This window comes from Gorilla gorilla, chromosome 4 (assembly GCF_029281585.2).
Source record: "Gorilla gorilla gorilla isolate KB3781 chromosome 4, NHGRI_mGorGor1-v2.1_pri, whole genome shotgun sequence".
NCBI lineage: Eukaryota > Metazoa > Chordata > Mammalia > Primates > Hominidae > Gorilla > Gorilla gorilla.
The window spans coordinates 81476157-81588754 of NC_073228.2; the positions used below are offsets into that span (position 1 = coordinate 81476157).

The 112598-nt window shown below is 47.0% G+C and overlaps 2 protein-coding genes and 1 pseudogene across 7 annotated transcripts; 1 reads left to right on the forward strand and 2 right to left on the reverse strand.

Moving 5' to 3' along the window:
- Window positions 1-1113: 1113 nt before the first annotated feature.
- On the reverse strand, window positions 1114-36991 carry FBXW10 (F-box and WD repeat domain containing 10). 6 transcript variants are annotated; one of them, XM_063706611.1, is made up of 14 exons: window positions 36270-36991; window positions 32908-33072; window positions 31089-31289; window positions 30872-30999; window positions 29959-30081; window positions 24865-24974; window positions 22519-22719; window positions 16130-16251; window positions 14102-14250; window positions 12345-12487; window positions 10935-11093; window positions 8008-8279; window positions 5537-5593; window positions 1114-1988 (listed from the first exon to the last, which is right to left on the reverse strand). In XM_063706611.1, the coding sequence occupies exons 1-14, from the start codon at window positions 36772-36774 to the stop codon at window positions 1165-1167; spliced, it is 3159 nt and encodes a 1052-aa protein (XP_063562681.1). In that variant the 5' UTR covers window positions 36775-36991; the 3' UTR covers window positions 1114-1164. The 6 variants fall into 6 exon arrangements, with proteins under 6 accessions (XP_063562681.1, XP_063562684.1, XP_063562683.1 ...); XM_063706614.1 differs by having other exon boundaries at window positions 1114-1985; window positions 5537-5590; window positions 36270-36962; XM_063706613.1 differs by having other exon boundaries at window positions 5537-5590; window positions 36270-36962.
- A 7558-nt stretch (window positions 36992-44549) lies between these two features.
- Window positions 44550-65977, forward strand: LOC115932652 (sarcoplasmic/endoplasmic reticulum calcium ATPase 3-like). Its single transcript, XM_063705971.1, is given in 17 exon segments — window positions 44550-44606; window positions 44796-44931; window positions 45392-45475; window positions 45571-45656; window positions 48302-48766; window positions 51021-51109; window positions 51332-51437; window positions 52624-52755; window positions 53410-53535; window positions 54487-54547; window positions 54550-54704; window positions 54834-54854; window positions 54856-55170; window positions 58473-58693; window positions 59622-59833; window positions 60820-60896; window positions 65675-65977. Coding segments are annotated over 17 exon segments (2631 nt in total). The 5' UTR covers window positions 44550-44564.
- LOC109026863 (tripartite motif-containing protein 16-like) lies at window positions 65844-99599 on the reverse strand (annotated as a pseudogene).
- Between the last annotated feature and the right edge of the window lie 12999 nt (window positions 99600-112598).

Consider the following 112598-nt stretch of genomic DNA (forward strand, 5'->3'; position numbering starts at 1 on the left):
TCTGGCCGAGTCAGACTGCTGTTGGCATAGTGGTATTTGCACGTTTCCTTAATTGAAGGGATTCTATTAAAATCACAAATTTTACGTGGCTGTTTGCCAGTGCCATTTAAAACCTAATATTCTAATAATGAAAGGGGGAAAACACACACACGCGTTTCTCAAAGGCGAGACATTTCAGCAGCACAATTGCATTCGTGCCCTTGGAGATGAAAAGCTGACAAATTTGGGGCCTGTACGTCCAGCCTGCCCATGGCAGGTTTTCAGTGGTCCACTCAGTGCTGTGGAGTTTTGTGTTGTTTTTCGTAGTTTTTGGTTTTTTAAGGCATTGTGTTTGAATTCATTATCGTCTTTTAATTTTTAATAGCTAATTTTTAAAGCTAATTTTGTATTTTTAGTAGAAAAGAGGTTTCACCACGATGGTCAGGCTGGTATCAAACTCCTGATCTCAGGTGAGCCACCCGCCTCAGTCTCCCAAAGTGCTGGGATTACAGGCGTGAGCCACCGCACCTGGTCAAGGCTTGAACTTTCTAATGGGCCATAGCTCTTGTAGTGGGCTGCACTCTTCTAAATTACCTGGTCCCTGCACCATAGTCCAAAGGTTTAAGCAGAAACCTCAATGCACTTGATGTTACTGGCCCTCTTTGTACAGAGGATAAATATGCTAATTCTCTTCCTTAGGAGTTAGCCCTGAGAAGGAAAAGCTCAATGTTGTCAGACGCAACAGGTCAACCCCACTGAGGGCTTCCCCTTTTAAATTCTTAATGGGTTTCATCAGGCTTCTGTGCAAAAATACCAGAAAACTCCAATGCATTACCCTGATATAATCCCATAACTTCATTTGCCAGAAGAACTAATAGCACTAAATTGGTAGTGATGAATGGTATCTAATTTCCAGTGATCATCTCCCCATCCCCCATCAACGAAACTGGGCTTTCCTAATGCTCACTAAATTGTTTTCAGTGGGACTACAGATGCTAATCTCGCCCAACCTCCTTCTGTTTTCTTATTTTGATGATATCAAATATTTGGCTCAGAGGAAGATAATTGGGAGTTCCCACATTAATTACCAGGAAGAAACAGTCAAAAAAAAAAAAAAAAGGCCAAATAGCAATATCCGCTTGGCTTTCTGTTTATTGTAAAACATTGTAATTTCCTAAGGCTGGTTTAGATAAATACATTTTGTCCAAGTTCAGGGGCCGCTGTTTTCCCTTGCTTCGTGAAATTATCAATAGGCAGGCCTTTGATCTTCCTGATCCATGCAGCTTTGCTGGCTTTTCCTGGATCAACCACTCCAGTGGACTCCCTGGCCTGATATTCCTTCATCTTGGCTTCCTGGTGCTCCTTCTCCTCCTTCACGGTCAACAGCACGAACTCAGTGTTCACTCTAAAAGGATCAAGGGCTGTATAGATGCGAGGCCGTTCTTTCTTAAGAGACAGGGTGGCTGTGCCCACTTGTGGAGCTAGCATGCGGTTTGGTTTAATGACCTGCATACTGGTCAGGGGACCCGTACTGCACACAGCACTTTCAATTGAACTGGTCACTTGGTCTCCACCCTTTAAGCTGCCAGAGAACCTGGAGCGGATAATCATGGGCTGGGGTATGGTGGACTGGACTCTAGGACTGTGCAAAGAGGTCTTCAAGTTGGGCTGCAGTTTCTGGATTTCAAGGGGAATACTGGTTCGTTTCACATCTATAGGAGGATTGCTCAATCTCAACCGATCAACTGCACGTTGGATTGATTTTCCTTTGAAATTCAAGACCTTCCTTGGGTATGAAATTGAAGGTCCCCAGACATCAGTAATTTCTGTTTGGGGCCTACAGGGATAGGCAAATTCCCCGGAATTATGGGCTTGCTGCAGGGCGCTAACAGTCAGGAGGAATTGGTCAGGTGACATAGGGATTTTCCAAGACTTTTTCTTTGGGTGACTGGGCAGTTTTCCAGGAGTTTCCAATTGTCCTTGTTTTTGTGCTTTCTCCACATCATCTGCTTTTTCAAAAAAAAGAAAATTTTAAAAAATCGGCGTTCTATGAAAAATATTAAGTATGGATGCATTAAGTACTTGGGCATTCAAACTTCGAAGCACATTGAGGTCTTTGTTGCCCAACAGGTATGCCATCATACAGGCAGGCACCCTGAGTGGTATTAGAAATGCTGATACTAGAAACAATTTAATAAAACAAATTTTTTCGTTTGTTTGTTTTTGTTTTTGAGACAGAGTCTCGCTCTGTCACCCAGGCTGGAGTGCAGTGGCATGATCTCTGCTCACTGCAAGCTCTGCCTTCCGGGTTCACGCCGTTCTCCTGCCTCAGCCTCCCAAGTAGCTGAGACTACAGGCGTCCGCCACCATGCCCGGCTAACTTTTTGTATTTTTTTTAGTAGAGACAGGGTTTCACCGTGTTAACCAGGATGGTCTCGATCTCCTGACCTCGTGATCCGCCCGCCTCGGCCTCCCCAAGTGCTGGGATTACAGGTGTGAGCCACCGCAGCCGGCCAATAAAACAAGTTTTTAATAAAATGCTAGTATTGAGTAAAGAGTATATTAGCCTCTAAGTAAGCATATTTTGAATGCAACAGATGTGATTTCAATGCTACACATATTTTTGAAAATGTGAAGTTGAGGCCGGGCGCGGTGGCTCACGCCTGTAATCCCCGCACTTTGGGAGACCCAGGCGGGTGGATCACGAGGTCAGGAGATCCAGACCATCCTGGCTAACACGGTGAAACCCCGTCTCTACTAAAAATACAAAAAATTAGCCAGGCATGGCGGTGGGCGCCTGTAGTCCCAGCTACTCAGGAGGCTGAGGCAGGAGAATGGCGTGAACCCAGGAGGCAGAGCTTGCAGTAAGCCAAGATCGCGCCACTGCACTCCAGCCTGGGCGACAGAGCAAGACTCCGTCTCAAAAAAAAAAAAAGAAAATGTGAAGTTGGGAATGACCTTCACATCTCATTTATGATTCACACAAAGCAGATCTTATAAATTTATAGTAGCATAACTGTATTTTTCAACGATAATTATATTGCAAAATTTGATCTTTACCTTATTAATCAAATTTGACTCCAAATAATCTTGAATGTTGCCCAAAATAAAACCTGTCTTCAGGCTGGGTGCGGTGGCTCATGCCTGTAATCCCAGCACTTTGGGAGGCCTAGGTGGGTAGATCACCTGAGGTCGGGAGTTCGAGACCAGCCTGACCAACATGGAGAAACCCCATCTCTACTAAAAATACAAAAAAATTAGCCGGGCGTGGTGGCAGGCACCTGTAATCCTAGCTACTCAGGAGGCTGAGGCAGGAGAATCGCTTGAACTCAGGAGGCAGAGGTTGCGGTGAGCCGAGATCACACCACTGCACTCCAGCCTGGGCAACAGAGTGAGACTCCATCTCAAAAAAAAAAAAAAAAAAACTGAGTGAAATCAAGATGTCAAAATCTTCCCTATTCTCCTTGCAAACTCAAAAAGAGAATTTTTCTCCTTTTATAAAAAAGGAATTGTGATGAGCTCATTGTTTATTAATTTGTCTTTTTTCAAATGATAATGTATTGTGGATCTCTTTCCAAGTTAGTATATACAGATCCTCATCATACAATTTTTAGCTGTATATAATATTCCATACAATAGATTTTTTTATTACTTAGCCATTGCCCATTGATGGACATTTAGTTTGTTAATGGTCAACCTAGAAGAAAATGCGGACCCCATTTTTACTTATACAAGCAAGTACAAAATGCCAGCTAACACCCAGAGTTGGCACAAATGCAGTGGGGTCTCTCATACATTGTGAGTAGGAGTGTAAATTGATACAGTATTTTTCAGGACAACCTTGGCAATATCTTTCTAGTTTTTGAATGCATTTATCCTTTGGCTTAGCAATTTCACTCGTAGGACTTTACCCTTCAGGTATACCTGTACAGGTACACTGACATAGGTATATACAAGGATGCCCATTGTTAGCGCAGCCCTCATAAAATAATTGTTTTCCCGTCAACTTGAAACCAGTCTCTGCACAGAGTTTGTTCCAAAGAAACACTACTATACTAGCCAAAAATATTTGAAAGACATTTTAAATTTTTACCAATGTCCTTAAAAAATAACAAAGGGACATCCCAGTCATGAGTCATGATGTCCAGAAACTTTTTTTTTTTTAAACGGAGTCTTGCTCTGTCACCCATGCTAGAGTTGCAGTGGCACGATCTCAGCTCACTGCAACCCCCACCCCTCTCTGGTTCAAGCAATTCCCCTGCCCCAGCCTCCCAGGTAGCTGGGATTACAGGCACATGCCACCCTGCCCAGCTAATTTTTTTATACTTTTAGTAGAGATGGGGTTTCACCATGTTGGCCAGACTGGTCTCGACCTCCTCACCTCAGGCAATCCGCCCGTCTCCACCTCCTTTTTTTTTTTTTTTTTTTTTTGAGACAGAGTCTCGCTCTGTCGCCCAGGCTGGAGTGCAGTGGCGCGATCTCGGCTCACTGCAAGCTCCGCCTCCCGGGTTCACGCCATTCTCCTGCCTCAGCCTCCCGCGTAGCTGGGACTACAGGCGCCCGCCACCACGCCCGGCTAATTTTTTGTATTTTTTAGTAGAGACGGGGTTTCACTGTGTTAGCCAGGATGGTCTCGATCTCCTGACCTCGTGATCCGCCCGCCTCGGCCTCCCAAAGTGCTGGGATTACAGGCGTGAGCCACCGCGCCCGGCCACTTTTTTTTTTTTTCTTTTCTTTAAGAGGCAAGGTCTCACTGTCACCCAGTGGTGCAATCATAGCTCACTGTAACGTCAAGCTCCTGGACTCAAAGGATCCTCCCGCCTCAGCTTCCTGAGTAGCTAGGAGGTGCGTGCTACCATATCTGGCCAATTTTTTGAATTTTTGGTAGAGACAAGGGTCTTGCTAAGTGGCCCAGGCTGGTCTCAGACTCCTGGCCTTAAGGAATCCTCCCACCTTGGTCTCCCAAAGCACTGGAATTACAGGCATGAGCCACTATGCCCATCCTAGCAACACTTCTTAAAAGGTGCATCCCCATCTCTCTTTCTCCCTTATCTCTTTATCTCACATATATAGCACCTGCCCCAAATCTCTCTTCTTCCTAATGAAGTCTCTTAAAATTCTCTCTGAAACCAGCCTCAACTGCCTCTTCTCTCTTTTATTGTGCCCATTTCTCAGATTGATGACATAACAGTCCAAGAAGTGAGGAAGCTGGCAGGGAACGGAGGCAGGCGGTCAGCCAAAAACTGGAAACGCAAACCTTAGAAAGGTTCTCCCTCTGTGGCCTCAAGTCAGAAAAGGGACAATTAAGGAAAACCAGTCACTCTTGGGAGAAGCCAGGCATTGTATTCATTCCAGTTTCTCAAAGACAAGCAAAGGTAGTGGCCTGCTGGAAAACAATACGAAACTAGAGTGAGAGAAAGAGTTTGGATCTTGCCACTAATTCAGAATTAAGTATGACTGTTTGTCTTATCTCCTGCTGTGGATTTTGCTTCCAAATTCTCCTGCCCACCATCCATGCCACTTGTTCCCTTATGAACAGAATAAACTCTCTTCTTACCATCTCTTCGGGGTGATTTTGACTTTCCTTGACTTTGAAGTTCCTCTATTAACACTGCTAAATTGAGATTGAGGAAGAAGCTGTAGTCATTATATACTTCAATTAGGGCATAAAATAATATAATCAATAATAATGGGGCTGATAATTGGACTGATTTTTATACAAAATATCACTATCTTGTTTTTTATGGGTACATAATTATACATAATTATGGAGTACATGTGATATTTTGATACATGCATAAAATGTGTAATAATCAGATCAAGATAATTAGGATATCCATCATCTTAAACATTTATCATCTCTTTGTGTTGGGAACATTCCAAATCTTCTCCTCTAGCTATTTTGAAATATACAATACATTATTGGTTTTTTGTTTATTTGTTTGTTTGTTTTTGAGATGCAGTTTCGCTCTTGTTGCCCAGACTGGAGTGCAATGGCACGATCTCGGCTCACCGCAACCTCCACCTCCTGGGTTCACGTGATTCTCCTGCCTCAGCCTCCCAAAGTGCTGGAATTACAGGCATGCGCCACCACACCGGCTAATTTTTTTGTATTTTTAGTAGAGACGGGGTTTCTCCATGTTTGTCAGGCTGGTCTCAAACTCCAGACCTCAGGTGATCCACCCGCCTCAGCCTCCCAAAGTGCTGGGATTACAGGCGTGAGTCACTGCGCCCGGCTATACATTATTGTTAATTGTAGTCATCCTACCGTGCAACCAAACGCTGGAACTTATCCCTTACATCTAACTGTATTTTTCTACCAAACACCATATTGTTTATTGTCGTATGAAACCAAGTAGTTACCTGGAGTCTGTGAAAAGTAAAGAGAGTGTAACAACCTTCTAAACTGACATATGTGACAGGGAAAAGTGAAGCCCTGGAAACTGAGTCACATAGCGCAGCTGTTTTCCTGCTCTGGTGCGTGACCATTCCTTCCAGACCTTTGTGCTGAGGTCTTTTCCATTAACCAGACTCTCTATTCTTCATTGAAACCGAGACTAAATGATGTGGAGATAGACACCCTTGTGATTGTCACCTCTTTACAGCAGAATGTTAAGCAACTCCCCTTGTGATTGTCACCTCTTTACAGCAGAATGCTAAGCAGCCATTAGAGTGTAATCAATAGTAGCCGATCTAGTCTTACATCTGTATGTTAGCCTTTGTATGGAAAACTGAATTCTGTTCAGCACCTCTGTTTTTGTCTATTTAAAGGATCTTCACTTTTCCCCACTCCAGGAACACTGGTCACTAGTCTTTGGTGTCCCTGTGTCCCTGGATGCTGCCCTCAAACTTTGCACTCGGGTAAACTCTTTTAGCTAGGTCCTGAATCTTTTGCTTATTTTAGGTTGGCAATTCTAAGGCCTAGATCCCATCCTGATTCCCCCTCCCACCCAATTTTCCTACTGTTAAGCATTAGCTAACACTCTCAGTTCCCTCCTCTCAAGAGATAGCTGACTATTTGTAGTGTGATATGCTTGGGGGTGATTTATCATTGTTCTCTATAGATCTGTGGATCCAATTTCACATGCCAAATATGGGGCTAGTAAAAGGAAGGAGTCTTGCTACTCTAACCCACACATAATGTATTATTTGGATGTCTTATAAATGGCATTGGCCATGCCTGCACCCCCACCTACATACACACACACAAACACACACACACCTGCTTTATACGTAAGATTTTCCACCTACAAACATTATCTCTCAGGTCTAAAAACAATACATTCTGCACAGATCATTTTTCTGCTTATAACAATTTCTGTCTCTGTCTTGAAGAAATAGTTATGTAATATATGTTTTGAATTTGGGGGGTGGGGGTATTGGTTGCTTGCTTTTTGTTTCAGTGGTAAGTATTAAGGCTAGTCTTATCTACTGTGCAAAGATTCTTATAAGTTTGAAAATCTAGCTCTTGCAGGCCGGGCGCGGTGGCCCACGCCTGTAATCCCAGCACTTTGGGAGGCCAAGCCGGGAGGATCACCTGAGGTCGGGAGTTTGAGACCAGCCTGATCAACATGGAGAAAGCCCATCTCTACTAAAAAAAAACACAAAATTAGCCAGTCGTGGTGGTGCATGCCTGTAATCCCAGCTACTCAGGAGGCTGAGGCAGGAGAATCACTTGAACCTGGGAGGCAGAGGTTGCGGTGAGCTGAGATTGTGCCATTGCACTCCAGCCTGGGTAACAAGAGCGAAACTCCATCTCAAAAAAAAAAAAAAAGAAAAGAAAAAAAGAAAGAAAGAAAATCTAGCTTTTGCAAACCAGAATGTTCCCTTTAACTGGCTGATAAATTGTTTGGTGGATCAGAGAGAATGGCTCCTACCTTCCTGGAGGGTTAGGATTTATATCCTCAGGAAACCATTGGCCAAAATATTCCACAAAGGAACCAGTCCTCCCCATCTCCCACCACCCCCACCAAACCCCGACCTGCTCTGTGGATTATCACTGAACTTGCTGGTATTTCAGTTTTTTACCTGAAGAGAACTTGGCCGGCTTCAGGAGTACTCGGGACTTGGGAGGTTTGCCTGGTAGGAGCTCTTGGATCACAGTTTGTTTACTGGATACAGACTCTCTTGGGCTGTGAACCTGAATATTACACTTAGAGAGAATTTCCATGAGACTATTTTCTTCTTTTTCCTCCTCTTTCTCCTTATTCTTCTTTTGTTTTGTTTTTTCCACGGCATACTGCCACTTTATGTGCTCAAACTGGAACATGAGAACATTGCTCTCTGTGTTGACCACCATCCTGGAACCGAAACAACAGGGTTGTCCACAAAAGGAGTGTGGAGGCCACCGAAAGATGCACTGCAGTTACCATCCCACCCGGTCTTTAGACTAAAGGAACAGTGCCCAGGTGATGACCAAACAGACTAGTAGTGTAGGCAGCTGGAGGGTGGAGAGTGGGGAAAGTTACCAGGCCATGCAGCAGCAGTCATTAGCTTTGTCACTCTTTTCTTTAAAAAATAAACATGATCGGCCGGGCGCGGTGGCTCACGCCTGTAATCCCAGCACTTTGGGAGGCCGAGGCGGGCGGATCACAAGGTCAGGAGATCGAGACCATCCTGGCTAACACAGTGAAACCCCGTCTCTACTAAAAAATACAAAAAATTAGCCGGGCGTGGTGGCGGGCGCCTGTAGTCCCACCTACGCGGGAGGCTGAGGCAGGAGAATGGCGTGAACCCGGGAGGCGGAGCTTGCAGTGAGCCGAGATTGCGCCACTGCACTCCAGCCTGGGCGACAGAGCGAGACTCCGTCTCAAAAAAAAAAAAATAATAAAATAAAAAAAATAAACATGATCGGGGCACATATGTTCCGACTGTTTCACTTCTCAAGTCAAAATGCTTTTTTATTTATTTTTATTTTTTTATTTTTTTATTTTGAGAAGGAGTCTCGCTCTGTCACCCAGGCTGGAGTGCAGTGGCATGATCTCAGCTCACTGCAACCTCCGCCTCCTGGGTTCAAGCGATTCTCGTGCCTCAGCCTCCTGAGTAGCTGGGATTACAGGTACGCACCACCACGCCCAGCTCATTTTGTGTTTTTAGTAGCGACAGAGTTTCGCCATGTTGCCCAGGCTGGGCTCAAACTCCAGGACTCAATGATCCACCCACCTCGGCCTCCCAAAGTGCTGGAATTACAAGCACGAGCCACTGCGCCTGGCCTCAAGTTAAAATGCTTTTAAATGAATTTCTGTTCCTGGAGTGAGAGCCACGTACCTAGGGTGCCAAGAAGGTACTCTGCACACAGATGTCTTGAAATTCAGTGTTTTTGTTTGTTTGTTTGTTTTAAGCACAGCTTCCAAACCCAATATTACTATTGCTGCTGGGAATGAGGAAAGCTCTCTAATGGGGAGGCCTCCTCTCCTTCATAGACCCTCTACACAGACACCACACACTCCACGCTGTCACTCCAGGGTCTCTGCACACACTCTAGATGTAGACAGAACATCTATACTTTATAAAGTGAGATGATTTCTAACTTCTCTGATCCCCACTTTAATGCTCCATAGACAAAAGAGCTCCAGAACTTGCCCTCCCTGTCCCCTTCCTGTGCCCCCGCAGCACTGCCTCCCTAACCCACCAGTTTTACAAGCAAGCGGCTTTCCCCTTTCTATGCTCTTCCCTTAACTATAAACAAGAAATGAAAATACTCTGTACAGGTTTCTTTCTGCTTCAAAAGGCTGCAATGTTGAGACCTTAACCAACAGCATAAACTCTCTAGAAAAGTAACTTGTTTTGGCTGGAACTGCTGGAATGGAATGCGGGGTGTCATTCCAATAAGAAATCCCTTTTAGACTTACGTTCACTCAAGCCGAAAGAAAAACACCTTTCTTTGGATGCTGTGAGTAAAAAATGGCCAGAGTTTTTTTTTGTTGTTTTTTTTTTTTAGCAGCATGACTGAAAAGTGTTCATTAATTGAGCCTTATTACCAGGCTGCCCTCTTTAAGATGGTAAATAATACTAATAAAGTTTCACTAAAAGGAAGGCAATATGGTTTAGGGACATTAAGAGATGTTTCAAGTGAGCTTGAAGTAGAATTTACAGGTTAGTTCTATTTGGTTATTTTCATATAATAGCACCCTGAATCTACGCATATATAAAGCACAGTACTGTATACAATGCAGTCAGTCATGGTACTGGTTTTCTAAGCTCACCAGCTCAGCTTTCCCCCACTGTACCCCCTGCTGCTGCCACCCTCCACTCTCCTATATGTCTCTTTGCATTAGAAGTGAGGCATCAAAGATAGCTGACAGAGCTCTCAGGCAGCCAAAGGCATGATCAAAGAGCAAGCAGGGGCTGCACATTGGTAGAACTGTGGTCCTTACAGAAGCGTTATGTTGCACCCACTGCAATTCCCACAAACACCTAGGACGAATTAAGAGTCAAAACAGGCCGGGCGCGGTGGCTCACACCTGTAATCCCAGCGCTTTGGGAGGCCGTGACGGGTGGATCACGAGGTCGGGAGTTCAAGGTGAGCCTGGCCAAGATGGTGAAACCCCGTCTCTACTAAAAATACTAAAAATTAGCCGGGCATACTGGTGGGCGCCTGTAATCCCAGCTACTCGGGAGGCTGAGGCAGAGAATTGCTTGAACCCGGGAGGCGGAGGTTGCAGTGAGCCGAGATCACATCACTGCACTCCAGCCTGTGCGACAGAATGAAACTATGTCTCAAAAAAAAAAAAAAAAAGTCAAAATGAACTGTTGATTGCTTCCTGCTAAGTTTTGTGCAAAGCCCTGTTAGTCCCCACCACAAGACTATTGCTCCACCCAGCCAAAATTGTAGAGAGGCATTGCACACTCTCTCCTCCTGACAGCAAATCCAGGGCTGGTATCCCAGGGGAGGAAAAAAATCAAAAAATCCAACAGAATCACTCACAGTTCTGACCTCCACACCTACCACCCACCTGTTGCCCTGAATAAAGAAGGACAGCACAGGATCGCCTCTGCCATTGGCTTTTATCACCTTCATACAGTTCCCGTTGAGGAAATTGTAAATTCGGATCTTGCCATCTGCACAGGCGCTGATGACCCGGAGGAAGAGAAGGGACACGTCGAGCACCTCCCTGGAAGGGAACAGAGTAGCAGACAGTACCCATCCTCTCATAAAATGCCTGGGTTTGTTTGTAGGTTGGGAGTATTTTGTGTGTGATTGAGCGGCACTGGCCATAACTGGCCTCGAAATGGTGTTTGCTGTCTTTTTTTTTTTTTTTTTGAGATGGAGTTTCACTCTTGTTGCCCAGGCTGGAGTGCAACGGTGCAATCTTGGCTCACTGCAACCTCCACCTACCAGATACAAGCGATTCTCCTGTCTCAGTCTCCCAAGTAGCTGGGATTACAGTGATGCGCCACCACGCCTGGCTAATTTTTTTGTATTTAGTAGAGACGGGGTTTCACCATGTTAGTCAGGCTGGTCATGAAATCCTGACCTCAGGTGATCCACCTACCCTGGCCTCCCAAAGTGCTGGGATTATAGGCGTGCGCCACCATGCCCGGCCTGCTGTCATTTTGTAATTGTGGAAGTAAACCGTGAGCTTCTCTCAAGACATACCTCTTCCCATTCTGCAGCTACTTTCCCTGCAATTAGGTCACAGGGCCACAAGATGACAAAACAAAAAGGCTGATGTCACAATCTTTTTTTAATCTAACATATAGATGATCAGGTTTGTCTCTTGCAATTTGATTCCTAGCGTTTACTTATACAATAGTCATGCTGAGAATTATGTAATGTTTTGATTCTTTCTAAAATAGTATTATTGGCTGGACAAGGTGGCTCACACCTGTAATCCCAGCACTTTAGGAGGCTGAGGCGGGTGGATCATGAGGTCAGGAGATTAAGACCATCCTGGCTAACACCGTGAAACCCCGTCTCTACTAAAAATACAAAAAATTAGCTGGGTGTGGTGGTGGGCGCCTGTAGTCCCAGCTACTTAGAAGGCTGAGACAGGAGAATAGCATGAACCCAGGAGGTAGAGCTTGCAGTGAGCCAAGATTGCGCCACTGCACTCCAGCCTGGCAACAGAGCGAGACTCTGTCTCAAAAAAAAAAAAAAAAAAAATTCAATAACTTCTCAAAACCCCCAGTTTCTATAGTTACTTCACAAGAAAACAAAGGAGAGTGGAAGAGGTTAACAGTCAGACAGAGAAGATGGTGGGGAAAAATGGGTCCCAGGGGGAAGAGGAGAGAAGCAGAGAGGGTGAGGTGCAGAGAACACGATGTCTACAGGGAGCAGAAGGTCTGCCAATGATTGCAGTCTAGGCTATGACGGGGAAGGGAAGGACACCAGGTTCATCGCTCCGGGCTTCACAGGCACCTACTTGGGATGCTTGAAGGCCATGAGGCAGCGCTCGTACTTCCCCACCATGCTCCAGGCCATGACCAGGCCATCAGTGCTTCCTGAGAGGAGATGCCACTGGTCAAAGAACAGGCATTTCACGGCTCCCTCGTGGCCATTGAGAGTCTGCAAGAAAAGATACCACTGTCTTCAACTCAGACTGTGACTCCTCCAAGAACCAAAGCTGAGGCTTCTTCAGATGAATCTCAAAGCCACCCCCCACCAATCTGTGACTGCCATTCACTCGGTAGGTACCTGAGCTAATCCTGCTTTTGCTCTAAGAAGGCCAATGGAGGCCGGGCACGGTGGCTCATGCCTGTAATCCCAGCACTTTGGGAGGCCGAGGCGGGCGGATTACAAGGTCAGGAGATTGAGACCATCCTGGCCAACATGGTGAAACCCTGTCTCTACTAAAAATACAAAAATTAGCTGGGCGTGGTGGCACACACCTGTAATCCCAGCCACTCGGGTGGCTGAGGCAGGAGAATCGCTTGAACCAGGGAGATGGAGGTTGCAGTGAGCCAAGATCTCACCACTGTGCTCCAGCCTGGTGACAGAGCGAGACTCTGTCTCAAAAAATAAATAAAGAAAGAAAGAAAAGAAAAAAGAAAAGAAAAAAAGAAGGCCAATGGAGTCCATTCCACATAGAGCTCTCTCTCGGGTTAAGGAGGAATGGGATCAGGGTGGGGCCTTGCTCCTGGTGGGTCTGTGTTTGGGGCAGACACTACCTTCTTGGAGCACTAGAGAGGGCCAGAAATCACTGTCCTTTGCTGTGAGAAGGACGAAGGTAAGGTGTGCCATCCCAGCTCCTTGCCAGAACCCAGAGTGCACATGGGCCATCCCTGTGCCTGCAACCGCTGGATTGGCCATAGTGACAAGATTGGTGGGGAAATTCCACAGGCCAAGCCAGCCACTTTTCACTGTGATCCTGTGTTCCTGCTGCAAATCATATATCAACACCACCCGCTAAGGCTAGGGGTTCAGATCCAGCAAGAATATGTTTCATGACCGTCCAATCACTTTCAAGACCGTCCGTGTTCTCTCTTCATTAGAGAGCATGGAGAAAAAAAATTCTCTGTTCATCCCCCAGTGTTTTCTTCTTAGGAAAAAATGCTTTGTTCATCCCCTCACCCCATGCCAGAATTTTTTTTTTTTTTTTGAGACGCATGATCTCGGCTCACTGCAATGTCTGCCTCCCTGGTTCAAGCAATTTTCCTGCTTCAGCCTCCCAAGTAGCTGAGGTTACAAGCGCCCACCACCATGCTCGGCTAATTTTTTGTATTTTCTTTTTTTTAGTAGAGACAGGGTTTCACTATGTTGGTCAGGCTGGTCTCGAACTCCTGACCTCATGATCCGCCTGCCTCGGCCTCCCAAAGTGCTGGGATTACAGGTGCGAGCCACTGCGCCTGGCCCTACAGAGTGCAATACTCTGGAGGAGAAAAAGGTACTTCACCTCCACTGCTGTTAGAAGGCCCTGAGCCCATATCTCATGCTGAGTCAGAATGCAGCCTTCCTCTACCAACCCCATGATACCGTGGGTCATGATGTGGGCGGTGGAGCCCCTACCCTCCACGGACTCTGAATGCCTCACTTTGGGGCCTTCCCCTTTAGAGCTTCAGGACTGTCCTTCTTGAAGGACATACTCAGATGCTCTAGGATGACCTGAGGAGCTAGGTAGGGGGAGCCCACCCATCTCCTCCCCAGTGCCCTTTCCGCCAAGGTAGCCCACTGCCCACTTACCTTTACCAACTGGGCCATGGCAACGTGCCACACCTTCACCAGCCCTCGCTCACAGCTGCTCACGATGTAGGTATCATTGATCCTGGTGGCCAAGATAGGGTCTTTGTGTCTAAACGTGTTCAGGCACTTCCCTGTGTCTACATCCCATACTGAACAGGAGGGAGAGAGAGGAAGACATGGGAGTGGGGAAAAAGGGGGAAAAGGAAAGGTTACAGTGGAGTTCTGCTGCCCATCACAGAAGCAAAGACTCATCGAGCGCATCAAGTCAGATTCTAGAAGGACTTCCCGTGGCCTAGCACCTCCGCAGAGCAGGCTCACCAACAGCTCATGTGCCCACAGCACAGAGCGCCCTGAATACAGGTGGCTGAGGGAGCCTGCAATCCAGAAGACCTTGGCTACGGCCCTGGAACTTAGCCTTGAGGCCCAAGTGCTAGACAGCTCATCTCTAATCAGCTGATTCCTCAAGCCTGAAAAATGCTTGCTATAGAGTAGATTTCATAAAAATCATGGCATACAGCTTGAGTAGGGAAAGGTAAAATTAAAAAAAAAAAAAGAAAATCATGGCATACATGTAGTGTTGTCATTTTTCCCAGATGTTGTCTTCCTGACCCACACCTTCTATCCCCAAAATGAAAGAAGGTCATCTACCCTCACTTACATTTTTAAATACTTCTGAATCTGACTTTTCAATTTTATGGAGAAATGGTCACAGCTAGGGGTGGGTTTACTGCTGCTTCAACACAGACTGTGTTAGAGCAACTGCCTGGCATCTTGTAGTGGGGATGAGAGTGGGTGGGTGGGTGGCAGAACAGGGTTTTCTAAAATGAAGAAGTTGATGCCCGGCCCAGTGGCTCATGCTTATAATCCCAGCACTTTGGGAGGCCAAGGCGGGTGGATCACCAGGTCAGGAAATCGAGACCAGCCTAGCCAACATGGTGAAACCCCGTCTCTACTTAAAAAAAAAAAAAAAAAAAAATTAGCTGGGCGTGGTGGCATGCGACTGTAGTCCCAGCTACTCGGGAGGCTGAGGCAGGAGAATCACTTGAACCCGGGAGGCAGAGGTTGCAGTGAGCCAAGATTGTGCCACTGCACTCCAACCTGGCCACAGAGCAAGACTCCATCTCAAAAAAAAAAAAAAAAAAAAAAAAAAAAAAAGGAAGAAGTTGAAAGTGATCTCTATGAATTCAGGAATGAAAACATTAAAGTCTCCTTCAAAGGTGCTCCCCAAAAGCACCTTCTTCCTCAGGCAACAGGACAAGTGACCTGAGACAAAATATAACAACAACCAGAGTTGACACTTACATAGCACTAACAGCCGGCGATGACTCAAGGTGTGTGACATGCTCATCGTCACAAGACAAGTACTATTATTATTCCCCACTACACAGATGAGGAAACTGAGGCATAGAGAAGTTGGGTTGCCTGCTCAAGTCTTGCAGGTGGTGAGTGGCAGAGCCGGGATTTGGACCTAGGGAGTCTGGATCCAGAGGCCATGTGCTTAATCATTTCTGCTAGGTTAGCCCTAACTATGTAAGTATGCTTTCCTTCACTTGTATCTTATGTATATATCTTGGCCCATTTATAAAATTACCAATGGGGCTCTAGTGAGGATTAAATAATGTATGTTAAGCATCTGTCACAAAACTGGTACTCAGTAAATGGCAGCCGTTGTTGTTCATGGACTTATTATATTCCCCACTATATATTTATGTATCTGCTTCCATTAGGAGACAATGAGCCCTTTGAAGAAATAAAAAGTTATATCTAAAGGACCATATCCTATTATTTTTTTTTCTCCTCAGCACTTAGCTCAGTGTGTAGCTTGTTGTAGGTATTCTACAGACAGTTGTTGAATGGATGGATTGATTGATAGATGGAAGGAAGGAAGGATGGGTGGGTGGGTGGATGGATGGATGGATGATAAAGAATAAATGACTGCCTGCCTATAGAAATGAGCAAAACAAAGCATTTTGGTAACCCGTGGGTCGGGGGAAACTTCTTAGAAAATTTAAGGCACTTCTTTCTCACCTTTTACCTGGCAATCTCTTCCTCCAGATACGAGCCTGTTCTTACACAAGTCCATGCAAGTGATAGTCCCCTGATGACCACCGAAGATTCGTGTGCAAACCCCACTTTTCAGATCCCAGTATCTGCAGGAATCAGGCCAAAAGAATGTGAGGGTTCCTGAGGGCCCAGAGGATCATACTGCGTAGAACCCATGTAGGTAAGTAGTTAGTTGGGAGGCAGCAGATTCTCATGGTTCAGCTTAGAGTCAGGGGCCTGGATTTGAATCCCAGCTGCAGCACCTATTTGGTGTAACTTTGAGGAAGTTAATTTCTGTGTAAGTTTCCTTTCCTCATTGATAAAATGGAAATAATAATAAGAGTCATTGGTCAGGCACAGTGGCTCACCCCTGTAATCCCAGCACTTTGGGAGGCTGAGGCGGGCAGATCATGAGATCAAGAGATTGAGACCATACTGGCCAACATGGTGAAACCCTGTCTCTACTAAAAATACAAAACTTAGCCGGGCGTGGTGGTGTGCGCCTGTAGTCCCAGCTACTCAGGAGGCTGAGGCAGGAGAATTGCTTGAATCTGGCAGGCAGAGGTTGCAGCGAGCTGAGATTGTGCCACTGCACTCCAGCCTGCCAATAGAGCAAGACTCTGTCTCAAAAAAAAAAAAAAAAAAGAGTATTTACATCATAGGGTTTTTGTGAAGAATTAAATGGACTAATACAGTGATTGTCAATCTTGGGTAACTTCTACCCTCAGAGGCCATTTGGAAATATCTGGAGATACTTTTGGTGGTCACAAGCAGGGAAGGAGGTGCCACTGGCATCTAGTGCATAGAATCCAGAGATGCTGCTAAACATCCTACATTGCACAGGACAGGCCCCACAGTAAAGAATTTCCCAGCCCCAGATGGCAATAGTGCCAAGGTTGAGAAACCCTGCACCAGTGGAGGTAACACTGGAATAGTGACTAACATGTACAAAATGCTTGATCAATGTCAGGTGGTTTTTAGATAGAAGCGTCCTGAATGACCACCAGCCTTAGAATCCATGGCACTGATTCCACAGTACAGTGGATCTGCAAACAAGAGCAACAGAATCCTTTACCAATCACTTAGATCCAAAATATTTATGTACATATAGAGCTTATCTAAGAGATAGATGGGAGCAAAGATGAATTATCTGTTTTTTGACAAGAACACTTGCCCAAGGTCTCTCAACTGCCATTGATGCTTCCACTTCAGCTAGGCTGCTTTTGAGACAGGACAAAGCAGAATGCTGAGATAATGGTTCTGGAGAAGGCTGCCTGAAGTCCATTCCCAGGGCCATCACTTACTAGCTGTGTGATTCTGGGCAAATTACTGAACTACCACTTACCTCAGTTTCTTCATCTGTAAACTGAGAATAATAATTGTACTTACAGCTGGGCACGGTGGCTCACACCTGTAATCCCAGCACTTTGGGAGGCTGAGGCAAGCAGATCACGAGGTCAGGAGATCGAGACCATCCTGGCTAACATGGTGAAACCCCGTCTCCACTAAAAATACAAAACATTAGCCGGGCATGGTGGCAGGTACCTGTAGTCCCAGCTACTCGGGAGGCTGAGGCAGGAGAATGGCGTGAACCTGGGAGGCGGAGCTTGCAGTGAGCCGAGATGGCGCCACTGCACTCCAGCCTGGGCGACAGAGTGAGACTCTGTCTCAAAAAAAAAAAAAATTGTACTTACTTCACAGAGTTATTGTGAGGGTTGGCACATAAAAATGATTAATATGTCTTTGTAGTTTTTTGGATATGTTAAAGCTTTTTCTTCTAATATTCCCAAGGGTTTTGCAGCCTTACCAATGCCTTACCAGTTTCTCAGAGCCTACAATGCAGCCACAGTGCATTGAATGATGGCACAGTGCTCTGAAAGAAAGCATGTTTTGAATTTCTGTTTCTAGCAATATGGTGGTATAAGTCTTCAGGTTGGTTTTTTAAATTTATGCAAGAAAAGGTATTTGATAAATACTTTTAGAAAAATAGGAAAAGAAGGAACTTTCCAGATTTAGTAAAAGGTATAAGCCAAAGTCATAACAGCAGGTATTATGCTCAGTGGAGAAACTGTAGATGTATTCCCTTCCAGAAGCGGAACAAGATGAAGATGCCCACTCTCACTGCTACTGCCTGCCACAGCACTGGAAGGCCTAGGCAAAGTTAGAAGAAAAGAAAAACCAAAGGTGGTATAGGCATTAGAAAAGAAGATAATATATTGTCGGCCAGGCGCGGTGGCTCATGCCTGTAATTCCAGCACTTTGGTAGGCCGAGGTGGGCAGATCACGAGGTCAGGAGATTGAGACCATCCTGACCAACATAGCGAAACCTTGTCTCTACTAAAATACAAAAAAACATTAGCCGGGCGTGGTGGCACATGCCTGTAGTCCCAGCTACTTGGGAGGCTGAGGCAGGGGAATCCTTTGAATCAGGGAGTCGGAGGTTACAGTGAGCCGAGATCGCGTCACAGCACTCCAGCCTGGCAACAGAGTGAGACTCCCTCTCAAAAAAAAAAAAAAAAAAAAAAAAAAGATAATATATTCTCATTTGCAGTTGATAGGATTGTCTACATAGAAAAACCAATTATTGGCCAGGTGCAGTAGCTCACGCCTGTAATCCCAGCACTTTGGGAGGCCGAGGCGGGCGGATCACAAGGTCAGGAGATCGAGACCATCCTGGCTAACATGGTGAAACCCCGTCTCTACTAAAAATACAAAAAATTAGCCAGGCATGGTGGTGGGCGCCTGTAGTCCCAGCTACTCAGGAGGCTGAGGAAGGAGAATGCCATGAACCCAGGAGGCGGAGCTGGCAGTGAGCTGAGATCGCACTACTGCACTCTAGCCTGGGCGACAGAGCAAGACTCCGTCTCAAAAAAAAAAAAAAAAAAAGAAAAAGAAAAACCAATTATGAAACATACATGCTTTTAGAACTAATAAGAGAGTTTGGCAAGGATGCCAGACACAAGATCAATTTACAAAAATCAGTTGCATTTCTCTATGCCAGCAATAACTAATTTGAAAATATAAGCAAAATTAAGATACCATTCACAATAGTAATAAAATTATAACGTGTTCCAGCATTAAGTAAAAATACACAGGACTTTTATGAAGAAAACTTTAAGGCTCTAAGAAAGAACACAGATGATCTAATTGAGTGTATTTACCAAACTAATCTATAAATTCAATGCAACCCAAATAAAAAGTCTAGTTAGGTTTTATTGAAAGTTGGTAAACTTACTCCAAAAACTCAAAACTTATACACTATAGCTGTTACACAAAAAAGAAAAGTGAGGCCGGGCGCGGTGGCTCATGCCTGTAATCCCAGCACTTTGGGAGGCCGAGGCGGGCGAATCACGAGGTCAGGAGATCGAGACCATCCTGGCTAGCACAGAGAAACCTTGTCTCTACTAAAAATACAAAAAATTAGCCAGGCGTGGTGGCGGGTGCCTGTAGTCCCAGCTACTTGGGAGGCTGAGGCAGGAGAATGGCATGATCACGGAAGGCGGAGCTGGCAGTGAGCTGAGATCGCGTCACTGCACTCTAGCCTGGGCGAGAGAGCGAGACTCCGTCTTAAAAAAAAAGAAAAAAGAAAAGTGAAAAGTAGAATTTCCCTCCCCGTCACATTTTAAAACATTCTCCAAATGCATACCTAAAAACAAAACAAACAGTTTTCAAGGAGGGGGATTTTGATTAAAAACAGAAAGACAGTGGACTAGATCAGAGAGCTCAGGGACATTCTCATGCACATATGGGAAATTTCCATGTGATAAAGATAGCACCTCAAATCAATGGAGGAAGTGGCAGGTTATATAGTAGTTGCTGTGGGGGAGAAACTGCTCACTTTATCTAAATATGAATAAATGAAATGGAAACCCTACCTAACGCCACATACAAGGTTGAATTGCAAATAGATTAAAAAACTGAATGCAAAAGATAAAACTGTAATGTTGATAGAAGAAAATATTAGAAAATATCTCTGTGACCTAGAAGAGGGAAGAATCACAGAAAAGAGGAAAAAAAAAACCCTGATAAACTGATATTTTATTACATTCATATTGAGATTTTTTTTTTTTTTTGAGACCGAGTTTCGCTCTTGTTGCCCTGGCTAGAGTGCAGTGGCACCTCCCAGGTTCAAGTGATTCTCCTGCCTCAGCCTTCCTGAGTAGCTGAGATTACAGGCATGTGCCACCATGCCCAGCTAATTTTGTATTTTTAGTAGAGACGGGGTTTCTCCATGTTAGTCAGGCTGGTCTCAAACTCCCGACCTCAGATGATCCACCTGCCTCAGCCTCCCAAAGTGCTGGGCTTACAGGCGTGAGCCACCGCGCCTGGCCCATATTGAGAATTTTTGTTCAACAAAATTCATGTAGATACTATGAACAAAGTTAATAGATAGTCCTGGCAAGAGGGTATTCTCTGGCAGATGGCCTTTGGGCTTCATCTGCACCATTGGCTCTCCTGGGTCTCCAGCCTGCTGGCCCCACGCTGCAGATTTTGGACTTGCCAGCCACCTTGATCACACAAGTCAATACTTTATAGTAAATCTCCTATGTATATACACATTGTATTGGTTCTGTTTCTCTGGAGACCCTGACTAATACACATATGAAAAGGTGTTCAACTTCATTAGTAATCAGGAAAGTTAAAATTTAAGCCCCAATAAAACACAGTGAGTTTCATTTAATACCCATCAGATTGACAAAACTGTTAGACTGTCAATATTAAGTGTTGGTGAGAATATATAAGAAGAGATATTCTCATATGCCGCCAATGGGAATGTAAATTAATACAACCACGTTGGAAAACAGTTTAGTACTCCTTCCCAGAAATTCCCATACTAAGAATATACCTTTAAAAAACTCATGCACATGGGCACCAGGGGACACATCCAAGACCCGTCTCTGGCAGCATTCTTTGAAATAATTAAAAACTAGAAACAAGGGCCGGGCACGGTGGCTCACACCTGTAATCCCAGTACTTTAGGAGGCCGAGGCGGGTGGATCACGAGGTCAGGAGATCGAGACCATCCTGGCTAACGTGGGGAAACCCCTTCTCTACTAAAAAATACCAAAAAAATAGCCTGGTGTGGTGGCAGGCCCCTGTAGTCTCAGCTACTTGGGAGGCTGAGGCAAGAGAATGGTGTGAACCTGGGAGGCGGAGCTGGCAGTGAGCCAACATGGCGCCACTGCACTCCAGCCTGGGCGACAGAGTGAGACTCCATCTCAAAAAACAAAAACAAACAAACAAAAAAAATAGAAACAATGCAAATGTCCACCAACAGAAAAACAAATAAATGAGTTATGATACAATCATCCAATTTAATACAGTATCTCAGTGAAAATAAGTTAATTACTGCCACCTGCATCATATAGGTGAATCTCAAAAACATAGTTCCATGTAAGAATGAGGTACCAACAAATTTTTAAAATATGATTCTTTTTATGTTGAGTTCAAAAACAGGCACAAGTAACTAATACTTCTGGAGATGTATAAGAAGGAAGCAAAAATGATAAAGAAATGCAAGGGAATCATTAGTATAAAATTAGAATAATATTACCTCTGGTTGGCAGGAAGAAGCAAGAAGAGAAGGGCACAGTGGGAGTGTTAGGGAATGGTGGTATCTTATTTCTTGGCCTGAGTAATGGACGCATGAGTGTTTGTTATATTCTTTAAAAATATACATATGTGGTTGTTTTGGTTTTTTTTGAGATGGAGTCTCGCTGTGTCGCCCAGGCTGGAGTGCCAGTAGCACGATCTCTGCTCACTGCAACCTCTGCCTCCCGGGTTCAAGTGATTCTCCTGCCTCAGCCTCCCTAGTAGCTGGGACTACAGGCGCCCGCCACCACGCCCAGCTAATTTCTTGTATTTTGTTTAGTAGAGAAGGGGTTTCACCATGTTAGCCAGGATGGTCTTGATCTCCTGACCTCGTGACCCGCCCACCTCGGCCTCCCAAAGTGCTGGGATTACAGGCGTGAGCCACCGCGCCTGGCCACATATGTGTTTTTAAAGCACTATTTTGCCTCTATAGTCTGTCTCAAACCCATAAAAAACCACGTTCCCCTGAAAGAATCTGTAAGAACAAATGTAAATTATTTCTTCCTCTAAGAATGCTAATAAAGAAAATTTTTCTGATTTGCAGTCATCAATTAGAAAATATATCTGATAACTGTTATAAATCCATCTCATTCAAATTTTAAACAATATATACATTCCTGACTTTTTCCTTGGCAAAAAAAAAATAAGCTGAAGGTATTCTAGAAGTCAGTATCTTCTAGGAAAACTGTTAAATATAAAAAGAAGAAGCATACACACTTCTTCCATGAGCTGCCTCTACGCCCTAGGTGGGACAGGGATCATGATGCCTTTGGACTCCTCACCTGATACTTAGGTCATAGCTCCCGCTTAGGAGAAAGTTTTCCTCCTCACACAGGAAGAGGGCCCGGACACTCCCAGCATGGCCTCGGAATTCAACGGGTATCGCTTTTACTTGTATGATGTCCAGAAGATGGATCTTTCGATTAGATGACACAGCTATCAGATCTCCCCCGGAATAGTGGATGACTCGGTTTTGATCCCACCTGAGTGCCAGGGAAAAAGGATTATCCATGAAAGAAGAGTCAGTGTCCCTCCTGGGACTGACTTAGCCCCATGACTTTTGCCTACAGCAGTGGTGTAAAGGAAAATCCAGGGCCTTTCAACAAGGGAGGCAGCAGAAGGCAAGGTCGAGAATTAACAGGCCCTGAGGGATCCCCACTCTCATACGATGACAAAAATCCATTTCCGTTAAATTTAAAAACTAGAGACACGAGGCAATTTTTTAACAATTCTGTAAATGTATGCTAAATCCCCGAGAGAGAATGGAGTATGTGGCATTGCCCAGATTTAATTGATCATGGAAACCTTTTTTCTTGGAAAACATCAGAGGAACACAGTTGGGAAGTCCTGTGCACACTGTATTTCCTTTCTTTTGTTTTTTCCCTTAATCAATATCCAGTGAGCATATATTAGGTTCAAAGTCCTGTGCTAGTAGATATCACAGGAAATATAAATAATTATCAGATAAGGACATTACTTACAATGAGCTTATTGTCCCATAAAACTAGGTGAGTTGAATTAATCTTTCAATCATAGGATTATTAGCAAATAGGTAAAGTATGAACAGGATGACCAAATAATGTATTGTTCAAACTGAGAGTTTTTTATTGTGAAAGGGGACACTATTTATTTATTTATTTTTAGAGACAAGGTCTTGCTCTGTCACCCAGGCTGGAGTACAGGGGCGCAATAATAACTCCCTGTAACCTCCAACTCTTGGCCTCAAGCGATCCTCCTACCTCAGCCTCCCAAAGTTCTGGGGTTACAGGCATGAGCCACCACGCCCAACCTGGGGACACTATTATTAATGACACTAGGACTGCAGACTAGAGAGGGATTGTTCCAATAAACAGGGATGTATAGTCACTCTAAATACGAGGAGCTTTGAGACCAACCTGACCAGAGAACAAAACCCCGTCTCTACAAAAAAATTCAGAAATTAGCCAGGCGTGGTGGCATGTGCCTATAGTCCCAGCTACTTAGGAGACTGAGGCAGGAGAATTGCTTGAGCCCAGGAGGTAGAGGTTACAATGAGCCAAGATTGCACCACTGCAGCCCAGCCTCGACGACAGAATGAGGTTCACTCTGAAAAAAGAAATACGGATAGTATGGTGATAATTGTTCTTTAAACTACATATATATGTGTGTGTGTGTATACATATATTTTTATGTATATATATACATGTACATATGTGTATATGTGTATATATATATGTGTGTGTATACGTACACACATATATATGGAGCAATTCTTGACATTTTTGCCCTTATTCCGTTTGTCATACCTAGAATTCAACTAGTCACCATCTCTTCTAAAGAGCAGTTATCACCACACGAAGCATAAAAACTCAACTTGCCTTTCCCCTATCTTATCTGTTCTGTCTTCCCCATACCGACTGTTCTATTGTCAAGATGCAATTTGTTAATAAGATTCATGGCCAAAAATAAAGTAGAAGTGGACTTTGCAAAACCTTGTGAATATAAAGTGAAGTCCTAGGCCTAAAATATGGCAGAAAGTTGCTTATTAAATGACCTTCGTCTCTCGGCATATTGAAATGATGTCAGAGTATGCAATTATAAATACGATTGTCATATTTACCATGGGAAGATATCTATAGTACTTTGCTGGGCTGGGTTACAGAAATATGTGTAATATAACACCACTTCTACTAAAATATGTGCTAAGTATGCAAAGAAAAGAATTCTAGAAGGGTAGACATCAATATTAATGGTGGTTATTGCTAGGTGATAGACTACAGGAAAACTTTGCCTTTCTCTATACATTTTCTGGCATTTGAAAGATTTTTTCCAATAACTGTATATTATTTCTAAAATTAATAAAACAAAATAAAGATATTTCAAAAAATAAAGATTTTATGTGTGACTTGTGCAAAAAGTTGTTGGTCAGCATACCCAAAATTTAGAAAGGGAAAGTGTCCTTTACCCACTGCCAAGAATGGTGCAAAATGAAGCAGATATTGTCTACATGGGATCATGTGCAAGTTTAGGCTGGAGCTTGAGGTGAGGAGAGCTTGCCTTTCATGTATACAAAGGTCAGGGAAATCCCAAATGTCAGTGTGGATAACTCAAGCGTCCCTAGAGACCCAGATTCTGACCCCAGTACCTACGTGTCAGAGAGAATGCGAACATTGTAGGTCCCACAGAAAACATTTCTCTCCTCCATCAGGACCTGCTGCGTTTCCTCGTTCTGGTATGCAGTCCACAGGTTGTACTCATTCTAACAAGGGAATATTTGAAGTTAAAGCTCAGTGGTAACTTCAAATACCCACAGTCACAGAGCCCCTAGGGTCTCCCTGGTAAGGGCACAGGGCTCACGGATTCTTCCTCTGAAGGCTGAGACTGCTGCTCTGCAGAGAAGGGAGCAGCCAGTGAGCAAGCACCAAAGGAAACCATGAGTTAGAAAATGTTGGGTCAAGGTTCTTAATTCTTTCATCTCTTTGATTTTCCACGTGCCCTGATTCCATGAACTTTCAAGGCTGAATTCCAAATGTCACCAACAACACAACTTTTTCAAAAATCAGCTCACAAAGGGTATCCTCACAACATAAAGTCACAGGTGCCCTTTGACCGACCATTTCACAGAAGTCGGAACGTCATATGTATATTACATCTACCTGATAGTACAAAGCACACTCAGGGGATTTTAAGCCAACTGTGAAATTACTGCTACACATGCTATGCTATGCATTTGCATTTTTTTTTTTCAGACGGAGTCTCGCTCTGTCGCCAGGCTGGAGTGTAGTGGTGCGATCTCAGCTCACTGCAACCTCCACCCTCCTGGGTTCAAGTGATTCTCCTGCCTCAGCCTCCAGAGTAACTGGGACTACAAGCGTGCACCACCATGCCCAGCTAATTTTTGTATTTTTAGTAGAGACAGGGTTTCACCATGTTAGCCAGGATGGTCTCGATCTCTTGACCTTGTGGTCTGCCTGCCTCGGCTTCCCAAAGTGCTGGGATTACAGGCGTGAGCCACCAGGCCTGGCTGCAATTTTTTTAAGACGGAGTTTCACTCTTCTCACCCAGGCTGGAGTGCAATGGCGTGATCTTGGCTCACTGCAACCTCCGCCTCCCGAGTTCAGGCAATTCTCCTGCCTCAGCCTCCTAAGTAGTGGGGATTACAGGCATGTGCCACCACGCCTGGCTAATTTTTGTATTTTTAGTAGCGACGGAGTTTCACACGTTGGCCAGGCTGGTCTCGAACTCCTGACCTCAGGTGATCTGCCTGCCTCAGCCTCCCAAAGTGCTGGGATTACACGTGTGAGCCACCATGCCCAGCCTGCATTTGCATTTCAAAATTTTCATACATCTGCAACTTTCATTTGTCCTCGTAGCTGCCTTACAAAGTAGATCACTTGCCCCACAAAATATTCTCATTATTTTACAGATAAGGTATCTGGGACTCAGGGAAAGGAAATCAATTTTATCAAGTCGTGACAGGGGCGCTTTCATTTGCTTCCCAATCTTTCTGTATTTCCTTCCTGCCTGCCTGCCTTCATTCTTCCTCCCTCCTTCCCTCCCTCCTTTGCTTCCTCTATCACACACCTTCTGACATTCCAGACATGCTAAATTCTGGCATAGATGACTGAACTAGACTCTCAGTTCCATTTATATTCCCTGCCATATTCTATCCTCAAATAGCCAGAAATAACAGTCCCATTAGACTAGCAGGAAGAAAAAGCAGAATATATTTATCTTGAAGGCAAAGAAGAACACAGCATCATGTTTGCACCTGAGAGTCCTCTTGGGGACATCTCTGAAGTCTCCTTCCAAACCTTAGCCTTCTGCTCCATGCCTTTAGACTCTTCCTCAGATGCCCTCTTTCCTCTGCTCCCTCTCCTTCTTAATCTTTAACCATGTAGTCTATCTCTGCTCAGAAGAATCTGCCAACCTGCCTCCCCTCCAGTGTCCAGGGAGTTTTCCATATCCCAGCCTGAATTAAATAATGCTGCTCTGGATTCTCCCAACCCAGGTGAGAATTCATTGGCCCTTGCTCATCTCCTAAGTTTTGTGAGCCCAAGAAGCCACATGGTGGAGTCATTGGGAAGGGAAAGACCTGAGTTTAAATTCCAGCTCCGCCACTGCCCAACTATGAGACCTCGGCCACTTTCTCACACCATATCCTTCATTTCCACATCCATAAACTGGGAGCAACAACACCTCCTCGATCTATGGTGAAATCAAGTAAATGCTGTATGCAGAGCTACGGGCATCAGGCACACAGTTTACACTCATGCTATTACTCACCACCCTGAGAAGCACTCACCTCCGCTTTTCCTAGGAGACTCTGTAACTGCTTAGTCTTGCTGTTTCATGTGTTCTCCATACTGTTTCACCTGCTTCTCTGCTTCTCTCCCTTTTCTCTCTCTTTCTTTTTTTTTTTTTGAGATGGAGTCTCGCTCTCTTGCCCAGGCTGGAGTGGTGCAGTGGTGTGATCTCGGCTCACTACAACCTCCATCTCCTAGGTTCAAGTGATTCTTCTGCCTCAGCCTCCCGGGTAGCTGGGATTATAGGCATGCACCACCATGCCTGGCTAATTTTCTATATTTTTAGTAGGGACAGGGTTTTGTCATGTTGGCCAGGCTGGTCTTGAACTCCTGACCTCAGGTGATCCACCTGCCTCAGCCTCCCAAAGTGCTGGGATTACAGGCATGAGCCACTGCGCCTGGCCCCTTTTCTTAAATTACACATGTAAGAATTAAAGAAAGAGGAGAGAAAGGCGAAGGGTGGCTTGACAGTCAACAGGTTTATTTCAAATCTGGGAGGGAATTCTGACCGAGTTACGTCAGAAGCCGCACTCTCTTACAGACTAAGAGTCTTTAAGGATTCAGGGTGGGAGAGTTTATCAGATGCTTGGACTGCTTTTGTGTTTCTTTGTTGTGCTTATCTGGGAGGGAGAGTTGTGTGTCTGTCCCCATACATCTTTCTGCAGCTGCAGGCATAGCTTCACTATCTTAGTGCACTTGAATGGAAAGGAATGTGCTCATGATGGCCCACTGTTTTACTTGGGCCCACTGTATGAGGGTGAAGTTTGGTAGTTACCCAAGAGACTTTCCCCCCACCTCCCTCTGTGCCCTAGATGTCTTATCTGTGTTTTACTGTCTGTTCTTTCTGGCTGCTCGTAGTTAGAAGAGATTTCCTTGAAATGCATGAGACTAGAAAGGGACCTGGAACTTAAAGTGGCGGTGTTTGTCCAAGATGACAGTACAATTCTGTCAATACAGTCCAGTTCTGTCAAAACATTCCTAGAATGTCAAACACTGGCTGGGTGGTCCTTCTGTTGGGCCATTACTGACTGTATCACCCAAGGAAGAAGGGTGTTCTTTGTGTTATACTTAAAAAAGCAACAGACTTGAAAACAAAAGCAGGTCCACGTTCAAATGAATGCCTCTTTCACTCAGCTGGCTGGCAGAGCTTGACCTCTCTGCGCCTCAGTTTCTTTATCTATAAAATGGGTGAAGGGACCAGCTCAGAAATGAAAAACTGCAGGTCAAAGGAAATCCAGAAATGTGTTTTCTTTTTCTTTTTTTTTTTTTTGAGATGGAATCTCACTCTGTCACCCAGGCTGGAGTGCAGTGGCGCAATCTCGGCTCACTGCAAGCTCCGCCTCCCGGGTTCACACCATTCTCCTGCCTCAGCCTCCCGAGTAGCTGGGACTAGAGGCACTGCCACCACGCCCGGCTAATTTTTTGTATTTTTAGTAGAGACGGGGTTTCACTATGTTGGCCAGGCTGGTTTCAAACTCCTGACCTCGTGATCCGCCCGCCTCGGCCTCCCAAAGTGCTGGGATTACAGGCGTGAGCCACTGCACCTGGCCCAGAAATGTGTTTTCCTTAGCCTATGTAGTTTTTAAAACTGCTTTTAAATGGTTGCCAGCATTTAATAAAAGCAAGAGATTTCACATAATACGTCAGGTTTCTATCTTCTAAGACTTAGATGGTCTAGCAGGTCAGGGGCCTCAAGACAATCTCTCAAGACAATAATTAGCCAGAACTGATGAGCAGCTGGCCCTTCAGATGCAGGTGAACTGTCCAGTCCATGACAGCCACACCGTCCGCTACTCCCCACACCACCCGTCTCCTCCTTTGTGTCACCTGCCTGGCCCCTACAGGTCATATGAGCTAGATGCTCTCTCTGGATGCTTCTGTTTCTCAAATTCTAATTTAACATAGCTGCCTTATGGGAAGCGACAGTCAAACCATCCCTCATCAACTATCCTTTTGGGGCCAATTAAATAGACTTCAAAATAGACTTTAAGCGGGGGGAGGGGGGCAGAAATCTAATGGTTTTAGGAATATCAACCATGCCTTGATAGTCAAAGCAAAGAGCTCGAAGAGTCTTCCGGTCACTCTTCATTATTGCCCAAGAACTAGTGGAAAGGGCTACATTTAATTAGCTCTCCCCTTCCATCCTAGAGCCAGAGTAAACCTGGAAGTGAGGGATGAGGGAGCCAAATTCATCTAGGCCCTAGGCATTCTGGAACCAGCCCTGGCCCTCCCCTCGGGTCCTCCTCAAATTCCTGAGCAGCAGATGCTGGAGCCTCCAGAGGCATGGGCTGATGGGGTTGCTCCTGGCCTCTGAACTTGCCACTAAATGACCTGGTGCCATGGACACAAACCACGGCCAGGGGCTTTCAAGTAAGGAAGAAACCTGAGAGGACAACCAAATCAATCCACCCATCCAACATATGAGTAAAGCAAGGCTTAAGAAGAGGAAGTGTCGGGCTGGGCGCGGTGGCTCACACCTGTAATCCCAGCACTTTGGGAGGCCGAGGCGGGCGGATCACAAGGTCAGGAGATCAAGACCATCCGGGCTAACATGGTGAAATCCTGCCTCTACTAAAAAAAAAAAAATACAAAAAATTAGCCGGGCATGGTGGCGGGCTCCTGTAGTCCCAGCTACTCAGGAGGCTGAGGCAGGAGAATGGTGTGAACCCGGGAGGCGGAGCTTGCAGTGAGCCAAGATTGTGCCACTGCACTCCAGCCTGGGTGACAGAGCGAGACTCCATCTCATTAAAAAAAAAAAAAAAAAAAGAGGAAGTGTCTTGTAAGTCAGTAGCAACACAGAACTCTCTTCTTCCTTAAGGAGTGTTACCTGCCGTGATCCTCTGTCCTCACTCCAGGGCTGAGTCTGGACCTCAGCCTTCAATGGCAATTAGAATGAGATGCTCACAGCTACTTGCCCCAGATGCTGTTGGAACCCACCTTCGTTCTCAGCTTCCACTTCGGATGTTTCACACGCATGCTCTTCCCGTCATCTACCATTTTAGGAACTGGGATAGAAACATTATTGGCATAATTAGGATCAATTCCTCTTGTGTAGGACCCCTGGAAAAAGACAAAAAAGAACCAAAAATAAAAACAGAAAATGGCTTCTCTTGGCTCCAACTCTGCAGGAGGAAGGGAAAAACTAGTTCTTGGCAAAATCTGAAGGATGGGTAAGCCCTGGCTGCAGCAGGCAGGCCCACTTCTGGTCAGTTCCTCTGGCAGTGTGTGCAGATCGAATGGAGGAGAAAAATAAACACCAAATGCCACAGGGGGACCAGCAAAGATGGTCAGACTGTCACCAGCCTCACCATAGCTGCTGCTTCTCATCCTCTGTCCTCTCTGCTGGGAAAAAAAAAATCCAAGTTACCAAAATCCATGGTTTAAGGTGAGACTTCTGGCAAGAAACTGAGAAGTAAAAACGCTGGAGAAGATTGCCATTGGGGAAAATTTCATTTTAACTTAAAAAAATACTTTGCAGCCTTATAAACATCTGTGCTCCATATGAGGTTGATGCAGAGACACATTTATGGCTTTCCTGCTGCATAAGCTGCAATATAACTCCCTGGGGGCTGGGGGTTCTCTGCTTTGTGAGGTGTTGGAAAGGCTCTGTCTCTCTGCTCCTGAGCGGTCTCTATCCCTATTGTCCTTGTGAGATGCACTGACAATGAAAGAGTACTCAGTTATTAACAGGAGTTTGGACCAAAAAGAAGGGACCCAGGAAGCCTAAAAGGCCACAAATGTAGAGGAGGAGGCCAGCTAAGGGTTTACTGAAAGGTCCACAGTCATATCAGCCTCAACACGAAAATGAAGCTGGTCTCAGACATTCCCCTTTCAGACTTGCAGGAAGTACCTGCAAGAAGGTAATCTGGTTCTGAATGAAGCCCTGCGCTGACAAGTCCATCTTGACCTGTTGAGCCATGGCGGCCCAGTGCTGGCTCACAGAGGCGCACTTGTTCAGGGTGTGTCTATCCAGCATTCCTGGAAAAAAAAAAAGATGGACCCAGAAACCCCAGAACTGGGCCAAGAGGGGAGGTGTCTGGGAAATCCCCTCATACACCCCAGCATACTTAGAATGTACTTGGAGAGGTGGATGGGCAGGTAACGGATGAAGTCTCGGTACTTGCTGAACCCAGAAGACAGGTCTCTGATGTCATCCAGGTCAACCAATAGATTGCAGGGATCGTACCCTGGCTTGGTTATGTCTCCTTTTCCAGAAAACAGCCTATTCATTTCGGATATACACCGGAGTGAATTCCTCCATGGTTCCTCTAGAATGAAGCCAGAGAAAGGGACGTGGTTGAGTTGGCTCTGCAGAAACTCCAGGCCGAGAACAAGTCCCCACCAAAAGCTCTCCCACAAAATAAACCTCCTCAGACTCTAACCTTAGGCCACTAGATTTTTGTCATCTCTTCTGCCACTTGAGAATAGAATCTTTTTTTTTTGAGACGGAGTCTCGCTCTGTCGCCCAGGTTGGAGTGTAGTGGCGCGATCTCGGCTCACTGCAAGCTCCGCCTCCCGGGTTCACGCCATTCTCCTGCCTCAGCCTCCTGAGTAGCTGGGACTACAGGAGCCCGCCACCACGCCCAGCTAATTTTTTGTATTTTTTTTTTTTTTAGTAGAGACGGGGTTTCACCGTGTTAGCCAGGATGGTCTCGATCTCCTGACCGTGTGATCCGCCCGCTTCGGCCTCCCAAAGTGCTGGGATTACAGGCGTGAGCCACCGCACCCGGCCGAGAATAGAATCTTTTGACCCAAATATACATGTACTTTTCAGCTTTTTCAGCCCAAGGAGAAGTCTAGAGTATCAGAGTCTGAAATGATATTGTGCCTGGAATTTTCTTAAAAATACTCCAACAAGAAAAAATTTTAAACAACTTAAGAAAGGGGGGAAAATGAATGGAATAAAATTGGTAAAGTGTTGATAATTGTTGAAGCCAGTGCTATGTGGGTGGGTGGTTATCATACTGTTCTACATACTTTTGAAATTTGAAATTTTCCATATAAAAGTGTTTTAGAATCTATGCCTTGTATTTCCTACGATATTGTGTTTCTGATGATATTTCATGTATATGTCTTGCTTCAGTTCCCAACTTAGGAGTGCCTTGAGGTGGGGAACCAAATTCCCCATTAATTTTGTTCCCTCCTCAAGACTGAATCCAATACTGCAAAAATAGCCATTGGTGGGTTTAATTCTAGAGCTGGCCACCATGCCAGAGCCCAGGGACTAGACGATGGATTGTGGCCCAGAGCAGAGAAAGACTCCAAAGGAAATCATTGATAGTTTCCTTTCTGATCTCTATTTTCAGATATGTCTGTGGGCACTGCAGCGGAGAGGTGCAAATATGGGTTTGGGGGCCATATTGATCAATTTAATCCTTGCTCCTCCCCTTACCAGCTGTGAGAATTAGATGGGAAAGTAATGTCAAAGAGCCCAGCACATTGTAGATGCTAAATGAATGTGAGTTCCTCAAATCTGCCATCCCCAGATGCTATCACCCTGCCAGCCCCTCCAGTTCCACTGGGTCTTCCCAATCTCACATTGGTTGCATATTGGCTTTCTTTTTTTTTTTTTCTTTTTTTTTTGAGACAGTCTCGCTCTGTTGCCCAGGCTGGAGTGCAGTGGCATGATCTCGGCTCACTGCAAGCTCTGCCTCCCGGCTTCACGCCCTTCTGCTGCCTCAGTAGCTGGGACTACAGGTGCCTGCCACTGCGCCCGGCTAATTTTTTTGTATTTTTAGTAGAGACGGGGTTTCACCGTGTTAGCCAGGATGGTCTCGATCTCCTGACCTCATGATCTGCTTGCCTCGGCCTCCCAAAGTGCTGGGATTACAGGCGTGAGCCACCACACCTAGCCCATATTGGCTTTCTTGCTGAAAGTTCACTTACCAGGGTTAGATGCTGCCCCAAGCAAGTGTTCATTTTCTGGGGCTTTGGACAAAGGAAGGGATGTGTGCTGAGTTTTGGCTGTCCAATAGACTTGGGAGGTCGCAGACTTGGAGCTGTGGTCTTTCTCAGGGGAAAAACACACATCTGTGATGTCTTGATTGAGCCCTGAAACACAGAAGACCAAGACAAGGTTGCTCTTGAAGCGGGTATGTTGAGGAAAATGAGGTGGAGAGAAACTTTTTCATTTTTTCTTCCTTCTTTTAAAGATGTACAGAATGGACCAGAGCAGTTATGTCTGTTTTTATTTGGGGCCTCCAAACTTCTATGCAAAAATCTCAGAAAGCTTCCTGTTAGCTTTTCAGCACACCCCCATTGTAAAATTTCTCGAGTTGTTTATACAAGCAGAGAGAGAGAGAGTCGAGGTCAGGAATTGCAACAGGGAATGCTCTTCGGAAGCTCAAGCTGAATTGTCTTCAATGATAGAAATAACCACCCTCGAGTCAAAATAGAACATTTAACTTTTTTTTGGTTTGTTTGTTTTTGGTTTTTGAGACTGAGTTTTGCTCTTATTGCCCAGGGTGGAGTGCAATGGCTTGGTCTTGGCTCACTGCAACCTCCGCCTCCTGGGTTCAAGTGATTCTCCTGCCTCAGCCTCCCAAGTAGCTGGGATTACAAGTGCATGACACCTGGCTATTTTTTGTATTTTTAGTAGAGATGGGGTTTCGCCATGTTGGCCAGGCTGGTCTCGAACTCCTGACTCCAGGTGATCCACCCGCCTCGGCCTCCAAATGTGCTGGGATTACAAGCGTGAGCCACTGCACCCAACCAGAACATTTAATTTTTTAAGAGAGAATCTGCTCTAAGAAAAGAGAAGGTTGTTGGCCCGGCGTGATGGCTCATGCCTGTAATCCCAGCACTCTGGGAGGCTGAGGCAGGTGGATCACAAGGTCAGGAGATGGAGACCATCCGGGCTAACACGGTGAAACCCCGTCTCTATTAAAAATACAAAAAAAATTAGCCGGGCGTGGTGGTAGGCACCTGTAGTCCCAGCTACTCAGGAGGCTGAGGCAGGAGAATGGCATGAACCCAGGAGGCAGAGCTTGCAGCAGTGAGCCAAGATCAGGCCACTGCACTCCAGCCTGGGCAACAGAGTGAGACTCTGTCTCAAAAAAAAAAAAAAAAAAGAAGGTTGCCACAACCTGTAATAGGACTTAACACAACTCCAGTGTAAATAGCCCGTTCCTATGGTGAATGGGATGAAGTTTTGGAAGAGCACTGCGGAGCATTGCATCTGTGTGTACAAGCCAGGCCTTCTGCTGCTGGCAGCACTCACTCCAGAGTGGAAGGGGCCCAGGAGGGGATCCTGGTTTTCAGCCCACGTGGTGGGTGACCTAAGCAAAGTCATTCAGATGCCCTGGACTTTGGTCTCCTTATGTAAATACTAAGGATATTAAGTCGGTTGATCTCCAATCTAACTTACTGTTTTTGACACCCTAGGACTCACTGTGTCTTCATTCTATATTATCATTCTTCTATACCCCTGACACACCAAATAAATCAAGTGACATATATTGTGATCTAATTGTGTCCTAGGCCATCCAGCTTTAAAATTCTTTTGGATTCCACTAGTCTACAAATATGACCACCTGTCAGGTCGCACTGGTGACAGGAATTACACACCTTCAAGAGCTAAAACTCCAAAACGCCTCCATGTGACCACCCCCTCCCAGCTTTCTCCCACCTCTGCTTAAATCTGAGCTTCCCCATGTTGGACCTTCCACTCCTGGACCCCTCCAAAGCTCAATTCTCTTGCCTCCTGATACAGTTTGGATATTTGTCCCCTCCAAATCTCATGTTGAAACGTGACCCCCAATGCTGGAAGTGAGGCTTGATGGGAGGTTTTTGGGTCATGGGGGCAGATTTCTCTTGAATGGCTTGGTGCCCTTCCCACAGTAATGAGTGAGTTCTCGCTCTATTAATATAGTTCCAGCAAGAGCTGGCTGTTTAAAAGAAACTGACACCCCTCCCCTTCTCTTGCTACTTCTCTTGCCTCATGATACGTTGATTTCCCTTGCATCCCACCATAAGTGGAAGCTTCCTGAAGCCCTCACCAGAAAGAGATGCTGGTGCCATGCTTCTGGTACAGTCTTCAGAACTGTGAGCCAAATAAAACTCTTTTCCTTAGAAATTTCCTTATAAATTACTTAGCCTCAGGTATTCCTTTATAGCAAAGCAAAACAGACACCACCCTTATTGTTTCTTCTGCTTTCCTGAACTATCTGACCAAACACTTCCAAGATTCTCCAACACCCTAGGCCTGTGATTCTCAAAGACAGATCCCCAGACCAGCAACATCAGCACTAGCTGGAAACTTGTTAGAAATACAGAATCCCTGGTTGAGTGCAGTGGCTCACACCTGTAATCCCAGCACTTTGGGAGGCCGAGGCAGGCGGATCATGAGGTCAGGAGTCCGAGACCAGCCTGGCCAGCATGGTGAAACCCCGTCTCTACTAAAAAATACAAAAAAATTAGGACATGGTGGCACGCACCTGTAGTCCCAGCTACTTGAGAGGCTGAGGCAGGATAATTGCTTGAACCCAGCAGGTGGAGGTTTCAGTGAGCCAAGATCACACCACTGCACTCCAGCCTGGGTGACAGAGCGAGACTCCATCTCAAAAAAAAAAAAAGAAAAGGAATACAGAATCCTGGGCCCACCTCAGACCTGCTGAGTCCGAAGTTCTGGGGGAGGAGCTTGTTTTAACAAGTCCTGCTGGAGATCCTGATACAAGCCACAGCTGGAGAACTACCACCCTAGACTTATTTGGCCCTTAAGCTATCTCCAGCCTTGGAGAAACTCTACTTTAAGGTTTCATTTCATGGATAAGCAAGGAGCATGGTAGAGTGAATGAAAAAAAAAAAAAAAAGCCCTAAGTTTTGACTTCTTGGTCTGGTTTCTGTGCAGGGCAGCTGAAGAGAAAAACAAAAGCTTCCCCTTTACAACCCTCTCAAGCTCAGTCCAATCCCTAAAGCAGGAACAAAACCAGCATTAAGGGGTCAGGGGCAGGGACCAGCCATTTCTGGACCTATGAGATGCAGAAATCCATGATAAATGCTTGTGAGTTGAAAGCTGTGTACTTCCTCCTGCATTGATCATTTTCAAGAAGGAAGTTACACTCAGTCATTTCTCCTTTGGTAAACAGGATTGGGTGTCAGGACAAGGTGTCAGTTCAAAAAACCTATGCTGCATTCTGTGCAATCTCTGTCTACCTGTGTTGTCTACAACTGCAGTTCCTTACAGATTTCTGAAGCCTTGCCTTCTGGTCTTCGGGGGCCCTCTAGTCTCTGCCTGTGGCCTTGTTTACCTGAGATATTGTTCTCCTCTCTCAGAAACAGGACTCTGATCACATTGGCAGCAGTGAGCAGTAATCTGGGGTTGCACATCTGCAGCAGTAAGAGAGTATAATTCGCCTTGGTCCACTGGGTGCTGTTCGCAAACCAGTACAAGATCTCTTTCATCTTCTGTTCTACTGTTTTATCTGACATTTGGTTCAAGGAGGACTTCACAACTTTCCCCTCTTTCTTGCTGAGGTCGATCCGGGACCTGTTATAGATGAAATCCTTTCCCTGTGTGGTCTGAAGGATATTTTGGAAATAGTGTAACAAATATAAGCTATTTAACTGCTTCAGAATGCCAACTAGAAACCTCCTCTGTGATATGTCATTGATCCTGCAGAACCACTCTTTGGTAGAGAAGATCTTCCAGGCTAAGACACACGTCTCACACTTCCGGCATAGAGGGATGGAATCGGTTCCCTTCTCACAACGAAAATAGGGGGCATTCTTGAGCCTTGATTCCAGGTTTTCCATGATCCTAAGATAACCAGTTCATTTTAGCCCTGCCCACTTGCAACGGCAACGCCACCAAACACTAGAGGAACAGGGGGAAATGAATAAATACCCCAGTTGTGCCTTTTCTATTACAAACGTCTCCCAGAGCAAAAGTAAATGGCTGCCATGGATGGAAAGCGTATCTCTCTCAGTAACTGCCAGTAGAAGTCTGGCTTTTTGTACAGACCTCCTTGGAAACATGGCTTTACCGTAAATCTCCTAAACCTGGCACTGCTTTATGTGGAGGCAGTTGCTGTATATTCTGAAAGAGCTGGTCATCTCATTTCTAGAACAACAAGAATACTGTTAGTCAAAGTTAAGTAATATGTGGACTATTACTGGTATTGCGCTTTAATTATTGTTGTTATATATGGCTTCTGAATATTCATGAATATAAAATAAGATGCAAACCTCTTATGTTTATATCTGTTCAGTTACAAAGTGGCTATCCCAGTGATGCTAAATATGTTTATATTCGTTTTCTTAAGTCATCATCAAAGTAAAACCAGAAATGTTTAATGTAAATTTAAGTTATTTAACTGCTTCACAATACTAACCAGAAATCTCACTGTAGTCAAAGTGCCCAGGCAAAACATATTGGGCAGCTCACAGAAAGAGTTTCAAAGTCATGCTGAGATAATTCTCCTACTTCAGGTAAGACTCGGTTCAAACATTGACTCTGGTACTTAGGAGCTATATGGTCTTGAGCAAGCTCCTCTCTGAGCCTCAGTGTCTCCATCCTAGTTATGAGGATGGAGAAGATAAAGGTGGGTAATAAAAATGATAACTACCTTCTAGGATTGCATTAAATATATGAGATCAGTTGTTGCTGCTATTGTTACTGTTACTAAGTATTATTACCCTAGATAAAATCAAAAGGTTTGCAATATTGTGTGCCTTTCTAATGCCCATGTTGAAAGACCAGGCACAACCAGAGAAAGGTAATGGAGTCCATCGCTGGGGTTTTGTTGGCAATGGCAGTCACATACTAGGGTCAGAATGGGGAATAGGAATCAGGTTAAGAATGAGATCAGTTCTCACAGCTCAACCTCTTCTGTCTGAAGAGGAATCTGGAGAAAAGGCATGAGTAGATTAATATTTAATTAATCGGGAAGGCCAGACAAAGGAGGGTGGCAAAGAGAAGGGAGGCCCGAAGCAGACTCTTTGGATCTGTAAGGCGGGCACATTACCCTAAGAAGTGCTGCAAGCTAAAAGTAGCTCTTTTTTTTTTTTCTTAATTAACTTGTTTATTTATAATTGACAGATTATAAATAGCTTGTTTTTAAAGATTTAAATAAATTAGGATTTTAATCTATGAGGCTGACATTCTTCAAGGAAGCATTTTTTTTTTTTTCTGGAGGCAGAGTCTCGCTCTATCCCCCAGGCTGGAGGGCAGTGGCAGCATCTCAGCTCACTGCAACCTCTGCTTCCCGGGTTAAAGTGATTCTCCTGCCTCAGCCTCCCGAGTAGCTGGGATTACAGGCATGGGCCACCATGCCCAGCTGAGTTTTATATTTTTAGTAGAGATGAGGTTTTGCCATGTTGGCCAGGCTGGTCTTAAACTCCTGACCTCAAGTGATCCGCCCACCTCAGCCTCCCAAAGTGCTGGGATTACAGCGTGAGCCACCACCCCAGGCCAAGGAAGCAGTTTTAATCACCCAACTCAGTCTTTATTTCACATTTCAGGGCCACAAACTTGGGAGTCAGAGAGAGAGACTAGGTTTCAGACATGAGTCGTATCCCCTCTCCCTCAACACTACACTGCACACACACGGTTCTCCTCAAACACCTGTGGACCATAGTATGTTGTTGCCCCTCCGCACCTCCTTTTCTAAACAGCTACTTTGAGAAGATGACAACGGGCTGCCTCCTGAGAATAGAGGGACAAGGGGTGCTCCAGAGCAAGTGAGTGCGAGAGGGCAGCGCCTCACTCCCTTCCTCCCTGCCTCCTGCTGGCCTGCACCTTTCAGAGGTTGGGCCATACACCCAACTCTGGGGGGAAGTTGAAGCCATTTGGGATCTGATGTTACAGTTAAAAATGTGGCCTTAGGCCAGGCGCAGTGGCTCACGCCTGTAATCCCAGCTCTTTGGGAGGCTGAGGCAGGCGGATCACGAGGTCAGGAGATCGAGACCATCCTGGCTAACACGGTGAAACTCCGTCTCTACTAAAAAAAAAAATACAAAAAATTAGCCGGGTGTGGTGGCGGGCGCCTGTAGTCCCAGCTACTCGGGAGGCTGAGGCAGGAGAATTGCATGAACCCAGGAGGCAGAGCTTGCAGTGAGCGGAGATGCACCACTGCACTCCACCCTGGGCGACAGAGCGAGACTCTGTCTCAAAAAAAAAAAAAAAAAATGTGGCCTTGGCACAGGGCAGGATAGATGGGCCAGATGGGATAGGCCAATGCGGGGACATGGCGCCAGTGGTACTCAAACAGGCAGGTGGACAAATAGGCCTCATCAGACCGACTCACAGGAGTCCAGTGGGGGAGAGCACTTCTCCGAGGAAGGCTGTAGGATGCGAAGGACATCTGCGACCTCTCAAGTATTCAGGCTACGAGCAGCCTGGAGGCTTCATGCCAGTCCCCTATCTTTCCTTTCTGCCCTGTTTTATTCATGATCCCGATAAAACCTCCTCAGCACACAACCCTAAATCTGCACTTGCTTTTCCTGCCTTCCCACATAGTATGGAGAAGCTTGGAAGGTGCGGCCGCTGCTGGGCCAGATAGAGGACAATGTGTCACACCCATCTGGCTCTGATGTCACACTTGACACTGCACCAGAGGACCTGAGCCTCTGCTGGCTCCAGCCCAGCCCCTTTGCCTTCCCCTACCGCCACCTGGCCTGGCCAGCCAGCAGGGACTCCGGAAAGCACACAGGTTTCAGAGTAGGAGGGCAAGGAATGAACTGGGCTCTGCCACGGAGCAGCTTCATATGCCTGAATAAATTCACTTGCTAGTCTTAGCCTGCTCCTCTTCCATAAAGTAGAGACCACAGTCCTACCTAGCTCATAGGTGGCTGTCGGGGTCAAATGAGTAGACTTTTACACCATGTGAGGAGCTAACAATTATTATTAGTATCATTAGGAAGGGTGGAAAAAGTGTGATATCTCATTTCTCGCCTTCCCATCATGTGGTATTACACTTGTTGGAAGTTGAATTTTAAAAAGCTTGGCCGGGCGCCGTGGTTCACGCTTGTAATCCCAGCACTTCGGGAGGCCGAGGTGGGCGGCTCATGAGGTCAGGAGATCGAGACCATCCTGGCTAACATGGTGAAACCCCGTCTCTACTAAAAAATACAAAAAATTAGCTGGGCGTGGTGGTGGGTGCCTGTAGTCCCAGCTACTCAGGAGGCTGAGGCAGGAGAATGGCGAGAACCCGGGAGGCGGAGCTTGCAGTGAGCCGAGATAGCACCACTGCACTCCAGCCTAGGCAACAGAGTGAGACTCCATCTCAAAAAAAAAGAAAAAAAAAATTAAAAAGCTTTTGTTCATGAGAAACCAGCGCATGCACATATATACACACTTTCTTTCAGGTGATCATCAGGGTCACTACTTAAGTTATTAATGTGGGGGAAAGGTTTTTCACCTAAAATGACTGACCACTGCTATATTGACCCTTGGTCCTTATGAAATGATCTGTTCTCCCTCATTTTCCAGTACTTGGACTACTTCCTTCTGGGAGACAGTGGGATTTTGCCAACAAGACTACAGAGCAAGCCAGAAATAGAGATTAAAAACTAGGCACATTCCGGCAAGGCAGGGATGGCCAACACTCTACCCGAGCCATGCACAGTCTGTGCCCTGCATGGACATATTGGGGGCATATCAACAGCAGGTTGCCCTGCAAGGGCCTCCTCCCCAGCTGCCAAGATGTCTAATCACAGGTGCAGAGGGAGGGAGTCGGTGCTGAAATCTGAGGAAGCCAGGAGAAGCAGGAAATACATGCACTACCTTTTCTTCCATCTTTCATCTGGGGCTGGAGTGGTGGCCCCTGGAATGGAGGCAGTGGCTGCAGAGATTGGGGGAAACCAGGGAGTAGGTCACTCAGGGACACAAGACAGAAGCCAGTCCCTAAAGATGGCCTGCGAAAACGCAGCAGCACCCTAGGACACAGTGAGAAACCTGTTTCATACATCACCTTGTCTATTATTGTCTTGAAGAGCAGATTCCTATTTAGCTCTTCACATATGAACAGTTTTACTTCAGTTTAAATCCCCTTCTTGTGATCAAATGACACAGCTAGTTAGTTTCTGGGTTACTCTTTCTTAGCGTCTAGCACAGCAGCTTGCACATTATAAATGCCACGTATATTTAGTCTACTTAATTTAGGGACATCATTCCAAAAACATGCTGAGCCAGACTGAGGGGTAAGAGCTCCGTGATTGGGCCAATCCCATTATGTCATCATTTCATCATGCCTCTTGGGAGAAAGTGGGAATTTACTTATAATTCATAAGATACTCAGAAAGGAATGCTATATACACTCAGATTTCAAAAAGTTGAGACAAGAATAAATTATGGACATGGTGGTTAAAATTATATTCTGACTCTGCAATTACAAATGGTCTGGTAATGGAGCAGAACCATGTGGCACCAAAGTGAGCTCTTGGTGAATTCAGATTTTTGTTCAGTGTTTTTTTTTTTTGTTTTTTTTGTTTTGTAAGTCTACATAATGGAAGAAAAGATAAGGATGGGTGAATACAAAAGAGTGGCATACACACAGCTAAGGAAAATGCCAGAGAATATAAAATAAACCCTTGTTCTATTTTTTTTCTATTTGTTTTAGTCATTTTTCAGTTTTTAGACCAAGAAAAAGAAAAAAGATGTGCCCACTGCTTGAGGCAGTGACAGAAGGCAAATATGCCCAACTCTTTTTTTTTTTTTTTTGAGACGGAGTCTTGCTCTGTCACCCAGGCTGGAGTGCAGTGGTGCAATCTCGGCTCACTGCAACCTCTGCCTCCGGGTTCATGCAATTCTCCTGCCTCAGCCTCCTGAGTAGCTGGGATTACAGGCACGCACCACCATGTCCAGCTAATTTTTTTGTATTTTCAGTAGAGATGGAGTTTCACCATGTTGGTCAGGCTGCTCTCGAACTCCTGACCTGATGATCCGCCCGCCTTGGCCTCCCAAAGTGCTGGGATTACAGGCATGGCCTCCCAAAGTGCTGGGATTACAGGCATGAGCCACCGCGCCGGGCCCAAATATGCCCAACTCTTAATTCTGCTTTGCTCTTTCATATCAAGAAGAAAGGTCTTGAACTTGAAAGCTAATAGACAAAAAGTTAACAGGAAAATGAAGTTCAAGACACGTAAAGAGACACCTAAATGGTTCCTTTTATATGAGCTCAAGTATTCTGGTCTAAGTAAATTACATTTCAGGAATCTGACACAACTTAATGACATGACTGCAAATCAGGTGGGAATCTTTGAGAAACTAGGGAGAATGAGAGAGGACGGTGTCTTAGTCCCATTGTGTTGCTATAAAGGAATACCTGAAGCTGGGTAATTTATGAAGAAAAGAAATCCTGTGGCCTCAGAGAGCCCTGGGGATACATCCAGTCCGTGGTGGGGGTCTGGGCGGGCACAGTGGGGAGGCACTGCCAGACTCCCCCGAGGCCCCTGCGTGACCCACTCCTCTCTTGTCTCCTCATGGCTCCCGTGGCTGCCTGGATCCTGCAGAGCTCCCGAGTGAGGAAGGTGAGGCTGGCACCGGGATGGACCTCTAGGCCGTGGGCAGCATCCCTGGGTCATTCTCTGTCAGGTCATGACCTCCTTCTCCCTGCTGAGTGAGGCCTTGCTGAACTCCCCAGGATCACCCACCTGAGCCTCTCAGCGACCTGGGTTCTCCCTCTTCTGAGTGCAGGGAGAGAATGGGCCGAGAGGTCTCCGGGGCCATCCCAGCTCTCAGTGGGCAGGGTCAGTGGTGGGGGCCCAGCCTCACGCATGACACCCGTTCCCAGGGAAGTCCCTGTGGGAGCTGGTGCTGGAACAGTTTGAGGACCTCCCGGTGTGCATCCTGCTGCTGGCCGCCCTTGTCTCCTTTGTAAGTAGGGCCCTGCCAGACATCCCATGGTAGTGGGTAGCCCTGGAGGGAGAGCCAGGCTGGGCAGTGCTCCGAGGTCCTGGAGCCTGGGCCTGTCCTCCACACCCTGGGCCTGTGCCCTGGCCTTCCCTGGCCCTGCCCTGCTCAGACTTCAGCTTCCCTTGCCTGAACCCTCATGGCCCCTACACTGGGTCCCCGGCTCCCACCTGACCCCTCCAATCCATCTTATCCTCTGGCTCTCAGCGAGCTCCCCAACTCATATCTGTCCCCCGCCCCGCCCTGCTGTAGCCTAGGGTTTCTCTGCCTCAGCACTACTGATAGTTTAGACCAGATCATTCTTTGTCAGGGTGGGGGTGGGGGTGGGGGCTTTCCACTGTAGGATGTTCAGCAGCATACCTGGACTCTACCCACAAGATGCCAGTAGCACCTCCCAGGGATGACCATCAAAAATGTCTTTAGACAGCCGGGCCTGACAGCTCATGATTGAAATCCCAGCACTGTGGGAGGCCAAGACAATAAAATCGCTTGAGCCCAGGAGTTTGAGACCAGCATGGGCAACATAGGGAGACCCTGTCTCTACAAAAAATACAAAAACATTAGCCGAGTGTGGTGGTGCAGGCCTATAGTCCCAGCCACTCTGGAGGCTGAGGCAGGAGAATTGCTTGGGCCCAGGAGGACGGAGCTGCAGTGAGCCGTGATCACACCACTGCATTCCAGCCTGGGCAACAAAGCACGACCCTGTCTCAAAAAAATTAAAAATGTCTTCGGACATTGCCAAATGCCCCTGGGGGGCACCTTGCCCCTGGCTGAGTGCTGCTGCTGGAGCCCCTTCCATGGATCCCAGTGTCCCCCACATGGACTTTGGGGTCTGAACCTCTTGCAGCCTCCTCTTGGCTGCTGCTTCTCCTTGCTCTTCCTCCATTCCCACTGATGCTCCCCTGGCTAATGGGCTTTGGATGCGTGCATCAGAATCACCTGGGCTTGGCTGGGCGCAGTGGCGCATGCCTGTAATCCTAGCACTTTGGCAGGCCAAGGCGGGTGAGCTCAGGAGTTCAGCCTGGGCAACGTGGTAAAACCCCGTCTCTACTAAAATACAAAAAATTAGCCAGGCGTGGTGGTGCACGCCTGTAATCCCATCTACCCGGGAGGCTGAGGCATGAGAATTGCTTGAACCTGGGAGGCAAAGGTTGCAGTGAGCCAAGATCCAGCCACTGCACTCCAGCCTGGGCAATAGAGCAAGACTCTGTCTCAAAAGAATCCATAGGCTTGCTGACACACAGGTGACTGGGCCCCACCCCAGAATTTACGACTCAGGAGGTCTGGGAGGGACCCCAAGATCAACATTTCTTACAAGTTCCCAGCCGCTGCTGCTGCTGGTCTGGGGACCACACTGAGATGCTCTGCTCCAGGCAGACAGTAAGGCCTCGGTGGGCAGCCATCCAACTGCCCCACAGCCTTGAAGGTGGCCTGGGTGGGGTGGTCACTCCTGTGGGGTGGGCACCCTATGACAAGGCCTTCTCGGAGGGGTGGCCCTCTCCAAGCCAAGAGCTCCCCAGTGCTATCTCCCCAAAGCAGGGAAGCAAGCAGGAGATCCGGGGTGCCAAGGAAAAGGAGAGCAGATCTCGGCCCGCAGCAGGGACTGAGCTCACCAGCTGTGATCCTGCAGGTCCTGTCCTGGTTTGAGGAGGGCGAGGAGACCACGACCACCTTCGTGGAGCCCCTGGTCATCATGCTGATCCTCGTGGCCAACGCCATTGTGGGCGTGTGGCAGGTGGGAGGCACTGGGGGTGGGACCGGGCGGGGGGGTCTCCCAGCCACTAGGAGTGCCCTCCACCTGGTGCTGGCGTCCTGCAGACTCTCCTGCTTCCACTTCCATCCCAGGCCCCAGAGGAGTCACTCCAAGGGGGTGGTCTGCTGGGAGCAGCAGGGACAGACTGCCTGCCGGCCTTCTATTCTGCAGGAACGCAACGCCGAGAGTGCCATCGAGGCCCTGAAGGAGTATGAGCCTGAGATGGGCAAGGTGATCCACTCGGACCGCAAGGGCGTGCAGAGGATCCGTGCCCGGGACATCGTCCCAGGGGACATTGTAGAAGTGGCAGATATGCCGGGGCCTCCTCCTTTTATTTTATTTATTTTATTTATTTATTTATTTATTTTTTGAGATGGAGTCCTGCTCTGTTGCCCAGACTGGAGTAAAGTGGCACAATCTCGGCTCACTGCAACCTCCTGCCTCCCGGGTTCAAGCAATCCTCCTGTCTCAGCCTTCTGTAGGGGCCTCCTCCTTTTATTATGTGAGCCTGGGAGCCCCATCCCTCTCTGTGCTTCCGTCATTCCGGCTGTATATACAGAGGGGGTGGCTGTCGGATCCCTCCAAAGCCCTTTGGCCAAAACCCTGTTGGACAGATGAGACTGTGGGCCAGAGGGGCAGGGGTCCACCAGAGCGATCACAGCTCAGGCACCCGACGCCCAGCTCCAGCCTTGGGTCCTGGGAACCCTTCTGGCTTTTCCCAGCTGGTGGTGCCCAAAGCCACCCTCAGCCAAGCCATTCTCCCCGCACAGTGGGGGACAAAGTGCCTGCTGACCTCCGCCTCATCGAGATCAAGTCCACCACGCTGCGAGTGGACCAGTCCATCCTGACGGGTGAGGGCCCCCCAGAAGGCCGGGACCTAGTGGGCCAGGACTAAAGGATGGGCGTGTCTTCATGTGGGGCTTCTCATCTCTGATTCCCTGACCAGGTGAATCTGTGTCCGTGACCAAGCACACAGAGGCCATCCCAGACCCCAGAGCTGTGAACCAGGACAAGAAGAACATGCTGTTTTCTGTAAGTCAAATGTCTGGGGCCTTTGCCCAGACAATGATAAAAATAACAACATTAGGATTATGATCACGCCTGTAATCCCAGCACTTTGGGAGGCTGAGGTGGGTGGATCACCTGAGGTCAGGAGTTCGAGACCAGCCTGGCCAACATGGTGAAACCCCGTCTCTACTAAAAATACAAAAAGATTAGCTGGGGGTGGTGGCACGTGCCTGTAATCCCAGCAACTTGGGAGGCTGAGGCAGGAGAGTCACTTGAACCCGGGAGGCGGAGGTTGCGGTGAGCCAAGATAGCGCCACTGCACTCCAGCCTGGGTGATGAGAGCAAAACTCTGTCTCAAAAAAAAAAAAAAAATTATTATTTTTTCTGGCCCTGTTGCCCATGCTGGAGTGCAGTGGTACGATCTCGGGTCACTGCAACCCCCACCTCCCAGGTTCAAGCTACTCTTGTGCCTCAGCTTCCCAAGTAGCTGGGACTACAGGCACCTGCCACCACACCCGGCTAATTTTTGTATTTTTAGTAGCAACAAGGTTTCACCATGTTCACCAGGCTGGTCTCGAACTCCTGACCTCAAGTGATCCGCCCACCTTGGCCTCCCAAAGTGCTAGGATTATAAGCATGAGCCACTGCACCTGGCCCAACATTAAGGTTAATCAGCTAAAGTCCTACGGGGAAGAACCTCATCGATTCTTGACAATACATGCAAATTTATAGTAATAATAATAGCTTGTGTTTACTGGGGACTGTGTGCCTGGCACTGTTCTAAGCTCTTTACACATACTAGTTTATTTAATCCTTAACACCAAATCTTTGAAATAAGTACTCTTGTTATGCTTGTTATCTATATTTTCCAGCAAGGAAAGAAACAAGCACAGAGAGATTAAGTAAGTTTCCCAAGGTCACACAGCCAATGAGTGGCACAGCTGGAACGAACTCAGACATCCTGGATTTCTGCTGGGAGACCCTGCCTTCCCCTGGAGAAGGGCAGAGCCTCCCTATAATCACTCAATAGAAATGCTCTAGAGGAAGGAGGTCTGCCAAAGTGGTGGAGGATGGTGGGCATAGTCCATTCTCCAATAGGAAAACTGACCCACAAGGCATGATGCCCGGTCTACCTGGCTCTTCTCAGGGATAGCGATGGGTTCAGCTTTGGCGGAAGAGACCTGCCTCTGTGGCCTCAGAGAAAGTTAGCAAGTGATACTCACAGCTGCCCCGCAATAGCCTGAGGCCAGCAAGGAGCGTTTAGGGGCACAAGGAAGAGTCAGGCCAGTCAGATAATGGCCCAGTCCACCAAGTTATCAGGGGATAGAAAACTTCCTGGAAGGGAAGAGGGATGAAGAAAGTGAAACTCACCCAGAACTCCCTTTTTTTTTTTTTTTTTTGAGACAGAGTCTCACTGTGTCGCCCAGGCTGGAGTGCAGTGGCACAATCTCAGCTCACTGCAACTTCCGCCTCCCGGGTTCAAGTGATTCTCCTGCCTCAGCCTCCCAAGCAGGTGGGATTACAAGCATACACCACCATGCCCAGCTAATTTTTGTATTTTACTAGAGACGGGGTTTCACCATGTTGGCCAGGCTGGTCCCAAACTCCTGACCTCAGGTGATCCGCCCGCCTTGGCCTCCCAAAGTTCTGAGATTACAGGTGTGAGCCGCTGCACCTGGCCTAGAACTCTTCTTGAGAGGGGCCTACCTAGCTGCATAGAGGCCTTGGACAGGATGCCTTGGGGTGGGGAGGGAAGCTCTGAGAGCCATTGCTCCAGTATCAGCAGCTGTCACTAACAAGCTTTGGAGGGGCCGGGCATGGTAGCTCATGCCTATAATCCCAGCACTTTGGGAGGCCAAAGCAGGAGGATCATTTGAGCTCAGGAGTTTGAGACCAGCCTGAGCAACATAGTGAGACCTCATTTCTACTAAAATTCAAAATTAAAACAATTTTCTAAAGTAATAAAAAAAAGAAGCTTTGGAGGAAGGTTGTCTGGCTGGGCCCTGTATGTTGGGGGCTGGAGCTACGTTGCTTAAGACAGAAGAGAGGCTGGGGCCTGCCTTCTCGCCAGCCCCAACAGCATATGCATTTGAAGGGGCACCAAGTTCTTAGCCTCCTCAGAAAAACTATCTTGGGCCTGTGTTGGACCACTTTACAGAAGAGGACACCAAGCCACAAGGCTGGCTGTCCCTTATGCTAGGAATTGGGGATTTTACTGGAGCCTTGGAAATGGATGAGCTGAGGCGCAGGTTTTCTGGATTTTTCAGTAAATATTAGTGGACTGTTTATTGGGTTCGTAGTCAGCTGTGCTCCTGTGTGGCTATAGTGATTGTTTACGAAATCACATTTTGTGGGGTTGATGCTTGTGCTGCGCTGGTTGATTATATCCTCAATATCAGCCCCCGTGCCTCCTCTGTGCCCGGCCCCATGCTAGGCACTGGGGATACGGCGATGAACCCAAACCCTGCCTTCCTAGAGCTGACACTCTCATGGGAAGGCAGCAGGGACCCAGTGCATACATAGCTACAGGAGTCTGGAAGCACTAGCAACAGGGAGGAAAGGAAAGCCGGGTAGAAGGATAAGTGCCTTATTCCGGCCTGAAGGAGTCAGGGGTCCTGGGCCCCTGGTTGGCTGCTGAGCAGCTTTTTCCTTGTCCCTCCCTTGGCCAGGGCACCAATATCGCATCGGGCAAAGCGGTGGGTGTGGCCGTGGCCACCGGCCTGCACACGGAGCTGGGCAAGATCCGGAGCCAGATGGCGGCAGTCGAGCCCGAGCGGACGCCGCTGCAGCGCAAGCTGGATGAGTTTGGACGGCAGCTGTCCCACGCCATCTCTGTGATCTGCGTGGCCGTGTGGGTCATCAACATCGGCCACTTCGCCGACCCGGCCCATGGTGGCTCCTGGCTGCGCGGCGCTGTCTACTACTTCAAGATCGCCGTGGCCCTGGTGGTGGCGGCCATCCCCGAGGGCCTCCCGGCTGTCATCACTACATGCCTGGCACTGGGCACGCGGCGCATGGCACGCAAGAACGCCCTCGTGCGAAGCCTGCCGTCCGTGGAGACCCTGGGCTGCACCTCAGTCATCTGCTCCGACAAGACGGGCACACTCACCACCAATCAGATGTCTGTCTGCCGGGTGAGTGACGGCCAGCTTGGTGTTGCTGTGCGTTGAAGAGCAGGCTGGGCTCCCTCTCTGGGTCTCTCCCCCACCTCCTTTTCAGTGAGGGATGGAGGAGAGAATCTGTGGGCTGTCCCTTGGCCCAGAGCAGGTCCAGGTTTTCACAAGATGACAGGGAGGCTATAGCAAATCATGCCTGGGTAGCCACATGTCACTGAGGCCTGTGTGTCACTGTGGGGCCCTGGCCAGGTTGCTGACAGTCTGTTAACCTCAGTCTCCTCATTGGAAGCCTGGCTGTGTGAGCCCTGCTAGGTAAACGTAAAGGACATAGGAGAGGCTCAAGTTCAGCCTCGGCATAGGAGCCAAGCTGGGCCTGGATCCGGGTTCCATCCTGCCCCATCATGACTCTGTGCAGTCGACACCTGTCACCAGATAAGCCAGCTCCGGTAACCTGGGAAGGGCCAGGGCAGAAATTATTCATTCCCTGCACTTGATCCCACATCCTGGGCTCACTGCCCACACGGCCAAGGGATTCTGGCTGAGACTTCAGCAGGCCCATGGGGCAGAAGGCTCCTCCTGACCCAGCAGATGGGTGGGTGGGGAGATGGTGAAGGCTATGGGTTCTCCACCCTTCCCAGGTCCCCAGTGCCCCTCTGTCACCCCTGCTTCCACATCTGCCCACTGGGCTTGGAAACCCAGGCTCTGTATTCTGAGACCCTAAGGCCTTCTAGGAGCCCATCAAAGGCTGCTTTAGGGGAGGGGTGCTACTGAGCTTTACTGTCCTGCTAAAAGCCCTCGTAGGATTTTATTTAAACAGAGTGTTTCTTGACTAATAGCGATTTTTTTTTTTTTTGAGGCAGAGTCTCATTCTGTTTGTTGTCTAGGCTGAAGTGCAGTGGCATGATCTGAGCTCACTGCAACCTCTGCCTCCCAGGTTCAAGCAATTCTCCTGCCTCAGCCTCCCAGGTAGCTGGGACTACAGACAGGCATGCACCACCACACCCAGCTAATTTTTGTATTTTAGTAGAGACAGGGTTTCACCATGTTGGCCAGGCTGGTCTATAACTCCTGACCTCAAGTGATCCACCCGCCTTGGCCTCCCAAAGTGCAGGGATTACAGCCCTGAGCCACCGTCCCCGGCCCTAATAAATTTTTTTTTTTTTTTTGAGATGGAGTCTCACTCTGTTGCCAGGCTGGAGTGCAGTGGCACGGTCTTGGCTGCAACCTCCGCCTTCTGGGTTCAAGCGATTCTCTTGCTTCAGCCACCCCAGTAGCTAGGACTACAGGCGCGTGCCACCACACCCAGCTAGTTTTTGTAGTTTTCGTAGAGATGGAGTTTCACCATGTTAGCCAGGATGGTCTCAATCAAGCTTGACCTCCTGATCCACCCGCCTCGGCCTCCCAAAGTGCTGGGATTACAGGCGTGAGCCACAGGGCCCAGCTAACAATAAAGAGTTTTAAAGTGCAGTGTGGGGAAGTTGTAAGGGCCTTATGTGCTGGATACTGGGCTGTGCTTGCTGGGTGACTGCCCCCAGGAGTAGGGAGGAGAGCGGGAAGGAAGGGACACTTATGCATCTACTGGGCGCTGGGCTGGCCATTTGCTTGAGAATGTGCGGTGAGGCCATGTCCACAAAGCAAGAACTGTCTCCCCAGCAGAGCTGGCTGAACAGACAAAGAAATAGGCACGCTGGGCCAGGTAAGCCCCCTGTTCCTGAGGTGCACAGGTGGAGGCTGAGTGAACCAGCAGGCCCTGTGGCAGGGGCTCACTCTCTGGGGACATCTCTGGGCTAGAGGGGTCTGTGCCCCAGAGCGGCGTGTGGGTTTCCTCCCTTGAAGGCCAGGAACTCATTTCCTTGAAGGCAAAGGAGGGGGCGGTTCCCATGTTACTAGTGGAGAAACTGAGGCTCAGCTACTTGGCCAGGGATCGCACAGTGAGATGGGCAAGGACCCAGGCTTTCTGCCTAGCTCAGGGCTCCCTCAAGCTGGCAACTGCCCCCAGAGCACTGAAGAATCTGCCATAAATCCCTCAGAAGTCCAGGACATTTGGACAAACAGAAGCCGGACACATCTGGCAGAGCAGACCGTCCCTGCCTCAGCCTGGACCCTGCGTTCTATTTCCCTCCTGGTGGGGACGGACGGCCAGGCCGGTTTGGCCCTCGGTCGGGCAGGGGGCCTGCAGGACCCCACCCTGGGGTCGGGCTTTATTCAAACTGGCCGCGCGGAGAGGAGGGAGGCGACCCCGCCCGCCTAAGCACGCCCCTGCGCTCCCCAGATGTTCGTGGTAGCCGAGGCCGATGCGGGCTCCTGCCTTTTGCACGAGTTCACCATCTCGGGTACCACGTATACCCCCGAGGGCGAAGTGTGAGTGCGGGGCCAGGGGACGCGCGGGCGGGCGGCCTGGGGGCGGGGCCATGCGTGGCGGCGCCGAGGTGTCCATGGGAGACCCCTGGGGCGGGCCAGGAGGCGGAGCCTCTCCCGGGGCGGGACCAGGAGGCGGAGCCCACTCCTGGGGGCGGGGCCAAGAGGCGGACCCCTCTCGGGGGCGGAGCCGAGGTCCTCCTGGTGACCGCCCCGGCTCCGCAGGCGGCGTGGGGGGGATCAGCCTGTCCGCTGCGGCCAGTTCGACGGGCTGGTGGAGCTGGCGACCATCTGCGCCCTGTGCAACGACTCGGCGCTGGACTACAACGAGGTGGGCCTCACCCCCTTTCATGACCTCCCTAGTATCCAGGCGACCAGGACAGACTCTTTTCCCAGCCTCAAAGCTCCCAGGGTTGGCAGCCCTTGCTCCCTGGAAGTGACACACCCAGGGAGCACGGTTACCCCTGCACACCCCTCTCTGCCGCCCCTCCCTTTCCGCAGACAGGCTTCAGAACCCTCCCCCTGGAGCTCTTGGTCTGTGGGGGACTGCCATGAAAGGGGCTGAAGGGCTGGGGAAACCTGTCGGGGGAAGAGATTTGGGGAACAGGACTAAGAAAATGTTTAAAGCAGAAAACACAGCCCACAAAAGGCCCACATTCAGTTAAAGACTCCTGCGACTTAGGCATTGACTGCCGTTCACGTGGCCGGAGCAGTGGAATGGGGCATGCAGCAGACGTCTGCCCAAAGGGAGGTCCTTGGCCAGACCCAGTCCGAGGCCAAGGGCAGTAGAGCACCAACGAAGAGTTTTGAGCAGGAGAGTGACATGGTCAGATGTGCATTTACAGAAGATCACTGAGGCTTCCGTGTGGAGGCCAGACAGACAGTAGAGGACCGAAGCCAGGGAGGCCTATGTGGTCATTCAGGCCAGAGAGATGCGGGCTGAGCCCTGGCTGGAGCCTTGGGGAGAGGGGAGAAGGCATGGGTCAGAGACATTTAGGAGCCAAAAATCCTGGGACTTGGTGACTGGTTAGGTGAAAGAGAGAGGGAGGAAGCCAGGGTGGCTCCTGGTTGTTGTGCTGTCTGGGGCTGTCGCCGGAGTGGCAAATACAGAGAGTGGGAGAGGTGGCCTGAGGGGTCCCCGGGGAACAAGGTTCAGCAGGCAGCTGGACATCTGGGCTTGGGGCTCAGCAAAGGGCCCCAAGGAGAGCAGGTGGGAGGGTGAGAGCGGGCCCAGACAGCAGAAACCGGTGAAGGAGGCTGACAGGAAGTGGACAGAGAGGCAGGCGGAGGGCAGGGACGGTGTGTGGCGATCAATGCCAGTGTGGGGGGCTGAATGTCAGTGTCAGGCACTACCCCGACCCCAGGGCGGCCACGCTGGGAAGGGCTCACGGGCCTGTGCAAAGGAGGTTACACGGAACTCCAGCAAAGGCAGCTTCAGGGGCAAGGAGTGAGTGAGGCTGGGGATGCGGGCTGGAGGCTGCCTGCCCCTCACTCCCCATCCCCTGGGTCCTTGCCAGGCCAAGGGTGTGTACGAGAAGGTGGGAGAGGCCACGGAGACAGCTCTGACTTGCCTGGTGGAGAAGATGAACGTGTTCGACACCAACCTGCAGGCTCTGTCCCGGGTGGAGCGAGCTGGCGCCTGTAACGCGGTGAGCAGGGCTGGGGGCTCAGGCCTCCGGCTGCATGGCTGGGGCTTCTGGGACATCTGGAGAAGGCAGACAGGACACTGAAGTGTTTTTTTTGTTTTGTTTTGTTTTGTTTTTGAGACGGAGTCTCATTCTGTCGCCCAGGCTTTAGTACAATGGTGCAATCCTGGCTCACTGCAACCTCTGCCTCCCGGGTTCAAGTGATTCTCGTGCCTCGACCTCCCGGCGCGTGCCACCACACCCGGCTAATTTTTGCATTTTTTAGTAGAGACAGGGTTTCACCATGTTGTCCGGGCTAGTCTGAAACTCCTGACCTCAGGTAATCTGCCCGCTTCAGCCTCCCAGAGAGCTGGGATTACAGGCGTGAGCCACCACTCCTGGCTGACGGTGAAGTAAGACTTGGAGAAAAGAGGGGAGAAGGCTGCGTGTGGGCAAAGGTTTGGAGTTGGGCTGTACACAGCATGGTCAGCAAACGGCATCGTATTGCCATTTCTGGGGCTGGAGAGGGAAATGGAGGCCTTGAATGGCAGGGTCAGAGGAGTGTAGATGTCATCCCACACAGTGCAAGAGGCTCTCTTGGGGCCAAGCAGTTGGTGGGAAGGCAGGCGAGAGTTGCTGGCTCTGTCCTTCATGCCCTGACCTGCCTGGACCCCGCAGGTCATCAAGCAGCTGATGCGGAAGGAGTTCACCCTGGAGTTCTCCCGAGACCGGAAGTCCATGTCCGTGTACTGCACGCCCACCCGCCCTCACCCTACTGGCCAGGGCAGCAAGATGTTTGTGAAGGTGGGGGCCTGCCTGTCTGGCCTGGGCCCCTGCGCGCCCTGGGGAACCTGGTCATCCACGCTCCTCTGTGAGCCCCAGTCCTCCCGTGTGAATGGCAGGGTTGGGTTACAAGTTCTCAGGAGCCCCTTTTGCCTCTAACCAGTGGTGTAGGGGTGGTTGGTGCCACCCTTGGTGCTCTGTGTTTTGGAAACTGAGTCCCAGGGAGGGAAAGGAATCAACTCCCTTGCAGACCACTGTCTACAGCGTCTCCGTTGCTGCTCCCAAAACTGAAGAGAGAAATACAGCTCTAGCTTCACCCTGCAAGGGAAGTTTAAACCCCTTTTGAAATGAAAAGGCTTCTGTACTGGGAGCTCAGGCCACTTGGAAAAGTTAGTGCCTCGGTGACCTTTTAGGAGCAGGAGAAGCCATTGAAGGAGCTTTAGAGGCTGTTCCTAGGCCCGGGGTGAGGTCTGAGGTGAGACCTGAGGCCACTGAGGGGCCTGTCATCCCTGGACCCCCTTCCCAGGGCTATGCCCGCCATACCCTGTGCATGGCTCTATTTCTGGTCCCCAGGCAGGGCTCAGCCTGCCTCCCTGCTGCTGAGGCCCCTACCAAATTGGAACCCGAGTAGCACCAGGGAGGCAGGGCCTGCAGGGGATGCCATTCTCACCCCTGCCTGCAAAACGCTGCACTGCCCGAGTCTGCTGTGGGCTGGTGGGGGAAGGGCGTCGCTAGGTTGGTGGCTGCCCCCACCCCAGCACACTCCCCCCATTCTCTTTAGATTGTCTCACAGGGGGACCCACTTGGTTCTCATTTTGATCTGTCAAAGAATGGATTCTGCTCCCTGCCTTGCGTGTGTACCCTTGGGTGGCCTTTCCCCGTATCTTAGTCTCAGTTTCCTGAGTTTGGGCAGGAAGGAGAGGAGGGGTTCTGACTGATGATTTGCCTCTTCTCCCTCTCCCTGCCTCGCAGGGGGCTCATGAGAGTGTGATCGAGCGCTGCAGCTCAGTCCGCGTGGGGAGCCGCACAGCACCCCGACCCCCACCTCCAGGGAGCAGATCCTGGCAAAGATCCGGGATTGGGGCTCAGGCTCAGACACGCTGCGCTGCCTGGCACTGGCCACCCGGGACGCGCCCCCAAGGAAGGAGGACATGGAGCTGGACGACTGCAGCAAGTTTGTGCAGTACAACGTGGGTGCAGGAGCCGATTCTCCCTGCAGTACGAGGTGGGTGCAGGAGCCAATTCTCCCTGCAGCAGCTGAGCAGGTGGTAGGTCAGGGATGGGCTCAGGCCCCACTTGAATCTGCCCCCTCCCTACAGACGGACCTGACCTTCGTGGGCCTGCGTAGGCATGCTGGACCCACCGCAACCTGAGGTGGCTGCCTGCATCACACGCTGCTACCAGGCGGGCATCCACGTGGTCATGATCACGGGGGATAACAAAGGCACTGCCGTGGCCATCTGCCACAGGCTTGGCATCTTTGGGGACACGGAAGATGTGGTGGGCAAGGCCTACACGGGCCGTGAGTTTGATGACCTCAGCCCCGAGCAGCAGCGCCAGGCCTGCCGCACCGCCCGCTGCTTTGCCCGTGTGGAGCCCGCACACAAGTCCCGCATCGTGGAGAACCTGCAGTCCTTTAACAAGATCACTGCCATGGTGAGGCCACAGCCTGGAGCCCCAGGAGTGGGTGATGAGCGGGGCCACGGGGCGTGAAAAGAGCAAGCCGTGCAACTCTCCCCTCTGCCTCATTCTTATCTTTTCTAACATCTTATTACCAAAAAATTCAAATACAAAAAGAAATTTAAATAACATTATTCTGGGCCAGGCACGGTGGCTCACGCCTGTCATCTCAGCACTTTGGGAGGCTGAGGCGGGCGGATCACTTGAGGTCAGGAGTTCGAGACAAGCCTAGCCAATATGAGGAAACCCCGTCTCTACTAAAAGTACAAAAATTAGCGGGGCGTGGTGGTGCATTCCTGTAATCCCAGCTACTCGGGAGGCTGAGGCAGGAGAATCACTTGAATCCGGGAGGCAGAGGTTGCAGTGAGCCGAGATCACGCCACTGCACTCCAGCCTGGGTGACAGAGTGAGACTTTGTCTCAAAATAATAATAATAACAATACTAATTTTATTCTGAACACCTACATATCTATCATCCGGATTCTACAACTAACATTTTATTGTATTTGCTTTATCACATACCTGTCCATGCAGCCATTCTTTGCCCATCCCTAGCCCATCTTTTCTTAGGTGTATTTCAAAGTCAGTTGCAGACATCGGCATACTTCCCCCTCACCTACTTTAGAATACATGTTAACCAGAGAGCAATGTTGTTTGTGGTTCTGTTTTTCCTTTTTGAGGCAAAATTTGCCTTCGATGAAGCACACAGATCTTTAGCATACTATCTGATGAGTTTAGGAACATGCACACACCTGTGTAACTCACAGCCTTATCAAGATAGGAAAATGCCAGGTATGGTGGCTCATGCTTGTAATTCCAGCACTTTGGGAGGCCAAGGCAGGAGGATTGCTTGAGCCCAGGAGTTTGAGACCCCATCTCTCCAAAAAAAAAAAAAAAAAAAAAAAAATGACACATTACCATTACCATCAACCCATGAAGTTCCCTCACACGCCTTCCCCATCTCTGTCCTTCGTCGCAAAACAGGCAATCACTGTTTTCGTTTTTTTTCCACCGTATATGAGTTTTATCTGCCCCAGATTTTCAAATGAATGGAATCATACAGTATGGACTGTTTTGGTTTGGGGCTTTTTTGAGATCTATCTGCCTTGTCGTATCAGATTATTGCTTTTTTTTTTTTTTTTTTTTTTTTTTAGACAGAGTCTTGCTCTGTCACCCAGGGCTAGAGCGCAGTGGCACGATCTCGGCTCACTGCAACCTCCGCCTCCCAGGTTCAAGCGATTCTCCTGCCTCAGCCTCCTGAGTAGCTGGGACCACAGGCACGCACCACCATGCCCAGCTAATTTTTTTATTTTTAGTAGAGACGGGGTTTCACCATGTTGGCCAGGATGGTCTCGATCTCTTGACCTTGTGATCCGCCCGCCTCGGCCTCCCAAAGTGCTGGGATTACAAGCATGAGCCACAGCGCCCGGCCTATTGCTTTTTTATTGTTGAGTAGCATTCCACTGTGTGAATATTTCAGTTTATTGAACCATTCCTCTTTGGATGGACATTTAGTTTGGGCCTAGTTTTTGTTCTTAATTGCTGACCTATTCTTCTGACCTCAGCCTCTCCCCTGACCTGGTCTCTGTTTTTAATCTTGACCTCCAGCCTAACCCAGTCCTTTACCTTGACCTTAACCCTGACCCATGGCCCAGCCTTGATCTGCACACCAACCTTGACTACCACTGCAACCTGGTTCTTGATCTTATCTTTGACCTCTGTGCTGACTTTGTCCCTGACCTTGATGTTGACCCTCATCTTAATCTAATTCTTTTTTTGTTTGTGTGATGAGGTCTCACTCTGTTGCCCAGGCTGGAATGCAGTGGCACAGTCATGGCTCACTGAAGCCTCATCCTCTCGGGCTCAAGAGATCCTCCCACCTCAGCCTCCTGAGGAGCTGGGACTACAGGCATGCACCACCATGCCTGGCTAATTTTTTAATTTTTTGTAGAGATGGGGTCTCCCTATGTTGCCCAGGCTAGTCTTGAACTCCTGGACTCAACCAAGTGTGGGCCACCACACCCAGCCCGACATAACTATTTACGTTGAGCTTAACCCTGATATGAATTCCAGTCTTGGCCGGGCATGGTGGCTCACGCCTGTAATCCCAGCACTTTGGGAGGTCGAGGCAGGCAGATCACCTGAGGTCAGGAGTTCGAGACCAGTCTAGCCAACATGGTGAAACCCTGTCTCCACTAAAAATACAAAAATTAGCCGGTGCATGCCTATAATCTCAGCTACTCGGGAGGCTGAGGCACGAGAATTGCTTGAACCTGGGAGGAAGAGGTTGCAGTGAGCCGAGATTGTGCCATTGCACTCCAGCCTGGGCAATAGAGTGAGACTCTGTCCCCCACCAAAAAAAAAAGAATTCCAGTCTTGACCTGGACCAACACCTTATTCTCAACGTTGACCTTGACACTGCCCCACCCCCAATGTAATGCTTTATGTTGACCTCAACTTTGATCTGGTCTTCAATTTTTTTAGATGGAGTCTCACTCTGTTGCCCAGGCTGGAGTGCAGCGGTGCAGTCTCGGCTCACTGCAACCTCCGCCTCCCGGGCTCAAGCAACTCCCCTGCCTCAGCCTCCCATGTAGCTGGGATCATAGGCACGCGCCACTGTGCCCAGCTAATTTTTGTATTTTTAGTAGAGATGGGGTTTCATCATGTTGCCCAGGCTGGTCTTGAACTCCTGACCTCAGGTCATCCACCCGCCTCGGCCTCCCAAAGTGCTGGCATTGCAGGCGTGAGCCACCGCTCCTGGCCTGGCCTTCAATTTGACCTTGATTGCAACTCCAGACTTCATGTCACTTGACTTCACTCCTCATGTGGACCTTGACTTGGCCTCTGCCTTTGCCTTGATCTTCAACTTGACTACAACACCTACCTGGCTCTTTACCCGGGCCATCCCCTTGACTTCATTCCAGACTTGACCTCAGCTTTCTCCCTAACCTCAGTTTCATCTTCTACCCCACATCCAACTTCAATTTCATCCCTACCCTCATTGCTGACTCACCGTCATCCCCATCCCCACCTCATCATCTTCCCTAACCTCATGCTTGATATTCTCCCCAACTTTGTCCTTGTCTGCATCCCTTGCCTTCTCCTCAGCCTCATCCTCTGCCCAATTTCTAGTTCATTCTTGAACCCACCATTTGTTCCGTCTAACTGTCTGCTTCCTTTGGAACATCCCCTAAGATTGGGGATGGGCTGAGTTGAGAAGAGATGGGGAGGTGGAAGGGAAGTTTCTCAGGCACAGCCCTACCTGACCTGGCCCACAGACTGGCGATGGAGTGAACGACGCACCAGCCCTGAAGAAAGCAGAGATCGGCATCGCCATGGGCTCAGGCACGGCCGTGGCCAAGTCGGCGGCAGAGATGGTGCTGTCCGATGACAACTTTGCCTCCATCGTGGCTACGGTGGAGGAGGGTCGGGCCATCTACAGCAACATGAAGCAATTCATCCGCTACTTCATCTCCTCCAATGTTGGCGAGGTCGTCTGGTGAGGCCGGGCCCTCCCTCCTCGCAGCCCTCTCAATCTGCTCTGTGCCCGAGACGGGGAAAACGCCTGTTCCTCGGATGGGCTGCAGGGATGGAGGGGCCTGTGCCCTGCCCTGGCTGGGGCTTTCCAAGGTCCCACCTTGGAGTGGACAGGGGAGAGGACCTCTTGTCATTCTCCAGAGGCCCTGGTGACCTATGGATCATGGTCACCCCAGCACCCACGGAGGTGCCTGAAGAGTCGCCTGTCAGCCCTCCAGCCATGAACTTCCCACTTGCAGATTAGCAAGATGAGAGAAAAGCCTCACCTTTAGGCAGTCGTGTGTGTGTCCGTGTGGGAATGTGTATTTGTGTGCACATGGCCTGAGTGCCTGAGAGGTGTGTGTAATGTGTATATTTTGCATGTGTGCTCTGGTGCATTTTGAGTGTGAGTACAAGCAGAAGGATTTGTGCCGGTGTGTGACTGTGCACACACTCGTATTCACATGTGAGGATGCCTGTGGGGAATGGTGAGCATGTGTGTTGCTGGACATGGATGGATTATGCATCTGTGCACCTCAGGGCAGATATGTAGGTGTTTGCTTGTGTTTGCGGGATGGTGTGGCATGTGCTAGGTTTTTGCACATGTCTGATTCTTGGGCATGCCCTCTTTGTGTGCGTGTGTGTGTGTGTGTGTGTGTGTGTGTACTTGGCCTCTGCTAGGCCTAAAGAGCAGGTATGTCCAGGATCCAGAGCTGGGACTGGGGAAGGCAGGACTGGCCAGGCCCGAGGCAGAGCTGTGTACACACACCCTTCACATCACAGCTGGCGGAGGGAGGAAGGGCTGCCATGGAGACGGTGGGTGAGCTCCCAGCCTTGGGTCTGAGCAAGAGCTGGAGTCTTCATCTGCCGGGGGCTGGGCCTACTGGGGCTAGAGCTCATGACTCTTCCAGCATCTTCCTCACGGCAATTCTGGGCCTGCCCGGAGCCCTGATCCCTGTGCAGCTGCTCTGGGTGAACCTGGTGACAGACGGCCTACCTGCCACGGCTCTGGGCTTCAACCCGCCAGACCTGGACATCATGGAGAAGCTGCCCCGGAGCCCCCGAGAAGCCCTCATCAGTGGCTGGCTCTTCTTCCGATACCTGGCTATCGGAGGTGAGTGGGGCCTGAGCACTCCGTGGAATTCCTAAGCTTCCTAAGAGCCTTGTATCAGGCTTGCAAGCTGCAGACAGTGTGACTCAGCCTGGCTTGTGCCAGTAGAAACTGTATGAGCTGATGTAATGGAAAAGACCAGGCATGGCGGGATCTGGGTCTCAGTATCACTGGCATATTTTGGCACTGCCTCAGCTTCATTCTCAGGCCCACGTCCCTCATGGTGGCAGAATGGCTGCTGCAGCCCCAGCCCTCTGCTCACTCCATTACAACCCCAAATTCAGCAGAAGAGAGAGTCTTTTATCATGTTGCTCTCCTGGTAGTATGATAAGAATCTCAGGCCTGGGCTGGGCATGGTGGCTCACACTTGTAACCCCAGCATTGTGGGAGGCTGAGGTGGGCAGATCACTTGAGGTCTGGAGTTTGACCAGCCTGGCCAACATGTGGCTTACACCTGTAACCCCAGCAATTTGGGAGGCCGAGGCAGGCAGATCACCTGAGGTCAGGAGTTTGAGACCAGCCTGGCCAACGTGGTGAAACCCCATCTCTACTAAAAATACAAAGATTAGCTGGGCATGATGGCAGGTGCCTGTAATCCCAGCTACTCGGGAGGCTGAGGCAGGAGAATCGCTTGAACCCAGGAGGCAGAGGTTGCTGTGAGCCGAGATGGCACCATTGCACTCCAGCCTGGGCGACAGAGTGAGACTCTGTCTCAAAAAAAAAAAAAGTCTCAACAGGCCTGTTCTCATCGGCCCACACAGGGTTCACCTGCTAATCTCCAAGCACTGGGGCCAAGGGTATGGCAGATGCTGATTGACCAGCCAGGGCCCACCACTGGCATCAAGGGGAGGTGCCTGCAAACCACAGGGCTTAGAGAGGAAAAGGGTGGCTCCCTGCTGGGAATTCAGGGAATTATTAGGCAGGGGAAACAGATGCCAGAAAACCACCACCATTCTCTACAGCCAGTCTCCTCCCTTCCCTGCAGTGTACGTAGGTAGGCCTGGCCACAGTGGCTGCCGCCACCTGGTGGTTCGTGTATGACGCCGAGGGACCTCACATCAACTTCTACCAGCTGGTGAGCGAGGGCTGGCCAGGGAGCCTGTTGAACTTACAGCTCGAGTTATTGGAGTTCCAGGGGAGATGGGTCCAGAGCCGCATGGGTGGCCTGCAGTGTCCTTCCCCACTCGCTATACACGAATAAACATCCCCACCTGGGGAGCCGAGCTCAGAGCCCATGGGAAACCCAGAGACACCAGCACGGCCCCCCAAGCAAAAAGGCGCCTCCCCATCCCAGTCAGTTAGCGGGGACCAAGGGGCCTCACTGCCAGATGTATCTTACCTTTGTCAGGGGACCCCTAAAACGTTGAGGCCTCAGAGGAATGAGCCCCTAAATGGTGGGACTTTAGGCAGAGGGTCAAACTGAGGAGATCAAGAATGGAGGGGAGGGCTGGGCACGGTGGCTTATGCCTGTAATCCCAGCACTTTGGGAGGCCGAGGTGGGTGGACCGCCTGAGGTCAGGAGTTCGAGACCAGCCGTCCAACGTGGTGAAACCCCGTCTCTATTAAAAATACAAACATTAGCTGGGCGTGGTGGTGCACGCCTGTAATCCCAGCTACTCAGGAGGCTGAGGCAGTTGAATCACATGAACCTGGGAGGCAGCGGTTGCAGTGTGCCAAGATCATACCACTGCACTCCAGCCTGGGTGACAGAGCAAGACTCCATCTCAAGAAAAAAAAAAAAAAAAAAAGAATCGGGAGGCTGGGCATGGTGGCTGACGCCTGTAATCCTAGTACTTTGGGAGGCCAAGGTAGGCGGATCACTTGAGCCCAGGAGTTTGAGACCAGCCTGGGCAATACAGTGAGACCCCATCTCTACCAAATAAAAAGAAAAATAAAAATGAACCAGGCACGGTGATGTGTGCCTGTAGCTTCTCGGGAGGCTGAGGTGGGAGGATCAGTTGAGTCCAGGAGGTCACAGCTGAACTGAGCTGTGATCACACCACTGCACTTCAGCCTTGGTGACAGAGTAAGACCCTGTCTCTAGAAAAAAAAAGAACACATCCTGCCGCGGTGGCTCACGCCTGTAATCCCAGCACTTTGGGAAGCCGAGGTGGGCAGATCACTTGAGGTCAGGAGTTCAAGACCAGCCTGACCAACATGGTGAAACCCTGTCTCTACTAAAAATACAAAAATTACCCAGGTGTGGTGGCGGAGCCTGTTTTCCCAGCTACTCGGGAGGCTGAGGCAGGAGAATCGCTTGAACCCGAGAGGCGGAGGTTGCAGTGAGCCGAGATCGCACCACTGCACTCGAGCCTGGGAGACAGAGCAAGACGCAGTCTCAAAAAAAAAAAAAGAAAAGAAAAGAAAAGAAAACCAAACCAAAGGGGGTCTTGCAGGACACAGGGAATAGGACATAGGCAGGCAGGCAAAGGGAAGGAGTGGGCACAGCAGTGTCCTCACCAGTAGAAATGGGCTTCTCCAGGGCTTCCCCATGTGCCTGTGAGGCAAAAGCTCCAGCCCGAGGCACTGTCTTTTTTTGTTTGTTTGTTTGAGATGGAGTCTCGCTCTGTCACCCAGGCTGGAGTGCAGTGGTGCGATCTCGGCTCACTGCAACCTCCACCTCCCGGGTTCAAGTGATTCCCCTGCCTCAGCCTCCCCATTAGCTGGGACTACAGGCGCCCACCACCATGCCCGGCTAATTTTTTGTATTTTAGTAGAGACAGCGTTTCACCATGTTGGCCAGGATGGTCTCGATCTCCCGACTTCATGATCCGCCCGCCTCGGCCTCCCAAAGTGCTGGGATTACAGGCATGAGCCACCGCACCCGAACCCCAGAGCGCCTTCTAATGAATAATTCCAGAGGCCACACCGAGACCTGTGACCTGGGGAATACTGTGTGTGTGTGGCAGGTGCTTGCTGGTGAAACCCAGAAGGTCTGCACTGGGCAGGGCATTTACAGCAAGGGCAACAGACCCATTGAAACATATTTATTTATTTATTTATTTATCTGAGACAGAGTCTCGCTCTGTCACCCAGGCTGGAGTGCAGTGGCACGATCTCAGCTCACTGCAACCTCCGCCTCCCGGGTTCAAGCGATTCTCCTGCCTCAGCCTCCCGAGTAGCTGGGATTACAGGCACCCGCCATCATGCCTGGCTAATTTTTGTATTTTTGTAGAGATGGGGTTTCACCATGTTGGCCAGGCTGGTCTCGAACTCCTGACCTCAGGTGATCTGCCCGCCCTGGCCTCCCAAAGTGCTGGGAATACAGGCGTGAGCCACTGTGCCCGGCCGAAACCTCCTGACATGATCTTGTTGGTATTTTCTTCTCTGTGTAGATGCATAAGCGTCTTAGGCATTCACATGCACGAGTGGGAGGTGTGTGTCCCTATGTTTGTGTGTACATGTATGGATAGGCCATTAAGATCTGGCAGGGTGAGGGCCGACAACAGTGGCACAATTGGCAGGAGGATTTGGTCCTCTTGGTCACTGGGTGGGTAGAGTCAGGTTCAAAGTGCTGGAGGTTTTCCCTTCTCTATGATCAGCACCAAATAAAAACGTGTGGCTGCTCACGCCTATAATCCCAGCACTCTGGGAGGCCAAGGCGGGCGGATCACTTGAGCCCAGGAATTTGAGAGCAGCCTGGGCAACATGGCGAAACCCCGTCTCTACAAAAAAGACAAAACTTAGCCAACAGTGACGGCTCAGGCCTGGAGTCTCAGCTACTTGGGAGGCTGCGGTGGGACAATCACCTGAGCCCAGGAAGTCAAGGCTACAGTGAGCTGAGATCGTGCCACTGCACTCCAGCCTGGGTGATGGGAGTGAGACCTTGTCTCAAAAACAAAACAAGACCAGGCACAGTGGCTCACGCCTGTAAGCCCAGCACTTTGGGAGGCCGAGGCGGGTGGATCACTTGAGGTCAGGAGATCGAGACCAGCCTGGCCAATATGATGAAACCCCGTCTCTACTACAAATACAAAAATTAGCCAGGTGTGGTGGCGGGTGCCTGTAGTCCCAGCTACTCAGGAGGCTGAGGCAGAAGAATCGCTCGAACTTGGGAGATGGAGGTTGCAGTGAGCCAAGATCACGCCACTGCACTCCAGCCTGGGTGACAGAGTGAGACTCAGTCTCGAAAACAAAAACAAAACAAAACAAAATAAAAAGAAAACAAGACATGTCCACTTGCCTCAAATGCTGGAGCTTGAGTTTTGGAGAAAACGTCCACTATCGATTTAAGAGATTATCAGATTCTCTATCTCTTTGTTAAAATATCTAGCCAGGCTTATTTCCCTTCCCGCACGAGAGAGGAGAAACGATACTCAGAGTGGCCTTATCTGCATTTGTGCAGTGTGGGAAAACGGATGTATTTATGCGACAGACAGTAGATCAGACAGCCGGGCATTTTACACGTTTTTCTTTGAGGATTATGTTCACAGCACATGGCCCCAATTTCTAATTTAAAAGATCTCCATGGCCAGGCGCGGTGGCTCACGCCTGTAATCCCAGCACTTTGGGAGGCTGAGGCGGGCGGATCACGAGGTCAGGAGTTCTAGACCATCCTGGCTAACACGGTGAAACCCCGTCTCCACTAAAAATACAAACAGTTAGCTGGGCGTGGTGGCAGGCGCCTGTAGTCCCAGCTACTTGGGAGGCTGAGGCAGGAGAATGGCGTGAACCCGGGAGGCAGAGCTTGCAGTGAGCCCAGATCGCGCCACTGCAGTCCAGCCCGGGTGACAGAGCGAGACTCTGTCTCAAAAAAAAAAAAAAAAAAAAAAGATCTCCATGTTCAGATTAGACTCCCAAGAGCAGGATCTATATTTTTGGTGAACTAAGCTGGTTAACAGTTGGAAACATTCACCCTCATCCCCATAATATGGAAGAGAACAAGACAAGTTCCCCCAATACCCTCCGTTCAGCCTCTTAGCACGATTCTGTGAACAAGGTTTTTGAGCAGAAAGAAAACTCCCCTGAGGCTATAGGGGTTATCGGCCCTGAGCGCTTCATGTTAATTACAGAGAAGCTACCTGTTAAGGCTGCACCTTGGCAATTCGTTAGTCTCTGTCAGAAGCACACATCAGATCTGATAGAGTTCAGTTTCAGTGGCAGAAATGGAATGAGGTATGAGGTGTAAATGGAATTTTTTTTTTTTTTTTGAGACAGAGTCTTGCTCTGTCACCCAGGCTGGAGTGCAGTGACGCGATCTCTGCTCACTACAACCTCCGACCCCCGGGTTCAAGTGATTGTCCTGCCTCAGCCTCCCTAGTAGCTGGGATTACAGGCACGCACCACCACGCAGGCTAATTTTTGTATTTTTAGTAGAGACGGGGTTTCACCATGTTAGCCAGGCTGGTCCCAAACTCCTGACCTCAGGTGATCCACCCGCCTCCGCCTCCCTGGGATGACAGGCATGAGCCACCACGCCCAGCTGTAAACGGAATCTTAATAACAGTGAACAGGGCCTGCGTAGCCTTCATCTTCTATACCGCAAAGGTGAATTCCACTCCCGCATGGTTTTGTTGGTTGATTTTCACATGCATTTCCCTATTCAGTGATCTCCAGGCTCCCGCTAGCCTCCCCAGGCTAATGCCAGCTGTTCTTCTGAACCACTGCACTCCTGCTCCAGAACAGTCTGCCTTTCCCACGCTGTGCCCTTGCTTCTCCCTGGCACGGTGCAGCTCCCCCCACCGCCGCCCCGATCCCGCACCCCTCCCGGGATCCCCAGCCCACCCCACGGCAGTGTTTTGTGTGCTGGTTGTGCCCAGGCGTGGGCCAAGGGCAGGATGAGGCTTCCCTCCTCTCACCCACCAGCCCCTCGCCTGACCTGCCGCTCTCTCTGACCTGCCACGGTGCCCCCAGAGGAACTTCCTGAAGTGCTCCGAAGACAACCCGCTCTTTGCCGGCATCGACTGTGAGGTGTTCAAGTCACGCTTCCCCACCACCATGGCCTTGTCCGTGCTCGTGACCATTGAAATGTGCAATGCCCTCAACAGGTGGGCTGGGCGCAGGGCCTGGAGCTGGGGCCAAGGAGTGGGGGCTGAGGGCTGGGGGTTCCAGTATCAGTGTCTGAGGGTCAGGGGTCCAGGTGGGCTGGGCGCAGGGCCTGGAGCTGGGGCCAAGGAGTGGGGGCTGAGGGCTGGGGGTTCCAGTATCAGTGTCTGAGGGTGAGGGGTCCAGGTGGGCTGGGCGCAGGGCCTGGAGCTGGGGCTGAGGAGTGGGGGCTGAGGGCTGGGGGTTCCATTATCAGTGTCTGAGGGTCAGGGGTCCAGGTGGGCTGGGCGCAGAGCCTGGAGCTGGGGCTGAGGAGTGGGGGCTGAGGGCTGGGGATTCCAGTATCAGTGTCTGAGGGTCAGGGGTCCAGGATTGGGGTCTGCGGGTCAAGAGGGTCCAAGATTGGGGTCTGATGTTTGGGGGGTTCAGGATTGGGATCAGAGGTTCAAGGGGGTCCAGGATTGGGGTCCAGAGGTAAAGAGCATCCCAGACTGGGGTCTAGGGGTCAAGAGAGGTCCAGGATTGGGGTCTGGGGTCAAGGGGTTCAGGTTGGGGTCTGATGTTTGGGGGGTTCAGGATTGGGATCAGAGAGGGTCAAGGGTCCAGGATTGGGTTCCAGGGGTCATGGGAGAAATTAGTTCTCCAGCAACTGGATTAAGTGTACAGTGGATTCCGTGATAACTTTGCGATGCCCGAGAGTTTATCCTTCAGCCCTATGTAAACACTAGGGAAGGTGATGTCTTCAGTGTTCTTAAACTTGCAGTACTCCTGCAGAAAAGGAAACAGCAGAACTTGCTGTGGTTTCTGTATTTCTAAACTCGGGCTTCTCTCCTCATTAAGTCACTTTTTGCATCTGTAAAATGGGCTGACGGTAATGTGTCCTTCACAAAGAAAGTACATGTAAAGTGTCAAGCTCAGGGTCTAACAAAATAGAAAGCACTTCTCTAGCTGCTAGACCCTCAGAATAAGTGGGATTTTTAAAAAAACAAGTGAGAACTTGGGATTTTAAAAATCAAGATGTACTAGATGGCCATGAACAGCTCCAATACACAGTCCAGACTGGGGACCAAAAAATAAAGAACATTCTTGTTTTGTTCATTCCGTCAGTACTTGTTTTTTGACAATTTAAACACAAGCCATGGTAGAAAACGGAGGAGCTCTCAGGCAGGAGTGCTGCCTCTTCCTTGTCAGTTTCATCCAATACATAAATTTCTGTAATTCTGGTACCTTGCTTTAGTATTTGGAAAGTGTTTTCACACTGATAATCACATAGTTTCATGTCAGTTTTGAAACAACGTGTTATCAGGAAAGATGCTTTCAGATATAACACAATATCAAACTTCAGCTGCAACTGAAGCATTAAAGAGCAGACCAGGTACAGCAGAAAACATAGCAATGAAAACAGTTGTATGAAAATGATTAGATAGAGCCATGGAAATCAAAACCAGAGAATTGATAGAGAAAAGGGTAATTCCACATTTTAATGCTATATACTGTACATGACAAAAGTAGCATTTTAAATCAGTGGAAGAAAGGATAAGTTATTCGGATAAGTTATTCAATAAATCTTGTTTTGAATGCCTAACCAAAAATTTGGGGGGAAATGTTATCTTTTGCCAAAATAAATAATTTTTTTTTTTTTTTTTTTTTTTGAGACATAGTCTTGCTTTGTCACCCAGGCTGGAGTGCAATGGCGCGATCTCGGCTCACTGCAACCTCTTGCCTGCTGGGTTCAAGCGATTCTCCTGCCTCAGCCTCCCAAGTGGCTGGGACTACAGGTGTGCGCCACCTTGCCTGGCTAATTTTTTTTATTTTTAGTAGAGACAGGGTTTCACCATGTTGGTCAGGCTGGTCTCAAACTCCTGACCTCATGATCTGCCAGCCATGGCCTCCCAAAGTGCTGGGATTACAGGTGTGAGCCACCGTGCCCGGCCAATAAATAAGTTATCATACACTAGAATTTATTTTATATGTATTAAAGTCTTTTATGTTAAAAATAAACTTACAGGCTGGGTGCAGTGGCTCATGCCTGCAATCCCAGCACTTTGGGGGGCCGAGGTGGGTGGATCACGAGGTCAGGAGTTCGAGACCAGCCTGGCCAAGATGGTGAAACCCCATCTCTACTAAAAATAAAAAAAATTTAGCCAGGCGCGGTGGCTCACGCCTGTAATCCCAGCACTTTGTGGGGCCGAGGCGGGTGGATCACGAGGTCAGGAGATCGAGACCATTCTGGCTAACACGGTGAAACCCTGTCTCTACTAAAAATACAAAAAATTAGCCGGGCGCGGTGGCCTGTAGTCCCAGCTACTCGGGAGGCTGAGGCAGGAGAATGGCGTGAACCCAGGAGGCGGAGCTTGCAGTGAGCCGAGATAGCGCCACTGCACTCCGGCCTGGGCGAAAAGAGCAAGACTCCGTCTCGAAAAAACAAAAAAAAATTGGCCGGGCGCGGTGGCTCACGCCTGTAATCCCAACACTTTGGGAGGCCGAGGCGGGCGGATCACCTAAGGTTGGGAGTTCAAGACCAGCCTGACCAACATGGAGAAACCCCGTCTCTACTAAAAATACAAAAAATTAGCCAGGCATGGTGGCCCATGCTTGTAATCCCAGCTGCTCAGGAGGCTGAGGCAGGAGAATCGCTTGAACCCGGGAGGTGGAGCTTGCAGTGAGCAGAGATCGTGCCATTGCACTCCAGCCTGGGCAACAAGAGTGAAACTCAGTCTCAAAAAAAAATAAAAATAAAAATTAGCCAGGTGTGGTGGCAGGCGCCTGTAATCCCAGCTACTCGGGAAGCTGAGGCAGAGAATTGCTTGAATCCGGGAGGCGGAGGCTGCAGTGAGCCGAGATCGTGCCACTGCACTCCAGCCTGGGTGACAGAGCAAGACTCCATCTCAAAAAACAACACACACACACAAAAATAAATAAAGTTACAAAACGAGAAAAGAGAAATAATTTATATACTCTTTGGGTAGATCTTAAGGGAAACTTGTGAGGCAGGAAGCCAAGTGGTTATTAAGTGGTTATTCATATTTTCTTTGTGTTTTGATATTGAAAAGCAAAGAAACTGACAGACGCTTTGTTGGTGTTTTTGTCTGTCTTTCTCTTACTCATTCAAAAGTTAACTATGTTGTACTTGTGTAAGGATTATGGATTTTTTTTCTTCTTTTTTTGTACTTTCCAAGTTTTTCACAATAAACATTTGTTTTTTGTAACTAGCAGAGAATTTTTTCAAAAATGCAAGCAAGAAAAAATTGTATTTCAGAATATCAGAGCTTGGATGGAGCCTTCTGAATTATTTACTCCAGTGGGCTTGTTGATAAATGAGAAATTTGAGACTCAGGGATGTTAAGAGCTGTTAACAGAGCTGTTTTCTGACAGATTCAGGATGTTGCAGTTTACCCCCAACCTAGTGTTCCTTCCTCGAAAGGTTACATGTTCTTTAGATCTGGTTCCAACGGCTTTTGGTTTGATGTCTAATGATACATTGTAATGAAAAGCATTTCCTGGTTCCAACTGCTTACCTTTAATGTCTAATGATACATTGTAATGAAAAGCATTTGCTCTTCTGAGCCCTCCTCAATTACTCCAGCCACAGCCCTCTCTGAAAAGCAGCAGGCTCGTCTCATCCCTACCAAGCAAACCTCCATGCAGTGGACTGCTGGAGCGGTTTATAAAACATACTCACTGACTCCATCATTCTCCCATCTGAAACCCTTCCCAGCCATACACCTGCCTGGCCGTGCCAGTCTCATCACTCTGCACCCAGTACCCCCGGCTCCACCCCTGTTAAAGTACCTTGGCTCCCCAAGTCAGCTGTGCTTCCTCAAACCTCTCTGCCTTTGCATATGTTGTTCCCTCTACCTGGAACATACTGCACCGTTGAACCTGACTCATCTTCCAGGACCTGCTTCAAGCTTCCCTGCTCTGAGCAGTTCTCCCTCCCTACCCCTCCTATACTCTGCTGAATGAAGAATCTGCTTCTCTCTGTTCCCACTGCTCCCTGTGCACACCATTTAACAAAAAGCAGTTCCATCCACAGATGGCCATGGGCCTAGCAAAGAGAGGGTGCTTCATGGGGCAGCTGTGGGATGCCTCTGCCCCCGCAACCCCCATACCTCCAAGAACTGGACAGTGTTGCTGATGGCCGCCATCGTCTCCAGCTCCTGCTTGCTCTTCTCCATCTTGGCACTCCTGTACTCCAGGTGGGCCTTGATACCATTGGCCTGGCTCAGCGCAGCTTGCTCCTTCTCCTCTAAGAAGAGCATCACATTGGCCTGGGCCTTCCTCACAGCAGCAAGGAGTTCCCCAAACTGCATTTCATCCACTGCTTTGACCTCTGACACCGACACCTGGCAGGGGGTGGGGGTGGAAGGCAGCCAAACATTTCTTAGTGAGGCATCCAACTTGATAGAAGCTCAACATACAGAAATGTCAGCTTGAGAAACACATATATTAGGGAGCAGTTCCCTATTGTAAAAGGAATCCTTTATTCTCATGTGAATTCCAGGTTCCTGGAAAAAGGATTTACGTATTAACTTGGTCTCCTCATCCATTTGATGAGAGAGTGAATTCCTCTATGACCTCTGAGATCTCTCACAACTCTGACACTCTGGGATTGTTAGTCAAGTTTCCGAAATTCATTTTCCTACCAGAGCAATGCGTGTATTCAGTCTACTTGATAGTCATATTTCAAGAGGTAAAGAATTTGGCTTTTTTTTTTTTTTTGTATAATCAGCATGAATTAGCTTTCTTAGCATTTCATTATGCCAGGTTAAACTGACCACTGAGTCCATCAGAGCCAAATGCATGTCTAAGATGATACTGTCTCTACCACATACAGAATCCCCATAAAATGTTTAGGGTGCAGATGACCATGGCACCCAAGCAATTCCAGGACAAGCATGTATATGCAGAACAGAATGTGACATTCAAATAAAATATAAAAGAAAACCCATGTGAGAAACATTTAAGGGTTTGAATGATGGGGCACATGCATGTGGACTCTTTTGCATGGTAAGCATCCTCTATGAATGCCTTCAATCAATATCATGTTTACAACATCTTTCCAAGTTCTGAAGGTTTCCTCTTCTCTGATATTCTTAAGAATTGGTGTAGACGGCCGGGCGCGGTGGCTCATGCCTGTAATCTCAGCACTTTGGGAGGCTGAGGTGGGCAGATCATGAGGTCAGGAGATCGAGACCATCCTGGCTAACATGGTGAAACCCTGTCTCTACTAAAAATACAAAAATTAGCCGGGTATGGTGGCGGGCGCCTGTAGTCCCAGCTACTCGGGAGGCTGAGGCGGGAGAATGGCATGAACCTAGGAGGCGGAGCTTGCAGTGAGCTGAGATTGCGCCACTGCACTCCAGCCCTATCCCATCTGAGACTTTCTGAGCACCCCTCCAGGTGCTGTTTTCTCTTTCTCCTCCCAATGTTAAGGGCCAGCTCTGAACATCAGGGCTCCAGAGTGAGTCAAACAGCAGATATCCTTGGGCAGAGGCTTCAGGGGCACCTCCCATCCCTGGCAAGGAAGGAGAGAGGGAGAGAGGGAGAATGAGACCCAGATCAAAAAGGGGAGCACAGTAAGGAAAGGACTCAGAAAGGATGGGATTCTGGGCCCAGGCTTAGTGGGAACCTAGAGGTTTGGAGGGAGATGGGAAGAAAAAATGATGACACCAGATAGGTCTTCTGCCTGGCTCAGGCCCTGGCTTAGGCCAGGGCTCAGCAATTCACTCCACGAGAATGGTCTCTGATCAGTCTTCAATCTGGTGGCAAAGGGAAGAATAAGCAGGGGAAAGAAAGCAAGGGGTATCCCTACTGGAGGGGGATGGTGGGAAGACACAGACAATCTCCCTACGTTCTCTCTCTTTTTTTTTTTTTTTTTTTGAGACAAGGTCTCCTCTGTTGCCAGGTTGGAGTGGCACAGTCTTGGCTCACTGCAGCTTTGACATCCCAGGCTCAAACGATCTTCCACCTCAGCCTCCGAAGTAGCAGAAACCACAGGTGCATGCCTTCATGCCCAACTAATTTTTATATTTTTTGTAGAGATAGGAGCTTACTACGTTGCCCAGGCTGGTCTCAAACTCCTGGCCTCAAGCAATCTGCCGTCCTTGGCCTCCCAAAGTGCTGGGATTACAGGTGTTATTACAGGTGGGATTACGTCCAGCCTACATTCTCATTTTTATGCCAACTTTTCCGTTGCCTGTTGGCTTCCTTGAGGTTAGGTAGCTGGACAGAGCTGGGAGCAAAGAAGCTGTGGTAATAGGATTAAGGAAGAGCGGGGATGGTAGACTTTATCCAAATTATTCCAGCCCACACCAAGAAAAGCTTTTAGACAGGTGACGGTGTTGAGAAGCCAGGGCAGCAGGAGAGGCGATTTGGGAAACCTGAGGCTATCTGGTGTTGTGGCTCCCTCCGGAGCCCTGTTGTTCAGGGCTGGCCCTCACCCTTGGGAGGAGGAATAGTAGCACCTTAACCAGCTGCTCAGAAAGACTGAAGGTGGGGACAGTAGTAGAGAAGGAGGCAGGCAGAGAATGGGCTCTGGACTGTGGATGGGAGGCTCAGAGCACTGTCTGAAATGAAGACCTGAGAACCAGGAAAGCTACCTGGGCCCCACCCAGGCCCCCCAAGTGGCAAACCTGCTGCCTGGGGCTCTGCCAGGTATAGGCTCTGCAGCCCTCTAACACTTCACCTCTCTCCCTCTTCCCACTCTCCTGAGAATGAGGACCCTCTGCTGCTAGCCTGGTCACTCTTCTAATTATATAACAATAATCATAAAAACAACCAACGTGTAGTAAGTTCTTACTATGTGCCAGACACTTTTCTCCTAGCAACCCTAAAAGGTAGGTACTATTAGGGTCTCCATTTCTTAGATAAGGAAACTGAGACAGTGATAAATGGACTGATTTGCCTAAGATCACACAGCCAAGGTTTGAACCAAGACTGTCTGTCTCTGGAGTCCATCCCTTTGACCACCATTCCACACTGCCTCAAAATAGGGCCCAGGGTTGGGGATCCATGTGCCTGCAGTATAGCACTGAGCTGGCACAGACTGACCTCTCCCTCTGGGCCCTGGCACATTCACTAGGATGAGCTGGGGAGGTACAATGGGAGTTCAGCTGAGCTTTCAGCCCATGGGCTGTGGCTGTGTGGGGGTTGCAGGGAAGGACCTTTAAGTTCAGCCCATTAAACAGAAGCCCTCCCAAGACCAGACGAGAGAGGGCTTAGCCCCTTGTTCACTGTGGGCACCAGTTAGGGGAACATCCTATGCCCATAATGGACTATAAATACACAGGCTGCTGCTGAGCAGGCGACCAAGAGGGAAAGAGGCCAAGACTCCCAGCAATTCCTGAACCAACTGTTTACAGGTGTTGCCTCCTTGACATTGCAAACACTGTAAATTCTGATATATTAATCATTACTAGATTTAAATCTAAAAGTCAAATTACATTTCCATATGGCAAAGAAGTAATGATGAAGAAATCTACCTCAGAAGACAGGAGAGTTTTGCTTATAACCATTTGGGAGCGGTGGCAAATGGTGGTGGTGGTGTTTGATCCAGGCTCTGCATTAGCTAACGTGTCCTAGTTCCCTGGCTTACTCACCCTTCATGCCCACTCAGGCTCCAGGTAGCCAGGCTCTAGGAGTCACAGAGGCCACAGAGTGCTCCCTGCCTGCACTGCCCGCTCCCGATGACCTCCAGAAAGCAGGAGCAGGACACAGCATGGGAACCAGCATGAGGGTGTTGTGGGAAAGGAGCAGAATCCTGTCTACAATTATGACCTGTAAGTTCCTCATAGAAGCACGATACCATGAGGCTAAGAGGCATGAGACTAAAGACAAACTCAGGATCCAAATCCTCACCCCCAGCCCCAACTGAGGCCATCCTGAGAAAGGATAGTGGAAGGGAGGTGTCAGATGATATTGGTGGATTGAGGTTGACTTCTGCTGTGGCCTGGCCCTCATTCCTAAACCCTCCCATTGAGAAACACTTCTTTCTTGCATGTAAATGTAATGTGCAAAGGGCCTTACTTACCACGAAAATGATGACAAGCAGAAATAGTACAGAGAGGAGAGGCCTCAATACATTCAAGGAGCCAGCAGGTAATGGTTTACAGATTTGAGGGTGGTGTACATGCCTATCAATATACTGAGTCATTCTTAGGTCAAGGAAGCAGCAACTCTAGGTTCTCACATTCCATCAATCTAGATGGCCCTAGACAAGTATTGTCATCTCCCCGTGTCTTCATGCCCCTTGTGCATGGTAGCTATTGTAATAACCAACTCCCCTGGTCATCCTGTACTTATGAGAACTGAGGAGGGATCAAAGTGTCTGAAAATCAAAGAGCTGGGAAACACAAGACCCTCCATGTGGTTCTACAGGTTATCTTGAGCCTGGAAATCCATTACCTCTGAAGGTTTATAAGGCTTTAAAGGGATAATTCTCTTTCTTCCTTTAATAAGATATTGTGGGTAAGAAAGAGGTGTTTCATCCTTCAGTAGCTAGTTGGTTGTAAACGCCCAGGAGGTGAAAATTAAGTTGAAATGAATACATGCATTAGGGGTAGATGAATGGATGGATGGATGATGGATGGAATCATTTATTCTCAGGATATAAAGATGACAATGCTGATTCACTTCCATAGGGTAGGTGTTTTGCATTCTCTCTTTTTTTGAAACAGAGTCTTACTCTGTTACCCAGGCTGGAGTACAATGGTGCAAACTCAGCTCACTGCAGCCTCCACCTCCTGAGTTCAAGCAATTCTCCTGCCTCAGCCTCCTGAGTAACTGGGACTACAGGTGTGCACCACCATGCCTGGCTAATTTTTGTATTTTTTAGTAGAGTCGGGGTTTCACCGTGTTGGCCAGACTGGTCTCGAACTCCTGACCTCAAGTGATCCACCCACTTCAGCCTCTCAAAGTGTTGGGATTACAGGTGTGAGCCACTGTGCCCGGCCTGTCTTGCATTCTCTTCTGAGTGGTGGTTACTGGCTTGCCACTGATGAGAGGCATTTGTAGAACTCCTCAGAATCCACTTGGAGACCATTTACTGCCTACTTAGCCTGGCACACCATGGCCTTCTCAAATACCATCACTAATCCTGAGTTCTCAACTCCTTTTTTCCAGCTGCCAGGTCATAGGACTGGTGAGACTCACATCCAGAACACCCTCATATAATGGAAGAAGCCAAGATTACGTATAGTTTTTGGACCTCTGACTAAACTCCCAGCCCCACACACACATACACCCTGTCGAGACAGCATAAGCAAATGTAGAAATAAGAATGTTGTTATTACAGGATTAGTCTTGGTTCGAATTTATATTATTAAAAAGCAAATCACTTGCCAGGTTTAAAACTTAAACTAATTTCATAACAAATCCTGACATCAAGGTGAGGCTACCCCACGGTGTAGTCAACTGTACCTACAATTCTCATTTGTGGAGAAACCCCAAGGAACCTACAGGAATGGAGGCTAGGCATGCAGTACCACGTCCCACACCCTCACAGGCCTGGCTGACCCAGGCTGGTCTTACCAGAACAGACTTTTGATTGGCCTGGAGCCTGGAGATGGCATTTTCATTCAACTTGAGTTTCCGCTCCAAGTCTAACTGGGTGCACTGGAGTTCAGCCTAAAAAGTGGAAAGCAGAGAATTAAGGAGGAAGGAGCCCAATGCACACAGAAGGACACGGGCACTCTCCAGCCCTGACATCCCCGCCCTTCTTCCCTGGAAAGAAGTTTAACTTCTGTGGCTGATCTCAGAAACCAGCCGGGAGGCACGAAGGGTTGGCGGTGAGCCCGTGCCCTCCTGGGGCTGCAGTCAGCATGAGTCAGCGAAAATACAGTGAGCACAGATGCCGTGCTGCTCACCATTTCAAGCATTTTGTGGATTACCCCACACCATCCTTGCCATACCCATACTAGCTGTAAACCAGAAATAAAATCCTAAGCCCCCCAACAATCTGAATGGATCCCTCCTCTCAGCAAAGGGCATTCCAAAGTTAACCTGAAAAACTAGTTCAGGCCATGATGGGAAGGGAGGTCAGACATGGCTCATTATACTTCCTCCCTTTTGGAATTACTGATACAGCAGACTCTTTCAGTCTGATTAGAAACATTTACAATCTGTTCTCTCCAAAACCTCCTCCCTGGAGGCTTTACCCACATGATAAAACCTTGGATTCCACCACCTCTTATCTTAACCCAGACATTCCTAAGTCTTTAGACAATAACTTGACTCTTTCAACCAACTGCCAATCAGAAAATCTTTGAATCTACCTATGACCTGGAAGCCCTGGTTTCCAGTTGTCCCACCTTTCCAGACCAAACCAAATTACATCTTACATGTATTTGATTGATGTCTCATGTCTCCCTAAAATGTATACTAGGCTGTACCCCAACCACCTTGGGCACATGTTCTCAGGGTCTCCTGAGAGCTGTGTCACAGACCATTGGTCACTCATATTTGGCTCAGGATGAATATCTTCAAATATGTTACACAGTTTGACTCCTTTTGTCAACATAGGTAAACATGATTATTATTTCAAATGTACAGGTGATAAAATCATGTTTCCAAGTTCATCAATGGAGTTGAGCCTAGGCTGACCCCACAAGAGCCAAACAGGGAGTGTAGGGTTGGAGCCAGATGGCCAGGTGGGAAGTCTACATTTTTTTTTACTTAGCAGTTGAGACTTTGGCCAAATTTACTTATGAATAGGAAAAACAAACTTTCTTTGTCTTATAGTCACACAACACAGAACACTTTCATAACTGAAACGTGTGGGGTTTTTTCCACATGAAGCCATTCTCCAACATCAGCTGGGTGTCCTAAGATGTAACTCAATTCTGACACTCCCTACTTGGAGATGGAAGAGATGCACGGGGCAAGGGATGTGGGAGGGAAGTGACACCTCCGTGCCCTCTCCAGTGCAGGGTGCACACCCTCCACGGACTTCCACCCCTTCAGCAATCCAGAAGCTCCCGGAAGCCCAGCCTTTTGGGTTTGTGTCTTTGTTTATTTTGAGATGGAGTCTCACTCTGTCTCCCAGGCTGGAGTGCCGTGGCGCGATCTCGACTCACTGCAACCTCTGTCTCCTGGGTTCAAGCAATTCTCCTGCTTCAGCCTCCCGAAGAGCTGGGACTACAGGTATGTGCCACCACACCTGACTAATTTTTTTGTATTTTTAGTAGAGACAGGGTTTCACCATGTTGGTCAGGCTGGTCTTGAACTCCTGACCTCAAATGATCTGCCTCCACCTCGGCCTCCCAAAATGCTGGGATTATAGGTGTGAACCACCGCGCCTGATGCCTTTTGGGTTTATATGGAGGCTTCATGATGTAGGCATGATTGATTACATCACTGGCCATTGGTGATCCTCTCAACCTTCAGCCTCACTGCCCTCCCTGGAGGAGATCAGGGAGATGGGGCTGAAAGTCAAACCCTTTAATCATAGGGTTGGCTCCTTTGGCAACTAGCCCCCATCCTGAGGCTCTCGGGAGCCCCCTCAGCCACCCAGTCATCTCACTGGCATTCAGACACTTACCACTTCAGAGAGTCTGGGGTTTCTAAGAGCTGTCGGGTGCCAGGAAATGGGGGCAGAGACCAAACCTGTTTTTGTTGTTGTTGTTGTTTGTTTGTTTTTTGAGACGGAGTCTCACACTGTCGCCCAGGCTGGAGTGCAATGATGCAATCTTGGCTCACTACAACCTCCACCTCCCGGGTTCACGCGATTCTCCTGCCTCAGCCTCCTGAGTAGCTGGGATTACAGATACACACCGCCACACCCGGTTAATTTTTGTATTTTTAGTAGAGACAGGGTTTCACTATGTTGGCCAGACTGGTCTCAAACTCCTGACCTTGTGATCCGCCTGCCTTGGCCTCCCAAACTGTTGGGATTACAGGCGTGAGCCACCGTGCCTGGCCTGTTTCTTATTTCACAACTTAATATCTCTAAACTTCCATTTCTTCACCTGTGAGATGGGGCTCAGTAAAGTGTTTGCTTCATAGGATTAGGAAAGAATGGACTAATGAGATAACGTATGTCAATAAGAACTTTGTATAGTACCAGGGACATTATTAATGAGCTCCATAAATGTCAGTGGGTGCCAGCATCGTCATCATCATCATTACTCCTGCTACCATGGCTGCTTTCCATTCATGTTCTGTATTCGAAGGCAGAGCCAGCCCTCCCAGCCCAGGCAAGTGCCTGCCCAAAAACCTCAGGTTTGCCTGCTTTGGCCCCAGCTTCAATCTTGCCTCCTGGGATGCACTAAACACCTTCCGCTAAGAGGTGTGCCAAGGCGCACTTAAGCCTTTGCAAACCTCAAAGACCCTGTCACTTTCCTACTTCCACAAGGGCAATATACAAAAAGAAAAAGAAAAAAAAAAGAATGCTTTCACTGCTTTTAATAGCTTCTGTCTGCATTTAAAGCTGCGAGTCATTATGCCCTAATAGAACTCAGAGGGCATAAACTGTCTCTCCATTCTCCACTGAAGACTGGGGGAATTCCAGGCCCCCTGGGGAGGGAAGCAGCTGCAGGCAGAGGACTCGCCTCTCCAGGACACTGCAAAAGGCAGGAAATGTTTGCTCAGGCTCCAGGTCACTGAGAGTGGAGCTGAGGGGGCCCCAGTGACCTCTCACCCTTGATACCTGAGACGGGATGCCTGGGAGTGGGGAGTGGGGGTGGGTCTGGCCTATTTGGGGACAATCCTGGAATCTTGAACTATGAAAAAGGCTTACACAGTGACCCATTCCACGGGAGAGAAAAGGAACATGAGCTGCTTGTTTAAAGGTGGTGGAAGACACAGCAGAACACACCCTAGCAACAGGCTCCTACAACACGGCATCTAAACAGCAGGGACAGAAGAATGCGTTGAAGCAGTCGGCAGCAGCGGGGCCATAGGGAGGTACCCAGGGAGCATCGAGAGTGAGGGGCTTCTCTCTGCTATTTGCAGACTACCATAAAAGGAGAGAAAAGGACTCCTTAAGTACATAATCGGGGACTTTCCTGACTGAGTCACCCCAAGAAAAGGCACTCCCAGTTACCTCAAAAGGTGGAGCCACTTTGAAAGACTTGTTTCTCCAGTTATTCCTGTTCCTTGAAAATGATGGGGTGCCTCAGACACTGGCTTCAGGGTTTCCCAAGAGGTCAGCCACACACACATCTCAGGTCAGGGTGGGCCCTGCCCAGAAGCGGGACTGTGGTGCCCATGAGCACAGAAAGTTCTGAAAGGCAGGGCACACAGAGCTCTGCCTGCTTCAGCAAGACAATGACAGATGTGTCAAAGGCACACTATTTGGAGTCTGAAATATTTTGGGACCTGCCACTTGCTGGCCATATAGGCTTTGTCAAGTCATTCAAGCCATTTAGCTTCTCATCTGGTGCAAGACTACCTAAATATGCTAACAGAAGGGTTCCTTCTGCTACAGGGCAAAGGTGGCACACAAAGAGTGGCAGCCAGGTCATGTTAGAGATGAAAAATAGGAAGAACAGGGAGAGTGGGAAGAGAGAAGAAAATCCCAGACTGTGCCAGTTCCTTTGTATTCCAAGCACACAGGGTTAGCCTTTCTAGAGAAGGAAGAACTAGAGTCCACCTGGACGCTGACTGCATGCCTCAGTCAGCTGCTCAGAATTCACCATAGTACATATGGCCAGCTCAGTCACATAGGACACACACTGCCCCCTCTCAAAATACTTACAGCCTGGGAGAATAAGAAAAACAAGTTACGTAATACTGAGTCCTGGGCATTCCCCAAAATGGCTGAAATAAATTCTTTTTTTTTTTTTTGAGATGGAGTCTTGCTCTGTCACCCAGGCTGGAGTGCAATGGCGCGATCTCGGTTCACTGCAACCTCCACCTCCCAGGTTCAAGCGATTCTCCTGCCTCAGCCTCCTGAGTAGTTGGGATTATAGGCGCCTGCTACTGTGCCAGGCTAATTTTTGTATTTTTTTTTTTTAGTAGAGACAAGGTTTCACCATGGGTCAGGCTGGTCTCAAACTCCTGACCTCAGGTGATCCACCCGCCTCGGCCTGCCAAAGTGCTGGGATTACAGGCGTGAGCCACCGCGCCCGGCCCAAGTAATTCCTTTCCCAAGTGGCCACATACACCTATCATCCACCTTTCGGCTGCCAGCAAACAGGCTGTGAGTGATGCCAGTTAACCGCTCCCCAGATGAGCGTGGATACTTTGGGCTCTAGATACTTGGCTCTTGCTCACCATGGAGACTGTGTCTGCAGCCAGCATCCAGTCCTGAACTTTCTGGGACTGATGCTGAGGTTCAGCATCGTGGCCTGGCATTAATGTTCTCCAAAGATCTAGGACAAGGCTCAGCTCCGGTCTTCCTGCCTTAGGAACCTGCACTGACCTCGCTCCCAGGGTTGGTTCCAAAGGTGCAGTAATTGCACTGTACCAGCCTCTTGGCACTCTGTGGAGTTAGGGTATGTGCCTTGGCTTCCTGATTAGAGTCCAAGCTCCTGGAGGCTAGACAGTGCAGCCCAGCACTTAGCGATAGGAAGCACTCAGTAACATTTGATACGCCTGAGGAACACGAAAGAACCATACCTGCTTCATGGGTCAGAACAAACAGGAAAGGCAGTCATAGAAGGAGTCCAGATTTCATACACACACACACACACACACACACACACACACACACACACGCTCTCATTTCTACATAGCAAGCCTGAGATTCAGAGAAGGTGAGAAGACTTGGCAGCCAGCAGGCAAGATCAGCTGCTCTTAAAACCAAAGGGGGCCGGGCGTGGTGGCTCACGCCTGTAATCCCAGCACTTTGGGAGGCTGCGGTGGGCAGATCATGAGGTCAGATCGAGACCATCCTGGCTAATCCGGTGAAACCCCATCCCTACTAAAAACACAAAAAATTAGGCGGGCATGGTGGTGGGTGCCTGTAGTCCCAGCTACTCGGGAGGCTGAGGCAGGAGAATGGCGTGAACCTGGGAGGCGGAGCTTGCAGTGAGCCAAGATGGCGCCACTGCACTCCAGCCTAGGCGAGAGTGCAAGACTCTATCTAAAAAATAAAAAGAATAAAAAAATAAAGAAAGAAAACAACACAATGTATCGGGAAACCAGATAATGAATGGGTAACATTCAAGTGATAACACATTCTCCTGGCTGCCCACATCTCGGTGGCCATTACTTTTCAGTCCAATTTTCTTATTCCTCTTCCTCTGCCTGAAAAGGTGAGAGGCTCTTTGAAGCTCAACTCAAGATCACTTCTTCTTCCCAACTTAGTCTCTCTTCCTAGATGAGCTCATCCATTCCTACGCCTTCAGTTACCACCTGTTTATGGCTCACAAATTGATGTCTCAGCTCAACTTTCAGACCTGTATATCCAACTACTTTCTAAGTATAAAGACTTGACTTTCTCACAGGCACCTTGAATCTAATGCATCCAAAATTAAATGTAAGGCCTCCCTAGATCCCACCACAACAAATTTAACCCTCCTCATGGTTCTTTTCTCAGCGATTGCCACCAGCACCCAACTAGATTACAAATCAGAAACCCAGGGAGCATCCCTACCTCCTCTCTTTCCGTCACAACCCATGTCCATACCATCACCATTTTACATCTCACACATCTCCAAACCCTTTACCCTTTATATTTCCACTGCTATTATTAGAGTCCAAGCCATCATTGTCTCTCGCCTGGATTATGCAATAGGCTCCACACTAGAATTCCTACATCTACTCATTGCTTTTGCCAATCCATTCTCCATTCTGCATCCAGAGAAAGCTTTTCATTTATGTATTTATTTATTTTTATTTTTTAGAGATAGGGTCTCACTGTATTGCCCAAGTTAGACTCGAACTCCTGCTCTCAAGTGATCCTTTTGCCTTGGCCTCCCAAAGTGTTGGGATTATAAGCGTGAGCCACTGCACCCACCCTCAGAGAAAGCTTTTTAAAAAAATCAACTTTACTGAGGTATAATTTACATGCAATAAAATTCACCTGTTTTAAGCATCCAGGTGAATGAGTTTTGACAAATAACTCCATTCTGGTAACCACCACCCAATCAAGATAGAGAATATTGGCAGCACCCAGGAAGCTCCCTCATGCCCTTTTATTCAATCTTTCTCCATGCCTGGTTCCAGGCAACGAAGAATCTGAGTTTTATCATTATAAATTAGTTTTGCTTGTGCTGGAACTTCATATAAATGGAAATATATAGTAGGCACTATTGTGTCTGCCTTATTTCACTCAATAAAACATCTATGAGATTTATCCATGTCATGGTGCGTATCAGTAGCCTGTTGTTTTCACCGCTGAGTAGCATTCCATGCTATGTCTGTAACCAAGCGTGTTCATCCATTACCCTGCTGATGAGCATTTGGGTTTGTTCTACATTTGGGCTATTTGGTATTATCTTTACCCCATCCTTTTACCAGCCTACCTGGCTCTTGATATTAAAATGCATCTCTTATGGGCATCATGTAAGCAAGTCTTGTTTTTTATTCAGTCTAATAATCTCTGCCTTGCGGGGGGTGGTGGATGGAGCAGAACTAATAGGCTTATGAATGGGATAAGTCTAAAAGCATAAAGTATTTGTAGAGTCTTGCCTTCCTTCATCTTACATAAACTCCAGATACCTGCTGTTACCCAGTGGTTCTAAAAGCATGATCTATGGACCCATGATGCTTCACTGAGACCCTTTCAGGGATGTGTGAGGTCAAAACTATTTTCATGATAACACTTGAGTATTCTTTGCTATTTTCACCATATTGTCATTTGCGCAATGATGCAGGAGCAATAGTGAATAAAATTGCTGAGGCCTCAGCACATATCAAAGCAGTGGCACCAAACTGTGCTAGCAGTCATTGTACTTTTCCACACACTCAAAAATTGAAAATAAATTTTAAAAAGAAGCCAGTTTCATTTAAGAATGTACTTGATAACAACAGTAAAAATTATTAATTTCACTATATCTCAACTCTCGAGTACATGACTTTATAACATTCTAAATAACAAAATAGGACTTCTGATTGTTTTCCAGCAAAAATGTACACGTGCAATTGTGTAAGATGCAAGCAGAAGTAGCTTTTTTTTTCCCCAGAGAGAATATTTATCAATTAACTTCCTGATACACATCTATGATACTTTCTTCTTCCTATATGTTTTGGCTGACTTCTCTTTGAATGCTTCTTCATCTAAGAATTCCATCATTTCTATGGAAAGAATAAATTATCTACCATGGTAGATCAAACTCTTTTTTAAAGAGTTCCTATCTACCCCACACCCAATAGGGGTACATAAGACCCTTCAGTCTTTCTACCATAGGGGTACACAACACCTCTACTGTTAACATCTTACGTTACTCTATGATAGTTTGTCACAATTAATGAACTAATATTGATACATTATTAACTGACGTCCATACTTACTCAGATTTTCTTTTTTTTTTTCTAGTGTCCTTTGTATGTCCCAGGATCCCACTGGGACACTGTTCCACTCTCAACCCCACAGTAGCCACTATCTTATAACCCTTGAGTGATCTCACCTAGCTCATGTTCAGCTTGCCTCTCAACCTTCGGCTTACAAGGGACCTATCCATGTACTCGTGTACGCTCTTATACAACTCCCTCCTCTCTGTATCTCACCCCGCACTATCTATCTGCTTCCGCTGCTCTGAACCCTGATTTCCACATCCTCCACTCAGTGGGACCACTGTGCTCTACATGGACTCCAGCTGTCTGTGCCATGGTTGGAAGTAGTTCTAAGACAGAAAGTTGGGTGATTGTGGGGTTCACCTCATGAGTTTCCCTCTGTCTGGGATCAGTAGTTCTGTGCTACCTATTGTTCACTGCCTGAAAATAGTTGTCTCATCTATTTTGTCATGTTGTATAGCAGTTTATGGTGGGAGGGCTAGCCTAGTACCAGTTACTCCATCATAGCCAGAAGCAGAAGTCCAAAGAAAGCTTCAAAAAATATAAGTCTGATCATGTCACTTCTCTGGTTAAAATCTTTCCATGGCTCTAAGAATAAAGATCCAGATTTGAAAATGGCCCATGGGGTCTTGTATGATCTGAGCCCCACCTGTGCTCCAGCGTCATTCCCCCTCCTCCTCAGGCACTCGTTCGTTCCTTAGCCTCTGGCCTTCCTTCAGTCCCTTGCCGTTTTCTCCTGTCTCTAGGCTTTTGCACATGAAAACACACTTTTGCACATGAAAACACACCACCAAACGTTCTTCCCATCCTTCTTCACCAACCAGCTACAAGCCACAATAAATAAAACACTGTGAAACTAGCACAGCATTAGATGGAACAGAGTCCAAAAACAGATTCATATACGTATATATTTCAACTCAGTGAGAAAGGGAGGAATTATTCAATAAGGACAGTTAGTTCAATTGGCTAGCTATGTTATCCTTAACTTATCCCATATTCAAAAAGAAACTTCAGACAAAGCATTAATAAGCAAAATGTATAAGGAACTACTCCAAATTGATAAAAAGAAAGCAACCCAATAAAAAATGGAAAAAGGAAATGAATAGGCAATTCATGGAAGAACTACAAATAACTGATAAACATAGAAAAAATAAACATAGGAAAAGACATTCAACATTATTAAGAATGAAATATAATAAAATATATATTAAAAATAAAATCTTGATAGTATCCAATGTTTGGGAGAGAAAAAGGCACTCTGCTACACTGTTAGAGTATAAACTAGTACAGTCAATTCATCAATATTTTAAATGTCCTCTGACCCAGCTCTCACATTTCCAGGAATCTATCCTACAGAAATAGCGGCATGACCACTGAATTGCCTGTATCAGGAAAAAAAACTGGAAAGAACCCAAATGCCCATTAATAAGAATATATAGAAATTATAGGACATCCATACATCAGAACACAATGCATCCATTTAAAAAAATGAGATACCTCTAAATTATTTTTAAAGATGTCTAAAGTATAATGTTGAAAGTTATAAGTGAGTTGAAAAACAGTACACTACTAGTTATGCATGCATACACATACACGCACAAGAAAAGAATCTAAAAAGATACACATCAATTCTAAAGGGTAGCATTTCAAGGGGGAACTCAGGAACCCCTTTCTTTTACTTATACACTTCTACAGTATACTATTTGATTCTGTCACAAAGAATATTTCACTTTTTTAATGTAAAAAATGTTTAAGTGTACTTTTTGAAAAAGAGAATAGATTCGCTATTACAATCAACTGCTCACGGTGAACTACTGTAGTTTAACATTGCAGCAGGAGGCTGTACCGCCACCTCGTGGGGATATACTGCCACAGTAAATTGGTTATCTAAAAATTCCTGAATCTCAGTGCTACTGCCGTTTCGGGTGGGACAATCCTTTTTTGTAGGGGCTGTCCCGTGCATTGTAGGATGATTAGCAGTATCCCTTGCCTCTATCCTCTAGGTGCCAGTAACACCCCCTCCCCCAACTGTGACAACCAAAACTGTCTCCAGACACTGGCAGTTGTCTCCTGGAGGGGGAAAATCTCCCCTGGTTGAGAACCACTAATGTGAAAGAGTGAGTCTTGTGAGTGCAAAGTCGAGAAACAAAAGGTGTTCACTCATTCACTCATAAGAATATCACACCAGGTAAAGTCTTCATGAGATAATTCCCTCATGTCAGTTAGAATGAGTGTTCTAACCCACAGGTGCATGCACACAGAATTCTTTTCATAGCTTGAAGATATTCTGCAGTTTAAATTCAGTAACAAGAAAACCCATTTTCATCCAGTAAATCCCCAATTGCCACAGGGCAGAAGCAACAAGGATGCAAAGCCTGTCACATGTATCCAGACTCCATTCCCAGGCCCAGGGCAGGACTTCAAAGCACTCTGTACCATGGCCTCATCACAGTGCTCCAGTCAATAATTACCACTAAATGTAAACCAGCTCCCTCCTGTCCCTCAATCAGCCGCTAATTTCTCCCATGTCGAAGCGTCCCTATGCCCATTGCTCTCCCAGATGCTCTCTATGGTCTACATGTCACAGAAAGGTCTTTTTTTTATGCAGGGTTGGGAGGTCTGTGGAAGCTCAGCTCCACTATCCACTGCCCTCACCCCAAATAGCACGGGCATATCATTTAACCTTTCCAGATCTCCATCTCCTCACTTGCAAAATAAAAGGCCCATATTATATATTCAAAGTTCCCTTTGGTTCTAAAATCTATGAACAGGGATGAGGACAAATGATCCACTGTAGGCTTTCTATACAATTGTAAGTATTTTCTCCACTAAAGATTATTCTGCATACAATTAGGTTGGTGTTACTGGAATCTTTTTTAATTTCTAGTGTTGGGGTCCTATAAAAACCGTGATACTGAATAAGCAAAGAATCCTAAGCCATGGCTTCACTATACAGTTACTGTATTTCTAGGGTTTTGTTTTTGTCAGTGTGCATCATCTGATATCAATAATATACAAATGAATATTGTCTAATGTCTTCCCACTTTCACTATAGTCACATTTATTCCAGGACTAATATGTGAAGCTGATTAAGGTTAAGTGGAGTTTTTTTGGACTTGGATTAATCTGAAGTGCTTCTTTATTCACCGTGTTGCTGTATCCTAGCAATCTTCCTACTAGGATAAATTGGCGTATCTTCTGATACAGTCAACTTTGGCAAACCAAGGAAAAACCCTCAGGAAGAGGAATAAACTAGCACATGAATGAACTGACTGGGCTTCTAGATTCACTGAAGTCGTGCTCTTACACAAGGTTACTTCTGTAGTCAGCATGTAAGATGAAAACAGGGCAATACCAATATTGTCTTTAAAAATCCTTGAATTTGCCCATAAAATACACCTAGTTTTGTGTATAGCTCTGATAATAACTCATGTATAAATAGATAAATATAGAATTTTATATAGGTGTGCAAAACATAATTTTATAGTATTCTTAATTATACTAATTTATCTTTTGGTTTGGGGGGATATCTTGGTGCATATGGGTGAATTCTTGTTAAGTAAAATATAAGTATGAGATGATTTTTCCTGAGATGTTTATCTCAAGCCACTGTATTTTGCATAGATGACTCTTGGCAAAACATACCCAGCAGTCATCAAATATACGATATATATCTAACAGGTCAAAGTTCCTAGAAGAATGACTTTTCATTGAAAAACTCTATTTCATGTGATTTTTTTAACCGTATGCAAGTATTATTTTGTGTAAAATCAGCAACGAAAGCCCTAAACAAAGATAGGTTTCCCTCATCATGATGATAATGATGTTAAAATCATGATCCCTGATGATGTTAAAATTGAGAATAAGGCCGGATATTAGTATCAAACCAAAATTGTCATGTTTCATAGGCATATGTGAGTGATATAAATAGTAAGTAAGCAGCACCGGTATTCAGAGGAAGAGATTATTTTCAGTTACAGTGGCCAAGAGGTGAGGGTGGAGGTGATACCTTAAGTTGGGTCCTAAAGGAGACTAACTTGCAAAATGAAAAGAGTGATAACGTGACAACTGCCTCTTAACTTAAAGAAAACCTAAAAAGTATTAACGCCTCCTCCGAAAAGACAGAAAGCCCTACTTTAATCACTAAATATCTCTTCCTACAATCCTCAAATCAAGCCTGGGGTCACCCTAGTTAGTTTATCACAACAGTGCAAATTATTCAGGATAATTTGCTTGGAGGAATTAATTTAACATATAAATTAATTTTCCCTTCATTGGACACATATCAGCCAAGCATACAGGCAATTTTAACATATAAGTTAGAAAATTACACACTCATGATTTAAAAACTAAAGAATCCAGATTACCTACCAAAAAGAGATCAAAATATCAGAACATTTACTATCTAAAGCCCCAAATCAAACCCCCACCCCAGACTTTACCACAACCAAACAAACACACTGAGCTTTAGCTTAGGTTGTAAAAGGAGAGGAATTATATTCTCCATCATGAAGGGTAAGTGTGGTCTACACTACAGCCCACGAAAGAGAACCCTGTTATAGAAATATCCAAATGCTGGGCATGGCGGCTCATGCCAGTAATGCCAGCACTTCAGGAAGCTAAGGTGGGCAGACTGCTTGAGCTCAAGAGTTCAAGACCAGTCTGGGCTATATGGCAAAACACCATCTACAAAAAATACAAACAAATTAGCCGGGTGTGGTGACGTTTGCCTGTGGTCCCAGCTACTCGGGAGGCTGAGGTGGGAGGATCAAGGATCCTAAGAGTTCAAGGCTGCAGTGAGCTGTGATGGCGTCGCTGCACTCCAGCCCAGGCAATACAGCAAAACCCTGTCTCAAACAAACAAACAAACAAACAAATCTGAGAGGAGAGCACAAGCATAGACCATACTACTAACAGTACAGTCAGAGTAAACTGAAACAAAACAAAAAAGGCTCTGTAAGTCCCAGAGTCATAACATTTCTAGAACTGTTCTGATTTCAAATATTTCATCACTATAATGTCCTCAAAATTTTAATATTTCTGGATCCAAATTATATTTAGGCTACAAGAGAATTATACCAATTCACTACAGTACAATCCATGAATTCATGCAATCCACCCATTCTAGGACAGACCTTTTGTTCAAGGACATCTGTCTTCAGTCTTTAGTTCTAAAATAAATTACCAAAGATGAGGACTCTGAAGGAACAACAATGGTTTCTACCAATCCAAAGCCAACTGGCTCCAGGAACTATGTTTGGAAATGACCTTGTTACCAATTGTTAACAAACATTACTTTAATAAGTCCTATTCTAATGACAGACACTCTTATAGACGACCCTCCCCACCCCTTTTCAATTTCTTAAAGTTACGAAGGATTTTGGGCATTTCAAAAATTATTTCCAGATATCACCATTTATTCAGAGTGGTCTGTCTCACCGCTAATTTTCAGAACAAAAATCCTTTCTTCTCTAACTTCAGTTGTGCCTTCTGTAATTCAAGCCCTGTTGAATTTCAAGCTGTACTAACACCGACTTCTTTAAACAGAAGAGAAGGATAGGAAAGCAGGTGAGGAGAGAGAGTTCAGAATAGCCCTTTTAGTGAGAAAAATAGAAAGCAGGGAAATCTCAGGTTCTGGTTAGTACACTGGGAATGATATGGGAAAGTCAAGGGACTCCAATCCTATACAATCGGATTACTCTCAGGTAACTGAAATGCATCTAAAACAGGAAGAAAAAAAAAAGGCAGGGAAAATAATTCATGGAAACCAAAAAAGTGACTCCAACATCAATTTAAGCTTAGGAAGATTTGAAAGAAAAAAAAAGTTTGCAAGTAAGTGTTGAGTCACAGAATAACCAAAAAATAATGCCTGGCTTTATTAGGTACACATAAAATTTCTTAGAGCCATATACAGGAATTTTCATCAGGCAGCCTCAAGTAACTTAATCTGGTGATAGTCTGATACAAATTCATATGACCATTTTTTTTTTAAATGTTTTCTAAAAGTGTTGACTCAATCTTCCCTAACTCTTCTGTTGGGATTGCATAATAGTTACTATGTAAGGCTGACAGTTTCCAAGGTAAATGGTTCTTACTTTCTGAGAACTGATAGTTATAATTTCAGCCTTAAGGAAGGGAAAAAAAAGAAAATTCTAAGAAAGGGGAGACGGAAAAAGCAAAATAGATTCCTCATCAACGGAAGACACAATAGGCCGGGTGCGGTGGCTCACGCTTGTAATCCCAACACTTTGGGAGGCTGAGACGGGTGGATCATGAGGTCAAGAGATTGAGACCATCCTGGCCAACATGGTGAAACCCTGTCTCTACAAAAAATACAAAAATTAGCCAGGCGTGGCGACGGGCACCTGTAGTCCCAGCTACTTGGGAGGCTGAGGCAGGAGAATCACTTGAACCTGGGAGGCGGAGGTCACAGTGAGCTGAGATCATGCCATTGTACTCCAGCCTGGTGACAGAGCAAGACTCCGTCTCAAAAAAAAAAAAAAAAAAGACACAATAACATTAAAGAGCTATTTTGAGATAAGTGAAAAAAGATTTCTGAAAAGGTAGATGTAACAGAGTTTGGCTCCATTTTTGATGTCTGGCCATTGACAGCATTTAAGTTTCCACCATTTTCTATTCTCCCCTCCCCCACACTGCCCCATCGCACACCTGGTGCTTTAGATAAAGAAATCCATGGGCATCTCCTGAGCTCCCAGCACTGGCAGGAAGCTTGAATCCCTCAAGCCCACAGATCGAATGCTCTCCAGCCCCACTCCCTAGCCACTTTAAAGGCCCAGCCTCCTCTCTGTTCTTGCCATTTTGGACCAGCTTTCATCTATCCTGCTCTCCCCAGAAACCCTGTGTATGAATAGTAAACTTTCAAGTTCTCTTAGTGTGTGAAATATCATCAGTCTTGACATCTGGCCTATTAACTGGGTCCCTCATCTCCCGGGGGGTGATCACAAACCAGTGGGATGAGGTAAAGCAAACAAAAGCTGCCCACAGGAGGGTATGAGCTGGGGGCAGGAATGACTACAGATTAAGGCAAAGTTTTATAGGAAGGTGGTATTAGGATATGTAATTAGCTATGAGCTTCTTTATCTTGTTTGGACATGGCACTATTTCCATCAGTACAGGAAGGGGCAACAAGCTCAGTTCTGCACAACTAGAATTTCTTGGCTTATTCCTGAGGCCAGGGAAGGGGGGTAAAATCACTGCATGGTGACAGCAGTCATTTCAGGTACAGATAAAAATACACACATATACATATAAAAATTGAGCTTTAGAGTCTATAAGGCTAGTCCAGATTTCAGTTCAGTGTTTCTTCACTTGGATTTGTGATATTCTGATAGTTTTGCAAGAGAAAATAACTGGGGTAGGAGAGGGGGGATTTTCATCCCTTAAAATACAATAAAGCATCGCCACTGTAACAACCTATAAAAGTATAATTCTTTGGTATTTAACAAAATGAAGCGTCTGAGTGGATTTGTCCAGACATTCAGGGAGATTCTCCACTGTGAAGTCTCTGGTGTCTAATGAGGGCTGAACTACACGAAAGCTCTGCCACATTTACGTGACAGAACTCATACTGGAGAAAAACCCTACAAGTGTAAAGAATGTGGTGAAGCCTTCAGTCAGAGCTCAACTCTTACAAAACATACAAAAGTCTACACTGGAGAGAAACCCTACACCTGTAAAGACTGGGAAAGCCTTCAGCCAGAGTTCATCTCTTACCCAGCATCAGAGGGTTCATACTGGAAAGAAACCATTTGATTGTCAGGAGTGTGGGAAAGCCTTCAGTAGAAGCACCCATGTTACCCAACATCAAAGGATCCACACTGGAGAGAAGCCCTGTGTATATATACATACATATGTGTATATACACATACGTATATATACATATATATAATATAAAAATATATATACTGTGTACTATACATATATATATACATTTTTTTTTTGCAGATACTTGAATGTTTGTGTTCATTAGAGTTCTAGGCTCTCTTGTAACTCTTTTTGTGCTCTTTGGGTGATATTATCCACTCCCATGGCTTCAATTTCATCCATTCTCAGGCAACTCCCAAATCTGTACCACCAGTTAAGATCTCTTTCCTTTACTAAGATACATTTGGCATGTCATCCTTATATTCATCTAGCCTCCAGACATTACCACTTAGAGCAGGTTTTCTCAACTGCAGCACTACTGACGTTTTAGACAGACAAGTCTTTGTGTGGGGCCCTGTCCTGTGCATTGTAGGATGTTTAGCAGCATCCCTGGACTCTACTCACGAGATGCCCATAGCACACTTCAGACATTGCCAAATGTCCCCTGGGGGGCAAACTTGCCCCTGGTTAAGAACCACTGGTTTAGACTTATTATAGACACTTCAAACAACTTAAGATAAACTGAACTCATCTTCCACTCCCTAAATTTGCTACTTCTCCTGTGTTTTCCACCTCAGGGAAGAGAACTTCCATTCACCTACACATCCAAACCAGAAACCTGAGAATTTTTTTTTTTTTTTTTTTTTCTTGAGATGGAGTCTCGCTCTGTCACCCAGGCTGGAGTGCAATGGCATGATCTCGGCTCGCTGCAAGCTCCACCTCCTGGGGTTCACGCCATTCTCCTGCCTCAACCTCCCAAGTAGCTGGGACTACAGGCGCCCGCCACCACGCCCGGCTAATTTTTTGTATTTTTAGTACAGATGGGGTTTCACCATGTTAGCCAGGATGGTCTCCATCTCCTGACCTCGTGATCCGCCCGCCTCGGCCTCCCAAAGTGCTGGGATTACAGGCGTGAGCCACCGCGCCCAGCCGAAACCTGAGAATTTTCTTTTTTACTCCCTCACCTCTCAAATCTACACAACAAACTATGTCAATTTTATATCCTTAAAATTATTCAAATTCTTTCCTTCTCTTCATATTTCTTATATAGCAGAAAACTAGGTAGGATAAGGACAGAGTAAATGAAGAAGTGATTCCAGCTACCAAAGAGGAAACGGGAATAGCCTCATAAAATGCCTCAGGATGAGGCACAAAGCTGATCTCTGGATCATGTGTTGGGCTTATAACTTTAAGGAGGAAGTGTCTCTTCCTTGAGTCTGGAAAGAAATAAAGAGGCAAGCTATTAGGATTCTGATGTGGTCAAGTGAAGATGAGACTGCAGGGGGATTCAACATTTTCTACAGGCCCGGAGGATTTGGGAAGAACCCCTAACTCTTATTTCTAAAGATGCAATCCGCCTTGTTCTCATTTACGTGTACAGCTGCTTCTTGGCACCTCTCCCTCCTGCATTTGCATTTGTGGGCTTACCACTTCTTCCAACTAGGAGATGATACCAGGTTTGGAAAATGGAAATCCTACTCAAGAGATACAAACAGAATGTAATTTTAAGTTCAAAAGAGAAAGGACCACTCTATTCTCAGTCCCACTCTGTTGCATTTGAGAGAGGAGAAAATGAAATAACTAATTGTCAAAAGCAATTAAATAATTTTTACCCAAGTAGGGTGAGAAACAGTTTAAGGATCTGATCTGGATTCTGTGGGGGAAAATAACCAAAGCCTCATTTGTTATCATCCCCTAATAGAAGCAAGGGAATCTTTAGAAGGCAAAGGTATCCTGAAAGGTCAATCTGGGGTGGAAGGACCCAAGCTTACCCAAGGAGACCAGGTTCCTATAGTTCTCCAGCATTACATCCCTATACAAGACTCTCTGAGCAAGGTCCAGTTCTCTCCATTCTTCCTAGTGAAGTTCACAGCCACATCCTTGAATGACGTAAAGCCCTGAAACACCTGCATGGGGTTCTGAAGAAAAAGTTAAATGAGGCATACTTAGGGGAGACTGATGGGATGGAGAGGAAATAGATTAAACTATGTTCGCAGTGTCAAAGACAAGATTTTATTGACTCGTATATTAAAGAATCTTAAAATCTTAAAATGCATATACCCCTTTGACATAATTTGATAGTTTTGTTTTACAGTAATTTTATATACAGAACTCAATTATAAGAAAACTATCGGCTGGATGCAGTGGCTTACGCCTGTAATCCCAGCACTTTAGGAGGCCGAAGCGGGCAGATCACGAGGTCAGGAGATCGAGACCATCCTGGCTAACACAATGAAACCCCATCTCTACTATAAATACAAAAAAAATTAGCCAGGCACGGTGGCGGGCGCCTGTAGTCCCAGCTACTCGGGAGGCTGAAGCAGGAGAATGGCGTGAACCCGGGAGGCGAAGCTTGCAGTGAGCCGAGATCATGCCACTGCACTCCAGCCTGGGCAACAGAACGAGACTCTGTCTCAAAAAAAAAAAAAGAAAACTATCAGAAATATGGAGAGTTATAAACAAAGAATCACATCTATTTATACCTTACAATAGAAAAATAGCAAAATCGTTCTAAATAACCTAAATGTTTGAGAACAGTGCTATGAGCTGCTAACTGTCCATGAAAATAGACCTCCTCCTCTCCTTTCTAGGTATACAAACATTTCCCAACCTCCTCTGTAGTTAGACCTGGCCATGAGATCCTAACCAATGGAATGCAAGCAGAAGTGATGTGCGCCCTTTCCAGGCCTGACTCACATATATTCCTCCATCCTGTTTTCCCCTTCTGACTGGCTGGTAGGGCCATGAGCCCCAGAGTGAGTTTGGAAGCCATGTGGTAAAGAGGCTAGAACTTCGGGTAGCTCAGGTCCCTGAATGGGCATCCTATCAATCTATATACCCAGTCACATGGCTATGACAGCAAACAATACACTTCTATTGTATTAAGGCCATATATATTTTGGGTCTATTGGTTACAACAGTTATTAGTAAGCCAACCCAAACTAATTCAGAAATCAGCACCTTCAAGTGGGAGATACCATAATAAAAAGTTCAAATACACAGGTGGCATTGGATTTATAGTCAGGTGGCAAGCTTCAAAGAAAAGAATATTTACGACTGGAGAAATGCAGACTCTTTTTTTTTTTTTTTTTGAGACGGAGTCTCACTCTGTTGCTGGAGTGCAGTGGCCACGATGATCTCGGCTTACTGCAACCTCCATCTCCCATGTTTAAGCGATTCTCCTGCCTCAGCCTCATGAGTAGCTGGGACTACAGGTGGGAGCCACCACACCCAGCTACTTTTTTTGTATTTTAGTAGAATCGGGATCTCACCATGTTGTCCAGGCTGGTCACAAACTCCTGACCTCAGGTGATCCGCCCACCTCGGCCTCCCAAAGTGCTGGGATTACAGGCATGAGCCACCGCATCCAGCCAACAGATGCAGACTCTTAATATACACTGGCAAACTAATTAGCAACTATGAGGGCAGGGCAAATGCTCACTGGGCCTGTGGCTCTAGAACAGGTTGGAAAGCGCCGGAATGCTCTTTGTGTAGAATGCGCCTGGATATGTCTGGCGAACAAAGAATGAGTTAAGTTCAGGAAACAATGTGTCAATTTTCAAGCCAAAACAAAAGAGAATAGAGTGCAGAAATCTGAGGCCTCACGTGGTTGGAAAAGCAAACTGTTTCTAGATCTCATACAGTGGGAAGTAAGTCTAACAAGAGCTTTGAGCAATAAAGGCCCATTACACCTGTTAACTAAACAAAGTGATTTAGCCCTGTAAAAAAAACGTCAGATTAAGGATGTGGCCTTCCCACCCAAGCCTATTGTTCAGCTGGCCTTAAGGTTATCTTCAGTTACATTGAGAGACACATGGTAAGTAAGAAACTAAGAAATAGGCCAAGCTGGCCGGGCGCAGTGGCTCACGCCTGTAATCCCAGCACTTTGGGAGGCCGAGGCGGGCGGATCACAAGGTCAGGAGATCAAGACCATCCTGGCTAACACGGTGAAACCCTGTCTCTACTAAAAATACAAAAAATTAGCCGGGCACGGTGGCGGGTGCCCTGTAGTCCCAGCTACTCGGGAGGCTGAGGCAGGAGAATGGCGTGAACCTGGGAGGCGGAGCTTGCAGTGAGCCGAGATGGCGCCACTGCACTCCAGCTTGGGCGAGAGAGCGAGACTCTATCTCAAAAAAAAAAAAAAAAAAAAAAAAAGAAATAAGCCAAGCTTGAGAATTATATCTAGGAAAGAACTTTGAGTATAAGAAGGCTTTAAGTTTTTGTGGAACAACACCTCCGTGATTTCAATGCACTGACTTTTTTCCTGTGCCAGAGGAATCAGTATCTTGCTTTGATTCTAAGTAATTTATGTCACTAACTTTCTATAAATCTTTCAAGAATTTACTTAGCCTTCAGGGCCCACATCAAATCTCACTACTTTCATTAGCCTAGGAGCTGCTTAAAAGGACTTTAAAATGCTAGTTGAATGAATAAAACCTTCCTAAATCTCTCTCAGCCAGACACATTTGTTCCTGCTCCTCCAAGTCCATACAGCATTTTCCCTAAGACACTTTATTATTGAGTAGGCCCTTAATAATAAGGGCCCTTAATAATAAGGCCCTATTTAATAATACTAAATCTGCTGGTTTGTGCCACACAGATTTGTGTACATCTTTTCTCCCCAAAATATTCTAAGCAGATGCAAGCAAGAAATGCCTCACGTGCCTTTGCATATCTACGCCAAATGTCTCAAGTGAACAAAAAGAAGCTTGATTCTTACCCAACCATGTTCTAGGAGTCATGCTCCTCAATTATCTGCTAAAGAGGCCTCATTCCCATCCTGCCCCCACCATCCTTTCTCTACACTGCCAACTGATGGGCGAGGCTACCAAGCCTCCTGACCTTCACTGCTACTGCCATACAACTGAGGAACACTCAAACACCATCTCGTTGGCAGTCCATCCCACCTGCTTGATCCTTTCCTTTCAAACTGCTGTGGCTAATGTGGTTGACAAGCTTCATGCTAAGAGAAAAAAAATTGCTTCAGGAATTAAAATAAGATTTCTGAGAAGAGAGGAAAATCCCCAACTCAATTAAAATAAAATTTCCGAGAAGAGAGGAAAATCCCCAACTCACCTGGGACTCTGCTGTCCGGCAAAGAGCAGCCATATTTTTCTTCTTAAGATACCCCTTTTGGGAAAGGGCAGGGTCCTCAGAGGGCGGAACTGGAAGGAAATTGACATAAAGGAACCTGGTTTATCTTTATGTATCTCAAACCTATGAATTTAGAAACAGCCACTTATGAGAAAATGTGCCTCTGACCTTGGCTGTCCATAGCTTGAAGGATTTTACAGACATCTATGTAATGAGACTTCAAAGATAATCTCAGAGGATAGAATGAACATAAACTTAGGGAAAGGTATGACCATTAACTGGGCTCAGGATCTGCGTGAGCCACTGCTCTGAAAACGAGGTTCCCTGGGACCAAAAAACCCTGAAACAAAACAAGAAGTGCAATGTTACAGTTGGAGAGGTGCTTAAAGACCTCCAGGCTCAACTCCTTTATTCGCAAATGGAGAAAGTGACCAATTTTGTAGAAAAAGAAAAAGGGAGTCACAGCAGCAAAAGACAGCAGTGCCCGCCCCAGCAGTCATGGTCACAGACACCTTTAGCCACCCCATCGTGAGTATTCCAGGCCCACAGTGAGTCTGTGGCCATCTCAGGCCTGTTAACACCACACACGCTCCACTAAATTGTATGTGTCGTATCATTCACCACTGCATCCTAAGCACCGAGCACGATGTACTTGGCAGACAGCAGTCCCTAAGTATTGTGAATGAATTAATGAATGAGCCCCAAATTCCCTTGGTGTGATTCTATGCCCAACAAGCAACCTTCTGCTCATAATTTACTTCTCCATTTTGACTTCTTTGCCTGTAGGGAGAGAACTGCTGATCCTATTACCTTTGAGCATTTCTTTGCGCTTATCTCTAGGTAGTAGGGTTACATGCTATTTATCTTATTCTACATATCATTCTATATTTTCCTAATATTTTACAGTTTATTATTTCTTCAATCCTCTCTCCACCCATCTCCAAAAAGCAGTACTTAAACCTCCTTGTGGATTTGTTTGGGGGAAGAAGTAGTTCTTTTAGGCCTCAGTTATTACCAAGTACAGGGTTTCACAATTTTGTAGAATTCATGCCTCCTGTAATCCTTTGTCATTGGAACTCTGGCTCTGGAGTCTGCCTGCCTACTGCCTTTACATCCTGGCACTGTTAACCATAGCCAAGTTTCTTCTGGGCTTCAGTTTCCTAATTTTACAAAAGAGAATAATAATGGTACCTACGTTGCTACAATGTGCGTTAATGCACATAAACGGCCCAAACCAGTACCTGGTACAGAATAAGCACTCAGGAAAGGTCATTTAATCATCAGTTAATTATTATTCTCAATATTTTCTGCATATCAACATTAACAAAGACTTTATGGCGCTTTCTTTCTATACTTTGTTTTACGAGGAAAAAAAGGTATGATCAATATGTTTGGTCATACTCCCAAATCCCAACTTCCCCACAAGATGCCTGTCCCCTCCCTGTACTGGACACTGACAGTCAGTGGGGGCTAAGGTAGAGTTAGGAACTCCTAAGTTCCAGGACTTCCAGAAATCAGAGGGCCTGAGGGCAGGATATTATAGGAAAGTCAAACAGACTAGAGATAGACTATGGAAGTCCCTTCTAATCTGGGGCATCCCTTTGTATCTCCTTAAGAGAAAGTGCTTTTTAAGAGGAAACTGAAAGAGAGCCAAGGAGCAGTCTCTAATTCTGCCAGAAATGAGCAGCAGGGCCATGGACCCTGGGGACGCAGGCCCCAGCTCTAGCCCTGAGCTCATAGAAGGTTCAAGGGACTAAGGCTCTCCCATGTGCTATAATGCCAAATCAAATCATCAGCCTCTCCATACCTATTTCTTTCTCCTCCTCCAAGGAGTCTAACTTATCCCCCCTCATCCTTCAGAAAGGCAGGTGGTATAACGGAAAGAGTACGGAAGTAAGGTATCTTGTTTTTTCAGAGTTTCAAATTAAAAGGGAATATTAGTAAAATCACTACCATTCTTCGCACACTCACCATACACCAGGTGCTTTCCATAAATCAGTATTTACAGATGAGGAAACTGTTAACTTGCCCAAGGTCTCTGTGCTGCCCACACACATTTTACAAGGTTGCTGTAAAGAAAAACTAAAATGAGGTTGTGTGTGCATACTGCAGATTCTCGGCTAATGGCAGGACCCTTTGTTTCTATTTCTTACCTCTGTTCTGGGATTTGCAGGTCCAATCCTCCATAATCATAGCCTTTGCGCCACTATTTGGGTGAAGCAACCTTTCCATTCTCCACATATCTTCCTGGGAATTGCCAGCATTCTGCCAGAAACTGTGGCAAGAGATTCTGGATTGAAGTTTTCCCCTTTTTCATTGTATTTCTTTTTTCATTCTCTGAGACTCTACTCAGAACGCAGAGTCTGACGCAGTATCTTTTGAGCTAAAGCTAAACTCAAGAACTTCGGCAGCCATTTAATCTTCAGGAAGCTCTAAACACAGGCAAGTCTCAGTACCTTTATACCACCAGGGCCCTGCAGAGTCAGACACTGGGAACATAGACAGTTACAGACAACAGTAAGGATACTGTGCCTGATGAACACAAAAGTGCAGGGTGGTGGAAAGTGCCCTGCTGGGAGTGCCTGGATTCTAATTTCCACCATTTGCTAGTTGGCTGGGTGACCTACAACAAGCTACTTTTCATTCTTGGATGTTTCCTTCTTACGTATAAATGGGCAGATGGATGCCTACTATTAATAAAAGCAACAACTTAATGATCCCTTACTTGGTGTCTGGCCCTGTGTCAACTGTTGCATGTCAAAATTCCATTTAATCCTCACAAGCACCACTTAAAAGCAGGTACAACAAACCTCAAATTACAGGTAAAGAACACGAGACACAGAGAGTAACCTGCCTACACTCACATCGGAGCAATACCACTCTCTGAAAATGTGGATAAACGGGTCTCTGATATCCATCCCCTCCCACGTTCACACTTTCAGTCTATAAAACGGTTCCACCACACTGCAGGCTGCAGAGACATAAGGGACGCGTTGGTGCCTAACCTGGCCCTGGTACAGGAGCCTTGGGCGCTACCTGCCTCACTTTCCAACCAAATGCTCCAGGCTGTGCGGGCCCTCAGCCGGTTTCCAAGCAAACGACCCGGAGGCGTCTCGGATAAGAAACACACATACACCCCACTCCCACACACACAAAACCCAAAGACACGCTCCAGGGGCAGAGGGGGCGCGTCAAGGTGGCCGAACCCTAGCTCCAGCAGAAGGAATTACAGTCAGATCAGCGGGCCCGGGGAGAGACCCAAAAGGGAGCAGCCGGGACCCCAAGTCTGACAATCCACTGCTGAACACACACACCCTGTCCAGCGTCTGCTCCTCCCCGGTCCAGACACACAGAGGGTTCTCTGCTCTGGGGGACAGGGAGGACACAGACTCGCCACGCGCGGAGCTCCTCCGGAGAAAGGGGCCAGAAGCGGAAGTGCGCGCCGAGGCTCCTGGGAAATGTAGTCCGGAGCGGCCCCGGCGACAGAGCGAGAGTCTCTCTCAAAACAAAAACAAAACAAAAAACTAAACAATGTTAAAAGTGAAGTTATAGAGCAGAAATTTTTTTTCTTTGAGACGGAGTCTCGCTCTGTCGTCAGACTGGAGTGCAGTGGCGCGATCTCGGCTCACTGCAACCTCCGCCTCCCGGGTTCAAGCGATTCTCCTCCTCAGACTCCCGAGTAGCTGGGATTACTGGCGCCCGCCACCATGCCCAACTAATTTTTTAATAATTTTAGTAGAGACCAGGGTTTCACCATATTGGATAGGCTGACCTCGAACTCCTGACCTCAGGTGATCCACTCACCTTGGCCTCCCAAAGTTCTGGGATTACAGGCGTCAGCCACCACGCCTGGCCCAAAAATTGTTTCTTATGCTTGATCTAGTCTGTTGTTAGAGTCTTGATTGTATTTTTCATGTAATTCATTGGATTCTTCAGTTCCAAGTTTTCTGTGTGGTTCTTTTTTATATCTCTGTTAAATTTCTCATTCAAATTATGAATTTTCTTGATTTCATTGAATTGTGTAACTGTATGCTCTTGAATTCCACTGTTTCCTTAAGATTATTATTTTAAATTCTTTTTCTGGAACTTTGTATATTTTCTTTTTTTCTTTTTTTTGAGACAGAGTCTCGTTCTGTCGCCCAGGCTGGAGTGCAGTGGCGCGATCATCTAGGCTCACTGCAAGCTCCGCCTCCCGGGTTCACGCCATTCTCCTGCCTCAGCCTCCTGAGTAGCTGGGACTACAGGCGCCCACCACCACACCCAGCTAATATATATATATATATATATATATATATATATATATATATATATTTTTTTTTTTTTTTTTTTTTTGTATTTTTAGTAGAGACAGCATTTCACCGTGTTAGCCAGGATGGTCTTGATCTCCTGACCTCATGATCCGCTCACCTCAGCCTCCCAAAGTGCCGGGATTACAGGCGTGAGCCACCGCGCCCAGCCGGAACTTTGTATTTTTTCTTATGATTGGCATCTGTTACTGGAAATTATTGTGTTCTTCTGGAGGTGTTGTGCTCCTTGCTTTTTCATGTTTCATGTGTTTCTACATTTTTCTTTCTGTCTTTCTTTCTTTTTCTTTCTTTTCTTTCTTTTTTTTTTGACAGAGTCTTGATCTGTCGGCTGGAGTGCAGTGGTGAGATCTTGGCTCATGGCAACCTCTGCCTCCTGCGTTCAAGGGATTCTCCTGCCACAGCCTCCAGAATAGCTGAGATTACAGGCATGTGCTGCTATGCCAGGCTAACTTTTGTATCTTTAGTAGAGACAGTGTTTCACCATTTTGGCCAGGCTGGTCTGGAACTCCTGAATGAACTCAAGCGATCTGCCCATCTCAGCCTCCCAAAGTGCTGGGATTACAGGCGTGAGCCACCGCACCCAGCTCTACATTGATTTATACACATATGATGAAACAATCACCTCTTCCAATTTCATGGAGTAGGTTCTGTAGGGAAAGATTTATTCATATGAGTCTTGGGGTGTTGCTTTAATGGAGTGTGTTGGCTTTCGTTCTAGGTGGATGCGGTAGCGTATTCCCTATGTAAGTTTCTTCAGCTGTAATACATGCTAGTGACGGGCTGGGTGCAGTGGCTCACTCCTGTAATCCCAATCCTTTGGGAGGCTGAGGCAGGTGGATCATGAGGTCAGAAGTTCGAGAGCAGCCTGGCCAAGATGGTGAAACCCCATCTCTATCAAAAATACAAAAATTAGCCAGGAGCGGTGGCAGGCACCTGTAATCTCAGCTACTCGGGAGGCTGAGGCAGGAGAATCACTAGAATCCAGGAGATGGAGGTTGCAGTGAGCCGAGATCATGCCACTGCACTCTAGCCTGGGTAACAGAGAAAGGATTCTCGGTCTCAAAAAAAAAAAAAAAATGCTAGTGACATTTGTGAATGTCTCAGTGGCCTAGGCTAAGAGGTGGTGATGGCGGTCATGTGGCTTTTGCACAGGGCTATTTCTCAAGTCAGGGGCTCATTTGTGTACATGGTGGGTCAGCCAACTTGGGGTTTGGCTCACTGGGGTTGGGGCTATGGGACTGCTAACTCTGGGTGGGGACACGAATGCATTGTTGCTTGGCCAGCCTAGAGGGTGCCTGCCAGTGATGGCCTGTGGCACTGTTTCTCAGACCCTGGACACAGGAGCACAGCTGCTTGGCTATCCTGGGAACATGTCTTCTAGGCGAAGCCTGTGGAGCTGTTATTTAGGCTTGCAACAAAGGCACAAAGCTGCTTGGCTGGCCGGGAGATGTGTGTCCTGGAGTGGCCCATGGGACTGTTTCTCAGGCCTGGGATGTAGGCACACTGCTCAGCTGACCTGGGAGGGTGTCTGCCTGGGGCAGCCTGTGAAGCTGTTTCTCAGGCCCTGAACATGGACACATGGCTTCTCAGCTGGCCTGGGTGCATATCTGCTAAGCATGGCCCACAGGGCTTTTCTCAGGTTCAGGATGTGGGCTCATAGCTTCTTGGTTGGCCAGGGGTGGCCTGAAAGGCTTTTTCAGGCTGGCAATGTGGGGGTACAGCTACTGGATCAGCCTTAGGGTGTGCCTTCCAGGGGCACCCTGTGGGATTCTTTCTCAGGCCTGGGATGTGGTTGGACAGCTGGTCAGCCAGCCTGAAGGGCATGTCTGCAGGAAGTGAGCCACAGTGCTGCATCATAGGCCCTGATCACGGGTGTGGAGGCTTTGGGTAGGACAGGGGCATGTCAACAATGGAAGTGGGTACCACAGGGTTGTTTCTCAGGCTGTGGGCACAGGAGTATAGACATTCTGCTGATAGGGCAGCATGTCAGCTGCTTGGTGGCTCAAGGACCTCTCCTGCTTTGTGGAGGGTGGTCAGCAGTTTGGCTGGCTCAAGAGCATATTTGCCCTGGGTGGGATTGCCACATAGTTCATCTGTCTCAAAGTGCAGATGGTTGGGGTCGTCTTCTCTGTTGTGCAGGACCAGAATCACAGTTGATCCTAAGCCCAATCTATGCATAGTGGGATTATGGAGTTTAGCCACCCTTGTGAGATTTGTAGAAAGAAGATGGAGCCCTGATGCTGCAGAGGTGCAGTGGCTACTGACCCCATAGGACGGTGCACTCCAGAGGTGGCTGTAGTCTCAAGATGGCACAGTGCTGCTGATGCTACAGCTTGACTCACAGTGGGTGAGTGGAGGTTGGGAGCACACACTTTCTGTTCCTAATCCAGAGCAGTGTGGTAGCAAGAATTTCAGACAGCTCTCAAAACTAGGCTCAGGGCTTTCAAGGACTGTGGCATTCTCCTGTAGTAAGGACTGTGGGTAAGGCAATGGGGGCTGGTGGAGTTGTTCTGCTTACCCTTTTCCTGTAAGGGGAAGTCCCTCCTGTCTCCAGGCTGATTGAAGCTGGGTGGAGCAGATGGGGCTGCAGAGGCTGGGTAACTCTGCACTGCTCTCCTGGATTTCCAATCACCTCAGCTGCCTCTGCACTCCCCCACTGCACTCCAGTGCTTTCCCTTCAACATTTCAGTAAAATTTTAGCTGTTTTACCTGTTTATTCATCGCCTTGGTCCTTCCTGGATAGGAGGAGCGGGAGCAAGATCCATACATCTCTAGTCAGCCATCTTGCTCTATTTCCAGCTCTTTCTTTGTTATAAACTTTCCTTAATCTAAATTAAGAAATTAACTTTTAACCTAATTATGAACAGATATTGAATGTTATCAATGATTTCTATTGAGTTAGTTATTTGGTTTTACTTTTCCTTAAGAATCCATTAATGTAGCAAATTTCATATCTAGATTTTCTGATATTAAAATCAACTTGATCATGATATAGGTTAAATTCAGTTGGCTGGCCGGGTGCAGTGGCTCACGCCTATAATCCCAGCACTTTGGGAGGCCAAGGCAGGTGGATCACCTGAGGTCAGGAGTTCAAGACCAGCCCGACTAATGTGGTAAAACCCGTCTCTACTAAAAATAGAAAAATTAGCTGGGAATAGTGGCTGGCGCCTGTAATCCCAGCTACTCGGGAGGCTGAGGCAGGAGAATTGCTTGAATCCGGGAAGCAGCGGTTGCAGTGAGTTGAGATCATGCCATTGCACTCCAGCCTGGGTGACAGAGTGAGACTCCGTCTCAAAAAAAAAAAAAAAAAATTCAGTTGGCTGGCCAGGCGCAGTGGCTCACACATGTAATCCCAGCACTTTGAGAGGCCAAGGCGGGTGGATCACAAGGTCAGGAGATCAAGACCATCCTGGCTAACACAGTGAAACCCCGTCTCTACTAAAAAATAGAAAAAATTAGCCAGGTGTGGTGGCGGGTGCCTGTAGTCCCAGCTACTCAGGAGGCTGAGGCAGGAGAATGGCAAGAACCTGGGAGGCGGAGCTTGCAGTGAGCCGAGATCGCGCCACTGCACTCCAGCCCGGACGGAGCGAGACTCCGTCTCAAAAAAAAAAAAAAAAAAATAGAGCGACTAAAAATTAAAATTACATATGTGGCTTACATTATATTTCTCTCTGTATATAGTGGTATTGATGCATGTGAATTATTTTAAATCTCACTGAAGAATCATCTGTATTTTAGCATATGGTCAACTTCCCTGAATAATGCATGCGTGCTAGAAAAGAATGTATATTCTCTGTTTGTTGCATGTAAAGTTGCATGTAGACCTATTATCTTGAGATTCATAATCCTGTTATTGAAACTAAAGCTCTTCTTCCTTTTATCTTCTTGATATATTGGTTTTTCAGAGGATTATGTAAAATTTTCCTACTATAGTTATTGATTTTTCTTTCAGTCATTATACCTTCTTGATCTCACATTCCTTTTATAAGTTTATAATGTGTCCAGACAAGGTGTTGTAGATTTATTTTTCCTCGTTTCTTCCTGCTGATTACTATGAACACTAGAAATAACAAACAAGAACTCTGACAGGTAGGAAAAGTAAATTGGACTGGGTAGACAGGGACCCCAGGACTGGAGGATCATCATGTTAGTGGGGCATCTTATAACCCCAAGCCTAGCAATAGAAGATGGCCCACGTAGACTTATTCCTCCCCCTGTGGAACAAGGGCCCCACTAACAACACCAGGTAAGCCTGGAGGGATTGATTGGAAACCCCACTAACCATAAGCAGCCAGAGGGGATCCCATCAGGCCTGAGACTCTCCTCTCCCATCTAGAGCAACAGGTGGATGGGCAGTACCATCACAGGGGACCTGCCACAGCAATCACAAGCCCAATCAGACCTGGGAATTCATATTCTCCCACCCCAAACACACAGACACACACACACACACACACACACACACACGCACACACACACACACACCCCCCTAGAGACACCAGGTGGTTGGTTAGTACAGGCAGGTGGAAATCCCACCATATAGAGATAGAGGACTCCACACAGGAAGCACTCTACTTCCATATGGACTGAAGAATCCCTTTCCCCACCTTGGCCCAGACTGGGCAACCTCTTTCCACTCATTCAGGCAACACCAGCAGGGATCAGTAGATAACCCAGAGCGGACCAAAATAGTGACACAAAGGTTCTGAAGACTAAATAGTCACTGGAAGCACAGCCCACCACAAAAAGTAGACCAAGGCCTGTATACTATATACTAAACCTAAATAAATCTTCTAAAAAATGAAAGATTTAAATAGAACCCAAAGTGTCTTAATATCCAGAAATCAATCCAAAATTACCCATCATCCCAAGAAATAGGAATATCACAACTTGAAAGACAAAAGATAATCAACTAATGCTTATACTGAGAAGAATCAGATTCTGGAATCATCTTGTCATGAGGGTTTAAAGCAGCCATCATAAAAAACAGTTTCAGTAAGAAATTACACATTTTCTTAAAACTGATGAAAAAATAAAAAATCTTAGCAAAGAAATATGTTATAAAAAAAGAACCAAAATAAAATTATGAAATTAAAAATATGCAATTACTAAAATATTTAAAACTCACTGGATGGGCTTGATAGTAGAGTGGAGATGACAAATAATAGAACCAGGGAACTTGAGGAGAGATCACTGTAATTTACCCAGTCTGAACAACAAAAAGAAAATGGACTAAAAATAAATGAACACAGCCTCTGGACCTTTCTTTGGGACAATGACACAAGATCCAGGAATCTTAACATCAGAGTCCCAGGAGAGAAAAAAAAGAGTAGGACTGAGAATATTTAAAGAAATAGCAGAAAATAATTTCCCAAATCTGGTTTACGTTCCAAATTATGAAAGACATATACTTACAGATTCAAGAAGCTGAACGAACCCCAAATAAAGTCAAATAAATTCCTACCAAGACACATCATAATTAAAATGCTGCAAACTAAAGATAAAACAACTATTAACAGCAGCAGACAGAAATGTTTCCATTACATCCGGGGAACACCAATTTGATGACACCAGGTTTCATGTTTGAAATCATGAAGGCCAGAAACAAATAACACATTCTTTAAGTGCTGTCAACTCGAAGAAAAAAAGAAAAGGAACTGCAAACTGTGAATTGTATCCAGTGAAATTATCCTTCAGGAATGAAGAGGAAATCCAATCATTCTCAAATGTATGTAAACTACAAGAATTTGTCGCTATCAGATTTAGCCTTAAGGAATGGTTAAAGGAAATTCTCTAAACAAAAAGAATATAATAAATGAAAGTATCATGGAGTATCAGGAAGCAAGGAAGGAACAATAGAAAAAGTAAAAATAAGGTCAAATACAATAGGTCATACCTCTTCTCAAATTTTACAAAATAATGTCCATTTTTTGTCCATTATAATTTTTTTAATCTTGAGTTTACTTTTTTTTTTTTTGAGATGGAGTCTCGCTCTGTTGCCTTACAGTGGTGAAATCTTGGCTCACTGCAACCTCCGCCTCCCAGGTTCAAGCAATTCTCCTGCCTCAGCCTCCCAAGTAGCTGGGACTACAGGCACCCACCACCACGCCCAGCTAATTTTTGTATTTTTAGTAGAGATAGGGTTTCACTATGTTGGCCAGGCTGGTCTCGAACTCCTGACCTTGTGATCCTCCCACCTCAGCCTCTCAAAGTGCTGGGATTACAGTTGTGAGCCACTGCACCCAACCAAATTTAATTTTATTAATAATAACATTGTTATCTGGCTATTTTTTTTCATATTAGCCTGGTTTATATTTTGTAATTACTTGGATTTTAGTATTTTTGTTTTGCTTGCATTCCAATGTATGTTTTGAAAAAAAAATATTGCTTTGTTTTTTTTACTTATTAGTTTTTTTGTTCTTTTTTCTGAGACAGAGTCTCGCTCTGTCACCAGGCTGGAGTGCAGTGGCACCATCTCAGCTCACTGCAACCTCCACCTCCCGGGTTCAAGTGATTCTCCTGCCTCAGCTTCCTGAGTAGCTGGGACTACAGGCGCCCACCACCATGCCTGGCTAATTTTTGTATTTTTAGTAGAGACAGGGTTTCACTATGTTGACCATGATGGTCTTGATCTCTTGATCTTGTGATCCACCCTCCTCGGCCTCCCAAAGTGCTGGGATTACAGGCGTGAGCCACCGTGTCTGGCCCTACTTACTAGTTTTTAATCCAAATGGAGATTCTCAGCCTCTTGATAGATAAGTTTGACCCATTTACATTTATCGTGATAAATTATATAATAGGTCTCATTTTGTGTTTTCTTTTCTTTTTTTGAGACAGGGTTGTATTTTCTCTTTTCCATACTTTCTGTTTCTTCTATTCCTCTTCTCTCAGTTTCCATGGAATAATCACTTCTTTTCTTTTTTCTTTTTTTTTTTTCTGAGATGGAGTTTTGCTCTTGTTGCCCAGGCCGTAGTGCAACGGTGCGATCTCGGCTACCTGCAACCTCCGCCTCCCAGGTTCAAGTGATTCTCCTGTCTCAGCCTTCCAAGTAGCTGGGATTACAGGCATGCACCACCATGCCTGGCTAGTTTTGCATTTTTAGTAGAGATGGGGTTTCTGCATGTTGGTCAGGCTGGTCTCAAACTCCCAACCTCAGGTGATACACCTGCCTTGGCCTCCCAAAGTGCTGGGATTACAGGCGTGAGCCACTGCACCGGCCAGTCACTTCTTTTCCTATGCTTTGAATATTATACATCCTATTTTTATTCTCCTGGTGCTTGTACCTAACTTATTAAAACCCACACCTGTTTCTTCCCCACCTCCCATCCATTTTTTATGGTTGTGAATGTGTATTTTTTTATGCTGATCAGCCCAGGGTACTATATACAGCATAACTATTTTTTCTTTCTTTTCTTTTCTTTTCTTTTTTTTTTTTTTTTTTTGAGACAGAGTCTCACTCTGTTGGCCAGGATGGAGTGCAGTGGCATGATCTCAGCTCACTGCAACCTCCGCCTCCGGGCTCAAGCAATTCTCCTGCCTCAGCCTCCCGAGTAGCTGGGATTACAGGTGTGTGCTACCACGCCCGGCTAATTTTTGTAATTTTAGTAGAGATGAGGTTTCACCATGTTGGCCAGGCTGGTCTCAAACTCCTGACCTCAGGTAATCCGCCTACCTCGGCCTCCCAAAGTGCTGGGATTACAGGCGTGAGCCACCACACCCAGCCTTTTTTTTTCTTTTGAGACGGAGTCTCACTCTATCTCCCAGGCTGGAGTGCAGTGGCATGATCTTGGCTCTCTGCAGCCTCCCCGTCCCAGGTTCAAGCGATTCTCCTGCCTCAGCCTCCTGAGTAGCTGCGATTACAGGTGCATGCCACTATGCCCAGATAATTTTTTTTTGTTCTGTTTTTTGTTTGTTTATTATCATTACTATTATTTTGAGACGGAGTCTCACTCTGTCACCCAGGCTGGAGTGCAGTGGCACAATCTGGGCTCACTGCAACCTCCGCCTCCCGGGTTCAAGCAATTCTCCTGCCTCAGCCTCCCGAGTAGCTGGGATTACAGGCATGTGCCACCATGCCCGGCTAATTTTTGTATTTTTAGTAGAGACAGGGTTTTGCCACGTTGGTCAGGCTGATCTTAAACTCCTGACCTTAAGTGATCCACCCACCTCAGCCTCCCAAAGTGCTGGGATTACGTGAGCCACTGCACCTGGCCAGTGTTTTCTTTTTTGTATTTTTAATAGAGATGGAGTTTCACCATATTGGCCAGCCTGGTCTTGAACTCATGACCTGAAGTGATCCACCCACCTTAACCTCCCAAAATGCTGGGATTATAGGCGTGAGCCACCACACCCGGCCTAAAAACTGAAAATAGAACTACCATATGATTCAGCAATCCCATGACTGAGTGTTTATCCAAAGGAAAGGAAATGAGTATATCACAGGGATACCTGCACTTCCATGTTTATTGCAGCCATATTCACAATAGCAACTTAAGTGTCCATCAATGGATGACTGGATAAAGAAAATGTGGTATATATACATAATGCAACACTATTTGGCCATAATAAAAAATGAAATACTATCATTTGCAGCAAGATGGATGTAACTGAAGGTCATCATGTTAAGTGAAATAAGCCAGGCATAAAAAGACAAGTACCGCATGTTCTCAGTCATATGTGGCAGCCAACAAAGTTCATCTTATGGAGGTAGAGAATAGAATGATGATTACCAGAGTCTGGGAAGGGTGTGGAGGGTGATGAAAAGGGGTTGATTAACAGGTACAAACACACAGTTAGATAGTATAAGTTAGAATCTTTAATAACACAGTTAACAACAATATATTGTATATTTTAAAATCACTAGAAAAGAACATTTCAAATTTCCCCAACACAAAGAAATGATAAATGTTGAAGGTGATGGATATCCCAAATGCCCTGACTTGATTATTACATGTATTATGCATGTATCAAAATATCACATGTACCCCATAAATATGTACAAATATTATTTATCAATATTACATTTTCTTCTTGTAATCAGTCCTACTATTGACAAATCAGATTTATTTATTTAATTATTATTTGTTGAGAAGCCACAAAATGCCAGGCACTGTTTTTTTTTTTTTCACGTTGATACCTTTCTTTCTTCTCAACAATCAAAATACAAAGTTAAACACAATCGAGCCATTGTTTTGGTTATGCATAATGTGTATGCCTCCAAAAACAGAAGAAAAATAGGAAGAAGTACCCTCACTAAAGGTTCCCTGACTCGTCTTCCGGCAGATCCAACGAAGGGAGACTCAGGAAAATCACACTTAGAAAGCTGCCCAATGAGGTATTTATGCAAAAAGAGTGTTCTGGAATTAAGAACATACTTTGATATTCCTGTATTTCTCAAAGAGATCAGAAAAGTAAATCACACACATTGAATTTTATTATTTTCTAAAAGAGGCCTCTGCCCCTTTAGAAAAATGAAATGAGGGGAGACAGCCCACGGTGGGGGTTTTAATTGGAAGAAGTCCTCGGCCAGAAACAGTCCTGAATGTTTAACCTCTGCCTTTCAGGAGAGAGGTCTGAATTTTATCATCTGGGGGGTGGGATGAAGGTCGGGGACTGAGCTGGAGGTCTTTAGGCTTGGTCAGGTGACAACACAAATCAACGTGTCGCTCAGGCTCCATAGCTGCTGGATGGCTTTTAGGGTGTCAGATGTTTGGGGAGATGGAGGGAACAGAGCACTGCAAAGATACTTTATTCCCATCTACTGGGAAAAATATGCTGGAAGTATTCAGCTTCAGGTCATGAATTCGACCTGCTGTAGAGGTGTAGGTTTTTTTTTTTTTTTGAGACGGGGTCTCACTCTGTCCCCAGGCTGGAGTGCAGTGGCGCGATCTCAGCTCACTGCAAGCTCTGCCTCCCAGGTTCACGCCATTCTCCTGCCTCAGCCTCCCGAGTAGCTGGGACTACAGGCGCCTGCCACCACGCCCAGCTAATATTTTGTATTTTTAGTAGAGACGGGGTTTCACCGTGTTAGCCAGGATGGTCTCGATCTCCTGACCTTGTGATCCGCCCGCCTCAGCCTCCCAAAGTGCTGGGATTACAGGCGTGAGCCACTGCACCCGGCCGAGGTTTAGGTTTTTTCAGGTTCTCTCATCAGCAACCCACTGGAAGGTAAGTGTGGGGAATGCACCAGTTAGTTCCCACTGTCCGGGCTGATGGAGATCTGACACTACCTGGTACTATTCCAGGCACTGTTTTTAACACTGAGGATTTTTTTTTAAATTGTGATTGTTTTTTGTAGGTGATCTATGTTTTGTTTCTGGAAGGCTTTAGAATTTCTTCGTTAGATTTCACCGTAATATGTGGTGCCTTTTCATAATTTTGTTTGACTCTCTATGAATAATTTCACTATGAAGTCTTTAATTTTTTATTTTTCCATAATTCTTGATTATTTCTTAAAATAGTTCCTCCTGTTTTTCTTTCCTTATGGATTCTCATAAAGTCTAGTCAGCCTCCATACTGCTTAATATTTCTTTCGTATTTTTCAACTTTTTCTCCCTTCCTGATATCTTCTGGAAGTGTAGAGTTCCCTAGCCTGATATTGTAGCTTCACTAGAATATTCTAGATATTCACTTTTCAATTTTACACATTCTGCTATCCAATCTAGTATTAACCATCATATTTTGACACACAGTTTCATTGTTTTTATTTTTATGACAAGTTCTTGCTTGATATTTCCTGTCTCCTCCTTTATCATTCTTAGGATAGCTTTTTAAAAGTACGTGTACAGGCCACACATCTCCTAGGACCAACTGTAGCCATTTGTCTTCCTGTGGGTTTCAAATCAACTTTTCAATAGTTGCTCAATCCAACAATTTTCCCTCTTCCAGACAATTCCCAGATTGGATTTTGACAAAGAAGATCCTCTTTTATGTTAGAAAGTGGAATTAGTTAAATTTTCCTGCATAACAATATGACCACATACTTAGTGGTCCAAAGTAGCACACGTTTATTATCTCATAGTTTCTATGGGTGAGAGTCTGATCACAGCTTAAGTGAGTCCTTTGCAGCCAGCTATCAAGATGTCAGGCAAGACAGGGTTCTCATGGGAAGACTCTACAAAGAATGATTCACTTCCAAGCACAGAGAGCTGTCCAAAGGGTTCAGCTCCTTGCAGGTTGTGGGACCAAGGGCCTTCGGTTCTTGCAGGCTATTGGCTGGAGGCCATCCTCAGTTCCTTGTCATATGGGCCTCCCCAACATCACCACCACTTCATCAAAGCCAGCAAGAAAGGAGTCTCCTAGCAAGACACACGTTAGACTTTTATGTCACCTTTATTGCACTGTATTGGTTAGAAGCAAGTCCCAGTCCATACACAAGAGGGGATTGCACAAAGGTGTAACTACCAGGTGGCTGAGATAACGGGAGTTACAAATCCCTTCTGGGAGCTGGAAATCATCTTTCCTTGAAGTTTCTAAAAGCCACTGAACGGTTTGAAGCACTAAAGTAATAGCATATTCTTGTTTTAGAAAGAGCACTAGCCAGAAAGTGTCGAGAACAGATTGGTGGTAGAGAAAACCTTAGTTAGGGAATCCAGTTACCAGGCTGCAACGGCAATCCTAGTGAAATGGTGGTGGCCCCAACTAAGGTAATGCTACTGGGAATAGAGAAAGATGGAAACAATTGAGTTATTTAAGATGTAATGAATAGGACTTGGTGATAAATAGATGGTGAGATCAAAGAGTTAAGAATATTCAGGCTCTGGTTTGTGCAAATGAGTGAGTGGGCAGTAATGTCATTCACTGAGAAAAGGAGGGCAGTCTAGACACGAAGCTGGAGGTGGATGGGTTAGTCCTCTAACAGAATTGGAGAGACTGAATAACGCTCCCTTGAAAGAACCACCTTTTATGATACGTTTAAACTAATGCTTATGTCTGCAAAGAACCTATTGCTTAAATTTGTTACAACAGGTTCAATCTTTTCAACTCATTTTAAATACATGAATTTTAGGATTACAAGTAGTCTGTGGATACAGGAACATCTGACTGAGTGTACAAAGAGGGACCTGCTCTTCCTAAAAACATCCTTCGTATGTTTTGAAAGCAAAAGG

Bases quoted from the DNA above. Each gene is read 5' to 3' on its own strand.
- FBXW10 (XM_063706611.1), bottom strand. From the start codon at position 36,774: ATGGAAAACCTGGAATCAAGGCTCAAGAATGCCCCCTATTTTCGTTGT. The intron at 33,073-36,269 runs GTAAACAAGGCC...TCTGTGTTTCAG, and splicing joins AGAGGAGAACAATATCTCAG to GGCTCAATCAAGACATCACA. The intron at 30,082-30,871 runs GTACTTCCTGCA...GTCTTTTTCCAG, and splicing joins ACCAGATTACCTTCTTGCAG to GGGTCCTACACAAGAGGAAT.